The 116,452-nt window shown below is 33.7% G+C and overlaps 12 protein-coding genes across 13 annotated transcripts; 8 read left to right on the top strand and 4 right to left on the bottom strand.

The window, feature by feature from the left end:
- The first annotated feature begins 17,928 nt into the window (after positions 1–17,928).
- LOC116350689 (zinc finger protein ZIC 4) lies at positions 17,929–54,059 on the top strand. Its single transcript, XM_031782581.1, has 3 exons — positions 17,929–19,403; positions 52,496–52,665; positions 52,744–54,059. The coding sequence occupies exons 1-3, from the start codon at positions 18,359–18,361 to the stop codon at positions 53,284–53,286; spliced, it is 1,758 nt and encodes a 585-aa protein (XP_031638441.1). The 5' UTR covers positions 17,929–18,358; the 3' UTR covers positions 53,287–54,059.
- Positions 54,060–65,703: 11,644 nt separating this feature from the next.
- LOC116350935 lies at positions 65,704–66,271 on the top strand. The gene is made up of 3 exons (XM_031782943.1): positions 65,704–65,764; positions 65,822–65,989; positions 66,056–66,271. The coding sequence occupies exons 1-3, from the start codon at positions 65,711–65,713 to the stop codon at positions 66,269–66,271; spliced, it is 438 nt and encodes a 145-aa protein (XP_031638803.1). The 5' UTR covers positions 65,704–65,710.
- Positions 66,272–67,325: 1,054 nt separating this feature from the next.
- On the bottom strand, positions 67,326–68,125 carry LOC116350933. Its single transcript, XM_031782942.1, has 3 exons — positions 67,974–68,125; positions 67,398–67,828; positions 67,326–67,351 (listed from the first exon to the last, which is right to left on the bottom strand). The coding sequence occupies exons 1-3, from the start codon at positions 68,123–68,125 to the stop codon at positions 67,326–67,328; spliced, it is 609 nt and encodes a 202-aa protein (XP_031638802.1).
- A 1,392-nt stretch (positions 68,126–69,517) lies between these two features.
- On the top strand, positions 69,518–70,178 carry LOC116350895 (general odorant-binding protein 28a-like). Its single transcript, XM_031782877.1, has 3 exons — positions 69,518–69,622; positions 69,692–69,859; positions 69,926–70,178. The coding sequence occupies exons 1-3, from the start codon at positions 69,569–69,571 to the stop codon at positions 70,133–70,135; spliced, it is 432 nt and encodes a 143-aa protein (XP_031638737.1). The 5' UTR covers positions 69,518–69,568; the 3' UTR covers positions 70,136–70,178.
- Positions 70,179–70,444: 266 nt separating this feature from the next.
- On the top strand, positions 70,445–71,210 carry LOC116350790 (general odorant-binding protein 19d-like). The gene is made up of 3 exons (XM_031782726.1): positions 70,445–70,562; positions 70,638–70,805; positions 70,874–71,210. Exons 1-3 carry the CDS (start codon positions 70,509–70,511, stop codon positions 71,081–71,083), a joined length of 432 nt encoding a protein of 143 aa, XP_031638586.1. The 5' UTR covers positions 70,445–70,508; the 3' UTR covers positions 71,084–71,210.
- Positions 71,211–71,972: 762 nt separating this feature from the next.
- On the top strand, positions 71,973–72,965 carry LOC116350788. The gene is made up of 3 exons (XM_031782725.1): positions 71,973–72,106; positions 72,168–72,338; positions 72,425–72,965. Exons 1-3 carry the CDS (start codon positions 72,053–72,055, stop codon positions 72,641–72,643), a joined length of 444 nt encoding a protein of 147 aa, XP_031638585.1. The 5' UTR covers positions 71,973–72,052; the 3' UTR covers positions 72,644–72,965.
- A 5,709-nt stretch (positions 72,966–78,674) lies between these two features.
- Positions 78,675–81,113, top strand: LOC116350720 (AP-1 complex subunit mu-1). Of its 2 annotated transcripts, none has more exons than XM_031782624.1 (5): positions 78,675–79,269; positions 79,390–79,443; positions 79,539–80,547; positions 80,631–80,752; positions 80,818–81,113. In XM_031782624.1, the coding sequence occupies exons 2-5, from the start codon at positions 79,402–79,404 to the stop codon at positions 80,914–80,916; spliced, it is 1,272 nt and encodes a 423-aa protein (XP_031638484.1). In that variant the 5' UTR covers positions 78,675–79,269; positions 79,390–79,401; the 3' UTR covers positions 80,917–81,113. The 2 variants fall into 2 exon arrangements, with proteins under 2 accessions (XP_031638484.1, XP_031638485.1); XM_031782625.1 differs by having other exon boundaries at positions 78,675–79,277.
- LOC116350718 (28S ribosomal protein S30, mitochondrial) lies at positions 81,112–83,124 on the bottom strand. Its single transcript, XM_031782623.1, has 4 exons — positions 82,622–83,124; positions 82,370–82,548; positions 82,203–82,304; positions 81,112–82,144 (listed from the first exon to the last, which is right to left on the bottom strand). Exons 1-4 carry the CDS (start codon positions 83,077–83,079, stop codon positions 81,204–81,206), a joined length of 1,680 nt encoding a protein of 559 aa, XP_031638483.1. The 5' UTR covers positions 83,080–83,124; the 3' UTR covers positions 81,112–81,203.
- A 448-nt stretch (positions 83,125–83,572) lies between these two features.
- Positions 83,573–92,326, top strand: LOC116350867 (poly(A) RNA polymerase gld-2 homolog B). Its single transcript, XM_031782839.1, has 12 exons — positions 83,573–83,620; positions 85,033–85,591; positions 85,675–86,437; positions 86,525–87,292; positions 87,361–87,598; positions 87,671–87,845; positions 87,913–88,059; positions 88,129–88,316; positions 88,386–88,504; positions 88,583–88,698; positions 88,914–89,140; positions 91,519–92,326. Exons 1-11 carry the CDS (start codon positions 83,588–83,590, stop codon positions 89,126–89,128), a joined length of 3,321 nt encoding a protein of 1,106 aa, XP_031638699.1. The 5' UTR covers positions 83,573–83,587; the 3' UTR covers positions 89,129–89,140; positions 91,519–92,326.
- Positions 92,327–93,546: 1,220 nt separating this feature from the next.
- Positions 93,547–95,281, bottom strand: LOC116350869 (cyclin-dependent kinase 7). Its single transcript, XM_031782841.1, has 6 exons — positions 95,097–95,281; positions 94,574–95,037; positions 94,396–94,459; positions 94,266–94,300; positions 94,117–94,200; positions 93,547–94,043 (listed from the first exon to the last, which is right to left on the bottom strand). The coding sequence occupies exons 1-6, from the start codon at positions 95,145–95,147 to the stop codon at positions 93,707–93,709; spliced, it is 1,035 nt and encodes a 344-aa protein (XP_031638701.1). The 5' UTR covers positions 95,148–95,281; the 3' UTR covers positions 93,547–93,706.
- An 85-nt stretch (positions 95,282–95,366) lies between these two features.
- Positions 95,367–98,282, top strand: LOC116350868 (ubiquilin-1). The gene is made up of 6 exons (XM_031782840.1): positions 95,367–95,624; positions 96,016–96,379; positions 96,472–96,535; positions 96,676–97,334; positions 97,410–97,724; positions 97,796–98,282. Exons 1-6 carry the CDS (start codon positions 95,523–95,525, stop codon positions 97,870–97,872), a joined length of 1,581 nt encoding a protein of 526 aa, XP_031638700.1. The 5' UTR covers positions 95,367–95,522; the 3' UTR covers positions 97,873–98,282.
- A 947-nt stretch (positions 98,283–99,229) lies between these two features.
- On the bottom strand, positions 99,230–104,819 carry LOC116350687 (regulator of nonsense transcripts 1 homolog). The gene is made up of 6 exons (XM_031782579.1): positions 104,105–104,819; positions 102,963–103,884; positions 102,546–102,896; positions 101,830–102,443; positions 100,456–101,709; positions 99,230–100,380 (listed from the first exon to the last, which is right to left on the bottom strand). Exons 1-6 carry the CDS (start codon positions 104,285–104,287, stop codon positions 100,318–100,320), a joined length of 3,387 nt encoding a protein of 1,128 aa, XP_031638439.1. The 5' UTR covers positions 104,288–104,819; the 3' UTR covers positions 99,230–100,317.
- Positions 104,820–116,452: the final 11,633 nt, after the last annotated feature.

Genomic DNA, 116,452 nt, shown 5'->3' with positions numbered 1-116,452 from the left:
ACGTTGAAGATGATCTGGAAATAGATCAAATTAAAACGAAATTGTGTAAGACCTTTCGAAAAAAACAGAATACTCGATCGACCTTATGAAAAGTGGCTCTAGTACAACAAACTACCACATTTCTGTTTATTTTCATTCCTTTTCTGGGTTTTCAAAATATTTTTTTTATATTTCATTCGTCAATACAATGATACATCAAGCATTACTTCCAAGTATATTGGCAGCGATAATAATACCGACTAAGAGCACTTTATGGTTGAAGTATCTCTTGGTATTATTTCGTGCAGCGATTGTGTAGCGTATGCAATATGCATCAAGGATGCATATGTAGTATATCATGCGATGTCTTAGGGTTTTTGGGTGTTTTCTTCATCGTTATTTGCAACCAGTATTGAGTGAAATGCTCATCAATTGTTGAGATGACGGCAAACGCGTGCTAACGGAACCCGATCGTACATAAGAATTCAATAAATATTTATCATAAATAAAAACAAATAAACAATTTGACAGTATGGTTAAAAAGGGCTTATGCCATCATCTTGAAGTGTGATAGAATCCAAAAGGTTCTCCACATTTGCCATGCCTCCTGAATAACACCAACGAAAACAACAACAAAAATCTCCTGTTGCGCAACGCTATCGTTGTGCCTAAATCAGAGGGTGGAATTCAGCTGATTGACAAAAAAATTCGGTCGCATCTTCATATCGCAGCTTGCGAACGTCTTTTTTTCAACTGCGAATTGACTTTTGTTAGGTCAACTCATCCGTGCCCATTTTGCGCAGGTAAGTTTCGGCATCATTGCTTAAAAATCGAACAAAGCAAATGTCCAATTAAATACAATAACATTGTTGTTTCTGCCTATTACAAAGTCAATTGAGAGCTGCTATGTTTTTGAGTTTGTTTTTCTTTCAGCCATCGATTGATGTCTTTGTCGTTAAATAATTGCTCTAAACAAGATGAAATGTGCACAGCGAATCACCGCCCGCATAGAAGGCGCGTGTGGTGCTTTGTCACATATATTATTAGATTATTACAATGTAATATTACATATATCGCCTTATGTTCGTTCATGTCTTTCCGGAAACGATAAATTTTATTGAAACAGCAATGCACCAAATTTCGGTAATGTTTTTACTACCAATAAAAGTACAGACGGGGACGACGTGAAAAAAACTCTTTCCTTATGATTATCGAAGCGAGTACCAATAAACTCTATTTCATTTTTATTATTGACTTTGTAAAAATATGTCTTTTGCACTTTGGTGACGTATTGCATATAGTTTTTTTCTTTTTAAAATGAAAATTATTTTTTCATCTGGAACATGTTTGGAACGAGTGATACTTTTGAACATCCCTTGTATATTTCAATGTATTTCAATTTGTAAATAACTTTCTTCCAAATAATCTTCTCACATTTCATGGAAACAAATGTTTTCGATCATCAAATGATTTTCCGAAAATTGTTTAAAAGTATGCGTTTGAAGCTACCAAAATCATTTCACTTTGGGATAAATACTGGATTGAATTGCCAAATAGGCAATAAACACGTGTACTAATAAGTAAATAAATCAAAATGCGTACAAATTTGTGTCATTTTTTTCTCTCTCTGTAAATCATTGTATACATTGTAGTTTTTAATAAGTTCAAATTAATAATGTTATTCCGAAATTATTCATTCCACGATTTATTGCCTTTTCTATGAATTGGACCATAACACATTCAAAATGTTGTGCGCTTCGATTGTTCGCACCTTCATTAATTTCAAATAAGGCAAGATGTTCCGTGTGTCCGACGAATTTGTAAACGAATAAGCGCACACTTTTGTTGTATTTTATCGCTTTTAAATGTCTCCATGATGTTGGGCCGGTCTGGCCAATTTCATGGTGGTTAATTGTTTTTCGTTCTGAATAAATAAATTTAAATATGTCCATTGGTTATTTATATGGTTTGTTTTATTGTGTTGACTGGATTTTCTGCAGTGTGTTTTTATTTCGGGGCGTTGTATTCGTTTTTTTGGTAAAATGGCCAAGATGGATGCATACAATGACATCATGTTGTGAGGGTTTGACTATTGAATTTTCCAGAATGCAGGCACATCTCTCATTGTTTTCCACAGAGAATTAAACAATTGAATATTGATACATGAAGAAAAATGAATTGTTGGCTAGACAAGCCGATCGTCTGGTATGATATTGAGTCATCACCTGTTCCTTGTGCATGCTTCGTAAATGTAGCAAATAGCTCAATCTGAACACCTATCCAATTTTTCCATTGACCATTGTTGAAAAATCGACAAAAAGAAACTAAATTTGCTCATTTTCAGTACTTTTAATTACTGCAGCATCTTTTTTTTGCATTTTTGTCACAATCATCAAAACATTTGTTTGCTTTCAGTTCATATTATGACATTCATCATTGTAAGATAATATGTTAAGATGCGATTGTGTGCTGCAGAGCATCTACTTCCTGGCCATTTGTTCGTGTGTGACACATGTTTTCTTTAAATTGTGGAATTGAGTTCAGCAAAAAGGAAGGAAGCGGTTGCTTTTGTGCAAAATATGAAAGACCAACGGCCAATTCAATTTTCACAGCCTCTTTTAGAAAGTGTTTATTTCTCAAAATACATTTGTTAAATGTTCAAACGAAAAAAAAAAACCTTTGAAAATTAGACAACTGCTTTAAATTTTGTCTCTGGTCTATTCGAGACTTGATTTTTTGTTGTTGTTGAACTAATGAAGATGAAGAAGGCAAAGATCACCTTAGTCAAAAATGGAATATTCGATTGAATGACCGAAAAAGTCATTCTTTCCTACATTCATATTAAAAGTAACGACATTTTTTTTTAAATGAATGCGTTTTTAAATCGTTGCCATGGTATGGCCAGAACGAGCGCTTCATTTGCGTTTTAATGTTCTGAATTAAAACGAAAAAGCCACTCGAAATTTCTCATTAACGTTATGAGCCCATAAAGATCATAAAAACATAAATGATCCAACCACACAAATTACATTTAGTTCTTTAAATACTGGTATCGGAGCAATGGAATGATCGAAAAAAGAAATTAAAATTAAATGCTCACAAAACGAAACATCCATCGAACATTTAAAAGACTCTTGAAAATGAACGCACGAAAAATAAAATAAAATAATATAAAAAGAGAGAGGGAGAGAATATGCGCGCACACATCGTTGGCAATCGTTTAGTCTTCGAAGAAGAAATCCTTTGCATTCGGCGAACGATAGATGGGCAAAAATGTCGTTTTTATCGAAATAATAATAGCTGCTAATAAAATGGAAACAAGTTCTTTAACACGGTATTTATGGCATTTAATGATATTGTTAATTCCATATCAACCGAATCAATCTACAAATCGAATCTTTTGCCCGTGAACCAGCTGTATCCGCATGTTTTGATGAAGATGAAATCAGCAGACACAAACAAAACACCCGACCATCGTATGACACAATGCTTGCGCTACGCATCCGTTTTGCAAAGTGTGCATTGTTCGCGGGTCCGATGTTGAACATACATTTACTTTCAACATTTTGCATAAGAAATATAATTATGATGCTGCATACTCTTTTATCACGGTATATTGTCGCTATTCGCAATCAGAGACTATTTGTTTTACGATTATTATGTTGTTTTTTTTTTTTCGTTTCGTCGTCACACAGCAACACACATTTTTATTAACTGTTCAACGAAACCATTTATTTGAAATTTGCATTCGTTTCCTATCCGTCCTGAGCATAGTTTTTTTTCGGACCGAAGGTGCCATTTTAAAATCAAAGTGCTTGATGGCGCGTAAAACATGACAGAAATCCGGATTGGTGTGCCATTCAACAACACATCTTATCGCATCAAATAGCGTTTATTTAATTATCCATTTTTAATTGTACACTTTGTCAATGGTTTCATTTTTTATGTCTAAATTAAAAATAATAACACATTAAGGATTTTGATATCCAAATCAATTCAATGCAACAACTACAACAGCAAAAAAACCGAAGAATATATGCCATCCATTACGAGGCTATTAATGTAGTCTAGATTAAGAAAATTTATGAAAGCGTATTTATTCTCGTCAATTAAAAATGCAAAATTAAATGGTCAATCGTTGTAAATGTTCTGAGGCTAGACATTAGTTCATTCACTGACGCTTTCCGATATCTATTTTCGATGGGGTCAAACATTGATGATGTCTATTACAGTGCATTTGCATAAAGGCTTTTAAAAAGAGTCAAAAACACTATAAATAATAAGCCATAATCGAATGAAATATTAAATGAATTGATGGCGCATGATGCAAACATTCTGTGGATGGACATTAACATGGAAACGATCGGCTTTCTAATTGGATATTGATTTCGGTATTATCGTCATTGTTATCACAATCACAAGAGGATACGCACACACCATTAAATGTCACTGGCTATATTTTGATAAATTTATCATTGACATCGTCAGTGCGAAGACAAAAAAAAACGAAAATAAAACGGCGTAAAAATTGAGAGAATACCAAATTGAAGGCGATAAAATAAAAAGAAACACGAATGCGCCGTTTTCTTCTTAAGCAAGCGACGACGACGACGACAACAACATAATATCAAATGACTACAAGCTATTAAACGAGATAAGATGAACGTTTTGATGATTGTTGGTTGATAGTCAAAACCGTGAAAAGAGACAAATACCAAAACATTATCAGCTACAATAACAAAAGGAGCGAAACACCGGAAAAAAAGAAAGAAATACGCAATATCGTTTTGTTTAGGTTGCGATAATCTCGATTGAGTCGTGTGCCATCTTCGGATTTTTCTTTCTCTCTTTCAACTGTTCGAAGAGTGATTTTTTTTCTGGTTTTCGTGACGATCATCATCACATTTTATTAATTGTTTTATTTTTTTTCTCTTTTTCTGTTTTGTCTTATTTTACTGGAGCCTTTTCATGCGTCGATTGTTTCTGCTTGGGATTCTTGTATCGCGTTCACAGTATCAATTATCAATTCATATCGTCAATTCAGAATGTTTGCAACGGACTTTTGTCTCCGCTGAACAATTTTTAGTGTCTGAAAGAAGAGAAACACGATAAGTTTCATCTCTTTCTTAATTCTCTTGGTGGTTGATTACTGCTTGGTCGATGGCGTAAGTTTATTGATATTTTCAGTGATTCGAACAAGTGATTCAGGTAAATATTTTCAGAATGAAGGAAAAAATTAAATCATACATACATCTCCCTTAGCATTTTTGTACTGATTTTTATCTCTCATTTTTATGTGTTTTTTTGTTGTTTATCGTCCTCTCAAATTAGAATCTGAAGTGTTGAATCGATTTTATTGGTGCCGTATAACTATGTGTGTTTTTTTTTTTAAATATTTCGATTGCTCGAAAAATGTTCATCTTTTATTTACTATAATAAATTATGATCAATTTTTTCCCCTCAGTTTTATGCATTATCGAGATATTAACTAGCAATCTTCATTTCAGTCTGAAGGCGTTTTCATTTCATTGAGCATATTTCATTTTTCATAAGCTCGTTTTGTTGTCTTCTTTCTATTTTTATCACATTTTTCAATCAGACATTAAATTTTTTAGTACGAAAATTGCGAACCATTGCGAATATGCTCATTTGGGGTAGATTTCACTCACACTTTTTTATCGAAAATTCATGGTTTTGAATCTTAATTGCTTACAATAAGATTCATTTATTTGATAAAATTTCAAGATTGAAACGAGTGGTATCTATGAAATTATATTTATTTCAATGAGATTCTCCAAGATCGGTATGCATTTGAAAATAAAAATAATATTCCATATGGTATGTTTGGCTTGCTTGGAATTTCAAGAGGTGCCAAAGGCAAATTGGCGTATAATTTTATGACAAAAGAGAAAAGATATCCGCGATTTTTTTTTAAATTCTTCAATTCCATTGTATTTATTGGTAGAGAATGCTTTGTAGAAGACAAAAAAACTCTTGCCTGATACACATGACGTCAATGGAATTACTATTGCCATTGGTTACGCAACGCTTTATGACAAAAAAAATGGCCGTTTTTCATTCACATTTTTCACGTGGACATGTGTACATAATAATATCAACGGAAAATAGAATAGTATGTTTTTCCGTCGAAAAATGCAGAGAATGTTTGAATGTTATTGTGCGAAGGGTCAATAAATTAATATCAGTGGGTTTGTGTTATTCAATGGTGTTTGCTCTATTTTTTTGGGTGTATTTTGTTTTTTTTTTTATTCGTTCACAGCTTCACATTGTCCGCGTGCCCTGAACATTCTCCATTCTATTGTAGTTGAATCAAATTTCGGTTCGGTTATCAAAATGAATTCGCTTCGAATCACAAAGTAATTAATAATATCTGTTTTGTGGTATTTTATATTCGTCCGCTTAAGGTATGCGGTTCATGCAAACTGGCCGAAGCTAAGAGTCGCGGCCAATTTTATGTTTCTACATGAAAAATTGAAAAAAAGATGGTAGATAAGTTTGAATAGAAGTGGATGGCAAATTGTGGATATACTTTCGACACGGTTATTGAATAATCAAAAAGAAAATAGCGCGTTGAATAATAAAAGAAAAGCAATAATCCAGATGGTCTATGTAAGGCATTTAAATTGGCGCAAGAAAGGTAATTAATTGCTTCGCTGTATACTATATAGATTTGCAATGGAATTGATCATATGAAAAGCACGGCAATTAAAATCTCATTATCGTGAAAGACACAGAAAGATGAATTGTTGTTGAATTGTAATAAAATGATGTCTCAAGATTGCTGACGAAAAAAAAATAAAGGAATCTCAGGTGCCAGAGTACTCGTCGATTCAAATAGTACGCATAGTGAAATTCCATTGGATTTAATCCAGAGGATCAATTTGTTTGAAAATTCTCACTATATTAAGGACTCCAGTACAATGTGCGCTCTTCCGATGTCTCAATCAATCAACATTTGTGCATTCCACATAGACACAATGAAATGCGAAATGAAGATGAATGGGGGAAGAATATAAAAAAGCGGATCAAGCAGCATTTTTCATGTGCAGGCGTATCGATGCCAAGACAGACGAAGCTTGTGTTCATTTCATGATAGGCTGTTGAACGACAAATTGAATAATCGCGCCTAAACAATTCGGCTAACCGCTGTGCGAATGCACACAGAAAATAAAATTTTACTGTCATGTCAAATTGTAATGCATTCATATTTGTTGGCCTGTCGTTTCTCTATCTCTCTCTCTCTTGATCTCTTTTTTTTTTGAAATGAGAAACAGCATCGAAAAATGCATTTCGGATTGACATTCAATTTATATTTTTGGTCTGGTCGAATTATTTATGTGAACGATACAAACATAAATACAGCATATCTTCATTTCGAATGTAGGCAATCAATTTTAAAAATGCCATTGTGACCATTGCTAGTGTGTTTTTTTTTCTGTTGGGCTTTGTTGTTTTTTTTTCTCTATGGTTTTGACTCATTTATCGATGAATTTTATTTTTGGAACGAAAAATTTGCCATGCACTTCGTTCGCATTGAATAAATGCTGAACGATTTGGATATCGTCCAAATGCAGAAGAGCGAATGAGAGTGAATGAGAGGAAGCAATGGAACAATGATTATGAAAAATGTTCCCAAATCAATTCTCTTAACATAAATTAACTCAAGAAAATGTAATCGAAGATTCGTTTACGCTAGTGCACAAACAATGCTGTTGCTGTTGTGAATTAGAACGTAAAATAAAACAAAAAGAAAATCCCAACTTTCGATGTGATTTATTTGAGTATCGTGCAGCATGCTTAAGCTTTTCGCTCTTCGGCAGTGTTGAACGATCACTTTACGAAGCACAAACACAAAATAAATAAGCAATAGAAGCGCAAAGTCTGAGCACATCATCGTGCATGCATTTATTTGTTGTTGTTATTGTCGTTCGTCATCATCATTTTCCGCTTTCTGTATTTGTTTTTCCAATTTCGTTTTTTTTTTCGGGCGCACTCAATGTGCAACTCTCATCTTTTCGCTTGGAAGCTGAGAAATGATTTATCGATTCGTTGTTGGGAGTCGAAAATGTGCTATGCAGAGCAAATAGGTTGGTCGCTTCTTTTATTTGGCAGCGCAATAAACAGCAGCAATAAAAGAAATGAAAAAAAAATATCATGCGCCAAACTGTAAAATCTATGGAATGAATGTGAGTAATCATTGAAATCATGCTAAAATGCTAATCAGCATTTGATTTGCCAAAAAAGCAACAGTATTGACAAGTTATGTGTCACTATCAATTTGAATTGTGCTAACTTAACAAATGTCACCGATTATTATTCGACACATAAGATGCTATTTAGCCGCAAGCGGCATTCAACACTTGCAAAACTTTGGCAATGCAAAAAATATTCGATTTTGCGATATCATTTATAATCAGATTTGAGTAAAAAATAAGATAAGAAAAAAACCACTTTTCAAATTAGTGGAATAATTCGGCTATCGCTTTAAAAAAAAATTGACGGAAATCTGCGCAAAGAATCACTACCTATGGCGAATCGAGCTATTTGGTTTGTGTCATCAAGCTGTGCAAGTGAGCACTTCAATCTCTCTCTGCAGTTGTGCCATGGACGAAAACAAACGTGACACTTTATAATCACTGATTGAAGAGCAAAGGCGAAAATGAGACACCAGCATTTTTATTGTGTGTTAATCGAGCCATAATGACTGGATTAAAACATTCATTTACGGCACGATGACAGAGAGCACGATACGAAGGTGATCGAAGAGATTATGCTCTTGTTGTTGTTGTTGTTTTTGTCGATTCGTCTATTTTTTCGTTTCGAATGTGGTATTAAACGGTGGCAGTGGTTACACCGTGTGATGCGACACTTTAGTCGGTTTACAATTCGTGTCCAACATAAATCGGTGCAAACGCATAAAACCACAAATCGATCCATCAACCAATCTGAACATCAAATACATCAAGTGGTTGCAGACACACAAAAAAGACAAAAAAAACCGATAAAAAAACGACGACATTCACGCGATCCCAAGCTGAGTTTTTTTCTCTTTCATCTTGTTTATGAAACCCTTCGAATAAGTGAAATACAGACGAATTAAAAGACAAATGGTGAAAAAGATTTATCTGCCCGAGATGTGCTTTGATATGTTGTAATTTGTAATATTGTTGTCGCTATGTATTTACATTGTTTTCTACTATTCTGTGCTCCTCCTCCTCCTCCGATAACTTCCAAGATCTTCTTCGCTTGGGGAATTTGAAAGACAAGCTTACCCAAACAATTCAGACCGAAAATGATCATTGAAACTTGACGGGCTTATTTGATTGCGTAAAAGATTAATAAATAAATCAAATGACTTGAATAGTTGATGTTTCGATGACTTCACATTGTAAGAATGCAGTTTGTACGGTATTGTTTCGGAGAATAAGAGAAATGCATCAATCGCTTTTGGATATCGAAATATGTACTTTGATCATTCATGAGTTATTAGATGTCATTTTAAATGATGGACCGTTTTGGGTCTTTTTTGTATTTAAATTCACTTTCAAAGATCTCGGCGCCCCAGCTAATTTGATGGATGTTTATTTAAGCAATTTTTTCTCTCGTCAATTCCGTTTATTTGCCTTAATGAACGTTGATTTAGTGCTCCTTTTCAAATGTCAAATCAAAATGTAATTTATTATCTAAAGTGTCTTTAATTGTATGTGATTCGGAATTATTCACTTGAATCCTTTTTTTTTAAATATTTAATTGATTGAAAATCGTTAGTTTTTAACAAAAAAAAGTGTCTTTCATCGGAAAAAGTAAGTGATCAACTTTCTTTTGAAATCAGTCAATTTCTTCATCGTCCGATATCGAATTGATTGAAATATATCTATCTCGATTTTGTTCACACTTTCCAAACAATTCATAATTTCATTTATTTAACACAAAACTGATTCAACTAAATCATTTAACCAAACCCAAATCGACACACTCAAACCAATTAAAACAAATCTTAATACATATATTTTATTATTCATGTTCGGCAATAACTTTCTCATAAAAGTCTCATAAATCTAGTATTTTTATTGAAAAAAATAAAATCAGGTGAATTTCTATCATCCAATTAATTTCATTCGACCATTTCAAAAGTCAAATGAATATTTGGGCACTTATAAGCTCGAACAAAAATAAAGAATGTCCATCCAAGCTCGTGGGTTTTTTTTTTAGATCCAATTAAAATATTTGTTGGAACTCATACAAAACGAACGAAGAGAAGAAATTCCGAAATCGAAATAAATCATTTCAAAATTATGCTAATTAAAATGCAAAGCCACAAGTGTACATTTTTAATTCATTTTTTGTGTGTGTATATCTAACGAACGCCAAATGAGTATATGATTCAATCATCAAAGCACAAGCCAACGCGACGCTATGATAAAGCGTATCAAATATCTGGTATCAATGAAAAGGTGTTTTCGAAATCAATAATCATTGATCACAAGCAACAAAAAAACAAAACGTCCAAAAGTGCATGCTCTTATCATGGCACCAATTTGATTAAGAGAACAGTGGGATGGGATGGAACCGAATCAGTAAGTGAAAAGGGATCCACAATCCGAACGAAAAGTTCTAAGCAATGAATACTATTATTCAATTTATTACCGAACGTTTAAAACAAATAAAGTTTTTCCCCACTGTGAGCCATTGTCATAATTCATAAATTAACGAGATGCGAGACCATAAAATACTAACGAAATACTCTTAACAGCATATTGTTTATAGAAGAATTAACATCACACTGTGATGTTATCTAATCGCCTCGTCAACATAATCGATTTTGTATTCTTCACTTCTTCGTGCATCAAAAAGAGTTCGGGATGTGTTGTCAAGAATGGCGCAGTTTTTTCAACCGCCAATAAATAAACCGAATTAGGAACAAGAATCAATAAAATAAAATCGACTCATTCCAATTTGTCGTCACGATCCGTACGAAAAATTAATAAATGCGTTATCTAGATCGCGATGCCCAATAAGTTACGGATTGAATTGGAAATATCAAATAGACTAGTCAATGATGAGGATGAAAGCAGACAGAGAAATATTCGTGTATTTTTATTAAAGTTTTATGCTAATTTTAAACATATATTTCGTACTCAATTTCCGCCTTTTGATTTTGCAAAAATTATGAATTGTTTTTGTCAAAAAGGTTCAACTTCGATTATTTGTACAAAGAAAAGGGTAATATTGGTAATAAATTTCTGAAATAATTTTAATATCGCTAGAATTGACATCGAATGAAAATCGATACAATTTAATCCACTACGATCGATCAGATCGTTATCAGTCGCATGAATTTAAATCAGAATTTTAAAATAAAACGTGTCTCCTCTCACTCTCTCTCTCTCTCTCTCTGCCTCGAATGTCGTTTACGATACAAGACTTATGATTACGACTTTTGAACTGAAATAAAAATGTTTCTTTTACATAGTTGTTTTTAAAGTCGTCATTTTGCGTTAATCATTTTAAGAAGAAAAAAAAAAGCTAGCAAATATGAATATTTTTTTTGACAAATTAGCACATAAAATGAACAGAAAACGGGAAATATTTCTTTAAACGTATCCAAACGCCATAAAATTTATGGAGGTTGAAATAAATTTAAATGAAATAAAAAAAGACGCTTCGAAACAGGCCAAATGAGTATTCTGCATATAAATCAAATGGTGAGCACCAGTTTAAAAAAAAAGAAGAAGAACTTCGATATGGAATTTTTTTTCGTGAAATTGGTGCGTGTCATTCTTATATTTTTCACTCAGTCTAAGGGAATGTGTCTCCTGGCATTTTAAACCACATCAAAGTGCTGCGCAAAGTAAGCATAACCAAATTCAGGCATCCGTGATACCTTGCGCACAAAGAATCGGTTGCCACAAGCAGAAATAATAATATTCTTGGTCGTCTGGCGATCATTTATTGTTTTAAATGTATTTTGTGCAATTTTATGACATTTGCTTGTATGGAAATAAACTGTCCAACGAAGGGCAACGCAAGAAAAATGAAAAAATGTGGCCAATCAACCACATAAATATGCTAAATATTTCTATATTTATGCACTCGAACGCTGAAATGAGAGAGAAATAGAGTGGAAATAAAAGAGACAGAGAGAAAGCGACAAAAAAACAGAAACACAAATAATTAATTAAATATCATAACGCAGAGCAGAGATTTCTCATATTTTCAATGGGTTCATGTACATGAAACGGCATGCCAATGTAAACAAATTTTTCACTCTTTTTTTTTACTTTACATCTTATGTTTTTATGTCAATGGCATTCGCTTTTTTTTTCTTACACGTTCTCAATCGCAGAAGTCTTTTTTGCTTATTAAATTCGATTGAAGCTTCGTTTGGTTTCCGAACTCGGGACGGCCATCGCAAACACGTTTGCATAATAAAGGAGCTATGAAAATATAATATCATCATTGTAATCAATTTTATCATTCCATGTTGCTGAATGAATTTATTATTAAACGGATAGAATTTATGAGGAAAATATATTTGTGTAACAAAGTTTTATTCTCTTTGTTTTCCTTTTCCACTAAAAAAAGCGTTTTCAGTTTCAATGCCATTTGTACGTTCGATTCTTGTTAGTCGCTCCTGTAATTAATTTTAATTTCATTAAGGAGTTTCACGTTCAGTTCAAGGTTTAAGCATTTTTAACACATGATTTTCGTGGTCATAAACATATTTAAAAACCAAATCATTTGATGCACATTTTATGGAAGTTCCGTTCGTCAGAACTCACAATGCACACATGGAAATGAAAGAAATCCAATCCAACTTCCTTGACCCTTAATTTTGGTCAAATTTTTTTCCTTGTTCAAGGTTTGACATACACAATATGCATACAAATTTTGAGGCTATAAATAGTCATAAATAATTTTTGTGCAGTGAAGAGAAAAGCAATGCCAACAAAAAATAAGTGCTGAGATTTTTCCGAAAACAATTTTACCATTCTAACGAAAATGTGTCAGCCAAACTTGGAATGGCAAAAATCCGAGAACGAATAAATCCATTTTTGTTGCTTCGTCTCTTTTTCTTTCTTAAAAAAAATTAAGCAAAAGTCAATTTACTTTAAACCATTTGATTTACCACCAGCAGTAACGTTTGCTTTTGGTCAATGCCTCTCTCTCTCTCTCTCTACTCTTCTCCTTCTCTTACTCCTACGCATTCGCTTGCTTGCTCACTCACTTTGACTGCATATGTGTCGCAAAACGAAGATGCACAAAGACAATAGACAAGACATAGAGACAAAAAAAGAAGAATACCAATAACAAAAAGTCAAATAAATGTGTGTATGCATATTACAATCATAGCATATACATGTATATTGTACAGTATATATTTTGGACAATGATATAGTCTGCAAACTATATAAGTGAACGTACAAATCTGAATTGACTTCTGGGAATTGCACAATTTTCTTCGTTTCCTTTTGCACAGTTGTTGGGCATAGGCACCACAGTCGAGCCATTGAACAAAGCAGTGTCTATGTTTGTTTGTTTTTGTTCGGCTTTTATCGTAAGCAAAAGGTACAGGAGATAAGAGCCAACAAGCAGATTAAATTGCATTGGATATCCTTTCCGCAAAAGAGTGACAAAGCCAACACATCCGATAATGGGATAGAGAATAGAATTGGAAAATTTAAAACGACGATTTTTTTTTTTGGTAAAGTCAATTGACCGAACGAAATGTGAAACAATGGTGTCTCGGGCTATGGTACGCCTGGTCAACACAAACAATCTTTGGTTTCGGTGTAACAGGATGGAGAAATATTTTGTAGATAAATTAGCTAATCCTGTTAGAATAGAAAACCCAACGAATTTCCATAAAACACGGTCGTCGATCAATGCTGAGAAATAACGATTCACCAAACTGGCCAATTTGGGCCACAATTTAAAGGCCAATATGAAGCCAATTATATAATAAATAACTCCCCCATAATTGTTGCCACAGGAGACGTTCAATTAAACACTAAACATTCGCCGGAGAAGAATAATAATAATTCACATCAATTGTTAAATTACAAACATCGATATTATTTTGACATCTTCGACATTTCATTTAAAAAATGAACAATTGATCAGCGTAGACGACATCCAACTGAGTTATATCAAAACATCACTGCAAATGAATACAACCATTCAGCATTGCAAAATACTTGGTTTGTCTCCTTTCTCTTAATTTTATAATCTTCTTTTCAGCTCATCTTGTGCTAACCCCTCATCGGTTGTATCGCTTTCTACCTACCTACGCCTTTGCATCGCTTGTGCAAAAAGAAAAATAAATATGCATAAAACCAATCGCATTCATCGGTCAATGCTGCATGCAGCGAGGAAAATTTTCTTAGGATGGGTTTACAGCGAAAATCCTTCGGGAAATCACATTTCGGTAACAGTATTATGATGTCTAAATGATTGCAAACCGTTTATATTGTTTACTGAATTAAGAACACATGAAAAACCTTCTAGATCGGGAATTCGGGTTAAGTTGATAAATCGACAGCTATGTGTACCGAGAAGTGAGCTAAGTCAAACAAATCGCTGTCAAAACAAATTCATTGAATCGGATAAACTAACAAACTACCCCACGTTTCACTTTCATTGAATTGATTTAAATCCTTACTTTAGTATATCGCTTGAATCTAGTTCATTTATCAAATTCAACTAATCAAACACACACTATATCGATTTCATTTTTATTAGTACCAAACGAAGTCAAAAAGTATTATAGAAACAACTTGCGGACTGATGACAAATTCACTATAAATTTCATTCAATGATTTTAAATGTTCATTTTAAAACGTTCTGCTCGAAAACAAGTCGTATCATTTAAGATTCAAAGTAAGTTGAAATACATAGTCGCAAAAATTCAGTGCTGCCTGCATTCAATTTCAATTGATTATGCAATAAATTATTTTCAAAGTAAGAAAAAAACCCTCTTAATTTACATACCCTTGATGTTCATATCGCTTTGCCGTACAAACACACAAAATGAAACAAAAAATTCTAACGATACCAATGGTTCATGTTAATAAGATCCATTTCCAAACGGCTGTTTGCAACATTTTCATGCAAATGCAATATTTATTTTGTAGATTTTCAACGTCAATGACAATTTAGTCGAAAGTTGGTCTTGACAAGAATACTTTTTTTACTATAAAATAAATAGTAAAAAATGTGTAATTTTAACTCGTAGTAAAAGTAAAATGCCATCGCAAAAAAAATAATTCTCCGAAGTTAATTCAATCAATGAAGTCGTAAAATGTCGATCATAATGCGAGGTTTGTATCCTAAATAAGTCATAAAATCATATGTTTTTGTCCGGTTCACGATTGTGCATTTGAAATCTTGACACTAAACGAAACTAAATTATACCTGATTCAAGCGAAGTATGGAAAAGAGCCTTCAAATTATTGAAACGAAACATTTGCTACAAATGCTGTGATTTTTTGGTTTTTGTTCTTTCATTCTTCTGTTGTACATTCGTACATTCTTCGTTCAATCCTATTTCCACTGATTCTGTGGAAAGAATGAATAAGGCAAGAGACAAGGATATGACAATGACTTTATGATATGTGATTAGTTTTTTGTGAAATGGATATGTTTATGTTATGCACAAAAGTGTTTGGTGTTTTATGATTTTTTACTCTTGATTTTCAAACTCAAGCAACACGAGTTCTGTTGTTGTTGTTTTTTTTTTCTTTTTTGATGATCGAACAAAAACTGCGCAAATATTTGTATGAACTAATCGGAAGGATGCTTTTTTTATGTGTTTTCTTACGAAAAAACATTAAAATGTGTACAATTTTAATTTATTTTACGGGCTTCATGAGAATTTCTGGCTTTTCTGCAACGAAGCGCGAATTGTGTTCGTTTGAATGGATCCGATTATTTCTTTGATGTTCGACTGATTTGAAATAGTCAAGAAATTCAGAAAATCCATTTAATTCTATTCGTTCAATCCTTTCAAAGACAAAATATAAGAACATTTGATCTGCCCATAAAATATCATAAATGTATTAAAATTCTTTGGCTGCTTCTGTGTTTCTCCGTTCAATTTTACCTTTGGCATTTGCATAAATTTCAATGGACACAATTCTGTTTCAGGTAAATAACTTCAAATAGAATCAAAGGTAAAAGTAAATCATGTCAAAGTTCCAGGTTTTGTTCTCTATTGTTTTTGTGGTATTTTAAACAGAATATGCTGTAAATGTGAAATTCATTCAGTTCTTTACAATAGAGATTTTGGTAAAATTCGGTTGAATGAAGTGCCAAGACATTCGTTCTACTTTGCCGTTCAATTTCGGGCAATAAATAAATAAAATTTCATTTTATTTGCCCTAATTATTCTTTGCTTTAATAAATAGTTAAGCCTTTGAACTCAAAATCCAACCTTTGGATAATGCTAATCCACAACTATCCAAATTGGCATTATAATTTCGAGACCGCATCATATTGTGGTCAGATTTTCATTCAGGTTTATTGTGGAGCCGAGCAAAAATAAAATGCCAATGAATGAAAATTGCATGGGAATTTCCATAATTGATGAATTTAAAATGAAATCAAGCACTCGAAAAATCCGTAACAATGAACTATATTTAGGGATTAATTAGCATTAGACAAATGTTCGGTATACATATTTGTATGAATTAAATTAGGAAGTCAACAAATAAAATGAATGAATTACTGAAAAATTGCGATTGCAAGTTTGTCTCTGTTGTAAGACCGCCCTTTTCATTATCACGCGCACGCTTCGTCTCACTCTCAACAATTACACGAAGTGTTGTTTGAACAACACAAACAGATACAGCCGCCACTTGGCTGAATGAGAGAAAGGAAGAAACATGCAACCAACATTTATTGTGCTGCTATTACACTTAAACGTGCTATAAACAACACACTCGCTGCACTGACCGCCGTCATTGTGGTGTTGTGTAACAACAACGATCAAGCCATAGATCGAAACAAGAATATTCGTCGATTGCAGTTGGTTTATTCCGGAACCAACCAAACGACATGTGTTCGCCCACAATATGATTAGCGATCGCAAAGCGCATCATTGGCACACGCGCTCACAACCACACACAGCTTGATTGTTGTGTCGAATCAACAGGCTTGCTGAGATCTCCACGTTTTCCCAAGTATCTTCTTTATCCGATGTGAATTTGCCAAAATTCAAATATCTCTCGCTGTCCTTTTAAAAGAAAATTTAATTCCACTGAAAAACGATGTCGGAAAATGAATTTATTCTCAAGGATTTTTCTCAAAAAGTCTCCAAAAACTGCTCGAAAAGTGTGCAATTTATTGGTCTCGGTCTATCCCATTGGTGTCTTATGACAAACGAGTTTTCGTGCAGTATTCGGTAATCGGGTCTCTTTTCAGCTAACGCATATTTGCCGCTTGGTGGATGAGCTTGCGCAATTCAGTGCGCGGTATTTATAGCATACGATGTTGAATAAAAAAGCAAGAGCACAAGAATCATATCAGAACCAATAGCATTCAGAAAATGGAAGACCGAAAAAGAGAAAACGAACAATGCTGCCGAATGGTACGGACTTAAGCACCGCCCCTCATCGCATACGTACTGTATACTTTCGCTGTTCACATTCATGTGAATTCGTTCTTGCTGTGCACTTCTGCTGGTTTCGATCGCTGCTTGAATGTGTATTCTTTGTATGTTTGCCCCATGCGTTCTTCACATTTATTTTCATGTTGTACTGTTGATGTGTGTGCGTTGTTGCTTTGCACATTATTCACATCATCCTTGCCTGGCAAGATTTCAGTGTTGTACACACGATTCGATGCAGGCACGCATACCGTTTTTGAGTCGTTTGGGTCGCAGTGTGTGTCTTCAGTTTGTTGTATGACCAGTTTTGTTTTTCTCGTCGTTGAAGCGAGTCGCATCGCAGCAGGAAAAATAACCGAAAGATCAGAAAGACAGCACGACAAGAACACTTTTTCGTGAACATAGTGTCATCAGTGCTGTGAAAAGTTTTCCAAATTTCACTAAAAATCTTAATTTTCAACAAACAACAAAAAAAATCGTAATCAAGACTTGAAATATTGTGCACTACTTATTATGACTGAAACAGTTTGTTTTATATTTTGGTGAATAAAATGTGTATGTGAATTGTACAAGACTCAAATATTAAAATAAAAAAAAAACTGAAAAAGTGTTAATATTAATTTCTCAAATTGGATAAATTAGTGAAAGAGAATATTCAGTCGAATTAAACGAACTTCAATCGGTGAACAGAGACATTTGAACAAAAAAGAGAACAATTTCAAATCAGTGTTTAAAAAAACAAACAAAATAAAAATGATGATGAATGCTTTTATGGAGCCGACGGCTCCTCCACATCATGCTCAATTGGCAAGTTATGGCTTAAAAATGTCACCGCCACCGTTACACGATAATGTTGGCAGTGGTATGCTACCATCAAGTATGATGAATGCAAGTGCTAGTGATCATAGTGCCGTCGGTATTTCAAACAACACAAATTACCAATCATCTAGTTATGGTCCGTGTGCAGCTGCAACAGCTCCATATCCAACGTACGGTCGCGATTATTTATTGAAACGTGAACAAGACTATTTTTCGATGACCGGACAAACGGCAAGTGCGGCAGCCACTCCTGATCCAGTATTGTTCCCAGGAATGCATCATGCAATGCACGAAAATCAATTCAGTTCGTATCATCAGCATCAAATGCGAATGGGCATTGGAAGTGGCCCAGTTGGTTCGTCGATCACAGGACAAATTCCACCAACTCCAGTATCACATCAATCAGCAACGTCATCGATTACACCATCGGCTGGTTCCGCTCCACCAGAATACAGTCCATACCATTCACATCAGCATAATTTTGCATCTGTTATGCATGCACACAATGTTGCAAACTTTCCAATGAATGCTGGAACTGGCACCGGAGCCTTCTATCGATACTTGCGTCAACCACAACAAGCCGAGAAAAAACCAATGCAATGCGAATGGGTCGAACCTGAATCGTCGACAATTTCTCATCATCATCCACATCATCCACATTTTCACAGTTTGGGAAACACCAACAACAACAATAACAATGGATCGGGAGCAGGACGCAAATGTGGAAAAATTTTCCACACAATGCATGATATTGTTACTCATTTGACGGTGGAACATGTTGGCGGTCCGGAATGCACAACACACGCTTGCTTCTGGGCTGGATGTGCGCGAAATGGAAGACCATTCAAAGCCAAATATAAGTTGGTCAATCACATTCGTGTTCACACCGGTGAAAAACCCTTCCTATGTACTTGGGAAGGTTGTGGCAAAATCTTTGCCCGATCTGAAAATCTCAAAATTCACAAACGTACACATACTGGTGAGTACTCTTCAAATATATTACATACAAGCACTACACAAATTCATAAAAATTGACTCATTTGAATCAATATAATGTTTATTTTAACCCTTTGCTGCGCAATATCGTTCATTTCTGAACCAAAAAAGTGTGAATCATTTTGGTAAAAAAATATCGCTTATTTTGTTTCAAATATTATCTCATCAAAAAATCTATTTAAAAAATATTTACTACTATTTGAAATAAAAAAAAGAGTTATTCTTTCACTGCAATGATTCATATGTTAGAATTTAATTATATAAGACATTTCTCATACTAAGTTTCTTAAAAAAGCCATTTATTCTTAAAGAAGAAAAATATTAAAAGAAATCATCGTTTCAAATTTTACAAACAAGTATGTGGCAAAAAATTTTAGTTTTCAACTTGAACTTTTATCGAATGAAAAAAAAAAATTAAAAATTAAAAATTAAATTCGTACCAAAAATTGCATAATAAACACTGAACCTGGTTCAGCATTTAGCTATATTTTCAACTATTCAATTCTACGAGTTGGTTTACATTGTAAATCAAGTAGAAAAAATCGATGTTTTGATATAAATACACAAATTCCTAAAAAAATTTCCAAGAATGTAAGTGATACGAGAAATCAATTCCCTTCGTTTACCTGGTCCAAGTTTTTTTTTTTGTAGGTGTAAAGTTTACACTGTAAACTATGAATATATTGTCGTTGTTCATTCGGTTTATGGACTTGTTCGTAGAATCCAAAAATGTGCTCACAAAGAAACGAGCGTAGAAAAAGAGAAGAGAAATATTTTGAAGAAAAAAAAAGGTCATTTATGACAGCGATGCATGTATTGAAAATGTTCTGCTGAAAACAAAAATGTGATTCGAATATTACGAATGAAATCGATTCGAATGCGTTTAAATAATAATTTCTTTTGAATTCCATTTTACTACGCTGATTTTTCGTTCAATTCTCAAGGCCTTATGTCTCATTTAATATGTAATATGGTGTATTTATCGGGACCGTGACGGGGCAATTGATTGTTAAATAAAATCTCAACATCTCGAAACGCCTTCAATAATGTTCATTACTCTAATGATCCTCCAATCACGTAACAATCTGAATGTTTATTTACGGTTAATTTGGAGTGCATGCAGACAAAAAGTCAATTAGGCAAGTGGCCGCACGTGCATCTCTCTCTTATCGCATTCGTCACATATATTCAGAATAAAAGAGCTCTCAAAGCAAATGAATGCTGCTGTTCACGCGCAGCAACAGAGAACACTCTATAGTTTCGGTGCAGTTGAATAATGAAAATCATTTCCAATTACAGTCAAATCGAACAAAGGATAAAAGTCAAAAAATATATAATCTGATTGAAGTGCAAAACAGAAAAAAGGAAAATTTGTTCCGATTTCAATGGGTCGTCGTATGTAAATTTGTGGTTAAATGAATCGCTTTGTGTGTGGTTTTCAGATAAAATCTAGACGAATTGTTCGATCACGTGCCCAAATGTTGCTCAACTTTCATTAGCTTGTGAGTCTCCTATCATTTTCAAAATCAACGATGCTATCGTTCATGATCATCCCATAAAATAGTTTTAAAAGTCGACAATTTTTGCATTTGAAACGATAATTTTGTAGCTGATTAAAATCGAGACATTTCGTCTTTGAAGCGAAATTGTGTTAAAATGTTCCAAACCGATCCTTATCTGGCAACGAAAATCCTCGATATGTTACACCCGTTTCTATTAGAAGGCAATCAATGCGGTCTGACATTCAGTTCAATTGTATTCATTTAAGATGGAATGGATTACAAAACAACAAACAGAAAATAAACAAAAAAGTTGAAAACACACAGTTCTTAAGTCTGCGCAAAACCGTAAAAAAGGAACAAATCCGCACAAAATTGTAACAACGTTTTTTTTCATCTCTCAAAGACTCTTCACTTGAATGGTTTTGTGTTTTGGTCGTCAAGTGTTTGGAATTTAGAAAGAAAAATGGCATAATCGCAAACAGAAACGAAAACTAACAAATATATTCGAAATTGGAATCCGTATTCTTTTTCCCTTCTCATGTATGATCTAGAAAACGAGTTCAAAACTACTTGAATCACTGCCGTCGAATGCACAAATAATGAACTCTCTCGGCTACTTGATATTCGGAACAACGCAACTAAGAAGAAAACGGTTGCCAATTCCATCTTCATATAGCACAGATTAAACAACACAATATTGTTTTGTTGTACGTGTACAGATTCTCTCACCTCATTCAAGAGGCTATATTAACCGTTGTGTTGTGCAAAAATTCTAATCCCATGTCAAAAAAAACTACTCCATCTCCTTAATGCCTACGCTTTTATTTCGATTCCTTTCATTCGGAGCACTTTTTTGTGCTTAATTCCGTTCGGTCGCACCGAAAATACAAAAGGTAACCAAACAACACCTCAATTTCGGATTCACGAATTGGCACATTTTTTTGTGGGTGATTTTGATTTTCTGCCTGCAAATATATAAGTTACGAAAAGGAACAAAGTTACAAACCGAGACAACGATGTCGCCGTAAACAACAAAAACCAACAAACTAAAAATCGAATAAAGAACACGCCGCCACCAAGTTTACTTGCTCTTTCGTTAGCACTTCCATTGCATAAAATTGCAGAGTTTTGTGTTTGAATTGGCCCGTTGTATTTGTGTTGGTTCATTTAAAATACCAAAAATATTTCCGAAAGAAAATGAAACTTTTCGTCCGTTGTTGCTACGAAATAATAGTAATGTTTTGTTCATTGACCGGGCACGGACAAGGCATACATAAATAGAAGAAAAAAATAGAACGAATATTCGTTGCACGTAAATATTCGATACTATATAATGTTGGAATCGGATTAGCAAAATTGTTGGTAAAACTTACCACAACTGCGGTTGAATATGGCAAAACAACACATTTATATTTGCTGATGGCAAAAATGTGTGCATCTTGTTTCGGCTGCTGCTTAAGCATTTTCTGATGTTCATCGAATAAAACATAAGAAAATCAATATCAACGTAATTGACTACCATTGAGTAATGGAAGACAAGCCGACAAATGTGTAATTCATTTTGAAGTTTAAAGTAACCGAAATATTTTCCATTACTTTGTGATTGGGAAAAAATTGAGCCGAAATGGTTCAATAAATTTTTCAAGTGCTAATAATCATTTCGGATACTTTGTATTCAATCAATGATGAGACCAATCATGAAATGTGAATTTTAACAAACCAAAAAAAAAACCAGACGATTAAAAACACAAACAAAGCAATACAAAAGCCGCCGATTCCTTTTCTGTATTGTGAAATATCATTGCAGTGTTGAGGCCGCAATGTTTGCAACAGAAACAAAAGAAAGTGCGCCTTTTTTGACAGTCCACTACCTCACAAAACGATGACGGCGTCATGGTGATTGAACTCGGTACAAAACAGACATTTATGGTGCAGGTGGTTCATAATTTATCATTCGCAAGATTTTGTCACATGAAAAATTGCCATACAAATGATAACCGCTTGCGAAAAATTTGTAACCATTCATTTGGAAAGAAATATTTTAATTTCAAGTGAAAATTAATCATCTTTTAAGCAAAAGTACTTGATTCAAAATGCTGACCAAATTATAAATTTAATCATTTTTAATTAGGAATCAATATTTTGTGCTGGTTTTTGATTGTTGTTATTAATTTTAGTGCCGCTTCAGTAAAATAATGAAAGAAATATGCTTCGTGTGTGCGATACTAATGAGTTGCAATGAATTTATGTGTAAAAAAAATCCACGAAAAGTCAAGCCCGCCGATGACAAGCCGACTGGTCAAATGAGAGAGTCATTCAGACACACGAAAAAAAAGGATCAATAATTTATTAAAGCGAAGATACGTTCAGTATCGTTTTAATTTTTTGGCCAAAATTTTATTAATAATTAATAACATTTTTGACTCTTACTTACTCCCAATTTCGTTGTCGTTTGTTATTTTTTTCTCTCTTCATTTTTACGTTTAAACAAGACATAAATAAAATGTTTGAAAAAAAAACAACGAACTTATTTTGGACAACGACAAAACTAACAACTGCACCAACAGAACGGCGTAAAGAGGTGCACAACGCGCCCGCTCATGAATGTCAAGACAATATTTCTTGCTTTCGTAAAGAAAGACGTCTTCGTTTTTCTCTCTTTCGCTTCAATTCTCATTCAGTCTCTTTTTTTTCTGTTCTTCATTATTACAACAAGTTTAGTTTATCGTTTTGTCTCGCGCGTTTCTTGTGTTTTCATCCAGAGTACATGCCTATTTTTTTTTCTCTTGTATTCGTTCGGTTATTGTTGGTGCTTACGATTTTTTTTTATGATTAATTTCGATTTTGGATAAATCTTCTTTTTATTCCGTTCAGCGTTTATACTTCTTTCTGGTTGAAAATTTTCGTGTTTTTCTTCGATCGTTTCGTTTATCAGCTCGAACTGGTATTCAATTCTGGTAAATGTTATGCTGTTCAATATTGGAATGCTTAGCAGCTCTATCTTTGCTTCTTCATTTATTGCCTCTTCTTGCGTGGAGAGAGAGAAGGAGAGAAAGAGAGAGTGCGGGAGAATACGGAGCGAGAAAAAAATCTGAAGAATTTTTGGTTTCGAGAAAGACAAGCACGATCCAAACGTCATTCGAATCGTTTGCTCTGTGGATATGTGCAAAAATTAATGAAAAATAATAATAAAAACGAAACAAAATTCAAAAAATGAACCAACGAATTCAAATGTGCGATATTAATCTTCTTGTGTGTTTTATTACGTTCGTGGAATTGAGCTGAAAACGATGTAAACAATTTAACAGACTCTCAATAGTTTAATAGTTTGAACAGAACAGACACGAGCTTCTCATGTGCGTAAATGATTGGAATGCGGCAATGGTACACACACACACACAAACATGCCCATTTGCCAAAGTTTCAGAAAATTTTCTTATTGAAATCATATGCATTTATTAGTCATTAACATTTAATTAATTACCACATGGTTGTTTTGTTTTTGCTTTGTTTCAAATATATTCTGTTGAGTGACGCCTCTCGAATTTTATGGCACTTTTATAAATGATTCATAATTAAATTTCTGCTAATAATGATTGTGTTGGTGTTTTTTTCTCATTGGCAACAAATTGTGAATTTTTTCATACGATAACATTTTTAACACAAAAGACTTGTGTTTCTAAACCGAAGAGACAATCTTTCGTTGAACATGTCAAACTTTCGAAACTCCATTGCATGATTTTATCGACAAATTAAAAATGTGCAAAGAAGGTGATAAATTCTTGAATTTCCCTCCCGTTTTTTTTTTGTTCGTTTTCAAAATGTACATAAAAATGTCTCGCTACATTGAACAAACGAGATACTTACTATCGGATCGATCTTGTTCGTGCGCATATTATATTGTCAACAAGTCGCGCGCCACCAAATTTTCCACGAATCAAAACCGAATTCCGATGAATCAAGTTTGCTTGCGATATTTTTATGATGTGAGCACTTAAAATATCACTTGTGTCATACAGATCGATTGTCTGAAATCTCTCACCTTCACATATGCTCTTGCAAAATGATAATGAAGATATTAATTTTCAACGATGCTAGCGCACCCGGATTGTTTTTCATTGATTTTTTTTTATGCTACAGACAAAAACAAACGAAAAAAAATCGATGTCGAACAACGAAAGTAATTAGCATTATGGATGGCGCATCGTCGCTGTCTAAGGAAAAGGCATGCGTGAATGACAACACACAGTTCCATTTCATTAGACAAAGTGTCAGTTGAAAAGTCATGTATGACATTAGTTTTACATGTGTCCGTATAAAATTACCACCGTCCACTCATATACGGTAGACGATGAAGGCTTAGCAAAGAGTATGGACGAAAAAAAAATGCGATTGTTATAAATAAGGAATGGCAAATTATTATTTGTCGCCGTTGGTTTCGATTGATTGAGCACAGTTTAGCGTCAGAGGCAAACAGTGTTTATTTGACGAAAATCCGACACATACCTCCTCATGCACTGATTTGTTTTGGCTATAATTTACTCTCAAAGTCTTCCAATTTTTCATCAATGTTTTTTTTTCTTCGTTGAAAAGATTTATGTCTTTCGGACGCTGAATGGGTGACACCTTGAAACATCAACCAATGCAAGTGAACGACGATGTGAAACAGGCACAGTAAACAAAATACATTTTAAAATTACATTCGATAAAAAGCACTTGAAAAGGCGTCAAAATGAAACACAAGATGATAATTTTTGTCACATATATATATATTTTTTTAGCTTGTGTCCTTTCGCCCGTCTCTTTTAACATCTGCTTCGCGTACAATTCATTACAAATTCCTTGCCATCACATAAAAATGCTTTCGGGTTGCTTATCTCAAAAAAAGGGACAGTTTTGAGTGGCTAATTTTATGTCTTAATACTGATGTAAATTACCGCCGCTGCTCAATGTTTTCGGTTGTCGGTTGCATCGGACCGACATTTGACACATGTTTTACATCGATAACTATAAAAACCAATTAATTGAAGCGTGTTTATTTTGTTTTTACAGTTGACAAGCGTTAATTTATCTCTTCTGAGCATCCTTTAAATAGTTTTAATTTGTTGTCCGTTCGTTGATAAAATATGCAGGCGGTCTTGCTAACCCATTGATTGAACTCTTCGAGATATTTTATACAATTTATAATTTAATGAATTAAAACGGAAATTAAAATGTACTGATGTGCTACTATTCACTTCAATTAATTGATCGCTCCAATTTGTTTTGCTCAAATGTATTGAAAAAAAGAGTTTAAGGCGTTTCAAAATAGTTTAAATCACGTCAAGTTAACAGCTCAAAGAATAGATCGTGTTGGCGTCAGTTCAAAGTGAACGCCTTTCACTTTAAAATCGATTTGTTTCACACAATTATCCACTCGATAAAATTTCGATAACACCATTCCAACAAGAAATAGATCAAACCGAAAAAATTCGAACATTTAACGCAACAAATAAAAAAATAGCCATGTGTTCCCGAAAAATGTGTCAACAATTTTTTTGACAAATAACCTATTAATCACAAACATTATATGCGCACTTACACACTATCCTCATATAACCTAGAACCTATCAATTGCAAAAAGAACAAATAACAGCGTCGGTTTAAACCAGCAAAAATAATATGACTAATAAAAAATAAACAACTTTCCTCGTGCAGCATGACCGAAAAAAAAATCCGGAATTGAATAGAAAAAAGGGAGGATATACAAAAACTCACTCATATACACAATGAAAAAAATATGAATTTCATCCTGTATTCATTTGTATGCGCTGCGAAATGCAATGACACCCAATTTGATGACATGATATTCATTGGGATTCTTGCTTTTCTCTATTGGCTGGTGTAGAAGTGAAGTAAAAAGAGTAGATAAAAAGTTGTATTTTATTTTTATAAAACAAACATTTGTTCAAAGCATAAATCACATTGCAAAATGGTCTGTTGTTGTGCTGGTTTCATAGCCAGCTGTATTCTATCTCAAAACTGTTCCAAACATCAAATATTTGATTTGAATTGATCGTATTGTTTTCATACTCAATAAAATTATGCAAACGATTTCAATCAAGTCATTGATTTGAATTTTCGAGCCTTTCATTCGTCTTTGTGTCTACGTTAAGTTTATTTCCGAGAAATATTAGAAAAAATCTCGATCTTTTTCGGCTCATATTAGATAAACGTATTCAAGTTTGAAATATAATCAACCCGCTTTCGCCAATTTGTAGAAAATTGTTAAATATGTTGTTGACATTTGACGCTGTGTGCAGACGATGGATGATGAGTTTGATGTTTTTTACCAACAAAAATTCAACATACATTTAAAAGAATGCTCGAGCAATAATGGCGAACCATTGTCGATTCTCGTTTGTAAGTATGTATGCGTACGTATTTCAGTCAAACCATCCTTTTACCGTAATATTACATAGGTAGAAATGGTATAGATCGTTCACTGTTTTGAGTGTGTTTGTGCATCATTAGCGATCATCTTCGTTCGTTAGGCCTGCTGAAAATTTTACGTGTACATAAAGCATAAATACCTAACTCAAATCCAAAACGAAAAACGTCCTTCATTTTTTATCCTTGTTGCGCAACAGCATTGCACAAAGCAGGGAGAGAATATTATTCAATATTGCTGTTGGTGACGATGACGATGATGATGTTGATGTTTGAGTGAATCTTTCGCTTATTTATTTTCAATTGTTTGGTTTTTGAATAAGGGGAGAGTGTAGGTACTTGTATAGCGATGACAATACCAGACGCAAAACACATACAATTGCAATTGAGCCAAACAATGAGCCTGAACGAGTCGAATGAAGCACTAAATGATCTATCTATTGTCTGTGGATTTAATGCGAATGAATAATAATAATAAATAAATAAACAGATGGGTTTTGTTGTCTCTTTTGGTTGTGCGCTTCTGGGCTGGCGGTTTTTTTATATTCGTGTGTGTTTGTGCGGTGTGTGCTCGCGCTTACGAAATTTCCCAGCCTCTTATATGCCTTTTGATATTTTAACGCGTTGCGTTTGTGTACGCAAGCATTTTTTTTTGGAAGCCAAACTCTCAATTGTTCTTGTTTGAAGTGTCCAAAGTATTATTCATATAGAGACAAGCGGGTGCTTGCGCCTAATCCGGCCAGAGCAATAAAAAATGAAAGATTTACCGCGATGAATCGTTAAAATCGGGAAAAAGTAGCAAAGTACCGGTATTTGCATGAACTTTGAGCCATCGTTCACTGTTAGACAATCGACATTAGAAGAAAGTTTTGCGCTTCGTTCATGCAAATGCACATTGATATACGATGGAATTATTCAAATATCCAAAAAAAAGAAGAAATTGTTGACGATGGTGCGTGCGCGGGCGATAAATGGATTTTGTATGGGATCTTTTACTGTACAGAGCGAGAATTAATTTTGATTTAGAACCATGAAGTTGTTTTTCGTTGTGATTCCATAAATTAATGTGTTTCACATCTCTTAGCGTTTGGCAAAACCCGATAGAGAAAAAAAACCGTGTGGTCTCTATTGTGGCTCCACTCTGATAGTCTGGCCGTTTTGTTGCTAGCCCAAAGTGAGATGCAATTGAATTTGCTCGCCCGTTTATTTCGTGTGATAATGGCACATTCCAGATTTTCGGGCGATTGTGTTTGGTTTGCTGCTTTTATTGATTTTATTGTGATAACAATGTGGTCGATGGCGACCATTGTTCCAGCAAAACGTGTAATCAAATCAATACGGTATCAGGCGTATAGTGTATTGAGTCATTCAAAATGGAATACAAAGGACCATAGTGCACAATCGATGAGCAAATAGACACCAAACATAATTCATAATTCAATTCTTGGAATAAACAATTCAATTTTGTGCGATTGCATGCCGTTCTGTAGCGGTAAAACTTCAACACCACATTTTTTTGTTTGTTCGGTTCGGTGCGAATGGTGTCGGCTTCAACAGCAATGTTATGCTCAAAACAACTATTTGCCATGTAAGTGAGTGCATAGTTTTTGCGCGTGTGATTTTAACAACGCGATAGACACGATTGCAATCGCAAAACACTTATTTACCCGAAAATTCCATGGAAAACTATGAACAACCTGCCGATAAATCTTTGAACATAAAATGAAATATCGGATGTCAGAAGAAAAAAATGGCGATGATTCAATTCCAAAACAAAAAGCCATTGTTTGCCACGCTTTGTGTGTGTGTACAACAACTATTATTGCTCGCTGCAAAAACATCGAATTTTAGTCGATAGCAGATTCTCGTTTGCAATACATACAAACTAAACTAAAACTTATGGAATTATTATCATGCGCAATACAACATTTTACAACATCACGCGCCAAATTGCACCAGCTAAATGGTGTTATTGCTGCTGGATGAAAAAAACGGCATTAAATCGGGAATTCGACTAGTTTGCCAGGGAGATTCACGTTTTGAATATCGTTATCCATCGAATATTACTGGATTGGAATTTGAATTTGAATTGCTTTTAAGTTTTATATGAATTTCAGCATTAGTTTTTTTGTTACCTCAACATCTGGCCAAACGACAATCTTTTCGATAGTCGGCTTTTCGTTTCATAATAAAAGAAAAAAAAAAAGATGTAATTGATTTACTGTTACGACAATCACATCGAGCTTCATTTTACTTTAAGTGTTTGGCATTCATTTTAATTACCTTTCTTGAACCATTCACTTGGACTAACTGTTTGCGCAACCTGTTTGCTAAACAAAGCTGTCGCCAGGCCAATAATAATCCCTAGATATTTAGCGAAAAAACAAATCGCGATAAAATAAATAATTGTGATCTAAAACAGGCAAAACCGCGATAATTTATAAAAGACATCACAACTGTTTCACATACTACGCTCCTAAAACCCATCATTAAAGTTTGGTATTACATAATCATTTTCATCTTATTTATTGAACTCGTTTTGAAATCGATGCACTTTTTGAATGAATACGAATCGAACAAATAAGAATGCGATACGTTTTAAATTGCCGTCTTCGATTTTAAATTGCAATGACATAATACCAATGCTATCCCGTACAAGGTATAAATCGATCGTTTCATATGTAATTCCAAAAAAAAGAACTACTACAAATAAATAAGGATCTTAGGTGGTAGTTGACATATTGTAACAAAAACACGGAGATTGAGTATGTGTGTGTGTGCTGTTATACACATTCGTTATGTTTGCGCATCCTATCTGTCGACCCCGCTCTTCGTATTTTTTTAAAAATACATTTTCAATTGAATAGTTTTCCATTTGTTACTTTCTTCCCTTTCGCACTCTCGCAAGGGAATTTAACTTGATACATTTGATTCTTGAAATTTTATGAATACGGTTATTGTTGTTGTTGTTCCGTATTTTGCTTCTCATTCCATTCAGTCCGTTTTCTCGCTCTTTTATTTTGGTGTTTGGTATGTTTGACAGTGTGATGTGAGCTTGGCTTGACAATAGCCGATACTTAAGCACCTTAACTACCGTTTAATAATAATAAACATCATAAATAATGCCTATTTATATGTCGTTCGATGTCAGCTGAAGTGAAGAGAAGAGCCGATTGGCTTCGCATAAATAAGAGAATACGGGAAAATCAATCGAAATATATAAAATATATGAAAATTGAAAACACTCACATACACCTATGGATAATCGTGTGTGCTGCAAACACCAAACAACTTCCATTTTTACGATGCAGCCTCATTGTTCGATTTATTCGTAGAAGTTTTGTCGATTCAAGTAGGTATATCATTTCATGTTAACCATTTTAAAAAGTGTCAACGAGTTTGTTTTCAAGTTTGCGTAAATATTTTGAAATACAAGGCATATAAATTGATGACAAAAGACAACAATTGATAATTTCACTTCCGCCACACCATTTTAAATCGTGTGAAGATGCTCACTTTTCTTTTCAATTTCGTCGTTTACATTTCAAATTATGGACAACATTTTGAAGACTTTATTGACATCTTTTGTCATTTTACCGTCGGAAAATTCGACATTTTTTTCTCGCAAATGTTTCGGTTATACGTCATTCGATTTATTTTACAACATGACGTGAATTTAGAACGATATATTTTGTGAATTCAAATTTTAATATGCGCTATAAATAATAATTAAATTTAGTCTCAAATTAAAAAGAAACACTTCAGCGATTTATCTATTCTGAAAAATGATCACAAAAAGCGAGAACAATTTTTTATTGATTTCATTCAATGGCGACTATTTTTGACCATCGGATTAAAAACGAGCTCATAAGGCACAATGCCCGTGATATGATGTGCTGATTTTATTTCGATGATAAAAAAAATATTGAATTTGGATGAGAGGCAAAAAAAATACATTGATCGAAATTCCGAAGCGAAATTCAAAATAAACCACAAAACCACGGAAACTGGTCACAAAAACACGACTCCACTCAATTGATGCTACAACTACAAAGATGCGTACATATTGAAATCGATCCACATTATTATTAATATTGGCCGAATGGTTATTGTTGTTTTTTTCGAACCGAACGTTTGTGTTAGTGTGTGCATTTTTTGTGCGCTACAAACGTTCCGCAAAAACAGCGAATAAAAGGAACAAAGATAGCAAAACTGAAATCTTGTTTAACAATTTTATTTGATGCTTTAACAAAATTATTAAAATAATAAATGTGTTCTTTTTTTGGCTTTGTCCTTTTGTTGCCATTCATAATTTTTCTGGTTGAACCATCTATTTCGGAGCCGATAATGTTCGTTCATTCGCAAAAAAGGCTCGAATGTATATATTTTTTTTGTTCGAATCAACCATGTAAATGGGATAACATAGCGCACTTTGCGTTACATAAATTTTAATAATGTGTCAAATGAAATGAAGGAAAAAAAGGTTCGTTCGTTTATTTCGATTGTGAATTTGTGGTCCGAATTTTTTGATCATTTTTTTCGCTTTTTACGCCACGTTTGAAACCAAATATCGAATACAATCCGTTGTCTCGTGTTGTCGTTTTTTTCTGTCTGCATTATGACACATGCAAAATATGGAATTTTTCGATCAGGTTCTAAATTAATATCGGTGAGAAAAGACTACACGTATATTTTTTGCTCGAAAAGGCCAAAAGCGGCACTTTTTACCACACTTAAACACGAGAACGAAAAAAAAACAGAAATAATTCCACAGCAAAAAGCGATCAGAGAGAAAGAGAGAGAGGTCAAAAGATTATAACAGACCAAATTTGATTAATTTTATATTTTTTATAGATATATTTTTTTAATTAACACCTCTGGTGCGTGGAGAAAAACAAGGTGATCACAGCTCAAAACGACTATGTCAACAAGTCATCAGTTGTTGACACAAAATTGCTCTCGATAGAAAAGCAACTTCGGTCGGCCGACTTGAATCGAACCGAATTTACATTCAGCGATAATAAATTATATATAAATAAAAACTAATTTGATTTGTGTGCAATTAATGTACGCATTTCATTCCATTCTCACTCTATATTATAACCGATAATTATTAGCACAGCGGGACGAGTCTGTTCGTAAGTTGCTCTGTGTGTGTGAGGGAGAGAGAAAAAAAAGAACTAACAACACGAAATAGCCGGAAAAGTAAAGAGCAAACTTCTTAAAATGGTAAAAATAAATCAAAGATGTTGCGCAACCAAATTGCACCACAAAACAAATAAAAACGGGGAATTTCACAAAGTAAAAAGCTACCGTTTTCGTTGCAAAGAAGTTGAACGTGAAGTCGATGCCAAACAGTGTAGGTCTTCATCGAATGCCTACTGACAGCTTTCAATTTTTTCAAGTATCGCCGGTTAATTGCGCTGCTGTGCATACAAAAATTTCAAAAGAAAATGCGAAACCGCAAACAATCGATTTAGTCCTAAACATATAAATGGAATCGCACGTGCATTTGGCCCAAAGGGACTCGAGAACACTTTACGGATATAACCACGAAGGCACTTCGAAATTGGCTCGTTTAAAATGCACAATCATTATTTGCGCCTTGTTTTTTTTTTTTGTTTCGTTTTTGCCCGCGTGCTTGCCATTTCAATGCAAAAGCACACATCGATATAGCCGAAGACACCTGAACCACGCGTCAGTTGTTCGTTGCTCTCTTCAACGGCCCATCCGCGATGCATCTTACCGACAACGAAAGAAAATTAATTGAAAAATTAGTATGTGTGCATTTGGCCAAGCTTTGATTATAGACTGTCGGCACAATGCATTTAACTCGTTTCATTTTCTACCGATTTTTACTGTTCTAGTTGCACACCCAGTGGTCAGCAGCCGATTGAAATGTTTCCGATACATGGCCATTTCTTTCATCGCTTTGAAAATGATGCGCTTCAACAAGAGATAAACAAAAATCATCACATTGTTTTATTGACTCAACCTACTGGATTTTCAACAAAATACAGTGGTAGTACGGTCCACTTCAAGATGAATTCCAAATGAGTTTGTGCCATCGGAATGCTTACCGGCTTACTAGTGAATAAAACAGTGGAAAAGATACAAAATTTATGAAATTAAATGGACTACGCCCACCACTCACACCCATAATTATGGTTTATTATAAACATTAGAGCCGAAATGTATCGCGCTGAAATATGCCACTTAATTCTATTTCACTTTTTTGCCGCTTTCTTTTCGCATTTATATTTGCGATTCATTCAACGACTCCCAACGATGGTCGTTCTCCAACAAAATTGAATGCAATTCCATTGGGAGGCTGACGAAAAAAAACAACAACACACGAATACAGCGAATATGATTTAGTGACCACATTTACGTACCCAGATTGCTTTCGATTCGTTTATTTAAGAGAATAATTCCGCTTTTATTTGGCTTTATGTCTTTGATCGCATTACGCACTCGTATTTTGTCCGTCGTACCATATGCAAGAGTAAAAACTTTGTAGTTTCAGTCACACGCATTTTCATTCTTTTTCTTTCGTTTTCCTTTTCAGTTCACCATTTCGATTAATTCATTTGTAGTTGCGTTACGTTACGCAATTTATACGCTTATAAATTGTGAGTGAAGCCAAATCTCATTTGCCGCATTCGCTGTGACATTTGTTTCATGCATTTCTCTAATTAAAAACCAGAATATAAATTCAAAAGGATAATTATCTGAGCATTAAAGTAGAAATTATGCACCAACACACATTTGAATACATTCAAATACAGCACTATTTCAAGAATGAGTGGCGCGAGCGAGCGAAACGGTGCGTATGACAATTACCACACTCTCCACACTCACCCATTCGGACGAATGCTAAAGCGATTTTTATAACAAGAAATCCATTTTGATTATATTTCTGTTTAATTTTGGATTTTTTACGTGGCTGTTCCACCAGTTTAATTTCTACCTTCCAAAACGTTGTACGATTCTTGTTAACCAACTTGACAGGTCATTAATTTGAAATATACATATTTTTTTTTTCGTTTGTTCGTTCATTCTCATTGCTTGTATTGTGTACGCGTTTCTTCTTCCATTTTCATTTTGGTGGTCAATAAACAGTTTTATGATGTTTGGGTAGGAAAAAAAAAGTGTATATAAACACAGTTCGTGCTCGTGTCGAGAGTTCGGGCCTGATGATAACCAGCACTGCGGTGATGACGATGACGATGTCGACGTCAACGGGCGGAAAGAAATTCAGTGCCCGTAAATTCATGTTAACATCCGAATTATATATGTTGGTAATTCATGCATGACCAAAAATGGACACTTTCTTGCTCTTGAAAGGTGTTTTCAATGGAAATTATCCTTTAGAGGTGTCTTCGACTTGAATTATCGGCCATTTTGGTCATTCCCATTCATTTAGGTGGCAGCTCGTGTCGAATATAAATATGTATGTATATCTGCTCGACATTTCGACACCTTGAGAAATGCTTGCAACTGACAAGCTCACTTGAACAACACACTCTGAACAAACTGTCTCAATTTCGACAAAAGTTGCAACGAGAAAAAAAAAGAAACTTTTCACCACAAATATTGGAAAAGTTTTCCGCTGATACTTTGCACAAAATACCAACGTGTAAGTATTGATTGAGTCAAAGTACCTAGAGCCACCACATAAAAAAACTACTTTTTCCCGAACTGCTGCTCATGGCTTGCAGCCATTTACTTTGCAGCGTGTCGATATAATGTCGATACAAATGACGCGAACATTAAACGAATCGATTTTTCGCATTATAATCATAATGATCGTCATCACTGCGTCTGGAGAAAAACCAACAGCAACGCTAATTCTATAAAATTACCTCGTAAAACACGTCGAAGGAGGGCACAAAAGACGATATAAAAAAGTGTTTGCGTTTTTTTTCGCTTGATTTTTTCCACATTTTCCGCCTTAAACAGCAACTACTCGAAATTCTTCACCGTTTATACTTTTTATGGTTCTTTTATTACTTCGGTTTTTGTGGTGCAAAAGTCTTATTTACGCTTGTACGATAGCTGAAAGCTGATTTCTTTACCATACGCGATATATGTTGCGTTTACGTTTGGGATTTCTGTGCAAACAATGCACCAAACAAATCACAGGGTTGATTGATGAAATCTAATACATTTTAATTTCCCGAAATGAGGAAATGTACAATGATGATGTTGTCGGTAATTGTTTTTGAGTGGCAGCCGTAAATCTACTCAATTTGATATAATGGCCCTCTTGTTAGCTATTTCACATCATGAATTTCGGTGTACAATTGTCGAATGCACTTAAACGTTGCACATTCAATGGGAGACACGATATATTTGCATCGCAATCATTAATTTTGCTTAAAGATGCTCACTTCATTTGATTTATATTGCGTATCGTATACGCATTGCTTGCGGCCAACTTGAACATCCAAATTTATCTTGTGGTCATATTTAACTGATCATTCAACTTAAATTAATTGATTTGTTGAAAATAATTGAAACAAATCCGTCTGATATCATAACAAGCTCAATTAAATTATGCAAACGATCATATATGACAGATGGAAGTATGATGAGAGTAATAACAATTTGTTCAATTAAGTTCCGCGTATTTTCAAGTGCACTCATTCCGTTTAATGAATGTCATTTTGAATCTCGTTCAAAAGACGGGCAAAATTAAAATCTCCGTTTTTTTAAAAAAAAGTCTCAAACTAAATCTCAGCTGATGCTTCAGTTGAAATGTCAATCTGGACCAAAACTTCTGTTATATAAACCCAGAATGCAACGACCTGAAATACATACATTTTCGACGATTTATTTCTCAGCATATCCAATTACATTCGTATTTGAAAATGTATGTTTATCGCTGGTATTGCGGTTTGAAATCGCCTTTGTTCCCATTTTTGACAATACAATGAGTTCACACAAAGGAAATGCGATTCGAATATTCAAGCAACAACAAGGTACAATTTTTGAAAATTGCTCATTTCAGAATTGACCTGATCACGGTTTAGCTCAAAATATATGGTTTCTTTTTCATCTGTCTGAACTGGAAATCCTTCAATATTTCAAATCGCTTTAGTGTTTTGGCTGCAATAAAGTCCAGGTAAATGTTGGTCGTCAACATTCCTAATTTATTTTGGACTGTCGAGTTTTTTTCTGACATTTACTGAAAGTGAAGGGAAATCTAATGAACATTATGTTTAATTTACATGTATTGGGTGAGAAAAAAATTTATCTTGTTATCTAGTTAAATTGGAATGCAAATAACATGTTCGCAGCAAGTTCTCACAAAAGCAAAACAAATTGACGCCAAAACCATTTTTTTAGTCATTCTGACCGTTCGCAAGAGAAACAAATTCAATTGAATCTATCAATCTAGCTGTACCAGATCTGGAATCGACAACATCGCATTTTTATTGACAATTAGACACATCAAATAGTCTGACACATTGGAAATGAGGCGAAAAAAAAAACGGCCGATGCAACATATTTCACATGAACTTGATCAATCTTGGTTGTAAATTCGTTGTTTCTCCGAACCATGGTCATTTTGGTTCGTGTTTTATTTTGCCTTCAGACGAAGCAGACGATGTGTCATTGCTTATAATTTTTATCGTTCAGCAACAATCATTTATCATATTTTTATATCCATTTTCGATTTGGTCTTCGTTGGTTCTTCTTCTCTTCATTTCAATCTCAGTCAAAAACCTGAACCCACGAAATCCAGTTTCTTTCAAATCGATATAACACAGGCGCACACACACACACACATATATAAATGTATACGCACACTCGAAAATCATGGACTCTTCTCCGCTTTGTGCTTCGTTTTGTTTGGATATTCACGACTGAAACTGAAACGAATACAGCCAAGTCATTGTTGATTTGATCAGAGGTCGCAAAGCACTGGTTTCTGAAATGCGCCAAATCTGATCGGCTTTTTAGCAATTTCTCATACACATTTCCCCTTCGATTCTCACGTTTATTTAACATGCATGCATCTATTTGATCATGAAATTTCAATGGAATTTTATGAAAAGTGTCAGACCGAATTCGCCTTCGGTTACTTTGACAAGTGTGATGCGCCCAAAGCTATACAAGCTACACATTTTACACTAACATTCCTCCACTGGTAAATAGTTTGCATTTTTCAGCTTAATTAAAACAAATGTCTCACATTTTTCACATGTAGCAGTTCTTACGGAGCACGAGCCCTTCTTTAAATTACTAATTTCGGATAATTTCTTTCGCATTCTTAAATGCAGTTTCAGAACAAAACAAAAAACTGAAGAATTTCAATAAAAACTGAAAAAAAATCCAAAAAAAACAACTTTCGTATACCTTTTTATAGTTTGACATGTTAAATGTGTCAGTATGTTGTGAAGGGTTCATAAATATCAAAAATATGCTCAATTCTGTTGTTGAATGCGTCGCTGCAATGAAATTTCGAAATGAGAAAAACAAAAAGCAGACGAAGTGTGCCTGTGGATATTTCATATTCGTTCATCGATTCATGCGTTGAAATATTTATGGAATGTTTTGTATTATTAGGATGATTGATTTCGTTTATACAGCATTTGTTGTCTTGTTTGGCTGAAGCACATACACGAAAGAGAAAAAAATGTGGGTGTGTTTTGTAATAATTTGCTGTATTTGCTCTATCCAACACCTGAGAACGTTATTAGTTGATATTGGTTGTTATTTAAATTGATCCTGAGAAATTGTAGGAATCCTATTGATAGGTCGGTGACATAACCTTTTTTGTAAAATGTCACATAATTAGAATGGAAATGACAATTTCAATCAATTACTGTATAGTCAATTGGTGCGGGTGAAGAAGGTCAAGCATATATACAAATTACGAACTACAACAAATAAAACCTCGATGATCATGCCGGGTGAAGAAATGCAAAGCGAACGTTTTAATAACATGGAAACAATTCCCATGCGATACTAACGAACTTCACATACGTTTGGCAAACACATACAATCACACACACACATAGTCAGCGCAATCAAAGCCAACTCACTTCATAATACTTATGTATCAATGTAAAATTTATTTTTATTGTGAAATCATGCAATTTTCGTTCTCATGCTCAATCTCACATTAAAAAAAATGTGCAATCGAAAACAGATACACACATAATGCCACAGAAAAATTATCTGTCTTTGTCTCACCAAAGACGACAAACGGGAATGCCGATTGGCCATATGCACTGTGTGCATAAATAATAAGCTGGAACAATGTTCCATAGCGTAGACAAAAAAAATTATTACGCTTTTCCTAATAAAATTTTTCACAAATCGAACCAAACCGAAACAGAGAAAAAAAATGAAAGAGAGAAAAAAAACGGTTCGCAATTCACACACGAGCAAATGTGGCTGGTATCGAGTGCCTAAGCCAAACAAAACAACCCAAAGAAGGAGCAAGAAAAAAAAAATTAAAACAAATCACTGTGTCACATAAATCACAGACTGTTATGGTTGTAGCTGTTGCGATTCATTCTGTTCCTTTCTCGAGAAGCGGAGGGAACAAAACATTACCAACGAAATCAAAATGTGAAACAGTTTTCTGTGTTTTTCTCTGCGTATTCGTGTTTCTGCACTTGCATGCATTGCTTATGATGTGAGCTTTGTTGTTGCTGTTGTTTTTTCTTTCATTTTTTTTTTAATTCTTCGCTCGTTTGGCTTTTGCAATATGTACAATATACAAAACTCAATGCTTCCATCATTCCAATTGCTCACACTGCATTATAATATTTGTGAGCATAAGTAATAGCAACTTGCTTTGCACTGATCCAACATTATCATAGAAATTATAATGCCGTACCTATTTATTGCAGCTCTTGACATACGCAGTATTCCAAGCACAGCGAAATGTTATAGTAAACATCCGAAGTGGAAAACCCGTGCACTACTTACCATGTGCATCGAGTATTTAAATTTTGCGGCGAACACAGTCTTTCTACATTCCATCTGATTCAGAGAAAGAATCTTTCAATTTCATTTTTGTTCGCAGATTACGGCAAACATGTGCATTCGCTGGAAAATGCACCAATAAAAATTCATTTTAAACGAATTCAAAGAAAATCGCACAGGGTAACCAATCATTTGGCATGAATCGAGCTTGAGTGTTATAACTTGATTTCCTTATTGGAATAACACCCTGTCTTGTGTGGCACATGTTCCTTTCCCCATACTAAATCCTGTCCTACGAGAAAAAAAACAAATTCACAAGATAATAATAATAAATAAATATATGATTATGTTCCATAGTCTTGTACCATATGCAAGAGTCTCTTTGAAAATCGAAGTATAAAGACCGAATGGTATAATGCATCTTGAGTATACACCAAAATGTAACAGAAAAAACCATATAGATATATTTATAAATGCATAACGAGAACGAGAAAAATAAAAGGAATACTTGTTGAGCGAAAACAGAGGAAAATAAAGTGAGCAAACACAAATGACTTTTATTGTTCGATTCAAGAGGTTTGCGCTTTAAAACCGCGCTGCCAACGAATTGTTGTTGTCGTTGTGCCATACTCGCGATTATTATTGTTTTTATTGCTCATTTTTATTAACATTCGTTTCAAATCTCTCTTCCTCCTTCTGCGACTGCATTTATTGGGTTTGCATATTCAAATTGCATTTTCATATTGATTGTCCTCATTCGGTAACATTATGTTTGGCTAAATATATTTTATAAGTTACATTTTGTCGTGGAAACATTTGCGATGGTGTGATTGTGGATCGTTTTTGAACTTTTTTTTATTGTTGCGTTCAATCCAATTTTTCCAAAGAAATCGACTGAATATCGTCGTTATTTTATGTTGAACGTCGATGGAGAAAATATATTTGAAAAAAAGTATTTAAAAAAAAGAAACAAATAAATATAAACATGACAAACAAAACAAGCGAGTGTCGAACGCTTTCGAAAATTGATAACGACAATCAGATAACAGGAAAATGAGTTCGTTTTTCATAATGAACATAACCGTTGTATTTCTTGTTTGGGTTGTTGTCATTGTGATGTTTATCGTATTGCATTTGCATACAATCCCACGGATGGAAAATATTTGTTGGCGCCATCTATAGCCTCGCCTGCAGTTTGTAGATCGAACACATAACTGTTTTTCAATTTTAGAAATTAAACAGAAACGAACAAACAAAAATTGTCTAAAATTTAGTATTTCAATGGCAAAAATTGTAAATTATCAGCATCACGACAAAACCTATTGAACATCGTTGAGTAAGTGAAAATTCTGCAGTTTTTACAAGTTGGCCATTGTTTGGGATGGTATCATGTTGCGAATAACGAGAACAAAGGTACACACGCTAAGTAGATAGAGAGCTAATCGAACCCAATTTTCACACTGCTTATCGCCACACATACTCGACTCTGACATCTTAATCACACAGCAAAGTAAGATGCAACAATTTCAGGACTTCATTCATTTGCATATAATAAGCGTGACTCTGACTCGCTTCGATAGGGCAATTTCAATGCAATAAGCGACTGAAGCCGCATTCCGTCGTCGAAGTGTGAAGAAATTGTGGATGTGTGTGTGTGTGCGTGTTGCCTGGTGAGCAAGCACATTACAATGGCAATGCTTGACAACGTGCTTAAGACCAATTTTTCTGCCAAACTAATGCCATTTCGCCGTCATTTTTCATGAAGAAACCCAAACGCGATAACCACGAAAACAATGCTCCAACAAACAAAACAACAACGACTCTTGCTGCTATTTTGACAAATGACTTCTTAAGCATGCGTGCATTCATTCTCTCGAATGTGGCATGAAATTTATACGGTTGTGTAAAAAAGTATTCAATTGTTTAGTTTCACTTATCGAGTGCGAACAAGAATGTGTGTAGACGGAACTGCAAAAGCGTCGCGTATGCAACAATTGGCAAATTAAGAGAAACGGTGAAAATAAAAACTTTTTTTCTCTGTGCAACAAACACGATGTAAAGAAAAGCAACGAACGAAAACATGCGTTCCATCGATGAAGAATGAAGACTGAACAAGGAGCACACGATTTCCTCTTGAATTCGAATTATGGAATGGCATGTTAAAAAAGCATTTCGTTGCGTATTAACCTATTGTTATCGACGGTGCAGCGAGCAATCGCCAGAGTGAGCAAACAATTATGCGCGATTTGCTAAATGGCTCAACAGGCGAAAAGAAAGATAAATTGGCATTAATTGCCACACAATTGTGTACAACACAAATACACACACACAAGCTCAACACACACACACACTCTGAAGCTCTTCACATTGTCATCACGATGAATGCAATTGTTGATTTGTTCAACGAGTCTCGATTGAATCGTAGATGATTAGCAATCGTGACGACATTACAATGTCTTTGAACTGTCGTCTTCAAAGTTGTCACAAAGTAGGCATGGTCGAGAGCGAGAGAGAGAGGGCATGCAATCCACACTTGATTACTTTAGGAAAGATTTCTTATTTTTTTATTTCTTGAATTTATGACCAACATAATCGGACTAATAATTCACATTGCGAAGGCAAATAATAAAATCAAGCATAGGATTTGCACCGGACAAAATGACTCCATAAAGATTGTGCTGCAGAACAAAAAAAAAAAGAGTGCGACGAATAATCGACAATTTATCACACTCGATTGAAACTTCTGAGCATTGAAATTATGATTTACTCGTTCCATGTTTATCTCTTGGAATATCGAATACTTTCAGTGACCCACAGTATCCGATTTCAAGCCGATAAATCTTAACTGATTGCGTAAATTCATTCAAAAAATCTTCAAGTGATAAATCATTAACGCTACTCACTTACAAAGCCTTTTGTAAACGTTTGGTTAACTCACTAAAAATGTTATCACGGAATTAAGCCGCTTGAAACTGGCCATAATATTGAACACTTTGAAATAAAGTTCTTCTTTTTCCCTTTGGTTTTTTTTTTTCAAATGTGCATACGTTGAAACATTTCGAGATCAGCCTCACCTGCACCATTTAATCAACAAGAAAAGTTTCGAAATAAAAAAGAAATCAAGTTTTCCCTTTTTCCATATTCGTCGTCAAGCCACCGAACCAACAAGAACAAACCAAGACGAGCAACAGACGAACCATAGACCAACAAAATCATAATATGCATTTTACGTTATTATAACAAATGTTATGCTGTAATATATTTTATGAGCTATCAACTTGTCAATTAAAATATTTTGTACGAGGCATGGATGCGTGTCGGATGCCCTGGTCTGTGTGTGAGAGAGTCTGAAAGAGTGTATAAGCCTGAGAGTGTTCGTATTGTTCATGGTCGCACAGTGTTGCACCGGACATATTTGGCCAAGTTTTGTGTAGTAAACTGTCTGATCGTCGTTCTTTTTCGACGGTTTTATTCGATTTTTATATTCGTGATACATGGGAACGAAAAGGAGAACAATAAAAACGATTCGAAACAACAACAGCAACAGAAAATCGCCATTGAATGACTTCATCTTCGATGATGAAGGGCCAAACGTCTCTGTGCCAATACACGAAGACAAAAAAAAACGAACATTTTTAATAAAAATATTCAAAGTTATAAAATATTTGAATTCAAACGAAAAACAAATCATCTTCATTGGTGTTGTGTCGTGGTCGTCGTTGTGGTCGCGTTAAATTTTTGTTCCTCTTTTGCATACTTTTCCTCAAAATCGTAATGTTCGGCTCGAATATGCAAATGTGAAAATTTATGAAATATGTTCACATTCAAATGACTCCAAACTTGAAAAGCAAATGTGAGAGATATGCACCCAATCCAGTTTGGATACGCAAACACGATGTGCAGAGAGGAGCAAAGGAAGCAATAACGCAAAATTTAATTACATTTATATCAGGAGTCTGTTCGCATCAGCTTGTTTTTTTATCGCTTTGTTGAATTGCGTGCGCTTAAAATTCAATGAGAATTTTCTACGTCTTGAACTGATTTGTATTTATGTGTGCGATGTCTGCTTCAAATGGAATTTCACGACTAAACGTATGCTTTTTCAATTTCCATCAATTTTGTTGTGTGTGAGAGTGTTTATGTTGAAATGCAAAGCAATTGATTCAACGATGCGATGATTGGAATTTCAAGATAACATTCAAATCAATATGTGCCATAAATTTCATGGTTCGACTTTAATTATTCGCATTGATTTGCTCCATAGAATTCCGAAGCCGAACCAAATGAAGTATATACATCGCATTGAGTAAATTAGTAGTTAAAATACCGTAACTGTGCACATGGAAATGATGCGGAATTTCTCTTTTTCGAACGTAACCTAACTAATTATCTGAACACAAACACTGCACGGGCCATCCATCGACTATCACCCAATTTTTCATAAATACCAAACATAAACCATTCGGGCAACTTAAACTTGATTTATTTTGTTTACTTGCAATCATTCCAAATGAACCGTTCTTTTCTCACTCGATTTGAGGGTAATTGATTTACTTTAAATGTCTTGATCTATGATCACCCATTAGCAACACCACGTAAAAAATCAGTATACTAATTTTCAACGCAGATACTGAAAAAAAGCAATGTTTAAAAGTCTTTATAGTTGGTTTTAGTCTACTGAAGAAACCAAATGGATTGAAATTATGCAACCGTTTATATCGACATTAGAATAAAAAAAAATCACTCATTTTTCATTTGACTGAGTACAGTATCGATCGCACTCGCTCCAAATGTGCTAAGCAACAATTTAATTCAATCGATCTTTTCGTGCGCTCATATTTTCTTCATTCTACGTATTACACACGCGTTTTTTTGTTGTTCGCTTAAAAATAGATTTGTTAGGATTACACGCGTAATCAATAAACTACTTAAGATTTACTAAACGAAACAAAATAAAAATCGGTTTCGCTTCCAGCGACTGTAACTCGCCCGAAATTAAAATACTAGTTTCGTTTTTTTTCTTGCCATTCATACCATGATATATGCTTCGTTCAACCAAATAGAAAGAAAGAATTAATAAGCATCTTTTTCGATCTTTAAATGAATCCATTGCATATATGAGATGATTGAATTTGAAAAATGATGTTTTTAATAACACCAAATACGTTCTTCTTCTCTCTTTTTCTTCCATCGATTCAAATACCAAAGACTCAACGATTTATTGTTTTCACCTAGTTTATACATTCGATATGCATACCGCTCAGAAGGTGGATACAAACAAATACACTTGAAGAAGATGAAAAAAACCAGTGTGTGAAAATCATTTAAGATCTAAAGATAATTTAGAAGAATTAATTTTTATGTTGATTTTGTTATATATATTTTTCTTCTCCGTGTTATTCGGTCTGTGAGAAGAAAGACGAAGAGAGAAATTTCGATTTGGAAAAAAATGATCGAAAAATTTATTGATTTAATTAAATCGTCATAGATTTGAATGGTCGAAATAGAGAGGTGATTTTCCATTGAGAATATCTGATTTGCGCATGTTGTTACGCTTAAAGCCGAATAATCCGATGATAATGGCTATTTAATATCATTATTATAGAGCTACATGCATATATGCAGGACAAAAACCCGATATGTAAATGAACTGCGCAACAAAGTCATCACAACGATAAATTTTGACAATAATTTTTTGAGTAAAGCTTTTATTTACGAGTTTTTGCCGCCATTTTTGCGTATGTAAATGTACAAAAAGCGATCTAAAACGATAGAAAATCTCTTGGATTGAAATGGTGTATGCGCACAAATGAAACAAAACGTACAGATATGTTCAAAGTATATCCTCTTTGGTCCTAAGCACATAGAGTTAAACATCCAACAGTAGAATAAGTAACAAGAGTTCACACACCGCATCGTAAATATCGCGAGAAAATATCTCTGACAACGAAAATCCCTAAATAAAAATCAAGCACCGCAAATACGAAAAAAAAAATGGAAATTTTGGTGTGAACAATTGGCGCAAGGAGCGGCATCGAAATAGATTCACACCACAATATTGAGCATATACACGTTTTTTTTTTGTTCTTTTGCTCGATGGTTCGTTTGCATTTTTCTGCGCTGGGAAAAAGAAAATTGATATAAAAGTTGAGAAAAATATACGCAAAAAATATGTTTATGGTTTGTGCACGCACACGAGAAAAAAAACGCACCAAACCACTGAAGTTAAGAAATAACGTAAAAATGCGCGAACGAATTTTATTTACGGTTATTATGTTTGCCCTCACAATAACTTCACCATCACCACCAACCATATCATTATTATCATCAACGTCGTCAGCGGCAGTGTATCATTGACGGAAACAGAAACCGAATCAGTTTTTGTTTGGATAGAACAAGCATCATCGGTCGGGATGCTTCATGTTTATTCCTTTAATAATTTCCATCGCTTTTTTTTCGCTCATCACATGAGCATCGTTTTGTTCACTCTTAATCTATGTTCATGTGGGACGTTATTCAGGCGAAAATTCGTTGTTTAGCACACAGAAATGATTTTAAAATTGTGTACATTTCACAGAACTTCTAAACATCAACGCATGAATATTATGTTAAATTCATTGCCAGCATTCGCATATTTACATCCAACTGTTGTTTCGGTAGTGTGAAGTTGGTCCAAATACACACATAGACTCATTCTCCTAGAATGAGTCGTAGTGAATTTTCTGTCCCGAATAGAGCACTTATACGGCGGGCGAAAGCGTATTTTGGTTTTCATTTCATTTTCATCATGTGTCAAATGCAGCGATAAAATACGTCCCTCTGAATGCCAAACGAAAATGAGAAACCTTGTACCATTCATAGTAATCATCGTCATCGTCATCATCATCGTCGTCGTCGTCGTTTGTCGCCTGGAATGTTTGTGCGTACTATTCAAAATTCAAAGCTTTGTTATCAAAAATTATTATCGTTCCGGAGTTTCTTCGGTGTTGCTTAGAAACAAAAAAAAACATCTAAAATTATGCTGCAGCATTTTACATAGAAATTTCATTCCAAAATTCATAGAAACATTCACAAAAACCTTTGAAATATGTTTTTGCGTCAGAATCGCAAAAATCGAACCAAATGAAGATGCAATGAGAATATACATTGACTCTCTGAATAGAAATATACCGAGTATTGTCGAAAACGGATGCCAAAGAAGTACGACGTCCCGTAACAATAATATCAAGCAAAAAACAATCTAAATTTGACATCTGGAAGTGGCGTTTTTCACAAAGTGCACGGAAAGCGTGTATTGCAGCGTACATTTTCTAATGATTTTTGTTGGTGGTGCGGCCCCTCCTTTTGTTGACGATGTTGTTACTGCCTTTCTTTTTGATCACGTCGAAAAATTCATTTGTTATTTTACTGCGTACGAAAACATGTTTATTTTCCATTTTCACTGTGGTTTTGATATATTTGTGTGGGTGCATGCGAGGGGTGGGTTTTTTTTATGTTGGCATATGCGTTGAGAATTTCAAAACATTTGTCCCCATTTGACGCGATATATTGTTTGACATTGCACTCGATTCAAAAGAAATGGGAGTTTCGAACTGACAACAACAGAACATGCCAATGACCGAAATGCATCTAACTCAATGATTTAGTTTCATAGCATTTAGCCAGATCGATTCCATCATCATCAAGATTACCTGGCACAGATTAGAACTTGGCGCCATTAACACGTGCATTGTAAATACATAGAGAATAGCAGAACACACGAAGAAACTAGTTCTGTTCGTTTCGTCTTCAAAAAAAAGTGTTCATGTCAAATTGGTTTGAATCAGACACATAACATGATTTCGACGACACGACAACGTCATCCATTAGATAATGAACAATAATTTGTTTGAAATGTTTCGGTGCTCTCATTTACATACCATATTTCCATAAGCAAAAGAATTTCGATTCTTTCAAGAGGGAACATAAGAAAGTAGAGAGAAAATCAAAATAATATCAAAATTATTCTAATTTCTTGAATCGAACAACACTTGACATTTGAAAAGTGTCTCGTTTTGTTTTTTTATTATCTCTACAATGATGTCAAAATCCGATAAGGTCCATAAAAATAGTTCAGTTTTTTTTTTCAAATTTATGAATAGACTCCGAAAAAATTATCTTTCATCATCAACAAACTATCGAATTTTTCAAACATGAGACGTTTCATTTGCATAATTAAATTTTATCATTAGTTTTTGATTTTTGTCCTTCGAAAAAAAAAAATGTAAGAAAAATTATGTTTCAAAAATCAAATCAACCAGAAAAATACCAGACACGAAAGAAATCAAATGAAATTCATTCGGCGACTTAATGTAATTGGTCGACATCAAATCACTTGTTATGGCACGCGTTGCTCGGTTTTGTTTTTGTCTTGGATTTGGATGTGTGGTGTTTTTATTTATGCATCGAATGCTGTAAATCACATTCATCTTCCCGAGATACAAAACGGTCAAACTCTTTTCGTTTCAGCGCAAAGTCATTTAAACTGAAATAAATGACTGGGTTTTGTATATCATTTGTTTGTTTTGTGTAATATCCTCATTGAATTTCGCCTTATCGCATCGCGTTAATCTAATCGCTTTTTTTAAGTTTAAATTCAAGGCGTACACAATCTACGCTTCATCATCATCATCATCATTATAAATGCGATGCTGTCGCGCCGCGATTAATATACACCAAAAACCATTGAGATCTGAATTTTCGACCACTTTATCAATCAAAATCTGATCGCCTTTTCTCGTTTTGTTTTGTTTTCTTGTGGATAATGCCATTGTTTTTGGTGTCGCCATTTGATTTTCGTTTTCATCTCTTTCTCTTTGTCTTCAATTCGGGTTTTAAATTAATCGAATTGTTTGTACTGGAACTTGACGCCACGGTTCGACGAGCAAGTCGATTGAAATCATGTAATCAAGATGAAGTTAAACAAAACTTAATTGATTTGGATTGTGTATTCAGTTCACCTTTTTTTTCTCATAATCATTTTGGTGGTGTTTCGGTTCAATTTGAATTTTCATGTGCTCGCATAAAGAGAAGAAAAAAATCATGCAAATTAAAACAAATCAATTTCGATAAACTGACTGGAAAAAAATCGCTTTGCCGTATCTAGATTGAATCAGTGAATAGAGTCCATAGAAGATAGAGTAAGAGGATGATTATAACATTTTGCTGTCTGTGTATATATCTTGTTGTATTCGTAGTAAAATATCTCACTCATTTCAAGTCAATTCATTTAATTAAGTTGTTTGCAAACGATTAAAATCTGATTTAGAAAACACAGCACGCACATTTATTCAATCTTGTCGAACGCGCAAAGGAAGCAATAACGATTACATACAGAACAAACAACAATGGCCATGAAACAAGACAATTTCACATTCAAAGCTATTTTTGGAATTGAAAATTGAATTTGAAACTATTAACAATGCGTCTGGGTGAATTGCTCTCGAAATTATTCGTCACATTTCTACGTAATGGAGATTTTTCTTTACACCCTCATCGATTTTCGTCTTGCACACTTTAAACGCAAATTTTACAATTAGTTTCCGGAAGACGGACATCAATTTCGATTTTCTCACAACTGATAATATGTTTGTGTTTATCTCTGTGCTACACAGGCTCAATTTCGTTTTATTTGCTTTTCCGATTTTCATTATTGTTTTGTTGCCTTTGCATTTCGGAACTGTAATAAAGTGAATGGCGAATTACTAGTGTCACTTTCAAATGAAAAGATTTTGCATTTTGCACAGCAAATTGTGTCCATGGTGCAACCGAACAGCCTGTTGTGCTACTAAAGAATGAGTTTCAGTGAAAAAGCAAAAACGGAACGAATAGCCGTAATAATTTTTTTTTTACATATTTATGGTTATTTGGAAATCTTTCATTCATGTGTCTCTCTGTCGTTGGAATTTTTACGACGTCTTACGTAGAATCGGCAGCCACAACTGGCCTTTTACAATAAAACCATATATGCAAATCAATAAACATTTTCTACTTCGTTCTTCTTGTGTGTATTTCGGTTTTACTGCGCAAACAGGCTGCAGGAATCAATTCGAAAATTTTGTTCAATGGGCTTAAAATTTGACACAGTAAATTGTCCAAGACAAACCAAATGAAAAGACCAACAACGGACAAAAGTAATAAATCACACTGAGTGGCAAAAATTACTGAGAATTAGATTTTCTTTTGTTTTGGTCAGTTCTCTGTTCTATTAGGTGTTGTTGTCCGAATCATTTATGACTCAGCCGTTCGGAAATCAATGCATTAAATTGAAGGCGGACGAATATTCAGCAATTAAATGATTAATTCTTTTCGGATTAAAACTAAAATTCACCCAAATTGATTCACGTTGGTGAATTCATGACCATATTGCAATAGAGCCGATGACACTGATTTTTTTCTTCTCTTTAAATGAATGTAATTTCAAGAAGATTCATCAATAGAAGTCGAAATGTTTTACAACATGTTTCACAAGAACGTAATCGGTACTATCACATGTCAAACAATGAAAATGTTAGCAAAGAAGAAGTTTTCTTTCTTTCTCTCTCTCTCTCTCTCTCTCTATCTCGCTTTTTTCTTCATTTTTTTTCTGGTGCGTGTTTGTCATTTCTTTTCGTCGTAGAGGCACAACAAATGAATTCTATGGATTTTGTGTTGTCAGGTAGAGAAACAGCTGACCCAAAGACCTACACGGCGAACCTGAACATTGTAACATATGCGTGCAGAACATTTTGAAAACTATCACATTCTCTCCGACAACACAAATAGGTTTACACGCACGGCAATATAAATCAAAATACCCGTTCATATGACAATAATATCAGAAAGATGAGAACGAGAGAAGAGGCAAAAAAAAACAACAAGAATCGGTTTGTGGAAACCGATCCGTAACGCATTGCCGGCTCATAAATATCATGATACTCATTACAACTAGTATGAAAACGCCCACGATTGCACAAATTTTTCTGAATCTTTTTAAAGTTTAAAGTAAAAATAAAAAAACTTACGGTAGGGTAAAAGAATGATGTTTGCAATTGAGAGGGAGAAACACACACAGAGAAAGAGAAAAAAAGGGTCAAATGGTTATTGGCTGAAACAATGGCACAATACTGTTTGAAAATCAAGTTTTATTAGCTTATATTTTCAATAAGCCTTTCCCATAATAAACCCATTTAATGTGATTGCATAAGTACACAGATTGAAACAAAAGCTCACAATTTTAACTAAATTGTATTGAACATTAAAATTTCTTAACCTATCTCAATGCATAAAGAGCCTTGAAAAAAAAAAATAATTTCATTTGTATAATAAAAGCAAACTTTTACGATTCAAATTAAACAGCATTAAAACATTTATTTGATAGACAAATTGAGGCCGGCATAAAAAAAATCTCTTAAAAAATGGTTTCGGCTATTTAATCAAATTTATTCTCGTTAAAATAATTTATAACGAAAAAGCGATAAAACCGCCCGGTAAAAGTTGTTCGTGTGCATATGCATCGGGAGTGTTGTAATCTTCAGAACTTTCTCACACCAGCATTGAAACGAAAACAACCGAAGAGCCGAACAAAAGAATCGAAAACACTTCCAAATGAATGTCTATGTGTTTTAGATGCAAACCGACCGAAAAACACCGACAATACACAAGGCTGAAAAGGGATGAAAAATTATTATTGATATTTCTTGCCATTTGTTTCTTAAATCGGGAGAAATATCATGTTCATTGTTTGTGTGTGCGACAGTAAACTGCACCACTCGAACCAATGATCCAAAATAAACGTAAAATTTTTTATATAAAAAAATAGAGAAAAAACACATCTGAAAAAAGGTGAATAACAACATCAGGGCTTAGGTCAATAAATTATGGAACATTTGAGACGGCAAATGTATAGCCGTTAAAATCGAAAGGGCCAAATCGAATGTATGGTTTGCCGCGCAATAGATTCTCGATAGCCGAATCGATCTGATCGATGCTCACGAAAGATAAACGCTTGTTTTGTTGTTGGTCAGGTCACAAAAGGAGGAAAAAAATGAATTATTTTTATGACAATCTTTTTGTCTGTTGCTTAGTTTTATTCACGTTTTTTTTACGGCAATCCAATAAATATAAACATTTTATTTATATTTCATCTTTGTTCGCTTTCAAAATCGTTTTGAATTTCGTTCGTTAATCGAATCCTTTTTCTCGGCCGGTGCTAGTCACAAATTTTAATGTGACCATGAATAATTTTTCAGAAGATTTACTCTCGATCGATCTGTTAAATGAAGCTATTTAAGTTGATTTTCCAAGAATTACATTCGATTGCTTCATACCGATGGTTTGAGTTTTGTATATAATTTGCCAAACTCAAAACCAATTGGAATGACTTTGAAAAGTCACTTTCGAATTGAACAAACAATTTACGGATAATTTGAAAACAATTGCAATACTTCCATCGAAACAATGTAAACTAAAATGGAGCAGATGCAACGGCCTCGATTCAAGTTTTATACTTTATTTTCATTAGAAGTTTTTTTGTGTGTGTCACGGAAATACAATGGTCATTATAAACGAGCAGAGGAGGCACAAACACAAATACAATGACCGGACCGATACACAGCATTTCGAACTCTTTGAAAAATGACTGCATTTTCATGATTTCAATATAGTTTACGCTTTGGTCTTCTGTTGCACAAATGGCTTTGTTTCGTTCTCTTGAAAATTGCATTCAATGAAATTGTGTCGAAATGCATCTCTATTTTACAAACTACAAACGAATACAGTTAAGCACAATTGCTTGACTGTGCATGTGTGAATGTGGGTGACAACTTTACCACCATTTCAAATGCATGTTGACCAATTCGAAGCGAATAATCCATACGTTTGCTATACGCCATTCCAGACTTGAGTAATGACATCGCCCGTCGATTGTATGGCTGTTTGTTTGTCAACTGACAATGTAGGTTCATTGATTTTATGTGCTTAACGCCGACACTGACACGTGTGCATCTTCACTAAATGGTGATTTATGCACTGTCTCAATGACTCTTTTTGACAAAAGCAACTGATGCAAAGAATATTATCCCAAAACCAATTTTTATGCGTTTGAATTGTGTAGCCGCTGTTTATTGCTTGATTTTAGTGAGTTTTGTGATTAATCGTAATTTTTTTCTCTCTCTTCCAGGCGAAAAACCTTTTAAATGCGAGCATGATGGGTGCGATCGACGCTTTGCCAATTCATCAGATCGCAAGAAACATTCACATGTACACACGTCAGACAAGCCATACAATTGTCGTGTTGTTGGCTGTGATAAATCTTACACTCACCCATCATCATTAAGAAAGCACATGAAGGTAATTATTACTAACGAAGTCTTTAAATTTAAATTTCTTTTATTAAATGCATGGTTTTCTTCAATTTGTTTGGAATAGGTTCACGGAAGTCTTGGCGAAAAATCACCGTCACACAATACGTTTGAAAGTGACAATGAAGATGACTCCAGCTCGTCTTCGATCATAACTGGGGGTGCACAAACCCCACCATCTGCAAACCGATTGGGTCATAATACAGATGCTAACTCATTAAAATCGCACACTCCTCTGTCCATTAAATCGGAACACAGTTCGATTCACACAAGATCTCCATCATCGGGCACATTGGCTCCGTCTAACAACAATAATATTAGCAGTAATAACAATAATTTGAGTGGAAGCACGTCGCTTGCATGCATGCCATCAGCATCACCTTATGGTGTAAATTCAAATTTTGCACCGCCACCATTGACAACTAGCCACCACTTCAATCATCCAAATCCATTACTATACCATCAACACCACTCACATCATCATCATCATCCAAGCAATGACTGGTATCATTCAGCAGCCGTTGCAGCTGCTGCCCCACCAACCGACATTAATCATTTGAATCCATTTTCACATCAACATTTGATACCACATCATGCGACTGCTTATTAAATGTTTAACACCTTCGTAAAATTTACAAAAAAAATGAGAAGAAAAAAAAAATTAGCCGATATAAATACACAAAACGTAAATTTCATGAATTTTGTATCGATGAAATGGCTCATTGATACAGTACCGCTCTGTGCCTGCTAAAAACATCACATTTCCATTGGCAAAATTCAAATATTTTTCGCCAATTCGTTGATGAAGTGGCTCAAGAGAAATGAAAATAGGAGTTTTTTTTTCTTCGAAAAAAACACTTTTTCGCGCGAATGTTTTAGCACTCTTTGTTGGATATGTATTGGCGTTAATGTATATATTGCTTTCAACTGAATCGTATTTAATAAATAAAATAAAATTTGCTTATTATTATTGGAGTAAAACACAAGAACACACTCATTTCAATGGTATGCACGGAGGAAAAAGTGAATATATTTTAATTTTCAATAGCTCTAGAAGACAATTTATTATTTTTTTTAAATTTTTTTTTCCAATTTCAATTGCTTTACTTTACATTATCATTATTAATTTTATTTTATTGTATGTCACTTATTCATATGCAAATGTATAGTGTACGAATTATAGCCAAAAACAAATATATTATATTAGCATGTGGCTAATGCAAGATTTTTCTGCTATTTATGTATATATTTGTAGTTGCAAAACAAATGTCTGCGAACATTTATTGAGATTGATTAAATGTATTAGAAATATAAATTATGCGAATGAAAATAAAATCCCATACTATACGATACTGTAGCTAGTAAGTATATGAAAAGTACTTTATTGCAAATTCTGATGTGAAATAAATTGAGATGTTGTCATTTTGAAGAAATTTCTCTTTCGTTTGTTCTTTTTTTCGTTTATTATTTCAGACTTTTGAGATTTTGTTTTCGTTTGAAGTTGGTATTAGATGATTCTATACCCTGTTTTCAAACATTTTGAATGAGGAATAATTCATATTTATCATTTCTATAAGATTTTCGGGATATTAGAATCGGGAATTACTCAAATCCAAAATGTATATTAAATCTAAATTATTGTGTATTATACTATCCACAACAACTATTTGTCAGACTACAAAAATATTCCCTTCAAAATACAGCAAAATATCAAAATTCCTTTTGATATTGCGGACTTGACGGATTCGGGATCGATGCCATATTTTGAATTTTTTTTATTTTTTTGTCATTTTGGTTACATTACTAATGAAAAATGATTTCTATTTCAATAATAAATCCGGAGATAAGGTAATTTTGAGTTGTCCGATGCAGGCCGCTTAATCAAGTATTCCTTTGATACGTAAAAATGTGCATTCTGTGGTTTCATCGTGTAGTATTAAAAGACAAATGTATTTAAACACAATGGAAATAATGAAAATTATTCGCACACCTCAATTTATTTTCGCTTTGATGTGTTGAATTCGATCAAATCAATTCGAGCAAATAAATTGGTTTTGATGTTCAATTGTTAATACTTGAATGCATTTTTGGCTGTTCACACTACAAAACAACAACATTAATTGTTTCAATTTTATAATGAATGTATTTTAAAAGAATGTGAAAATTCATTTAAACCGCATCAAAATCAAGCATAAAATTCAATCATTTGAAATAAAAAGTACAAATCATTTGACGTGGTTTCAATAAAATAATTGATCTCATATTCGATTTGAAAATTCAATTAAACAATTTCAATTAAAATGTATGAAAAACTAACCAGAAGAGGAGAAACAGATACGTAAATTTGTGCATTCAATGCTATATTTATTGAACTTAATTTTAGGAACATAAAAATTTGTTCGCTAGACAAAAACAATGACGAGTCGGATTGTTTACATCTTGACGCAATTCAGTGAACCAATATATTCTATATTCTATGCATCAAAATCAAATCGCAAGAGATAAAATTAATCAAATATTTGCAAATTGTTTACTAAAATCCCAATTATTATTGAACGTTAGTTAAACTGATCTATTTAATGAGATGTAATTTCTGAGATAAAATAAATTCATTAACACATTAATAAAAGACAAGTTTTGCTTATATTTTTTTCATTCACAATTTCGATTGACTTTGGATACTGGTAAGTTGAACAAAAATACAACTTATTCATACTGCACACATTTTTTCACTCTCTGCTTAACATGATAGACAATCTAAGTTTCTGAAATCTATAAAATCATTAAGTTTTTAAACAAAAATCATCGAATGACACTAAGAGGATTACTCTTGTGGCACAGTGATTGTGCATAATTTATTTATTTATCTTTTGTCTAGTCTTTTGTTGTGCGTATAATTGGCTTGACTTCTTAAAATGGATTTAATAACGAAAACAACGAATAGTTAAAATCAAAATGCTGAACGGTTGAAAACTTTCGATATTTCCCTCAAAATGAATTCTTCCAAACATTTTTCAATGCTTCAGTAATGTTTTTTTCTAAATAAATTGATCAATATAAATTATACAATCTGGCATGATTAGTTGTTATTGCTTCACATGCGTTTCTCCCCGCATCGAATTGTTGATGTTCGATGTCACAACAATTTAATCAAAACCAGATTAGTGAAGTTGTCTTAGTGTTGATTGGTTGACTAGACGGAAAGCAGCAATTTGTTATTCATTGACTGCGTATTACTATAATCCGGTTACAGTAAGAAAAAAACAACACCTAAATCAATTTTCCTGATAAAATTAATTAAATGCTGATTAAAGAACTAATACGATTTTATTGCAATTTTGAATCGGATTGAATTTTTTAAATGTGATTTTGGCACGTTGAAAAATGTAATGGAAACATTTCTTGAATAATGTTGTTGCTTCTTTTTAGTAAACAGAGTACAAAAAGTCAGATACAAAAGACGTCTACTCAATTTATCATTTGAGGAGGGAGAAAATGAAATGCAAATTACTTTAAATTGATTTACATGACCTTCGAAAATCCGAACCGAGTCGCTCAATTGAGCATTCATTACACTGATCGTCTTACCATTTCGTAGAAATGCAAATAGATTTAGTAGCGCACCGACCAAACGCATTGATATACATGACTACTATTCATTGAGCCGAACATATGCCGCGGCTTTTACATCATTGACTTCACTGTGAATATGTGTTACTTCTGACTACGGTTAGCATGTATTGGTGTACGCACAACACAAAAGTCGCATTTATCGAGGGTGAATTTTGGCCCGACAATGCATGTATAAAATCTCAGCTATCTCTTGGCAATTTTCTATTCCATAAAACATATTCTTTTTCGTGTACACTTTATTTTGTGGGGATGTCAGATTGGTGCAAAGACAATAAAACGATGGAATTTTTCAAATGAATATGCGTCCATGGGAATAGTAGTGGCAATACAGATGCCGTACTTTGAAATACGTACGTTGAAAATGAGAATTCTTAAAAACGGGGCATAGATGTTTGCTTCCCAATAAATATTACATTTATTATAATTTGATGTCAATCGTATTATTACGCTTCATTATATCGCAGCTCATAATCTATGCCGCGTTTTTCAGAATTAGTTTTTTTTGTTTAAACACATAATGTTACTGCGGATGTTGTGTGTAAGAAATAAAGAGAATAAAAATGATTGAGAGTGAATGTATTTTGGTCATCGTGTTCAGTTTTGTGTTGACGATTTTTATTGCGTAGTTGAGTTGTAATAGAATGTTGTTTGTAAACACATTTCCATGCATGCAAAGGTGAGCGATATAGTGACTAGCGATTAATTGAACGCTCTAGAATAAAAACAACTTATTGTGTGGTCGCATATCGAAACGCGTCTCAAAATGGTTGCATATCAAAGCGAGACAATATTTTGTTAACAAAGGAATAAATAACATTGACTTTTTATTACACAAAATATGTAAGTTTCGTTTTGTGCTGATAACTAGCTACTGTTCTGCCATGTTTTAGTAACAAAATTTTGTTTCGCTTTGATATGCGACGCACTTTAACGGTATAAATATTTCACACTTTCGGAGGCTCGGTATAGAACACACAAAAAGTGAAAAAAACTTCTTATTCTCAAATTTCATATACAATCAAATGGCTTGTAACAGCGATTTTTTATTGCGTATTTGGGTGTCAATCGAATGTTGTTTGTAAACACAATGCCATGCATTGAGAAATTACATGTAATGGTGAGCGAGATAGCATTGAACAACGATTTGGGTGACAGAAATAGCACATTTTTACATTAAGTCGCACCAGATGATATAGGCCATTTAGTTGTGCATAAGAATTGAGAAAAAAAAATCAGATTTTTTTTTCACTTTTTGTGCTCTATACCGAGTCTCCGAGAGTTTCATATAAGGTTGCCATTTAGCAGGCAAATAACACCCATTAAATAATATGCGAATGCCAATCGTGATTTGGATGATAAGGAGTGCGAATTTTTTCATTCTGATTTAACCAGTTGACACAGAAAATTGAGCAGTATTTGTAAATCGAAGAAAAAAAGATATTATTTTTTCCATTTTTCGCGTTTTTTTACCATCTATATGGGAAGCTTGTATGAAAAATACGGAAGACCGCTGAAATGGCACTGTCGTACGTCCGTACATATTTTGCATTTGCCACGTATATGCCGAACTGGCCGAACTGTACTTTTTTGCATAAACAGATTCGAATGGACAATCCGTTAACATTTCCGACATTTGTATCTTCGATCTTCTTTTCGCATACGACACACTGTCAGTTGAATTCCAGTGAGAGATTCAAGATGGATTTCATGGGTATTAAAAACTTTGAATAAAAAACTGCGCTTTGATTGCAGTTTTACAGTTGTTACGTTTAACGAATATACAAAAATTACATCATTGGTGTGCAATGTTTGCTTATTGAGCACAGAACTCAAACAAGCACATCACAATACCAATTTATAGTGCGATAAATGTCTAGTATCGGCAGATCGAAAAGGATCGATAATGGTAAAGTGTCCAAAAATCACTGCAGGCATCGTGACATCATTGCACGATTTTTTCGGAAAGTATAATCGTGTGCAGGAAAATAATTTGAACTCAACCCAATTATGTGATAATTTGATTGATCTGCGCTCGCGGTTATCTGAGCTGTCACCAGATTTTGGAATTGAATCACATATCGACGCTTCGGAGGTATTCAGTCACATCATCGGTTCTATAGTTCATTGCGCAACGCACTATAACAAAGTGCTTGAGAAAAATCAAGCATACATTGATTTGAAATTTGCAGACGAGCACATCGGATTTGATTATGGTGCTCAGTTCATGTGAGAAGGGACCACTACTGCAATTTGTGGTAAATGCAAAGAAGCAAACACGAATACGGTCAGGTTCAACGAATTCAAAATTCACGTGCAAAACAAATGTCCGATTTCATCAGTGATTACTACGAAAATTGTCGAGTTCGTAACGTCGACACATTCAAATGCTCTCAAATTCGTGACATACTTGAACGAGTGGAAAAGAAAAATGGAAAGGAAAAGAAAAAGAGAAGCACATTCGCACCACGTATTAAAATTTATCAAAACCATAAGGTTTTGAGCCACAGCTACAATGAAAATGGTGTTTTAATTCCAATTCCGAATCCAATATCCTACAGAAATATTTGGAACACCGGCCGCTTGTTCGAGTACGTGTTTATAATGTCTGCTTTGGTATGCCTAAGAATGTAAGAATCACATGCATAGCATTGAATGTGTCGACGTTACGAACTCGACAATTATCGTAGTGATCGGCGATTAAAATTGGACACTTGTTTTCGACGTGAATTTTGAATTCGTGGAACTTGACAGTATTTGTGTTTGATTCTTTGCAGTTACCACAAATTGCAACAGTGGTGCCTTCCCACAGGAACTGAGCACTATAATCGAAGCCGACGTGCTCATCGGTCATTTTCAAGTCAATGTATGCTTGATTTTTTTCAAGCACATCTTTATAGTGCTTTGCACAATTAACGATGTCACCAATGATATGACTGAATACCTCCGACGCGTCGATATGAGATTCAGTCTCAAAATCTGGTGAGAGCACAGACAAACACGAGCGTAGATCCTTCAAATTATCAAATAATAGCGTCGAGTCCAATTTATTTGACTGAGCACGACTATATTTTTTGAAGAAATCGTGCAATGATGTTGCGATGCCTGAAGTGATTTTTGGACACTTTACCATTATCGATCCTTTTCGATCTGCCAAATTGCTTAATGTAGTCGATACTAGACATTTATCGATACTAAACATTTATTGGTTCAATTTTCTCGTGGATTGATTTCACCACCTTTTCATGCTCGAGCGGCACATTGTACGTCAGGTGGTTTTCGATGTTTCTTCGTGAATGTAGTGTTGAATAGCACAATAGTCGGCAATGACTTCGTCGCTAATATTGGCAGTGTCGATTTCGGTTGATCTTATTAACGCCATTGCTTTTTGAATTTCATCGACATAGAGCTCAGTAAAGGCTATGCTCGCCTCATCATTTAAGTCGAGTGAAATTTCTTCCAGTGCAGCTGCAAATGATAGCATTTTTAGGTATATTTGGCATGGGCCTTCTTGATGTTTTCATTTGCCGTTTCATTGGGCTAGGAAGCGGCTACTCTAAATCAGGTACGTTAACTTGTGTTTCGAAGTTGAATGCAGCCAATCTTTTGGTTAACCTGAGGATGACGGATTCCAAATCAAATGTGACTGGTTCCATCACGTCTAATGGAACTGAACATTTTTTCGTAACACTTCGACTTTGTCGTTACTAACTTTCACGTCAATTAAATTTTTGTCAAATGATGCATTTACATCGAATTGAATGCTGCAATAGAAATCGTAATACACTTCTGTCGTGTTGGCGCCAGGTCTCCGGAATATGGCTTTGCTTACTCCGTGGTCACCTACGAACATACGGTTCACATGTAGCCAGTAGAGGTGTCAACGAGGTGTTTGTTGATTTTCACGTTCGTTCGTGTTCGCAAGGACAGCCACTACGAACGAACGTGTTCGTTCGTATTCGTGACGAACGCTAACGAACACGAACGAATACGAATATGAACCTCTACTAGCCAGCTTCTTACACACAACATTCGCAGCAACATTGTGTGTGCATGTGTGTTTAACGAAAAAAAAAAAACGAATTATGAAAAACGCAATGCGCTGCTCTATATTATGCGCTGCGATATAATGAAGCGTAATAATACGACACAATAATTGACATCAACATTTTAGGTAGTATTTATTTCAAAGTGCACATCTGTATTGCCCAGTATTGCCACTATTATTTCCATCGAATCATATATTTGTGTTGTCATGCAAAAAAAAATTAAGTTTAAAAGAAAATCCAAATACCATGTGTTGAGTACAGTTGTTCAACTATTGATGTCGAGTGAATATAATTGAATTTGTTTTTGACAAGAAATTATACGTCGAAAAAAGTATTTATTTCTTAAAAGTTTCGGTTGTGTTGCGATTCAACTTATCGATGATATTTCAATTGGAAATGATTTGAATTCTATTGGATAAAATGCCGTACGTTTTTAATTATCTGTAATGCCAAAAGCAAACAAAATTTCATATAATATAAGTCAAATACATCTTTTCCACTCATCATACACAATTTCGATTGGGAGTGAATACGGAAGCGGTAAATTGCATTGCTTTCTTGCGTATGGAATGTATACAGAAGAGTAACTTTAACGGGATTTATGAATATTACTTCGTTGTTTGCACCGAGATTTGTGGGTGTATTTCATAATTTCACACACAGAACATGGTAAAAAAAATGATGTATTGAGTTCATTTGGATGGGATGTTATGGAAGCTGCTTGGTAACGGCAAGCGCACCAAACACAAACAATATCAACCACATCTCTTTTGCGCGTGAATCAAGAACTGCGTAAATTGGGGGAGAAATTGAGAAGCGTTTCATCGTAAATATTACGATCCGTACGAAGGGAGCGAAACGTGTGTACTGTGTAGCAGCACACTAATGCAAATATAGTCACTATGTTTTTCTAAAAAAGAGTGCATGTGATACAAGAGCGTGTGCATTTCGGCGTAAATTGTTTTTTCTGTTTCAACTTGCCATCAATGATTGCTCGGTCGATTCCAGCCCTCGTGCGATGATGAACTTTGTTTTTATTTATTTATGAGGTTTTCACAGTTTTCTCAATGAATATGATTATTGCCGCATTATATGCTATGATTCGCCCTCTTACATGCAGCACACGCATTTTCAATATTCTGTGTTGTCGGTTTGTTGTTATGACTATTTATTTGATTATTAAATAAGATTTGGTGTGACTTGTGCACGGTCGGTCGAAACATTTCAAATAAGACAGTCGAGCTACAATTTTGGCAACAGAATCAAGTTAACTGATTTTGTATTTTATTGGGATTTATGTCATTTGGTGTTTGTTTGTTTTTTGTGTGTGTGTGATATTCGAATAGCGGTTTCAGACACGCGAACGCGGTTTACAATCAGTGAATAAACCATTTATAAGTTAAAAAAAATTCAAATTAATGCAAAAGAACAATTCCAAAGTACGAAATTGCGTTGAGCCAGTGCATGCACAACGCACGGATTTACTGCGTTGACACTTATTAAACTTTGGTCTGATTTAATGGTCTATCGTGCATTTATGTCGATATCCCTTTCTCTGTAATCGTTTATTCGACTTTCGTTTGTCGAAATTTAAATATTTCAGTGCAGAATGATTGATTAAACGCTAGCAAGGGTGAACAAAATATTTTTGTCATTCTTTGCTCATTTATCGTAATTACAATTCATTAAATATTCGGACAAATGGACTGCAGTGAATCGACATAAACTCTCTCGAACAATTTAAGAATATTCATTTCACAAACTCGCCGAAAATACTGCGAAATAACTAAGTAGCAATTTGCTTGAAAACCACAAAAATGGTAGCTGCTAACTGCTGCAAAATATATAAGAAGAGCACTAAAAATCCCTGGATGTATTCACATTATAAAATGCATGAGAGGGATCAAAAATATCTGTACAATAAAATGCGCATCATCAAGAACGAAGTGCTTATGTTGTTGGTTTTCGACAGGAAGCTAGGAAAATGAAAATCGGAAAGTCGTTATGGATATGGCAAAAATCATAAGCAAAGTATGAAAGAAGCACACGCCTGCAATCATAATGTGGAAACCATTTCCATGAGCATCTATTCCATTCTCTCGTTTCTTGTGAAAATGAGTTGATTCCGGTTCCGGTGTTGTTTTTATGAAGTGTTTGCCGCTCATGTTGACATGCTTCCCGAACTTTTGCTACGACATTGCATACGAAATATACTTTTAATAGGAAGGAACGTTTGCATGTTAATAGTCTTTGAAAAAATCTCATTCTTGCGAAACGTTTAACGTTTTTATCTCTCGCTAGATTACAGTTTGTCCGACTAAATCTTTCAAATCGTAGCAATGTTACAGCATGTTGGAAAAAATACTCGCCGAAATAAAAAAAAAGTAAAATTCGGTTGAATACATTTTTCTGAATAGTTTGTGTCGTTTAGTGCAATTTATTATTAGCGCATCTTGAAAATAGAATCTTTTGTATGAATATCAATATTATTCCAAATGTCACAAAACAATCGATAACATCTTCATAGAATCAGCAACAAACAAACAGGAAATAAGTGAAAAAAACCCGATGCTTTCAATACAACAACATAAAAAAGCAATTCGAGTACACGCACGTTTGGCATGAATGGCATGGAAAGAGAATGCGGCAAAGCAAACAAAAAGAAAAGAAGTCGTCCATTTTATTTCTCGTTTTAGGAGGCAGTTAATAATGTTCGCTCATTCACGCACACTTTGAATTTCTGTTGACCAGTTCGCCATTCGCGAACATCTTCTTTCACTTGGATAATATCCTTGATTGTCATCGGTGTCGAACGTGCTCGACTCTTTATTGCATTTTTGCCGGTTTTTTCTCTTCTCTTCTCCTTTTTATTGCGTGAATAAATTTTCGTTCGCTTCGTTTGCGCTTCGAATTGTCTTCCTTTGTTTTTATTGACTTCAATTCAATTGTTACTTTTTCATTCAACTTTCAAACTGGCTACGTTTTTTTTTATTTCGAATAAAATCTCTCAATCGGTGCGATTGTGATGGAATGCCTTACGAATAAAACAATGTAATCTTTCGTAATTATTTTATTGACGAAGAAATTCTCTTGCCAATACGTGTGTCGTATTAACGAAATCTGTTGAGTCACTCGAGATTTACACGCACATATTACTTACGAGTTTGAGTTTTTTTTTACTCTAAAGGCAGCTTTAGCATCGAAGAGTCGTTTTTATAAAGTTTATAGTTTGGAATTGCTCTTAAAAAATTGAATCGAGTTTTCTTTTCGAACGAAAAATTGTGACATGCAAGCAAAATGGATCCAATCACCATTGAATTGCAATATACATTCATCCCACGCATAATCACGTTGCCATCGTTCACCAAGTTGGCTTCATTTAGACTGAACGGCGCAGAATACAACTCCCATCCACCAAATATGCACGTTTGTATGCATACGTTTGCAAAAAGACACAAATAATTAGCGTTGAAAAAAATTCACCTTCAATGTAAGGTATTTGGATATCATCCGGTAAAACACGTGTTTTCATAACTTTTTTTAATTCCTGTGATATCATGGTTGGAACAGAGCATTTTCTTAGTTTTATTTCTCCAACTAAAAAAATGTTGATGGGCATAAGGCCTGTTTGAAAACAAGCAAGGAGAGAGGAATATTCAATTTCTTTCGAGATGCTAACGGATTCGTTTTTTCACTGAACTCAACGAAAAAGGGAGTGTAAAAATTAATGAATGCAGCGAGACATTGGAAAAAATGAGAATCGATATTGTCGCTTTGAAATCAATGATTCTGTTTTCATATTTTTTGTTCGAAAAAGGTCGAAATCTGAACGCGTTGGCCATAAATAACATTAAAATGATATTTTAATATTCACCTGCACTTTGTTTTTCATTCTGAATTCTGGCGAGAGTCATTTGAATGGAACGAAATGCGACAAATACCATACACATTACACAAATGTAACAAAAAGAGAAAGAATCAAACCTTTTCGGTCATTGGAAATGGACAAACGATTTTTTCTCGTTTTGTTTGTTATTATTTATTGAATTATCGAGTATTCGTTTCTTTTGTATATCGAATGATTCTCTTCTCTCTTTTTCTTTGTCATTTTTCATGGCTATTTATTGTCTGCGGTGTAAATGTGTGTATGTTGTATAAAATGTCATAATATATAATCGATGTGTACCAGTGTACCTGATTCCTATCGAAAAAATTTCAATATATTTTCAATTTTGAACATTATATTCAAAACGCAAGGTTGTATCGAACTATACTGGTCAACAAGCGATGTACAGAATCAATTTCAAAAGAGAGCATAAGTATGAAAAACAACAACAACTTCATACTGTATTACATAATTTAATATAAAGGTATATTTATGCATCTCATTGTTACTCACTATTCTGACACAACTTTACATTTTTATTGAAATTCAAAAGCGTATATTCACAAGTCAGAATTAACATGAAGTTTTTCGATGGTGATTTGGCATATTGCAATGCATGAAGCGTGACATTTGTCATCATAGATTTCAGAATTTTACTTTCGATTTTGAAGAGAATTATTGAAAAAGAGAAAAAAACAATAAAAAGACGTAATACGTTTTTGTAAATTGAAATCTAGCTGGTATTGCTGACATAGTTCTTTTAATAATTGATAAAATTTAACCCATTTTCGTCGATTTTGCGATCAGCACTTTTAGGAACTGATTTCAAGAGGAATTTTTTCTGGTGAAAGAAAATGGTGATGATGATTTTGATATTTGTCCAAATTTTGTAAGTTTTTCGATTTCGAAACTCTTGTAATATTTGAAAAAGTCTTTGGATTATATAAAAAAATACAAAATATTTCTATAACGACGGACAGTGGTTAACTTTGTGAATATTTTTCAATTGAAAATGTTTGGAAGCAAGGTCGTGAAATATAGCCGATTCATGCTTATATGAAAAATACTGACATCCAGAAATACAAAAAGAAAAATCTCCAGAATTCAGCAAGTTAATAAACCACCTTCACTAAAAAAGATGAAATGTTATAATTTTTGCTTTAAATCTTTGAATCTTTATTAAAATATATAGTTAGAACAATACATTTTTAAACAGTCTTTTCATATCGGACTTCATAAAATGTTCGTAAAAAATCACGCGATAAAGATGAGTGTATCAAAGTCTAAAATGGTACGATTTTTTGTAGTCTGTGGCACAAAATCGTAACAAGTCATTTTTAATAATAAATATCAAATTGGTTTTGTATAAATAGTACCATACATCTGCAAACTATCATCAGTGCCTTATGCAGCCTTATGGCCGTGTCTCAGATCTTATTCTTCGAATGATCAGTAGAAAATGTATCAAAATGAAGAATTTCGTCGTTTTCATAGCAATTTGCTGTATTATTGGACTGTCGGAGGTAAAGATCTCGAAATATTTCAAATTTGATACAATATTTGAATTGTTTTGCTTTTAGTCAATTTCAAAAGAACAAAGAATGGAAATGTTTGTGAAAGTGGCAAAAGAGTGTGCGGAGGAAGAAGGTGCATCGGCCGTTGACGTGGATGAGCTTGTTGCACACAAATCAGCAAGTGAAAAAGGTGGAAAATGTATTCGAGCTTGCTTAGCGGAGACTGTCGGAATGGTGGGTCCAATTATTCTAATACTTCAAACGGAACTGTAAAATATTTGATTTCAACTTTTCAAAAAGATAAAAGACCAGGTCGATATTGAAGGCGTTAGTAATCTCGCAGCAATGGCATTTGATGGCAATCCAACGAAAATACAAGTGGCAAAGAATTTAGCTAACGAATGTGCTGATATAACAGATCCAGACCGTTGCGAAGCCGCAGCCAAGATTATGGAATGCGGTCAAAATGCCGCTAAAAGTCGGGGGCTAAACTTCGAAGATTTAAATAATAATTAGCATTAAATGTATAAAATATGGAATAAATTCAAATGAAATGCATGGATGAAATATAATAGACTGATTTTAGAAAATTACTTGAAGAAATTATGCTAGCTTTATAAATTCTTTTTATTATTATTTTTATTTGGAGTAGTGATTCTTGTCAAATAGTTTATCAAATCTGAACCTGGCAAGAGAACTTTTAAGCTCGCAACCTTTATTCAAACAGAAAAAATTCTTGCCATTGCTGTAATTTCGAAATTAACTCAATTGAAATACTAAGAGATTTAAAAAAATATGTGTACGTTTTGTATTGAATTACCTTTTTTAATATCAAAATTTTCTCTCTTTTTTTTAACGTGATATCATATGAAGACCAGACCTCATGTATCCCAAATAATTACTCAAAAAATCCACTTTTAACTTGAGTGGCGGGTTTTTATTTCATTTTAGAGTCATTCATTAACAGGTTGACTAATAGTTACAATAATTCTAGTCTATGTTTCCGTACTAGATAAGAAGATTTGTTTTATCAAACATTTAAAACTTAATAATAATTTATTGGCACAAGTAAATGTGTCCATTTGTTTCATTTATTTAAAGAAACTGGTTCGGTTTGTGTTTTTTTGCAAAATTGATAAGGAAATTCGACTCATTTGAAAAAATTGTTGTGTTGTCTTAAGTGTTCTAGTCTTAGTGGGTACTGTGGATCCTCCAAATTAACAATTTAAGGTTAAGGTAGAAAATACATAAAAAAATGTTAAATCTACTTTTTGCAAATGTATTAATATTTTAATGTTTGTTAAATCCACAATTCACTACTTTCAATTGTATAACGTTTCATGCATACTTCACATTGAAATTTATAAACTGTTTTTTTCACCATTGTGGTGTTGCATGTGTGTTTTTAAAGCCTTTTTTCTATATGTGGTGAATTTTTTGCAGATCGAACATTCAAGTCGACTTTTGCATAATTTTTCATGGATTTCTCTCTCAGTTTGGTTTGAAAACCCTTCAAAACAACAATGACAATGAAACGGAATTTTATCGACGTGAGTCACTCTGTGCAACTTCAGGTTCCATTTTGATGCGAATGCTCTGCCGCAAAAATCGCATTTATAAGGTCTTCTGCCAGTGTGGATACGCATATGCTTGTGGAGGATTGAATTATAATTGGTGGAATATTCACACATTTGGCACGAAAATCGCTTTGATGATATTTTCGTCGTTTTAGTCGAAACCAATATTTTAGTTTTCGTTGCAGCGATATTTTTGTTCTGGGTTGCTCTAACCATTCGTTTGGCGGTATTGTTCGATGTGACGGTAAGTTCATCTGTGGTGTTCAATTCACGATTTACATTAATTTCATTGACGGTTTCATTCAACACGGTGGCTATTGGAGCAGAACGATTTGTTTCGTTTTCACTTTCATCATCTGAGTCATCGATTTCAATCAAAGTTTTGTTGTCCTTATCGATTTGATTCGAACTTGGAGCATTTATATCGAAATGTTGATTTGCCGAACTTTTTTCAAGATGTAAATTCAATTCGAATTGGTTGTAAGTTTCGGTTAATCTATAGAGAAAAACATGGCAATTGATTTGAGTTCAAAAAAACGAGAAAAATACGACAATTATATCTAGGTGAGAAAGCACTTTCATGAATGTTTTCATTATTTTTCAGGCCACCACATTTAAATGAAATTTAATGAAGAACATACCGATTATTTGCAGCTGTGAAAAAGTGTTGCCGGAAGTGTTCATCAAATTTCAAACCTTGGCGCTCAAATTCCTCTTTTACCAAGCCCAACGAAAAAATTGCTTGTTGTTGGAATGCACCAAGCATGTCATAAATTACTTTTTCCCACTCCATTGCTGCTAAACATTTCCATTTGGCGAAATAAAAATGAATTAGAATGGATTTCATTGAAAGAATAAACAATGTCTAGCAAATATACTCGATATTCAGTTGGTATGAAAATTGTATCGCCGAAATATTTATTATTTTGTAAGGAGCTATTTTTCGTCGCAACAATTCTTATGGTGATGCGTCGTTTCTTCTCGTTCTATCATCGAGAGTTCTTATGTAGCGTTGTATCATCACCATAACGTAAACAAACAGATTATAGGAAAGTAAACATTCCGTTACTATGTTTCGTTCGCGTTTTACATATACAAAGCCGAGTACAAAGCAATAAACATTTCGACGATTCAATTACCATTACATCAAATAAACTATCTATAAAAAACTTTTTGTTGCAATATTATTTGAAGACAAATAAGAGCGTTTTTTTCGCCTGTATGAATTTCGTTCAAAAACGTTTCGTGTTGAAACTTCGAAAAAAAATCTTATATAGAACATGAGATTTGATAATTTCATGGAATAAGTAGAAATCACTTTGACATTTTATTATATAGAAAACAATTCAAATGAATTTTAAAAATTGAATCTCCAAAAATGAATAAAATTTTGCCACACAAAACACTAAATTTATTCGTAAAATTGAAAATATATTTGAAGATAGTTTAGTTCAATTGTGGTCGCCAAATTTTCACCGCTTAACTTATTTCTTACCTTGGCAAATCAAATTTTGTTGAACACACACACAGAGTTTAATTTATTTTCAGAATTGGTCGTTTAAGAACATTTAAGAACGAGGAAAGAAAGTTGTGTAGCACATGCACAAAGTCAAGTGAAGTACTGCTGATGATCGAGGACTATCTTGACGTAATTTTGAAGTAGATGTCAAATGTTTACATAAATTTTCGACAAAATCAATTTGTCACACAATGGCATTCGACAAAAGCACTTCAAAGCTTGCATTTGAAATTTAAAAAGAAACCAGTTCCCGCCACTGCATGAAATCACTCCATTTCGTTATAAATTTGGTTCAATTAGAATTTGTTTTGAAGCAAACGTATGTACAATGTACATATTGATCCGAAATCTCTTGTTTCTTGATCGAAAAATATTTAGTCAAGTGAATTTTACCTTGAATGTGGTTTTTTTCTATATTACAAGTTTCGCTTTAGATGAGCGTCATTTATCTATGCAATGATCGGACATGTTGATTGGTAGTTACAATAGTAAGTTACTATTAGTAACTTCATTCAATTGACGTATTATACACCGAAAAAATATATAATTTCTCAACACAGCGACCTTTGGACTTTACGCAAAATTTGACCATATCATTATCAATCAAAAATCGCGAAAATATTTTGTATAAATACGGCCACGAAGCTGTTATCCACCAGTACTTCTAAATTTTCCGTTCACATCAAATAGTAAAGAAGAGAACTTTTTTATTTCAAAATGAAGTCTTTCATTGTTTTTGTTTTTGTGTGCTGTATTATTGGTTTATCAGAGGTGGAATTTTGATAAAAATTATTAATTAGAAAAATAATTTTAAATAAAAAATATATTTTTTGGCTTTAGTCGCTTTCGAAAGAACAAAGAGTGGAAATGTTTTTGAAGATGGCAAACGAATGTGCTAAAAAGGAAGGCGCAACAAGTGCCGATGTTGATGAATTGGCTGCACACAAAGCAGCGAGTGGAAAAGGTGGAAAGTGTATTCGAGCATGCATAGCTGAAAATGTTGGAATCGTAAGTAGACAACGGGATACGGACACGCAGCTCAAGTTTGAATAAAATGCCATTATATTTCAACAGATGAAAAACAATCAAGTTGATGTCGAAGGCACTGTCAACGTGGCTACAATGGCTTTTGAAGGAGATGCCAACAAAGTACAAACCGCTCGGGATTTGGCCAGCGCATGTGTTAGCGAAACCGATTCAGATCGCTGCGAAGCTGCTGCTAAAATCTTTGCCTGTGGTCGTAGTGTTGCAAAAGACCGCGGTCTCTCGTTCGATGATTTGTAAATATGAAAATTATAGTAGCAAATGCACATCAAAAATGATTTGACACCGTGATTCATTTGTTTTTGAATATGCATGTTAACTGAAAGTTATTAAAATAGATATTCAATTATTACTGTAAAAAATCATTTTTAATAATTCAAAACTATTCCGATTACTGGCAAGTTCAATGAATTGCAATAAAATTAAACCAAAAATAGAAAATATAATTTGTTTTATTGCATTTATCCAAATGACCTAATAATTTTAACAATCGAAGTCATTGAATTTTTATATAAATACGACGTTAGATTCAATGGAGCACTCATATTACGTGTACAGCGTAAGTAAGCTGAAGTTCTTTTTTGTAACTCTGAAAAACTTCTGAACGAGAAAAATGAAGTGTTTAATTGCATTATTGATAGTGTGTTATGTGATTCGGGCATCTGAGGTAGATCATTGCAATCGAAAATTCCGTTGAAATATACTCTCTTTATTTTCAAAAACAAATATTTCTGAAATGAAGGCGATGACAAAAGAGGAGATGGTGGCCGCTTTCAAAAAAATTGCCAGCGACTGTGCACAAAACGAAGGTGCAACCGATCAAGATATGGACGAAATATTCGCGCGCAAAGTTCCAAGCACAAGAGAAGGAAAATGTGTGCATGCTTGTTTGGGTGAAATGATAGGAGTTGTAAGTTGTTTGTGATGGGTTGCTGTGAGTTTGAGAAAATAAATAGCATTTGATTTCTGGACACATAGATGAAGAACAATATGTTAGACGTGGAGAGAGCAGTTGAGTTGGCAGAAATGGCATTTAACGGTGACACTACCAAAGTGAACACGGCTCGTGAACTTGCTAACGAATGCTCCGGAGTTACGGACGGAGATCGATGTGATGCTGCTGTTAAATTATTCGAATGTGGTCATATGGCTATTAAATCTCGAGGAATAACATTTGAAAATATGTAAAAAATATGTCGTTTGCAAAAAGCCTTTGTAATCTAGATCTTTCTCTCTGTAACATTCTTTTAATTGGTATACATGCTGGTTTGCGCCACAAATAAAATAGGAGCAACCGAAAATCGTTTTCGAATCTTTTATTTGTTATCAATTATATGATGCTTGAACTCAATCCATTTAATGACTTTTTGAAATTGCATAACCAAACAAAAAAATTCATCAATGCGGAAAATAACAAACTCATAATGATAAAGCATTTATAGAACAACAGATTTTATGGTAGATAATACATACTTCAATTGAAAACGTATTTAAACTACAATTTACAGTGAATATTCAACTACAATTTAAATTTCACAATTTGGACAAGTTACGAAAATTGCTGATCAAAATTACTCTAGTAGCTCTGCTATATTTCCCATTCGATGACATAATTCCAAAATACATTCCCTTCGAATGAAAAAATTTAAAACTCAAAAAACAATTAACGAACATATCAAAACGATAACAGAATCAGTCACAAATTCACATGTGACCAATTAATGACGTCGTCAAAAGATAAAAAAATGTTTTCCGAAATGTGTTCTTATATGAATGAAAACAAAATTTACACATGAATGCAAAGTCTATGATTGTTGTCTTATTTTGATGAATCTGCACGAAACACACAAAATATTTGTATAAAGCACATAGTTTCAATTTATGTGAGTATTATAAAAAAATATTTCATGGTTCCACACATTAACTAATTATAGGAATTTGATATTTGGTCTTTATTATATAACGTTCTGTAAACATCCTCTTTAATTCTTGCCACAAAAAGAATCGAATGTGTTGTTAAAAATGGTATAAATATGGATATCATTTTGGGAGTTTGAAATTAGTATCAGATATTGGTATTGATGTGTAAGTTGATAAGTTTGTGGAGAGAAAGAGATTAAAACCATTGAACACAAAATTAAAATAAAATTTGGAAAAATGAAATATCTAATTGTTTTGGTGGTAGTCTGTGCTGCTGTTAGCTTTTCAGAGGTAGTGAATTGAATAATAGAGTAGACTGAATTGATATTAGAGTTAATTTTTCTGTTTTTAGCAAGCAATGACCAAGGAACAAGTTATGGAATTGTACAATAAAATGGTGGAAGAGTGCGCCAAAAAAGAATCTGGCTCATCTACTGACATAGAAGAAGTTTTTGCAAAAAAATTGCCAAGCACCAAAAATGGCAAATGTATTCACGCCTGTGTAGGAGAAACCACCGGACTTGTAAGACACACATGTCTATTAAGATCTGAAGTTTTTAATTTGATCTTACTTACCATTTTAATTAACTTTACTAAAAAAATTCACAGATAAAAGATAACAAAGTAAATGTTGAAGGTGCTATTGCAATGGCTAAGATGGTGTATGATAACGACGCAGCAAAAGTACAGATGGCTAACGATTTGGCGAATGACTGTATTGGAGTCACTGATGGCGAACGTTGTGAAGCGGCTTTCAAAATAATTCAATGTAGTGAACAAGCTCACAAAGCTCGTGGTGTTTCATTCCTCGATTTGTCATCAAATTAAGGAACTACTTTCAAAGGACAGGAAAGCATAAACCTAGGGGATAACCGTGAATTGCAGATCGAATAATTTATAATAATAAACGCTATTTCTCTCTATTTTTCACTAATTCTGCTAGTATTTCTACTAGTTTGTTCTAATACTGCTATTTTTTGCTAATTTTTCTAGTACGTCAAAAATATTGCATACGTCAGATTGACTGCATGATCGAATAACCGAAATATGTTTACGTAAATGTTTCAAGTTGACACTTTCAACGTGTTTATTTGAAGCAGGCACTAGCGTATACGTTTTCAGTAAGAAATCTGTCATCAAATCTACATTTCCGCGTGAAATTCGTAAATTGTAGTTAATACAGATGAAACGTGCTTGATTACGTGCCATTGAATATATTTTTATTTAAAAATGGGAAAAAGCGTATTTAACTACATATTTTGATACATTTTAGTTCAACACTATTCAATTCGTTTGTTATGTGAATTTTATTTTAATTAATTATTTCAAAAAATTCAAGAATAAATGCTTACTAAAGTATATACGTGTACAGTGCTAATTCTGCCATTTATTGCTAATTTCGCTATTTTCTTCATGTAAATTTCCCTATTTTTTTGCTAATGTGCTAATTCTAATTCGCATGGATATCCCCTAGGCATAAACATTGAAATTATTTTATTTTACCTTAATTGGTAAATCATATGTTGATCTACCTTTAAACAGAAAATGAAAGAATTGACACATTCAGTTACCTCACTCGTTTTTATTTGTTAATTCTTCAATCATAACTTTGTAATTAAATAAAAAATTGTAAAATGGACCTATAGAAATGCTTGCTTTTATATATTTTCATCAATCATCGAAATATAATTTACTCTTGCCGATATTATATAATAAAAAATACCTATATCTACTATTCTACTTGTTATACACAAAAAGATTTGAAATTTTTTGAGTTTGAATGGTTTGAATTTCATTTATTGGATGAGATAACATTGGTCATGGTCCATGAATGTATAGTTGATAATTTCTGTCTATTCTGGATTAACTAACAAGATATGGTTCCGCAAATATTATTTAGTATTGTCTTTGGAGATTGGCATATATATAAAGTCGATTAATCGAAAAAAATCTGCGTACTTATAAATTTGCTATATTATTGTGCTGTAGCCATTCAGATCTTGTATGAATACGGATATCGAATTGGAATTGGAGATTAGTATGAGATTCGTGTGGACACTTGTTGAGTTTTTAGAAAGAAATAGATTTGAACACTAGAGTTCGTGTAGAAAATAAAATTTGGAAAAATGAAATGTTTAATTGTTTTGATGTGTGCGGCTAATTGCTTTTTGGAGGTGATTGAATAACGGATTAAAGTGGGTTAAATTGATATCAGAATTAAATTATTTTAATTTTAGCAAGCAATAACCACGGAGCAAGCAATAGAAATGTACCCGAAAATAGTCGAAGACTGCGCTAAAAAAGAATCTGGCTCACAAGATGACATAGATGAAATTCTTAGGGCAGAATTGTCCAAAGCCACAAATGGCAAATGTACTTTAGCTTGTGTAGGAGAAACCACTGGGATGGTAAGACATAAATGTCAATTAAGATCTTAATTTTTCCGAATTTTGATCGCTTCTATTCATATATACAGATGAAAGATAATTAAGTAAGCGTGGATGGTGCTATTGCAGTGGCTCAAATATTTCTTGATGAGGATACAGAAACAATAGAAATGGTCAAGAATCTGATAAATGACTGTGTTGAAGTCACTGATGTAGATCGTTGTGAGGCTGCTTTTAAATTGGCGCTATGTTACGAACAAGCAAGTAAAGCTCGTGGTTACGACTATTAATCTCATGAAGGGCAAAGAATACTTAAATTTTTTTATATTATTTTGAGTTGATCTATTATGACCTTTAAACACAATTTACAAAATAAAAGAATTCAAACAAAAAAAAATCCCGCTCGTTGTCATTTGCTGATTGATTCTTCTGGTTATCTTTTTTTATAAAAACGATGGAAAGATGGTAAGGAGTCTTCACGAAGGAACACTAAACATGGGATAGTTTTATCAAATATGGTAAAATAGCCGAGAGATACTGATGTGAAACCGCTTTCAAGATATTACAATGTCATCATAATTAGACAAAAACTCGTAGCACTAACAAGACTTAACACTTAATGAAGTCTGAAATTAAAGCACATGCTTTCTAGTCTTTTTTTAATACAAAGGCATGTCAATGTAGAGAATTTTGTATGAAATTTCAATTCATTGAGTGCAAAAAGTAAGGTATTTATTTTATAATATATACTAGTGTATGGAAAAGATTAAAAAAAATGGAATGTTTAAATGGTCTGTTGCATTTTGTTTATTTGATGAGGTGACATTGGTCAAGGGCCATGAATGTATAGTTGATACTTTCTGTCTATTCTGGATGATTTGACAAGATACGATTCCGCAAATATTAATTAGTATTAGACTTTGGAGAATGGCAGATATATCAAAAAGTCGTAGATTTATAAAAAAGCCGTGATTCAACACAATGGATTAATTATAGTGAAATTTGCATTTAATTGTATCGTCTACGATTCTGACCACAAAAAAGAAGTAAATTTATTATCCTGAATGACTTAAAAATCATGTATAAATATGGATACCGAATTGGGATTGGATATTAGTATCAGAGATTCGTGTGAACAGTGCCACTTGTTGAGTTTTTGAAAAGAAAAATATATTTGAACACCAGATTTTGTGTGGAAAATAAAATTTGGAAAAATGAAATATTTGATTGTTTTGGTGCTAGTGTGTGCGGCTGTTAGCTATTCGGAGGTAGCGAATTGAATAACGAAGTAGGTTAAATTGATACTAGAATTAATTGATTTTCATTTTAGCAAGCATTAAGCAAGGAGCAAGCAAAGGAAATGTTCACGAAAATGGTCGAAGACTGTGCTAAAAAAGAATCTGGCTCACAAAATGACATAGACGAAATTCTTACAAAAAAAACCGGTCAGCACTAAAAATGGCAAATGTATTCAAGCTTGTGTAGGAGAAACTTCCGGAATGGTAAGACATACATGTCAATTAAAATCTTATTTTTTCCCGAATTTCAATCGCTTCTATTCATATAGATGAAAGATAATAAAGCAAGCGTGGATGGTGCTATTGCAGTGGCTAAAATGTTATTTGATGACGACGCAGCAAAAATAGAAATGGCTAAGAATATTGCAAATGACTGTCTTGGAGTCACTGATGGAGATCGTTGTGAAGCTGCTTTTAAATTATCGCAATGTTGCGAACAAGCACATAAAGCACGTGGTGCTACTTACGAATGGTAATCTCATTGGCATTAACTAAATTCAAAGGACAATGGAAACTCAAAATTGGAATTATCTTATGTTATATCTTATCTGTTAAATGAACCGCCTAGAATAAATCAGCATTACTAGATAAATGTCTTCAAATGCGTTATAGAAAAAAGTACGTCAGCAATAGTGTCAAAAACTGTATGTGACGCGTTATATAAAAAAGTTCGCCAACAAAAGCGTGACATCGTCCATATATTTTATAACGCTTTTGCTGACTGACTTTTTTCAGTAACGCATTTGAAGACATTTATCTAGTAATGCTGATTTATTTTAAGGGATTCAAATCACATGTTGATCAGCACCTTCGAACACAACTTATGAAATAAATGAACTCAAACCTTCAATTTTCTAATTTGTTTTCATTTTTCTACCATTGAGTATAATTTTTACAAGATTCTGATATAAATGTCTTTTCCACGGATAAATTGATGAATGGTTATTACATAGAAGCGGATGCTAAAAGCGGACGTGCACGTCTCAATATTTTTTTTTTAAATAAAAATAATAGAAACATATAATTATCAAAAAAAAATGCGTTTTACAATGTACGATGATGTGGCATTATACATAATAACTATGCAAATTAAACAAACAAAATAATTTTCATATTCACTTTCGTTTTACACTCAACTCATGGCGTAATTTTATCTGGTGACCTTGTGATTATACATATATATTTTTCTCGCCAGAATAAAAAATAGCAATTCAAGTGTTTAAATTTGTTTTATAAATTTTCAATAAAAAGCAGAAAAGCATACTTCATTTTCCGAAGTCTGATAACGGATAGATTCTAATATGTTAAATGGGCAATTTGATTTGTCGCATCCGATACTATTTTTGTAAGCATTCAATTCAATCAGACTATCGAAAAAAAGATAACAGCGATCAAAATGTCAAACGCACATTCGGTGTATGATTAAAGTGTCAATGAAACCGACAGACAAGCTCTACAAATAATTGTTTTATAAACGTTTGCGTTTGCCGACAACAAAGACAACGACAAAATTGAATGCCCCGTGAATGATAATTATGAATTGAGTTGAAATTGTATCGAGTTTAGTGTGTGCTATAAAATTAAAAGGTGAAACATTTAAGCAAACGTTCAATAATTATGGGGGAAGTGAAATACAGCAAGGGTCTATCAGTTATGGCGAATACTAAGAAAGTGATGTCATAAACAGGTCTGATCTGAAACGTGTTGCATTTCACGTTGAAATACAATGAAATTGCGCAAAAAATGTACACGAAATGGATAAAAATAAAAATTAATTTCGCTTTACTGAGCACATATCTTATGTTCTATTCATAACTGTATCAGCTCAGAGATACACGCACAAGTTCGTATAACGTATATGCCATACACCAGTCGATTCTCCGCCTCAGCACCACCATCCACTTTGGGAGAAAACAGTAAAACGTGGAAAATAAATTGATGTCAAAACACGTGCCGAATCCATTTCGAATTGTCAGTGGGTATTTGTTGCTTTTTTCGTTTGCTTATATAACAGTTTCCTCTCTTCTTTATATTAACATTTTATGCATTATGATTTCAGAAATCATATTTTTATATTCAAATTACTGTCGAATACACAAAACTAAAACAGAAAAAAAAAATGCCAAAAACATCATTTTGTTTTACGTTTCTCAATATTTGATAATAAATATTATAAGATCTTTTCACACTACTGTGGATATGAAATGTTTTGGTCAAAATCCTTATTCTTCAGCTGAAATAATTCTATATAGAATGCTATGAATAAATCAATTTACATTTAAGATCATTTGCAGCGAGTCTTATTGTAAATCTTTTTGTACATTTTTGTATAATTATTATATCATTATTATTCTATGATAATCATCAATAATCACTTCAATAATGTGTAGTACAAAGCATTTGTTCAAAACATGGGTTAAAAATCAAAATAAAGTAAAAATTTTTTTTTTAATAAATTATGACCGATACAGGTATTTTAACAACCTCCAAAACAAGTGTTTACATTTACATACATATATTTTTGTGTTTTATACATTTTCATTACATTTTAATGCACATAAAAGAAACAAAAATGTATTATTTTTTTGATATTTTTCGTACCCTTGTGATGCTGGATAAATATCATTCCACTTTTGAGTTGAAGGTATCTGCAAGAATAGCAGAAAATATATGAATGTCAAGGTAAATATTGGTGATTATCACGATTTACGTTTATTGAAGCAAAAAATGTAGTTTAAAAAATAAATTGTCGTTTTTGAATGATTCCGTTAATACAAAGTCATTTGAATTTGAAAAAAAAAAATATTTCATTCATTGAAGACAGTATAAAGCTTCAAAATACAGAATTACAACTATCAAACTTTTGGCTAAAAAAGTATGGCGTCTCCATTGAATGGAGACGAAAAATTAAAGATAACCTATTGACAGTAGTATACAGAACCTGATTTCATTGTTTAATGGTATTTATTATGTAAATAGGAATAGTTGAAATGATTTGATTATCTATTTTGGGAAAATTACACAAATAAATAATTCAATAAAAATAACAATAGCAATTTTTAATTGATTATAAAAAAGCTTAAAAACATCTTGAACATCTTGAATGAATGAGAATCTGACAATATCCAATATGTCAAATCGTGTCAAATGCAATGACACTAGTAATATGGCTGCTACAAAAAAAATTCGTCGACAAATAATGTTAGCTAATGAATAAATTTTGTATATTTTATCAAACTAAGCATTTGACTAAAATAAAAGAATTATACAAAACATCTTGGCGTGGGATTCCCAAACGGGTAAATCCAATTTTCAATGAAATTGTTCGAATTTTCCGGCAAATCGGTTTTTGTAAAGAAAGTAAATGAAACGAAGGAGTGTGTTGTGCCAACTCAGTATACAAAAAATTGTGTCATTTATCGTATATTGTTGGAGTGAGAGACAGCGATAAGTGAATACACTTGGTGATCACAATACAAGGGAGTGCATACATATTTCACACCGCTCACACCTGTATGTTGGACTGTGTAAATCATATACAATAGTGGGCAAAATTCGTCGTTATCGCACATTTTCTGTTAATTGACGCTGATTTTTTTATATCATTTTAAATTGAATGATTCAATGTTATTGTTGTTCTACTGGACTGACAATTTCGGAAGTGCGAATTTTTGTGGCAAAGCCAATTTCAATAAAATAGATTGAGAGTGTTTTTTTTGCTGTTGATATTTAAGTTCATTTGACATTCCGGTGCTGTTTATATAAAAAAGTACGTGAGTGAGTCAACATTAGATAAGAACAAGCATTAAAATGGGTCACTTGCACTTGTTTCATATAAAAATCAATAGTAATTGTACGAAAAACAATATATATTTTCTTATAATTTCAGCCGCTGTTCAATATGTCGTCGTCAGCTATTTTTATACTTGATGTTAAGGGAAAGGTATGAAATAAACAAGAAAAAATCAATTATCATCTTAATTACAATTGTATTAATGTGAATTTCTATCTCGTTCTCTTTTCGAATTGCAACAAAAGGTGTTGATCTCACGTAACTACCGTGGTGACATAGATACTAACACAGTAATTGATAAATTTATGCCACTTCTGATGGAAAAGGAAGAAGAAGGTCTCATCACACCAATTATTCAGATAGCCGAATGCACATTTGCCTATATCAAAACGAATAACTTGTACATAGTGTCGGTGACACGAAAAAATGCCAATATTGCGTTGGTGTTTGTATTTCTGCATAAAATTGCTCAAGTGTTCACCGAGTATTTCAAAGAATTAGAAGAGGAGAGTATTCGTGATAATTTTGTGGTTGTATACGAATTGCTTGATGAGCTTATCGATTTTGGATATCCGCAGACAACCGATAGTAAAATTTTGCAAGAATACATCACACAAGAGGGTCACAAATTGGAAATTCAACCACGCATACCGATGGCAGTGACAAATGCCGTATCTTGGCGTTCGGAAGGCATTAAATATCGCAAGAACGAAGTATTTTTGGATGTGATTGAAAGTGTCAATTTATTGGCCAATGCAAATGGAAATGTGTTGCGCAGTGAAATTGTCGGTGCGATAAAAATGCGCGTGTACTTATCGGGAATGCCCGAATTGCGTCTTGGTTTAAACGATAAAGTTCTATTCGAGAGCACGGGCCGGGGTAAATCGAAATCGGTCGAATTGGAAGACGTTAAATTCCATCAATGCGTTCGATTGTCACGATTTGAAAATGATCGTACGATTTCATTCATTCCACCCGATGGCGAGTTTGAATTGATGTCATACCGTTTGAATACACATGTAAAACCATTGATTTGGATTGAATCGGTTATCGAACGATTTGCCCATTCACGTGTTGAGTACATGATTAAGGCAAAGTCACAATTCAAACGACGATCAACGGCAAACAATGTTGAAATTGTTATTCCAGTTCCAGCCGATGCCGATTCACCAAAATTCAAAACGACCATTGGCAGCGTTAAATATGCACCAGAACAAAATGCAATCACGTGGACAATTAAATCATTTCCGGGCGGTAAGGAGTATTGATTGTTTTACAATTATTTTTCGATTATTTTAAATTAATTCGATTATTTTCTTTTGTGATTCTCCCCTTAGGTAAGGAGTATCTGATGAGAGCTCATTTTGGATTACCGAGTGTTGAATGCGAAGACAGCGAAGGAAAACCACCAATTCAAGTGAAATTTGAAATTCCATATTTCACCACATCTGGCATTCAGGTAACATTCACAATCAGTTTTATTTTGTGTAACAAGTGATTGATTTTTTGTTCGAAATTTCACAGGTGCGTTACTTAAAAATCATCGAGAAGAGTGGCTATCAAGCATTACCTTGGGTTCGATACATTACACAGAATGGAGATTATCAACTTAGAACCAATTAATTTGCATTTTCGCGTTTGTTTTTTTTTTCTACAAATATAATAATGACAACATCATTGTAAATTCGCGAATAAAGACACACTCGGCAATTTGGCCATCGATTTAAATATGAATGAAAAAAAAATGTCCATAATTATATTAACCTCTGAATTGGAATAAAGTTAAAAAGAATAATTGAATGAAATTACTTTCTCATCTATTCGTTTGTTTTTTCTTTAATTTATTTCAACATTCAATTAAAAATTTTGTCGTATTACACTCAAACTAAATCTATACAAGAAGAATTGATTTATGGCCAGTATGTTTTCTTCCATTTGTTTCTTTTATCGTGGTAGCCACCGATACGTTGACTTCTTGGTATGTACAATGGATGGTAATCATCCAAACGCCGATCCCATGGGTCTTGATTAAGTTCAAAGAATCTTCGGCGTGGATCCATTGGCCGAGTATTGAATTTGATTTTATAAATCCATTCCCATAAATAGACTTCTGGAATTTTATCTGTACGATGTCGTGGCTTTCCAGACATCAAATGCTTAAAGTTTTGCTCCAGGAATTCACGACGTTCAACATGATCAATGTCAGCAACTGTTTCTTCTTCTTTATCCAAATATGGTTTCATATCATAATTCCGTTCTTTTGGTTCGGCCAAATAGAATTGGATGAGATGACGCAATACCTCATCGTTGAAACCCACAACTTTGCCATTTTCATCAATACCTTCAAATAGTTTTAGTTCTTCGGTTCCCCAACATTTGTTTGCACGACGATTACGATCGAAAAATACCGTCTCAAATACGGTTGTATTGAGTTGATACAAATAAAATGACCAATTTTGACCATCAGTTATAATCGTTTGTGTGGTTAACGGGTATGTTAACTCATTAAATGTTGAAAATCCTTGATAATAAGCCTGACCGACGAGCCATCCAAAACTGTTCAAAATTGCCTGTGCCTTTAATGCATTTTGTTTGTCTGTTGGATCAACTTCGTTAAATACCACTTTGTAGTTGTGTCGATTGTGGTAGCACAATTGACCGAACTCGTGCTCGCTGCCCGGCCAAAAGCCAGGAATCGTTTTCACATGTTGATACACTCGTTGATATCCAATTGCTTGAGGATCACATCGTGAATGTGGTATTTCAGCGACGTCGAACGTTTCATCATTTTCGAAGTCCTCAACGACCGGCTCCAATGGTAACCGATTTCTCACCGACAAAATGGGATGACCTAAGAAAATGACCATTTGACTGTTTTGCTTGGCGAAAAAATTGATTATTTAACCTACCAACATATTGAAATGGCCTGTCAACGGGTTCATTTAATTCTTCTTCTGTCAATGGCTTTTTGCGTTCAATCCAAATCTTTTTATCCTTTGGTGGCTCGATTCCTATAAAATTTTCATTGAAATTCTTAATTGAATATGAGCAAAAAAACGCCAAACAAATAATTTACCTCCGACCATCCAAAATGCTTCATGTCGTGGCCCGATATCGACTTCAGACTCCATTAAATGCGGTGCCGCTGAATATAAACTTTTAATAATGATTCGATTCAAGTCTCGGCAAATTTGCGTCGTTCTTAACTTGTTCTTTTCGGCCACCGATAGTTTCACATCAGATTCATACTCGCGTCTAAAATGTTACGAACCATTCAATTCATTAATTGAAATCTATCATGAAAAAATGGTGCCAATTGATCGGTTACCTGAATCCTTGGTACTGGAACGAAATCGCTTCAATTACTTGCTCACGAATATTATTTACTAAGCCATCGATCTCCTCCGCTGAACGTTTGAACCAACCGCTCGGTAGTCCGGTTTCATATTGTGTTCGTGTCCAATGTTGAATGTATGGAAAACAATTGTAATGATACTCATCATTCACCAGTGGAGTTGTCCGTAATCCCCAATATGCCGGCATATTCACTTTGATTAACTTTTCCTCGATGGAATGGCAATTTTTCACTTCTTCATGCCATGCTATCTTTTTTCGTTCATTCACTGCTTTCTGTGACAGATCAAGAATCGGCGGATATTCGACTTTGGTTGTATTTTCCGTTGTATCGATGACCGCATTTTGAGCAGCACAATATCGTCGAAGCACTGGTCTTAAACGTAGTGCTACACCTTTATTCAATTTTGTGCTAAACAGAGAAAGAGCCATTTTTGGCCGATGTACTCACATTGATTCGATTAGTATCGTATTGAGGTTATGTTTTGACAAGAAATTGAAATGTTTTCGTCGCATATATATGTCATATGTCCATTGGTTCAATAACATGCATCCGATCATATTTTAAATGGAATTTAAAGTGCATTATTTTTGTTTTAAAAAATCAGAAAATCATTTAAAATTGAAAATTCATTGAAAATTTCATTTATAATGTTATGTTTAAATCAGCCGCTCGTTGAATGGAATCATAAAAAATTGCGGCGAATTCGCTGTGACAGAGTAAGAAAGCTTGTGTGTTCACATGTGTGTTTGACTCTTTTGCGCCAATGTAATTTGCGTAGAAAACGGTGTGTCAAAAAACGAGCGCAATTTCCATATGAAACAGGAATCTGTAAAGGCAAACATATTGTTTGTTTGTACCAAACGGCGAACAACAGAAAAAGAAGCTGAAGCAAAAGAGAAAGCGAGATAAACGAATCCTTCTTCGCGATGGTTTTTCATGCATAGATATCTGTGCAGTGTGAGCGAACGAGTGAGTTAGCTAGTGTGTTGTTGCGAATGTATTTTGTTGTGCATAAAGTGCGAACGCAATGATACATAGAACCATATAGCCAATGGGGCGATTTACATTGAGTTTGCAATTTTGTAAGGGCAGTGCACAGGCAGATGAAAGTGATTTCTATCATTACATTTTAAAATATCAAGTTGATCGGTTTGTGATAAAAGAGAGAAAAAGAATACAGAATTGTGCATAACGATTTGGTTTTTAACAAGTGCATGACACTATAAAAGAATAATTTATTTGTATACTTCACGATATTGGCAAACGTCTCATTTTTATATTGTCCGGAGTAGGTTAAAAGTGTGAAAATCGATCGAATAATAAATATTGTCGAAACAAAATTATCTGGATAGTCTTTGTGATGTATGCATCGGTACAAAGTTAAGCACCAGATAACCGTAAATTAAAAGCGAGGCTACTTACTAAGGTAAAAACACATGTCAGTCAACCAAAGGAAAAAAAAATATATCGACCCATTGGTTTGTGGAATATTTGTGTTTTCTATTTAAAAAAAATTTCAACATTATTTTTTTCCACTGAGTTGTAGTTATTGGTTGGTCTTTTTAGTTACATTATTGTTGATTTTTCTTTTATCCAAAGTTTTTCGTGCATAAACTGATAATTATTCGAACAAACAAATATTCATTTGAGTGTCCATTTAAATAGTATTGTGATACACAGATTTGATATCATAGAAAACGATAATAGAAGAGAGAAAAAAAAATCGCGTTTCATTGCATGAACGAACCAAACCTCTGGCATAATCTATGTAACGGCATTCTATGAGTGTATCCGAGCAAATGGTAGTGCGTGCAATGGCTTTAATGTTGTACCATTCGCTATATTGCCGTTGCGTTGCGCACCGCATATAGTGTATATTCCTTGAATGTTTCACCGTGTCTCTCCGTATTACAAAGGAGCTCAATAAAAATGGCTGCATGTATAAAAAAAAGCTAACAATTAAAATTGTAAATAAATGACACGATTTGATGATTTAAATTTAAAGATATTTCAAGCAAACATTTTTTATCGTAAATCGTTCCGTATGGATACCATTTTTTTCATAGCTGTTGTAGACAAAAGAGAATAGAGAGAGAGCGAGAGAGAAAAAAATTATGGCGAATGTTTGTTCTTATTCATTGGTCATTGTCTTTTCTATTCGATTTAATACCGTTTCTTTTTTATTTGTGTGTTTTTTTTTTAATTTTTCGTGAATTTTGCTGGACAGTTTTTGCGATTGCTTTAATTTTAATATTTTTTTTTAAGCTTTGTGTCTGTTTTGTTTTTGTTTGTGGACTGGTGTTTAATTTAGCATGTATTTTATTTTTTTGCATCCTCGCACTCATTTGCACTTTATAAAAAGCAATTTCAATTCATTTTAGTTATTAAGCAAAGAAAAAAGACAAACAAAAAACGGAAATATGAATTCCTTTCTTGATGTCACAGCAAACCAACGGTCATCTTTCAATGCACACAAAAATTACAGTGACATAAAACCATTGTCACCGAAGTTGATCCATGCGCCGTTGGCCCAGCAATCAAACAACACAAATCACACAAAAACACAGCCTAGTCAAAACGGAACAAATCAAACGAAAAACAATAATAATAGCAACAATAACAACCACAACAACAACAACAACAACAATAATAATAATCGGCGCAAAAACACAACATATCAATCGAATGGCAAAAAACGAAATTTTAACGGATCGCATAATTCAAATATAGGTGTAAGCAATAGTGCTGACAGTCGACAGTACCAACGTTTAGGCAATAATAGCAATTCAAATCACAATGCCACTGTCTCGGGCAAAAAAGGAGATAAATTTCAGACAAAGGACAATTTTGATTCAGTGCGATCAACGACCACGTCGTCTAGTGTAAGCAGCAATAGCAGTGAAGGAAGCTCTGAAAGAAGCAATACAAATTCAATCAAAGGTATTGGTACATTCCAAATGTCCTTGTTCGCATTCGGAATGGTGTCACAATGATGGTCGTCTAACTTTGTATTTCTTTTTCAGATCGAATTTCAAGACCAAATACAAACTCGAAATCTTCTGTGATGGACATCAGATCAGCAAGATTGATGATACCGCATCCGGCGGCTCAACATTCTCAGCCGCATATGTCAATTTTATCACCGAATGCCAAGTCCATTTATAATCTCGAATATTTGCACCAAGTGGGAACACAAATATCGGATCGCTATCGAACGCAGCAAAATGATTTCTACAATTCAAATGCCAACAGCAATACGAATGGAAGTCGATTATCATATTCGAATGAACGAAATAATGGGTCGCGATACAATAATACGAACGCAAATAGTGGAAATAAATACTCAAATAAATCATCGGCGCAAGCCAATAATACGTCCGTATCACCTCCATTATCAATAACATCGAGTGGCAGCAGTACGACGAGTAGTAAGAATAGTCGAGTATCGAAGTCATATAATGGCAATTCGATGCACGGAATGAATAACCATCGAAACATTCCAACGACACCGACGATTCAGCAATCACATAATGGTTACTTTCAATCACAAAGTATACCCTTTTTCCATTCGGCAACGTCAAATGGCATGCAACAGATGTTTTCAACAGCCATGAGTCCCGGTAATCAATCGCAACACTCACAACACTCACAACACTCGCAACATTCAAACCAATCGGTTGGATTGTACGTAAACTCAACATCGGGCTATCATTCGAACAATAACTATCACACGCATAACCGAAACTACAGCGGCAATGGTAATAAGAAAAATTGGAATTTTTACAGGTAAACTATTCGGTGAATTCAGTTCTTTTTAAATATTTATTTTTGAGCAACAAAAAAATGCATAATTTTTTTTATGATTTCCCGTAGCAAATCGAAATCGGACAATAATGGAAGTTACAGCAGTTCAAACAGTTCAACCACGAGCAGTATAAATAGTACCGGGAAAACAAGCTCAAATAAATCCACAACAACACATTTACCGCCGCGAAACAATACACCACCAGCACCTGAGAGCTCCGTTAAAAAGTCAACGACACCATCGGAAAAATTACCTGTGAAAAAATTGTCAAATAAAAGCACACAAGTCGAATCATCCGCACCAAGTCTGAAAACAATTAGTCTAAGTGATAGCGAAACGTCAAATTCGAAAATTAAACAATTGCCGCCGACCGAATACTTCCGTTTTCCAAAATCAAAGGCAACCTCATCGCCTGTGATCAGTGCAAATGCGCCGTCGCAACAAAATGACAAAAACCGAGTAATATCGCATTCATTTCTATCGGCCATCGATATGGACACGTTGAAAAAAGCAGGAATGACACCAGAACATCACAGTTTAACGTATGAAAAACAAGAGAAAAGTTCCTTCAATCAAAACACATTGAGTTTTCCACAGAATCAACGATCAATTTATCCAATGTCATCGCGTTACATTAGCACTGGATCAATGCTCACCGAGGAAATGCTATTAAATGGCAGTCTGAGCCGACATCGTTACATGAACCTACAAAATATGCATTTGCTTAGCGAAGCCAATGCTTGGACAACGAACCATTTGGCAAACACAGATGGCTTCACACATTCACCGTCTCGTGCTAAAAACTTTGTACCCAGCGTTGCACAACCGAAACGAAGGTATGATCACACACCGACATTTCTATCAATTCGAATTTTAATTTGTATTTTTTCTGTTTTTTCTATAGATCAGGGACAACGTTGAATTCAACGACCGGTAAAAAATCACATGATTTCGAGAACCAACGGGCCACTCAGTATCGTGCCCGTGTGAGTGAAGTGAAGATTCCAATTGATTTGTGCAATGGAACCGAATGGGATACGCTATCGCAGAAAATATGGGCCAAATTTGATGAACGTAGACAGCCACAAGAATTGTACGAGAAGAAAATTCTACTGTGGGCACATCTTTGCCAGCAAATCAAGGTATTTTGCATTTTGCACATTTTTTTTTTCACGGACAATTTCTTTTCTAAACCTGTTAAAATCTCTTTTCAGCCAATATTTTCGCGATACAGTTTGTATTTGGTTGGTTCAACGGTGTCTGGCTTTGCTTTGGATACATCCGATGTTGATATGTGTCTCGTATCCCGTTTGAGTACAAATATGGATCATCGAGCTGAGGCATTTTATCATTTGTATAAATTGAAAGCTAATTTACAGGAAAATTGTCGTAAGTAAAACCACATTTATTTTTCATACGATAAAATTCAATTGACACACGTTTCTTCCGTCAATAGAATCGTTTTTGAAAAACTTCAATTTGATTCCGGCCAAAGTACCAATTTTGAGATTTGACGACATTCACAACAACATCGAGGTCGATTTGAATTACAACAATTGCGTGGGGATTCGTAATTCGCATTTGCTGTATTGTTACACACAATGTAAGTCCATTCGTTGCATTTCATGGATTCCATTTAATTCTTGTCTTTCTTTCTCTTTGACAAACATAGTGGATTGGCGGCTACAACCATTGGCTGTAATTGTTAAACTTTGGGCGCAACATCACGAAATAAACAATGCAAAGGATTTGACAATATCAAGTTATTCGCTAATTTTGATGGTGATACACTATTTGCAGTGTGGCGTTAAACCCGCAATATTACCCTGTTTGCATGCTATTTACCCAGACAAATTCAATGTGAGTTTCCAACATTTTTTTTTATTCGAATTTCCCAATTTGATATTCGTTTGATTCGTTTATTTATAGAGAATTAACGGCATCGAAGCGATTAATATGAACGATAAAATCGAGCCATATCATTCGGATAATAAGCAAATGTTGGGTGAATTGTTTTGCGGTTTTTTGAAATACTATTCCCTTTTCAAGTGAGCGCATTTTTATTTGATTTTCGATCTTCATCCGTCGTGAATGTTTAGTAATTTGAATGCTATTTTTTCCACTAGTTACGATCAATATGCAATCTCTGTGCGGATAGCAGGTCTTTTACCAATCGATGAATGTCGCAATCATGAGTCTTTCAAGAATGACCCAACCGAATGGAAGCAGCTATGCATCGAAGGTAAGTGTTGAAGAATGATGTGCATATGCTGCAACTAGTGTTCAATATCAAATCATATCAAATCGAAATGTGAATATTCAGACTCATTTGAATATTGATATTTCTTTTTCATTTCCAACAAGTGCGCTCTTGACATCAGCGTCAATTTCATGCTCTGTAATAGAGAGAGAAAATTACACTCATATAAGTAACACGTAATAAATTTCATTTCGCAGAACCATTTGATCGGTCGAACACGGCGCGTTCGTGTTGTGATGAAAAAATCTTTGAGCGCATTAAGACAATCTTTCAAGAGTCCTTTGCTGTGATGTTGGAAACAAAAGATCTTGATCGACTGTTTAGCGAACCGCTGGCACCTCCTGCATATTGCACCTTCTACGACAATTACACTCCGATACTCTACCAGCCAGTTGAATACATCTTGCGATAATATCCATATGAGGTACATTATAATGAATGCCACTAATTAACTGACCAAAAACCAAAACCATAATGAAAAGAAATCGATAAGAAACACTGTGAATTGTTGATATTCTCTTCTCGGATCAAATTTGTGATTTTCTAATTCCTTAGCATTTATTTATCGACTACTTTCTGAATTGTGATTTTTGTTTATATAAAAAAAGATGAAGAAGAAGATAGAAAAAGTACATGATTTGATGCCGTTGCGGAGTTAGAAGATAATAAAGTTAAGCTTAAGCATAAAGTTTAGTGCAACGGAATTCAGAGCATAAGACGTCGTAGTCTGTATCGCTTTCTGTTTGTTCGCCCATCGATTTCTGGTAGCTTATCTTACCGCGAAACTGATTGCGAAAATGATTTAACAAAAAGGGAACCATTGAATTGGTAAAACATTTTTAAAGTATTTGTGATTCATTGAGTAAGAAATTGTGAATTATTGAACACGTATTTCCTTGCACCGCAAATGGAAACCAAATGACGACAAAATGAACAGTATTTTAAACGGTATTTTTAGACGAGTAAACGTGTTAAACTAAACGTTATAAATTAGTGTGTGAAATAGATATAAAAGTAAAGGGAAGCATATTTTCTTTGTGTCATTCTAATGTAGATGATATGATTTAATAATCGTGAACGCATTTAATGAAAATGTAGCAATTTTCCTGTCGATTTCATACGTGTATATTGAGTACGGATTTTGGGCTTAGTGCCATAAACGAAACTGTTTATAACCATGACCACTGAGTCTAATGTTTAAGTGACTAAAACGCTTTTCAATTTGTTCCACAAATATTCCTTTTCTCCGGTGTTTGAATTTATTATATAAGATTTGTTAGCCATGTAGGTGATAAAATATCATGCATATGCATTTGATAGTTAAGGATTTTGTTTTGATCTTTAAGATTATACTTAAGATTATATGAATTTTTACCATTTAGATTAGCGTATATCGATAGTGTTTAAAACAACAACAACAACAACAAAGTAACTGAAATATCGCAATTTTCATGTAAACCTATAAGTTCAGTCGATGCAAAAATGCAAATCAGTTGAGTTATAATTTCACGAAGAAGTCAATAGAATAATAATGAACGAAAAGGAACATCGTACTTCGAATCAAAACTTACAACAAACTCACACACGAAAAAGAAATATATATGGCAATTTGAGTTCGCTTCACGATTTATTGATCTCACACCAATCTAGTAAATTCGATTGTTTCTGAACATGTTGAATTTTGTTCTTTTGATGAAAAAAGAGAAGAAAAATATATCATTTTTGGCTCTATGTTTTAAGTAATGTTATGAAGGGAAATTCTGGCAAATCATGCATGATCTCAATTCAGTTTGTGTTTTTTTAGAAATAAGATGAAAAAATCAATCTGATCAAATTTATCCTAATATTTATCGCAAATTGATATACTATATCGTTTTCCTTACGCCAAATTCATCATTTATTTTTATGGTTAATCAAATTGCTCACTATTTACAAAGAAAAACAAACAAACAAAAAAAATGTGTTCTTGAATGATAAGTAATCATTATTTTCGTAAACGATGAATGAAACATTTTCTATAGAGTCAAACGAAATATTATCTATTTATGATGTTCCATATTGCAAAAAGCCCGAATGCATTTTTTCCCATTGAATTCAAATGAAGAAAAAAAGAGAGAGTATAACATTACTATTAAGTGCCTAGACTTAAGAAATGACATTTTACGAAAAAGGCAACTGTAAAGATTAGTCCGCTAACGCAAAAACCCAGACAATTTTATTCATTCGGTCTGATTTGCAACACATCTCGTGCACACCAGAATATATCAACCGACTACGTTAGAGGTACTCTTCGCTATGGAATTTAAGTTTCCATTTGTATTTGAGCGTTAAGCTAGAGCTGTAGATATAGATTATAGTCATAGACACACATACATTTTTAAATGGCTGTGATAAAAAAAAAAAAACTTTTAATTTAATTCATTTTTTGTGAACCGCGTGCGATTTTAAATAGTTCGATAAACGGCGAGCTTATCTCAACGTCGAAAAATGGCAATTTTGAGCACATCGAATGATGCTTTCGCAATGAAACTCGCTGGTGATATTTGAACCCATTCTAATGATTAACATATAAATATATATATTCTGGTAAAAATTCGGAACAACAATAACAACATCACACAAAAAGAAAATATTTCATTTTTCATTCAGCATTTTATCGATACAAATGACATTCGTTTTTGCTTTGGAAACGCACAATGAACTCAATTCAACAACATACACACATAACTTGCACATAACAAATTCAGTCTGTTTCATTTTGGCACACACTTTTCTAAATAAATGTTATCGCAACCATTTCAGATTTCGACGTTTGTTAAGTTTGAATAAGGCGGTTTTGAAAGCAATTCAAGAAGTAAAATGTACGGCAAATGACAAGAAATTTAGCAATCAAAAACTCAACCATTTACAAACTACACACACACACACATTGAACACAAAAATCGAAACAATATTTTTGTCTACATCGTAAAACCAGTACAAACAGCGATATTATGAAACGGTAAAAAAAAATCCTAAAGATTAAAAAAAATGATGATAAAAAAACACAAAAAGTCCGAAAAAACACACATTTTATAAAAAAAAATCCATAACTGAAAATGCAAAAATAACAGTAAGAATTAAAGTCAGAGCAGATAAATTGTAAAATTGTTAGACTGTCGAATTGAATACAGAAAATATTCAACACAAACCAGCCAGAGCAAGAAAAAAAAATCATAAAATATAAAACCACAAAAAAATCGTTTGAAAAAACTCAGTGTCATGTTCTGAGTATAAAAAAAATCAAATATTTAAATAAAACTCAAAAGAAAATCACCAAAAAAACACAAAATCAAAATATCCCATTAGAAAAAAAATAAAAAAAAAACAAAATGCGCTCCATTGGTTTGGTTTGTGTTGAATGCTATAGGGAATTTGTAAGTAGAACGGATCTTTTAGACACGAAACATAGTAAAAAAAAGATGAATTACTTAATGAGAGAAATGGTATTGCATGAATATTGTCATTGTATGTCTTCATCGAATATTCTTTTATACCGAGCAAAAAAAAAAAAAACTAAAAAAATAAAAAATAAAACAAAAATCAAAACTGAAAGAAACGCGCGCGCAAACAAAACAGGCTAGCATGAACATTTTCGAATCAGCTCGTCGGAGCGATAAACCAAACAAAACAAAATCTTTCTTATTTTTCGTTTTTCGTATCGTTACTATTAAGTTGCATCGTCTACGATACACAAACGTGCTCAAAAGTATCAATTTCTTGTTGTGATGTTAAAAACATAGTCCAAATGCTCATAATGAAAATAAATAATGGAAACCCATATGAAATAAAAGTGAAAAAAAAGAGAAAATTGTAAGAGAAGAAAAGCGCTATTGAAACAATGAGTGTGTAACATAGATTTGTTTATGCTTGAAAAGTTTATCCTTTTTTTTTTAAATCTCATGTCAAGCCAATGAACAAACTGCATGATGACGACAATAGTATCGACTATGCGCTTTTCTTCTCAAATTCGAACCGGTCAAATATGAGTAATTGTGTAAATATTCAAGCATTTTATAAATTGTAAAAACCAGATTTTTGATTTCCCAGCTTATTTAATGCGACAGCAACTTGGATTTCCATTCGGTTCAAAATGCATGGTTCAATTCATTGTTATTTATTCAAAACAACTTCAAATCATTTTCAAATATTTATTTATCAATTCATTCGTTTGAAATTAAAAAAAAGAACAACACACGTTGCACAAACTCGTTAATTAAAGCAAAATCGAAGTATTCATTTAATCGTCGTATTCCTAATCAATTCGTTTCACTCTTTTCTAATCGTCATCAATTGTTTATATCAAACTAATTGTAAGTAATTAATTCAGTTTGCAAATCAGTTTTGCTGCCGAAGACTTGCAACAAAATCGAATTTGGGTTGTATGGAAAGACAGAAATTGAATGAGAGGGATTGAATATTTTGTCGCGATAATTATAAAGAGAAAATCTGGTTTATTCTTATTTAGAAGAAAGTTAAGTGTTGCTTTTTTTTCGCCATCATGTAAACGACAAGCTAAAACAAATTGTTCAATCAAACTAATGTAAAGTCATATTGTTTATATGGAGGGATTAAGGAAAAAGAAACAATAAAACGAAGGAAAAATACAAACGGAATAAACCAAAAGTAAATGATGTTTTTTCTTATTTACAAATTGTGACTTGATTGTAATTGATTTGAACATAGGTTCAACATAGTCTCAGCATCAGCGATGAAGGTAAGAATTCGTACCAGTAACGCAGAATATGTCCAGAACAAGCCTTGATGACCATAATTATAAAACAGATGCGATTCGGTAAATACAAAAAGAGCGAGATTTATTCAGTTTTAGGAAGTGTGATAATGATTAATTCTACAATTTGTTTTAGAAACAAGGAAAAAACTTCATGTTTGAACACAAGAGTCGAACTTCAATTATAATGTAAAGCGTATTTTTATATAAAATTTATGTTTAGAATTGCAATCGCTTTTTCGGAACAGAAACACCTTCAGCGATAGCTTCAATTTTGCGCTTCAAATTGATGCTTGGCTTGGGCTCTTCATCATCGGTATTGTTTTTATTTGATACTGGCATAGGAAGGAGGTAGCCCGGTGTTGGTGCTGGTTTATTTGAGAAATATTCCATTTTGAGTGCTTCGGTAGCGGTACATCGCTGGATTGGATACATTTTAAATAGACATTCTGCTAGCTGTAATAAATCATCACTGGCCGCTGACAGAACATGATTCAACGGCGTCGGAGGAAATTGCTTAAACTGTATGTAATCCGGTAGTTGAGAAATATCTGGCCTGCATCGCATGAAAATGATTTCATCATTAAATTGACATGTTTGAAAAAAAAAAATCAATTTTGTTCACTTACCATGTTTGTTCGGTCGGCGTTCCGAACATTGTGAAAATTCTAGTTAACTGATCGAGATCACTTTCTCCTGGCAGCAAAGGGATTCTGTTCAAACCGAAAATTTATATGAATTTTGAATTTCAACAAAAATGAAAATACAAATTACTTACCGCAGCAATAGCTCGGCCAGAATGCAACCAACAGCCTAAGCAAAAAAATGCATAAAATATAAAATAACATCAATCAGACGATTTTTCTTAAGTATAATGTATTAAATCTTTCGAAGTATTCTCAGCTTACCCAAATATCAACACCAGTGCCATATTGACGGGCTCCGAATAGCAATTCAGGTGATCGATACCACCTGCAATTAAATAAATATATATCAGCAAAAGCAATTTCTTTTTATTCGCTCCGTTAAGCCAAACGACTATGATGGTAAAATATATTATAGCCAAAAACCGAATCGAGTAATTACCGTGTGACAACTTGATGTGTATAAATACGATTTGGTGAGCCAAAGAATTTGGCCAAACCAAAATCACCAATTTTCAGTACGCCATTTGAATTGACCAGCAAATTGTTCGGTTTTAAGTCTCTGTGCAAAATCCAATTCATATGCAAGTATTCTAGCCCTTTAAGTGTCTGTAGCATGTAAGCTTTGATATTGGCCGGCGTGAGGATTGGAATTTTTGGATCTTTTATGATTACTTCCAGATCGGTGTCCATAAAATCGAATACCAGCGATACATTTGATTTGTGTCCAAACACATCGAGCAGCCCAATCACGTTTTCATGCTGCAATTCATGCAGCAATTTAATTTCACGCAGTGCCGTCCGATTGATACCATCTCTGGCCTCTTCTCGCGAACCAATTTTGATTTTTTTCACCGCAACAATGGCATCGGTTTCTGTATTGCGTGCTTTGTATACGGTCGCAAACTGAATGGAAATGAACATGGTTAAATAAATGAAATGCATCATGTAATGAAATAACATACCTGTCCTTCACCCAAGAAATCGATTTTTTCATATCGCACCGCGTGATGCATTTGAGAAGAGAAAATTAACAATTTTCGTGGTAAATTACTAAATATCACAGAAAAATATATGTTTATTATACGACTGGTCTTGTGCTGGTTTCTAAATCGTGTAAAAAAATTCAACTTGCTGTCAGTGTCATTTCGAAACTGTGAATATCCACCAGAGGACGCTCGCCGGCAGAACACAATGATTATGTTTGACAGTTGTGCCAACATAGCCAATTGTACAGTCAATCTAATTTAACAAGTCATAGTAGCAATTTCTCGATTCTTTCCTCATTCAGGTTTTTTCCGCCTTTCAAACGCAATATACAGATATTTTGATTAAACCAATATCATCGAATTTTATTTGTGAAATTTCATTTGATTCAGTTTGTTTGTGAAATGGCAGAAGGACAAGATGCAGCGAATAATATCACTATTACAGTGAAAACACCGAAAACAAAAGAATCCATTACGGTCGATGAAAATGCTGAAATTAAAGACGTAAGTACTTTGGAATGGAAATCGGCTTAATTGTATGTGTAAAAATGACACACGATAAAAAAATACTGCTGATGAATAATGTTTCTGTGAAAACAGTGAATTTTGTTTTTGTTATAATATTATAAGAGCGACATTGCCTAGAACGGCACATTATTGTATGCTACGTCAATTTAAAGAAAAAAGTTTTTTTTTCGCTTGAGAGACGTGGTTTTTTTTGAATAAAATTTCTTGACATTTCTAGAAGAAAAAAAATGACGAATATTTCATTATCATTGCATTTATGTATGGGAACTTGAACACATTGTAACATTTACTATTGCATGATTGATTTTTTTTGCGTGGTCAAATGAACGGTATTTAATTGTATTTTTTTTTTTTTTGAATTTTTCAGTTCAAGGCGTTGATTGCACCAAAATTCGAGGCTGATGTCGAACAATTGTGCTTGATTTTTGCCGGTAAAATAATGAAGGATAATGAGACGTTGAAAGAGCACAATGTCAAAGATGGTTTGACGGTGCATCTGGTGATTAAATCAAAACCGCAACCGGAACCAGAGCGGCCAGCTCGACCACCAGCTGATGTGCGTCAAACACCATTCGGATTGAATCAGTTGGGCGGTTTGGCTGGTCTAGGTGCGTTGGGCGCTGGATCGAATACATTCATGGACCTTCAGGCTCAAATGCAAAGTGAAATGATGAATAATCCGGAAATGATTCGTACAGTTTTGGATAATCCCCTTGTTCAACAAATGATGAGTGAGTAGTTTATTTATTTAACTTGATAAATCGTTTTTTTTTTGTCGTGTTTGTGTCTATAACAAATTTATATCTCTATTGCTTCTTATTAGACAACCCCGATACCATGCGTACACTTCTAACATCGAATCCTCAGATGCAAGACTTGATGCAAAGGTAAATCAAATATTTTAATGAGCGACGTGAAATTCGAAAATAATTTAAAATGGCATAAAAGATTTCACAAGTTAATTATTTCTTCTGTGTTGAAACTAAATTCAATCGTTTAAAACACTATTTTTTTTTGTTCAATAAAGGAATCCGGAGATAAGTCATATGCTAAATAATCCGGATTTACTCCGTCAAACTATGGAACTTGCTCGTAATCCTGCCATGTTGCAAGAGCTAATGCGATCGCATGATCGTGCAATGAGCAACTTGGAAAGTGTTCCTGGCGGATACAGTGCGCTGCAGCGAATTTATCGCGACATTCAAGAGCCCATGTTAAATGCTGCAACCGAATCGTTTGCAGGAAATCCATTCTCGGGCTTAGTGGATAACTCTTCGGGTACAAATCCGCAACAGGGTAGCGAGAATCGTGATCCATTACCAAATCCCTGGGCATCACGCAGTGGTGGCAATAATCGTCAACAAAATTCAACAAACGCTGCACCACAAAATATTCTCAATACACCATCGATGCAAAGTTTAATGCAACAGATGAGCGACAATCCGACAATGATGCAAAATCTAATGAACGCACCATACACGCGATCGATGTTGGAAGCAATGTCGGCCGATCCACAAATGGCCGCAAATCTTATAAACCAGAGCCCAATGTTAGCCAACAATCCGCAAATGCAAGAACAAATGAGATCGATGATGCCACAACTGTTGCAGCAAATGCAAAATCCGGAAACTCTTTCAATGCTTTCGAATCCTTCAGCTCTCGATGCCATAATGCAAATTCAACAAGGTATTTGATACATTTTATTTAAAACAAATTTCATAAAAAAATATTAATTTTTCCATCGTTTGAAATATATTTTAGGAATGGAACAATTGCGTACGGCTGCACCAGGATTGGTTGGAAATTTTGGCATTCCACCACCACCAACAGGTTTCACAACGACTTCAAATACATCAACCACTAATTCAACCACAAACACTTCAAATACAAATACGACCAGTTCAACAACACCATCGGCTCAAGCAAATCCAGCACTCTTTTCGGAATTTATGTCACGCATGATGAACGGACTTTCAACGGGAAACAACCAAAATTTACCGCCAGAACAACGGTATTCTACGCAACTAGAAACATTGGCATCGATGGGCTTTGTCAATCGAGAAGCTAATTTACAAGGTAAACACATTTAAATAGAAAATCAAAACGCAATGAAACTTTTAACTAATCTTTATTTCATTTTATTACAGCATTGATTGCAACATTCGGCGATATAAATGCTGCCGTTGAACGATTACTTGCTTTGAATCAATTATCATTAAGCTAAATTAAACAGAAACAAAAATGGAACAGATAGTGAGATAACAATTGAATAATGAACCACCTTCAAGATTAAGTGTTATGAAAAAACAATTTAGTTAGAGAAACAAATAAAGCAAAGGGCAAAGCATGGAAAATTAGGAGATAAAAGCCAACCCAATAATCCAAATGATTCAATTGTGAACGAGTGCGGACTTAAGAGGCGCAGATCAAAGTACGGGCGTGTATATTTTGTTAACATTTGTCCATCCAAGTGTGATGTGCATGCATAGCTTCACATTAACTCGGCACAAATTCACAACTGAAACCTACGGAACGCTTTCAAAATTTAATAAGAAAATATTTTGATTAAATCTATTTTCGTTTATATTATTATCCAAATTAATAAATATCCAAAAAAGGCCATAACTCTTTAAATTGTTTTAAAGCGAAACCACTCATTTGAATGGAATATTGAGAGCAAAGGTCGGAGATGATACAAAGAATTTTTTTCAGTACAATTTACCATGAATCATGCGGAAAGAGAGAGAGAAAACACTTCTATAAAAAATACAATAAATGAATGTATAGATTTAGATTAGGGGTAACTATTTACTATTGCATGAGAAGAATGGATTTAAGTTTTTTTTTTCGTTCAGCATGTAAGTGAAAATGTCCACCAAGATGTTTTTTTCTTCTAATGGTTCAATTCCGAAACGTTGTTGTAATCATTTCTCTCCCTGCCCAAAACCAAATTCAAACATTTTTTTCACCTCTCTATTTATTAGTTATTTGCACACTTATGTTATTCTCGATTTTATTGTATTATCACATTCCACGTATCTGTCAAAACGAAACAAAAACCATTATTATACAACTGCAATTTGTTCATTCAAATAGATTTTTGAATTTTCCCATACACAATAAAAAACAAAACTGGTTTACAGTAGTTTGCAAATGAATTTCTTTCAGCAAAAGCGATACCTTTCCATTTTATTGGTTTTGTAGTGCTAAGCGACTATGCTATGTTAAGATATATAATAAAAATCGAACTAAATAAATCAAAACGTGTTTTAATTGTTGACCTTGAATCAATTGACGTACATCTGAAATTCTGAATCACATTAACAACGAAAGGAAACAACGGTTCAATTTTAGAAATAACAAAAAAAAGTAAAATTTTATTAGTTTTTTTTCTCGAAATTATTAAATTTAAATTAAATATAAAGAAAAAAATCCCATGCTATTTAAATTTTCCATTGAATTTTTTTTTTCTTGAGAATCTGGCCGAAATGTTTGTTATTTTCTTTGCTTTTAAATACCATGCAAATGATCGAAAAATATAAATTTTAATTGAAATGTTCTGCATAGAAAACATAGAAAACATTGAATTGAAAATAGGAAGCATTTTTTTTTGTAAATTGATAAAGAAAAATTGAATGTGAAAGAAAAAGAATAAATGAGGTTTTTAATAATAACTGTGCTAAAACGTAAGATTACGAAAAATAAAATCGAAATTTGATAAAATTGTGAAAAAACAAATGTGGTTAAAATGTCAATAAAACGAAAATTTCGAGTTTGCATTTAGTATGCGTGAATATGTTTTCTTAAAAATGGAAGCAGTACTTTAAGTTTTCAGTGACGACCGACAGTACTTTGAATCCATTTCAAACCGAACAATTTTTTATCTCGGCATAAATTTCGAGGAGTCGAACGGCTGATTTCAAAAGACATTCTTTGTAATTCTTTTATTTTCGAGTAGCCGGAAGATGTTCAAATCCATCTTCCAATAAGTATTGAATGATAATTTACTAAATAGCCACAAATTCAATTAATTTTTCAATTCAAAGCCATGCCATTTCGAGAATCAACTGCTCTTTTTCTGCCGTTCTGTTATCAACTCGGTTGTCGGTTCTCCTTCGATTCGATTGTCATGTTCTTACGCGTGCAATGCAAACCATATACAGCTGCTGTTTCTGCGACTTGTTTTTCGTTTTCATGCAAATTAATTTTGCGTCTGACTGATAATAATTGAATTTAACTGATTATGAGACATTTCAAACACAATTTGTTCAAGCAAATGTCGGTTCATATTGCGCATTTTTTTTCAATTTTCTTTTTCTTGATTGTTTTATTTAGTTAAGTTGATATTTAGTTGACTTTTTACGTTTCGGTAGTTGTGTGCGTTTTTTTGGTGTACCACAACTCCACCTCCTCAAATTCCTTTTTCTTTGCTCCGTTTGATGTGTTTCACTACATACAGCATATTTTGTTATTTTTATTGACGTTTCACTCAGTTGAAGCATCCCCATTTGAAGTTGATTTGAATGAAATACATATGCTGCGCTGTGTGATTCGATTGAACGTACCGTTTGATTGTTTTATTCGCCATGGCCTTAAACGTAACTCAATTTCTGTATTTCCACTTGTTACTTAACACCATTCACATTTAATTTTTTAAACCCAAGCTCTGTTACGGAAAACGATTTGACGGTGGAACACCGCTGCTTGTTGCACCAAAATTTGCGCCTTGACTCTGAAAATTCCATAGAAATGGCAATTGATTTTTTAATAAAATCGAAAAAAGTATTTTTTTATGCAAAACAATTACCTGAAATGATGAATCTTGTGACAGAATATTATCCATTTGTGATTGATAGTCACCACTCATGTAATCACTAAAAAGCAGATCGGGTTGCTGTGACAAACTGAAACCAGGTTGCTGTGATAAGCTCATATTCTGTGACATTCCCTGGGTAAGCGGACTGCCTTGGCTGAATTGAGAGTTATTGGGACGTGGTTTCGGCAAAGTCTTTGATGGTTTACGACGTTGATTTTGTTGAGCCGCCTGTGCTGCTTGATTGTAGAAACGATTCATTGGGACATTTGACATTGTGTTCATGAACATGCCAACGGGTACGGGCATATTATTATTCATAGCCGCTTGTACACGATCTTGTGAAATGTAACTGATCGGATCATGATTTGGATTTCGTCCAAACATGTCGGCTGGATTTCTTTGGTAGCCTGCATTTGGCATCGGTTGTTGCATTGGCATTTGTTGTTGCATATACGGACCATTGAATCCACCCAGGCCACCATTATTTATTGCTCCATTCTTATCATAAAATGATCCGGCTCCCATTGCTTCTTTTGCATCATACATTGTATTCGACATAAAATGGGTTCCTGGATTAAAAGTGTTCACAATCTTTTTCGGTTTGGAGAATTGAACCATCGACTCTTTGAGATTATTTAGAGAACCCTCCACCAATAGTTTACGCTCTTTGTAGAAATTTAGCAAATGATTCCAAAGCGGTTGTTTTGACAATACTTTGGGGTTGCCAACAATGATTATACCGTATTTTGCACGAGTCAAAGCGACATTCAATCGACGTGGATCATTTAAGAAACCGATTCCTTGATGTTCATTCGAACGAACACAAGACATGATTATAATGTCTTTCTCACGCCCTTGAAAGGCATCAACGCTGGCAATCTCGATTTCTTGATATAATTTCGAATGCAATGAACCTTGGTACTGCATGTATTGTACCAAATATGCACGTTGACCTTCGTACGGTGTAATTATACCAATCTGGTCGGGACTGACACGGCATTTTAAGAATCTTGTTGTGATCTTTTCAACATTTGATGCTTCCGTTCGATTCAAGTACGATGTTCCCGAACCAGCAATTTCTTCTTGACCTTGAGTCACCAAGAAAAACATCGGACGATCTGGTTGCGGCCATGGGAAGTCATTTTTCATCTTTCGCTCATCAGCACGAACACCATTCTGCAAACTACCTTCATAGAAGAAATTCGAAGGGAATTGCGATAACTCGGGGTGCATTCGATATTGGACCTATTGAAATTGGTTCAATGAAAAAAAAAAAAAAAAAAAAAAACAGTATTTCTATTAGATTTCACTGAATCATTTCAGTATCATTCCTCCGTTATCTTTGTAATCTGAAAAGAAGAATACCTCCAAACGGAAAGGACGAATGCCCAAAACGACCAATCGCTCGAATAAACTTTGGGATAATCCTGCTTTTGCTGCTTTCTTGCACATAACCACTGGACCCAACTGACAGTGATCCCCAACTAAAATAAGTTGTTTGGCTCCAAGAACAACGGGTACAATACATTCCGGCTCGGTGGACTGCATACTTTCGTCGATCAAAATTGAATGGAATTTGATGCGTGACAATCTGGGATCACCAGCTCCAACACATGTACAACAAATAACGTCGGCTGCTTCCAATAATTCACGTTCGGATGTTTTCTTTAGTGCTCGATAGCGTTTTTCATCGCTCGATGAAAGTTCACCGGTTTCGTCTTTGAGCTGTTGCAGTTTTTGTAATTCCGAATTGCTTTTCATGTTTCGGATTTGATTGTGCAAAGCGAGAAAACTAACGGGCGAATCAATTGCTTCACGCGATTTTGCACAAACACGTACTACTTTCAAATTGGTTTTATGGATTTTTTCGGTAAGTTGGTCAACGGCTGTATTACTCGGCGCACAAACGAGCACAGGTCCACCATTCTGTCTAACGAGTTGATACACGATCGTTGCGGATGTTACAGTTTTTCCAGTACCTTGAAAAAAAAAACAATACATTTTATTGATAATATAGACTCATATCAAATCTTTATATTTCAAATGTGGTTGTATCACGTTATAGGAAAAAAACACCTTACCAGGTGGACCTTGAATCAAGCTAAGTGGGCGCTGTAGTGCATGCTTAACGGCATACACTTGCGATCGATTCAAATCGGGTAAATTTGGTGCACTGAAATGTTTTGGCAACGATTGATTACGGAACGTAATCTCATCGGATCCATCCTGTCTGCCATGGCCGAGTAAACGTGAATAGATGTAATTCGAAACGGAATTTTCGTCAACCGCAAATTTATTCAAAGCATACTGCATTCTGTCAAACGATGTCCCCTTCCAAATGAAATCAATAACAAAATTGGATGTGCATTCAATCGGAGCGCTGGCACTGTTTTTCAACTCCAAACCAACATCATCGCCATAATTATCCGGAACTTTAAGAAAAACGAACACAAAAAGATATTAGAAAATGTACAAAATGTTGGTTTTATCAAAGGTACCTTTGATGACGTGTCCAGTGCTAGACCATGCTTTATGCATTTCTCCGACGTATGACAAACGTAGTTCGTCACCATGCATCAGCTTCATATCGCCGTCACTTTTGGCTAGTGTGAAAAACGCGATGGTTTTCTTATTCAAACCAACGTCCCAGCGAACTTCGATATTCTCTTGTGTTTGAGACTCTTTCAATCGTTTATCGTACTCAGCTTCTAAGCGAACCAATGGACCAAATACTTTTTGATATTGAAAACCATCTTCATAGCGAAGTAGCACTTGTGCTGGCTCTGTATCAACGCCGGGCTTTTCGAGATCTTGAAATGTTGCATCGTTGTTCTCCTTCCAAATGTCTTCCAGCTTATTTATTTGACTTGCGGAAATTTGTCGGGCTCGCATTTGATCTTGTTCGGTTGGAACTTTAACCAACCAGCTTAAAAAGCATCGATCCGATATGAGTGGTTTCCATTGTTCTTGGTCCCAGCTCATATCTTTGAGTGAACTTTGAGCGGCACACGGTTGTCTGCACAGCAACACAACGACCGAATCGGCTTTGGCCGGTATAAAACCCAAAATGAACACATTCCGAACACCACATGAATAGCATTCCAAAACCGTTTCGCCAAGTGGCCCATCGGAGTGAAGTGTAACTTCACGGTGCTTTGCACGAACAAGATGATTTACAATGTGCGAACCGGATGTATTTCCTCGTGCATTGCAAAACCATTTTTTGCAAATATTACACATGACAACGGTACTTGGCTCATGTATACCGCAATATTTGCATGCATGTGATGGTAATTCTTGTACTTGTGTCACCGCATCATCATCTTCTTCTTCAAATTGCAATTCGGCCATTCCGCCCGAGATAATTGCCAACTTTTGATTTGTGCTGTCATTTCGTTTACTTGTACCAACTCCATTCAACTGGAAATAAACCGAATAAAACTGCTTAGTAAACATAACCTGCAAATTGTGCTTCACATTCAAAATGTTTCGTCATGTTAACATTGACGAAATCATGATGAAAAAAACAAATCATATACAAAAAGTTTTTTCAGCATTTTTTTGTTGTCAACCAATTCAAATTTTGATGATTCATTGAAACGAAATGGTTTTCAGTTCTAAATGTAAAGATGGAATTTACCTGACTCGATCCCCCCGTCAAATGATCCAATTGTGAAGCTTGAGTTTGACTTTGTGATGGAATGGTAAAATCACGAAAGTCAAAGTCCGTGCCCTGTGTATCGGCTCCACCGATCAGTTCATGTTCTTCAGTATCCAAAAATGTGAGCGTCTGCGAGCTCGAACCGTACGCATCAACACTCATTACTGCTCATGAAAATTGTAGCCGTTCGTAGCTATTTGTTGTTGTTGTTGTAAATGTGCAAATCACTTTTATAAAATCAATTTGTATTGACGTCGTGTAGCCAAAAACGAATCGCCTTCTTTTATTTCAACAATAATAATGCATGCACATCGATGAATTACACAACAAAATTATCATTGAAATGTACTTAGCCTGCCTCGCTCAATATACTGCAGCTCGTTGCCACAATACAAAATGTATAATTTTTTTCAAGTTTCGTTTGATTCTTTTCGCACTTGTCTCCACATTTGTTGCAGGCAATAATACTCAAATCACGATAAAAAAGACCAATTATCGTTTTTGCTGAATATTTTCCAAAACAATAACAGCAAAAAGGGTAAAAACGATCGATTCCTTCTCCGTTTTTTTTTTTGTTGCGTATAAATTGAGTTGAGTTGGACAATAGTATTAAATGTGTGCGTACTTTGTATTTTATCACGTAGATCTTTACTGTGTATTGCTATTTGACTGCACACGATTTCGCACTAAATGGATGGCGCCATACTCGTTTTCCGTCTACGGTTGACGTTTCATGTTAGGTATTTGACAGTTTCTGGCGAAATATTCAATCGTTCACATCAACGTGGCGGCGAAATCGAATGCCACATACTGCCAGCTGTCAAAGTCATTCCAATATCAGAACGTATATTCAAAACAAATTCAATTCTGATTCATTTAAAGCATGTTCAACAACCATTGCCAACTTAAAACCAATCTGTAATGTGAACTTATGAAAAAAACGGCGAAACGTATTGGAATATAAGGTTTTGCTTAACAGACGTTTTTTTCTTCTTCTTTTTATTATTTTTTAAAAATGGAAACCCAACAAAATCCAGAAAATATATTAATAATGCAAAACGACTTTACACGTTTTATTTTCTCAAAAAAAAAGAAAAAAAAAATTGTGCGTACATCAAAAAAAGCCGCAATCTAGCTGTTTACATATGATAACGCGCGTTGTCACAGTTTGAAGAGATGAATCATTGGTAAATAACGCAAATGGTAATTTATGGTGAGCAAATATAAACAATTTTTACGAAACACGACTATTCAATTATAGTGCTATGTATTGCAATCAAATCCATAATATTCCATTAACATGATAAGATTTTAACACTTTTCGACATGATGATAAAATGCAATTTGAATGAATGCAATCAACGGAAATGGACATACGAATAGAACAAATAATGCATACAGCAATTTAAAGTCTATGTATTGAATATGATCTCTACATAGCATTGAAATCACAGACATACCCAATTTGTCGTCAAAAAGTCTATTTATTCAGTCAAAATGCAATAAATTGGTATCTCAAATCGTTGACAAATTAACAAATAAGCATAGCATGTGAAATGACTGTGGAGTTGAGACACCTGTCTTGTTATTGGAGTCGATAACATCGACACTGATAAGAGCCGCCTCTGTTGTGTTCCGTCCAGAAAACCAATTCGTTTGTACTGCTTTGCATACTACTACGTATAACAATATCAACAAAGCGTTGTTGTATTGAATGAATCTGTTGTGTGCGAGCAATTCTCAAGCACATTTCTTATGAAGTAATGATGTGTTGTTTGATATACGTATTGTTCGGCACGCTGGTTGAGGATAAAAAATAAATGTTCAGATTTCAGTCTAACGTGGATTGTGAATGGAATCGGACTGGACATGAACATTTGTTTTTTTATTTCACCGAACGTTTTTTTATTTAAAAGAAAACATTAAAGTGTTTAAAAGTGATAGATCGTTGGGAAAGGGTCAAAATTACTTTAAAATTTTAAAAATAATCTTTTTCTACAATACTAACTAACGTTAAACGTAAAATGGACTAATTATACACTTTTGTGATGCTTTTTCTTTAAAAAATTTTTTGTGTGATAATAATATAAAGTTAAAGTAGTTGAATTATAGTAGCTGGAACAATGAAAATTAGATAAATCAAATGTATTGAAATTTTTTATCGATTTAACTTCAATCATTTAAGTTTGTCTATATGAAGACGAAGTAATTATTTTGGATTTTTAAAATTGTTTTAAAAGACACTCAAATTAAAGGGCGATAGGAGTGTTCAAAACTTTGTATTTGAAAAGTTCGAGTCGCAGTATAATTTCCTTTAAAATATATCAAAAACTTCAAGCGTGGATAATCAAGCTATCTATATCATTTACAAGCTTACGTGAAAGGGTTCTGATAATCACTAACTATACTACACGAAGGTAAATGTGAATATTTTTATACCGATAACTCCAAAAAATGTTATTTTTGGCAATTGAACCACTTTTTTGTCCAGCATTCTTTAAACAAAAAATTAAAAACTTATCTTCATTCATTACATTAGATGTTTGCTCCATAATTTTTTTCATAATTGTATGAAATAAAGAAATCTGTTCAAATTTCAAGCCGCAAAAAAATTTACCGTGCTATTTATCAAAAGGTATCAATGAAAAAAAAAAAAATTTGCCAATGTCAGTGTGAGATTCGTTCACTGATTGGCGTTGAATATGTGGCTCAATAGGCTACAAGAATGTTTTGTTTTCATTTCAATTTAATTTTTAGCACTCATATACTAATATTATTAGAATGCTCTTGTGAACAATGAAGTGATTCATCTGACGTGATGAACGAATATTCCTTCCAGACTCAATTAGTTAATATATGACGATCGGGTAACAAGTTAACTGCGATTGAATAGACTGAATTGTATGCCAAAATACCGCGACAAATGTAAACATTTCATTGTTTTACGATGCAATTAAAATGACTATCAGCGTTGCGAAAAGTTGATATGATTTTTGTTTGTCCATGTCGGCTATTTGGTAGAAAGATAAGAATAACTCAATGTTGACTGTTTAATATTCATAAAAATGAAAATATTCTTTCTATCATATATTCTCGTTTCGCCAAGGCTAAGAAAAATATTTAAAGTCTGTTTGAAATGGTCCAAGCTTTTCTATGCATAAAATATTTTTCCATTTATTTGAATTAAATATTCTACATTACTTTATAGAAACGTCATTTAAAATTTATATCTGCTTTCAATAACTAATAATTCATAGAGTTGATAGGTAAAAAAAACGCTTGGCCAATGCATAAACATAGTCGTCGTCCTTTGTTTTGAACTTCGAAGTTAGACGACTTTTCCCATGACACTGAGAACTTCTGATCATTTTCTCACCGGCAACAATATTATATTATGGATACGACCGAAACCGACAAAAAAAAACGAAATCGACTCGGCATGTATGAAAGACTCGTATGATGGATAGTCAAACGTTTCAAGAATTTCAAAACTACGATACTATCAAAATGGACATAAATCGTACGCACAATCGTGTGTCGTGGTTAAAAGGTTCATTTGATAGTGCCAAGGCCGAGTATTTTCCTTATTTGTATTTTTTTTCAACGATATGGATTGATTTTGATTTTGAACCGATAACATCGGCTTCGGCACACGCGGCACTCACAAATATGGATAATTTACAATCAAAATTGAACGAATAAAAAAAAAACAATTTAATGTGTTTTCCAATAATCGAAATATTTTACAATATTTTGGTATCATTCGAACTTGAGTTAAGTTGACAACCGCTTATTTGGTTTACATTTTTAAATTTTCTCACTCCGCATCACATTTCTACGACTTCATCGTACAAATTGACAGCTTCAAAATCACGGCACGAGGAGATTATAATAACTTTACACAGAATTTGTATCATTGTATGGTAGATAATTTACCGTTGGCTTGTTTGTGCGATTGTGCTGGCACATGGCGCAGTAATGTGTAATGTATGGCGGGATATACGTTTCGATATGAATAATTCAGGATGAAAAAATTTATTGGTTGTCTTGATATTGCACCCGAGTCATGGGTAATTTTATCAGACTTTGTTTTGCATGAAGCGTAAGCTAATAAACATGCGAACCCGCAATGTTGCATTGCCCTTGTGACGTTTTCAAATTATTTGAATTGGTTAATATGAATTTGCGCACATTCCGAAAATAAATCGAATTCGTTTCAAATTGAAAATGAACACATCGATCTCGTGATTATTGTTATTGTGATCGATTAACATTGAAAATTGTTTGAATTACATATATATGTTGTGCGTTTCCCATTGGCGTTCAGCAGAAAATCGGGAACCAAATTGAAGGTTTACCGACGTAAACAATTTAAAGAGTAATAATTTACTATGCTACGCACTTTTGTAAACAAGCACGCAAAGTCAAATGGCTAATCGCAATTTTATCTTTTCTTCCTCCCATTTCGCTCTCGAGTCTCGACTCGATAAACGGTATGTACGGCTATGTTTTTTTTTATTTCAAATAATCGGTCATTGTATGCAAACAAATTAAATACATATTATAATGGCTACTACATGATTAAAGTAGATACCTATTTTTTCCAATTCTGAATAGACATGCGGCATGCCGATCATTTTTCAGACATTGAAATCAGAATATTAACAGGAAATCGATGCAAACCATTAATGCTCCATTTATTTGTTTTATAAACGATAGCAAAATGACAACGTCAGTTTGTAAATGTTTTGAAGGTTTTCCGAACGTCAATTAACTACGAATCAAATAAGAGAACAGTTGTGCATTTTTGATGGTTTTTCTTCGAGTTTTCAAAAGTTCGCTACCAAAGGATTCGTGTAGAACACGGACGATACCGTTACCATTACAACGTATTCAAATCGATATAGTGAAGAAGCTTTACACTCCACTTGACACAGTACACAGTGGAGGTAAAGCTATTCATGACAAACAGACAATTCTAAAAAAAATACCATCCAATGGCACGGTTCCAAATATTTTTTTTTCGAATAAAGGACTTATCGATTAATTAACACCTCTATAACAAAATTAAAAATGGATATACTTATATGGAGACAAGGTGCATTTTTTCACACGGCTGCTCAAGTTTAAAAAATCTTTACTGGTGCTTATAGATCTAGTTATAGATGCTTTGAATGATTCAAACATAATATATGAACGTTGAAGTCCTTGTAAGAATTGTTAATTCTGTTAATAGCTTTAACGCTGAGGATTTAAGCAATAGACATTCTTCGTACCACTGGAAAATAAAAGCAAGTTAATCTCGTTGATTGAGTGATGTAAACCGTTTGAATTTTCAATCTTTTTCTTCTTCTTTTTAATTTTCAATTATCAAATCATATCTACCCTTTGGCTGATTTCAGATCAATATTTGTGAATTAATAATAAAAAGAAAATAAAACCACAAAACATTTGTCGAAAAATATTCAAAATCAATAGCGAATATTCTTATTCTTCTGAATGTATTTTTCATTTTCCCTTTTAAAATTTACCTTATGCTAAAGTAACGCGGACCTTCTTCGGCCAAATTTGAAAAAAATGCAGGATAAGCTTCAAAAAGACAATTACCAGTGAAAAATTACAACCGCCTGTTTTGAGGCCATTTTTAATTAAAATTATGCTTATTAATTACGTGTACTTATGTGTAACAAATTCCATTTTTAAAAAATACCTTTAAAAATAAAGTAACCTTCAATTTCTGATCTTTTTTTTCTGATTTATTTAAATGTGCCAGCGTAGCTGAAAACTGATATTTCAATGATTTTCAATAAACCAATATTGATTTATGTTCTGTATTCAGATGTATGGTTGCCATTCAGAAGTGAAATGATGACGGATCAATATTTGTAAATTATTAAAAAAAAGATATAAAACATTTGTTGGATAATATTCAAAAGGAAATTACATTTTCAATCGCACGATATAAAAATACTCAAAATCCAATTTCCATCAGATTGCAGCACATGAACAAATTTAATTAATAAATAATCGTGGGAACTGGAGGGTTTTCGTATGTTTTTACACGCGCCACTGATATAAATAAAATATATTTCATGGTATATGACAAACAAAAGTCTGTCAACACTTTTCAGAATATTTCTTCCAATATGGAAAATATATGAACACCATTTTCGATTTTCAGTTTGATTATTTTTGAAAACAAATCATCAACTTCCAAAGAGATTCTCATTCGATTACTATGAAAAAATTTAATTGATGATATAATTTTATATAGATTTAAAAAAAATTTCATTAATAAAGAATTTTATAATTTAAATCGTTTAAATAAACATTTGAACGGAATATTCTGTTGATTATTCTGGAATTATGTTGAATATTTTCTACAACAAAAAGTTTTCGTTGATTAAAAATAAACAGTTTTAAATCATGCAACAAGCAAGACTCAGAAAGGTTTTTATCGAGAAAATTCAATACGGATATTAATTCGAACAACATGCCCCATTAATTAAAGATAACTCGAAAATTCTACGGTAAAGTTTATTGTACTTTAAAATAGCTCTTAACCTGAACATCGTGTTATTTTTCAGTGTTTTCAAATACTCCTATTTAATTGACTTCATCATACAAAATAACTGCTTAAAAACTTATTCATTAAAAATTCATTTAAAGGCAGCTTCTTCTATTGTATTCAAATCGATTTAAATCTTTATAACGAAGTTATGTTTTTTTCTTACAGATGATTTGAAGGCAATCAACACGTACAGGGTATATTTGAAAGCACATGATGCAATACTTACTTAATATTCCGATTTTAATATTGCAAATTCATCTTCAATAATCGTTCGTTGCTGTCAATCAGTGATGTCCAAAATTTTCCTCATTAGTTTTTCAATGGATGCAAATAAAACTGGGAAAATGTCTCCTTCTTATCGAATCATATATTGTGTCCAGTGTTCAATTACAAACATACCCATTTTATTGAATGTGCCGTGAAGTGAATGAAAAAATGTTTCGACAAGTGTCATTTATTAAAACATAGTGAATACAATTTGGGTACATAATACTTTCTTATGTAGTTTTACAAAAAAAAAATCAGTTAAATGGTTGCTGCTCCGTATGAGATGTTCAATATGGGAAAAACACACCCACAACAACCCGACATAGGTAATTTGTGATTTTAATGCATTTTAATTTAGCAAATAACATTTACACATATAGCGATGGCCAGAGAAAAGCAATTTTTTTAAAATTAATCTTAACTGCTGAAATGAAATTGAGTTGGCAACATTGAGGCGGGTAATGGTTTTGATTCTATTGAAAATATTAATTAAACTTCATCGATGGAAAGATAAATAGCACGTGAACGACGAAGATATGTATCATGAGTGGGTCTTTGACGATAATCTACATATATGTTTATCGTATGTCTGAAAAAATGAATAATAATCTTTTCGATAAAAGTCATCGTTCATTGGCATTTTAACTCGGCGTGCATACGTGCTAGACGTGGTGGCGATACTTATGCGTCGCTCGTAAAAGTAAACGTTTTAAGCAAACATCACCAACAATGCCGAGGACAACAAATAAATTCATTGTAGGTTGGACATTCGCCACATTCATTTTATTCATACATTGTGTATTTGTCGCAGTCTACCGATTGAAAACGTGGAAAACTGTCTCGCAGTTTACTTGAAAAAACATCAAAAATTCCATTTTCAAATCGAATTTAAATGTCAATATGCTGGTTATATCGTACTTTTTAGCCAAGAAATTTCTTCACACGTCCCAATAAATTTAATATTGATCGTGAGCATGGTTGTGAGTTTGAAAAAAAGGTTGCTCAAATATCTCTCTCTCTCATATTTTTCATACGTTCGATAAACACCAATGAAATATTTATTGACATTCAATCGAAAAAGTTGTTTTTGTTTGAATTATTTAGTAACAAATCTGTCATCCAAATGTTTATCTATAGGGATAAAATAATGTTTTTCTTTTTTACTTTTTTCTATTTGGACGCTATAGTAAGACCTTCAAAAAATATAGAACAAACACCCAGTTCAGTAGAGTCAATGTTTAGAAAGCACAGAGCTCGATCTTCAATAAAAACATTCTTTTAATCTGATTAAACTTGCTTCAAAGAAATATAATTTCTTGTCATTTAGTAGGAATATTGTTTCATTTTTATTTCGCAATGACCGGCTCTTTTTTCACTAATAATTGACGTTCATCAACTGTTCCACGGCATTTTTTTGTTGCCAATTATTTGTATTTTTGGTGCTAAGTAAACTTGTTGCGATATTGTTATTGGAAGCAATTAAGGATTGCATGTTCCTCTAACTTCAATTATTGTAATATATTGAAGTGTTTTTCTATGTATTTGGCAATGTAAATTGGAAAAAATAGCTGACATTTCTATGGCACATTTTTACCAAGACTAAATTGTATGCCCGGATCAAATGAACTTGCGCTTATCTATTCATCGCTGTTACAACTGTACTACAATGTACGGTGCCATTTTTTGTTCGGTTCAAACAATATCTATTGTTCGCATATTTCCATTCATACTCTTTTATATGTGTAGATAACCACGAGGCGTTTTCATCCTTAAACCAATGTGGACGGTCTACGGTTATTTAACGATAACGATTTACAAATACGTAAATTATGAATTGGACATTCGTGAAGCTTTGTCTTCGAGAGTGTCTCGTGTGGCTTGTTGAAATTCGACCAATACACATATTCAAAATAGCCCATTAAATCTACGATAAAACCAACAATTTTACTTATACATATATTTGTTTGTGGTAATGTTGTTGACTATCCAACTGTCAGTCTTGTGCCGTACGGCGCATTTTTGAAAAAAAAAAGGAGTAAAACGGTTTGTCTCTTTCTAACGTCAAGTTGCCATTGTATTGTAAAGACACTTTTCTGACTCGCAATATACGAGCATATTTGCTTATTTGATATATGTTTCGATATGTCTCTTTTGATGTGTATTCCTTGCGCTAACGTCGCATTCAATTGAAATTATAGCTAGTTCTGTGACAAGGAAAAACAATTGACCACTTGTTTCGATGTTTTTGTTTCTCCTTGTCACTCATCGTGTCTGTTCGAATGATTGTGCCACTTCACGAGCCTTTATTGCGTTCGGGTGTTAGTATTCGATTGAATGTGAAACAAGTAACAAGGAAATGTTCGCTACAGATGTTGTATTTTGACGTCAACATTTACAGCATACAGCATTTGAGTGAATCGCAATCGTAAAACATCGTCTACGTTTTAAATACAAAATGCAGAAATTAGTTAGTGTTTTGAGTTTTAAATGAGTATTTAAAGTGCTATTTCTGCAACATTCAATAGACTGTTTCAAATGAATAAGTAAAGTGAATTTTTTTTGCATCAATAAAATTTTATTTGATATGAATGTCGTGAATTTGTTTGAAACAAAAAACAAACCGAATATCTAGTCAAACATAAACAACGCACTCAAAGTCTGAGATTTTGAATATATATCGATCTAGATGTTGAGTGAAAGCAAATGAAAATGTCTGAAAGAAATCAGTCAATTCCGTTGAAATTATACCGTCGACGATACACATAGATAACATATTATTGGTTTTATTGATTCGAAAAGAAAAAACAGAATGGCTCAGACCTGTGGGTGAAGGCGAACACGACATACTCAGCAATCTAACGGACTTGGTTCGTGTGTGCGCCGTACATACACGGGACATATAAATGGAAAACTGAAAATTTGTGCATAGATTATGATTGAATGTGCTTTATTACAAACAACGAGTTAAAGAACAAAACACACATGAGACATTTTATGCACCGCGTCATAACAAAGATCACATAGAATGTATGAGACACCCTCGTTCAAAACATACTTCAATCATGCTCATTTGACGCACAATCATGATATTTTGACATTCGACATACATTGATAATTTCAATTCCATTCGATTTAAAATATTCCGTTTTTATCGATGTTTCAATGTGTGTCTGGTATGTGCATTGAATTTCAACAAAAAAGTCACACTAGTATCGAGGCGATTTTGTGGTTTTTACCGATTGAAACATTTAAATATTTCAGATGAACATTGAAACAACATCTGACGATTCAAACATCGGATTTGAATGATTTAATTTAAAAATTTAAATATTAATTTCAACCCGTATGGAACATTTGCTTTTGGCACAAGACGGTAAAATTCAACGGCAGTAAATTCGACTGTACAAATGCATCAAATGTCCGTTCAGATCAAGTCAGTTTTTTTGAATAAATATCTATTCAGAACATTTGTACGATACATGCGATTATGATTTTCCCTTTCATTCGGGTGCGTTTTTGTACAATTACACAATTCACCTGCAACTAAAGTATGTTTGTTCGTTTCATAATTTCGCGTGATTTCTGGTACTTTACATATTTTTTCATAACTACCTATACATTAAATAAAACACCTCATGGAATAAAATGGTCTCTCTCTGTGTGTGTGTCACTTCCCGGTGTGGGGCAGGAAATACTATTTATTGCATTCAAAACAAATGTTTTATTTAATTGCCTTTTGTTGTTTTGTGAACAGAATATGTTTACTTTCATGAAAGGAACACATTTTTCCCCATTTCCTCAAACAGAATTTGATGGAAAAATATGCGACAGTTGTACGCGATCCATTTTGCATAATAAATCCACCAAAGACAATGAACGATACATAAGACTAAAACTTCTAACAATATTCATCGTCTATTTGTTTCAATCAATTGAAGGTCGCAGAGAAAACCACAAGCCATTCTTGTTGTTACAAAACCGTAAAGAGTGCTGTTTAGGAATAGTGTTTCAGAATGTGAAAATCACTAATTCAAGAAAGAACTTCAATATTTTATACCACTCTGGATTTTTTACGCTGAAAAAGTTGAAAAAATCTTGATAATTTCACTGATCAAATATCAATGCGAGTTTCATTAAATAATCCGCCACACAATGGTGCTCCCTTATGTTTGCAATTAGATGCGATGTACTGTCGCATGAAATTGCTTTCGGTTTCGTTTTCATTGGCAGTACAAATGGTGAGCCAACAAAACGACTTGATTGAAGAGAGATAACAATATACCATGATAAACAATTCACGCGCGCTGATTCAATAATAATCATACACGATGAACACATATGCATACAGAATTATAATGGTCGTATCATACTGAATTGTGGACAATATTTGACGAAGTGTAAAGGAGAAAAACCACCAACATTGTAAAATAGTATGCTTGAAATAATGAATGATATTGATTTTTTTATTCTTTTTCGTCCATCACCGAGTAAGTCATTCGTTGGAAAATCCGATGCAATAGGCGGAGAAAGTGAAATATCAAAATTAAATTCAAATAAGTGATCCGTCTGTAAATGTATACATTTTTCCACTCATGTGAACAGTTTTCTTTGCTCTGAAGTCCGAACTTGGAGACAGCTATTTGAATTGAAAGCAAACCAAATGCAGAGAATGAGCCACGCAAACCAATGCCGTAGTTTTATTGTTCTGAAATTGTGTTTGTTGAAAGTTTTTGAAGATGAACATTTGAAATCGTAATTAATTGAGAATGAACATTAAGTATCGAAAAAAATGTTTATGAAATATAATCGTCCTAGTTTTCACATACGATTGATGAAAAAAGTGGTAATTTCATTACTAATTTTCATGGTCGATGTTGTTATTTCAGCTTATTATTCGGTATTGTCATGACAAGTTGGATATTAGTATAACACTGAAATTTACCCATGATTCCGTTTATTCATCGTTCCTGTCTCGTTACATACATTGAACACGTAAACTCGTTTTTAGCCATATTTTTTCTCCTCTATCAAAAAAACACCCACCGACAACAATCGACATTGTATACAATTATATAGAGCTATTAAGTACAAATGCGTGTACGAATTCTTTGAAATTAGATGTTGCATTGATATCTAAATGGACAAAAAGTCGAATCATGCAACTAATAGGTCTCATAGAATGGAAGAAAAATGCCATGAGATCAGTTAAACGATAATCCTACGCCTTAGATTATGGAATCCATTTTCATTAACGTATCACAATAAAAAAAAATAGCTAAGAGTAGCTTATAAAAAAATCCTTGGTGATGAATTTCTTCCAAACGACCAATGTCACCACGATTTTTTAATAAAATATTCAAATAAAAACTAATGAAAAACAATTTCTAGAAATCGAAAGTAGTATGACACCCTTTTGAAGTATTCCGTTATTTTCATCGATAATAATCGATAGATGGTGAATTTGGTTTTCGAAAAGATTCATTCAAAAG

Source organism: Contarinia nasturtii, unplaced genomic scaffold (genome assembly GCF_009176525.2).
Source record: "Contarinia nasturtii isolate CC-2019 unplaced genomic scaffold, AAFC_CNas_1.1 Cnas_scaffold_4311, whole genome shotgun sequence".
NCBI lineage: Eukaryota > Metazoa > Arthropoda > Insecta > Diptera > Cecidomyiidae > Contarinia > Contarinia nasturtii.
This window is presented reverse-complemented; position numbering and strand designations above follow the sequence as displayed.

Coding starts and splice junctions, on each gene's coding strand:
- LOC116350869 (XM_031782841.1), bottom strand. CDS start 95,147: ATGCATCACGCGGTGCGATATGAAAAAATCGATTTCTTGGGTGAAGGA. Junction 94,301..94,395: donor GCACTGGTGTTGATATTTGG/GTAAGCTGAGAA, acceptor TTTTTTGCTTAG/GCTGTTGGTTGCATTCTGGC. Junction 94,044..94,116: donor ACGCCGACCGAACAAACATG/GTAAGTGAACAA, acceptor CATGCGATGCAG/GCCAGATATTTCTCAACTAC.
- LOC116350868 (XM_031782840.1), top strand. CDS start 95,523: ATGGCAGAAGGACAAGATGCAGCGAATAATATCACTATTACAGTGAAA. Junction 96,380..96,471: donor CCTTGTTCAACAAATGATGA/GTGAGTAGTTTA, acceptor GCTTCTTATTAG/ACAACCCCGATACCATGCGT. Junction 97,725..97,795: donor TCGAGAAGCTAATTTACAAG/GTAAACACATTT, acceptor ATTTTATTACAG/CATTGATTGCAACATTCGGC.
- LOC116350788 (XM_031782725.1), top strand. CDS start 72,053: ATGAAATATCTAATTGTTTTGGTGGTAGTCTGTGCTGCTGTTAGCTTT. Junction 72,107..72,167: donor CTGCTGTTAGCTTTTCAGAG/GTAGTGAATTGA, acceptor TTCTGTTTTTAG/CAAGCAATGACCAAGGAACA. Junction 72,339..72,424: donor TAGGAGAAACCACCGGACTT/GTAAGACACACA, acceptor AAAAATTCACAG/ATAAAAGATAACAAAGTAAA.
- LOC116350718 (XM_031782623.1), bottom strand. CDS start 83,079: ATGGCTCTTTCTCTGTTTAGCACAAAATTGAATAAAGGTGTAGCACTA. Junction 82,549..82,621: donor TTCCAGTACCAAGGATTCAG/GTAACCGATCAA, acceptor GTAACATTTTAG/ACGCGAGTATGAATCTGATG. Junction 82,305..82,369: donor AGCATTTTGGATGGTCGGAG/GTAAATTATTTG, acceptor AAAATTTTATAG/GAATCGAGCCACCAAAGGAT.
- LOC116350720 (XM_031782624.1), top strand. CDS start 79,402: ATGTCGTCGTCAGCTATTTTTATACTTGATGTTAAGGGAAAG. Junction 80,548..80,630: donor AATTAAATCATTTCCGGGCG/GTAAGGAGTATT, acceptor TTCTCCCCTTAG/GTAAGGAGTATCTGATGAGA. Junction 80,753..80,817: donor TCACCACATCTGGCATTCAG/GTAACATTCACA, acceptor GAAATTTCACAG/GTGCGTTACTTAAAAATCAT.
- LOC116350935 (XM_031782943.1), top strand. CDS start 65,711: ATGAAGAATTTCGTCGTTTTCATAGCAATTTGCTGTATTATTGGACTG. Junction 65,765..65,821: donor GTATTATTGGACTGTCGGAG/GTAAAGATCTCG, acceptor TTTTGCTTTTAG/TCAATTTCAAAAGAACAAAG. Junction 65,990..66,055: donor TAGCGGAGACTGTCGGAATG/GTGGGTCCAATT, acceptor CTTTTCAAAAAG/ATAAAAGACCAGGTCGATAT.
- LOC116350867 (XM_031782839.1), top strand. CDS start 83,588: ATGCATAGATATCTGTGCAGTGTGAGCGAACGA. Junction 85,592..85,674: donor CAATACAAATTCAATCAAAG/GTATTGGTACAT, acceptor TTTCTTTTTCAG/ATCGAATTTCAAGACCAAAT. Junction 87,293..87,360: donor GTTGCACAACCGAAACGAAG/GTATGATCACAC, acceptor TTTTTTCTATAG/ATCAGGGACAACGTTGAATT.
- LOC116350689 (XM_031782581.1), top strand. CDS start 18,359: ATGATGATGAATGCTTTTATGGAGCCGACGGCTCCTCCACATCATGCT. Junction 19,404..52,495: donor TCACAAACGTACACATACTG/GTGAGTACTCTT, acceptor TCTCTCTTCCAG/GCGAAAAACCTTTTAAATGC. Junction 52,666..52,743: donor CATTAAGAAAGCACATGAAG/GTAATTATTACT, acceptor TGTTTGGAATAG/GTTCACGGAAGTCTTGGCGA.
- LOC116350933 (XM_031782942.1), bottom strand. CDS start 68,125: ATGGAGTGGGAAAAAGTAATTTATGACATGCTTGGTGCATTCCAACAA. Junction 67,829..67,973: donor TTCACAGCTGCAAATAATCG/GTATGTTCTTCA, acceptor TTTTCTCTATAG/ATTAACCGAAACTTACAACC. Junction 67,352..67,397: donor AATCCTCCACAAGCATATGC/GTATCCACACTG, acceptor TTTTTGCGGCAG/AGCATTCGCATCAAAATGGA.
- LOC116350895 (XM_031782877.1), top strand. CDS start 69,569: ATGAAGTCTTTCATTGTTTTTGTTTTTGTGTGCTGTATTATTGGTTTA. Junction 69,623..69,691: donor GTATTATTGGTTTATCAGAG/GTGGAATTTTGA, acceptor TTTTGGCTTTAG/TCGCTTTCGAAAGAACAAAG. Junction 69,860..69,925: donor TAGCTGAAAATGTTGGAATC/GTAAGTAGACAA, acceptor ATATTTCAACAG/ATGAAAAACAATCAAGTTGA.
- LOC116350790 (XM_031782726.1), top strand. CDS start 70,509: ATGAAGTGTTTAATTGCATTATTGATAGTGTGTTATGTGATTCGGGCA. Junction 70,563..70,637: donor ATGTGATTCGGGCATCTGAG/GTAGATCATTGC, acceptor TCTGAAATGAAG/GCGATGACAAAAGAGGAGAT. Junction 70,806..70,873: donor TGGGTGAAATGATAGGAGTT/GTAAGTTGTTTG, acceptor CTGGACACATAG/ATGAAGAACAATATGTTAGA.
- LOC116350687 (XM_031782579.1), bottom strand. CDS start 104,287: ATGAGTGTTGATGCGTACGGTTCGAGCTCGCAGACGCTCACATTTTTG. Junction 102,897..102,962: donor CACTGGACACGTCATCAAAG/GTACCTTTGATA, acceptor TTTTTCTTAAAG/TTCCGGATAATTATGGCGAT. Junction 101,710..101,829: donor TTCGTCCTTTCCGTTTGGAG/GTATTCTTCTTT, acceptor CAATTTCAATAG/GTCCAATATCGAATGCACCC.